The sequence below is a fragment of the Conger conger genome, chromosome 18, assembly GCF_963514075.1.
Source record: "Conger conger chromosome 18, fConCon1.1, whole genome shotgun sequence".
NCBI lineage: Eukaryota > Metazoa > Chordata > Actinopteri > Anguilliformes > Congridae > Conger > Conger conger.
The window spans coordinates 18,260,184-18,401,196 of NC_083777.1; the positions used below are offsets into that span (position 1 = coordinate 18,260,184).

The 141,013-nt window shown below is 43.3% G+C and overlaps 10 protein-coding genes across 16 annotated transcripts; 7 read left to right on the top strand and 3 right to left on the bottom strand.

Annotated features, from left to right (window-relative positions):
* The first annotated feature begins 644 nt into the window (after positions 1-644).
* rufy2 (RUN and FYVE domain containing 2) lies at positions 645-28,229 on the top strand. 5 transcript variants are annotated; one of them, XM_061228889.1, is made up of 19 exons: positions 645-775; positions 11,350-11,504; positions 16,168-16,341; positions 16,584-16,701; positions 17,441-17,542; positions 18,022-18,145; positions 18,441-18,505; positions 18,755-18,820; positions 19,531-19,600; positions 19,683-19,784; positions 20,007-20,123; positions 20,699-20,866; positions 20,968-21,065; positions 23,548-23,667; positions 24,040-24,169; positions 24,519-24,613; positions 24,934-24,982; positions 25,128-25,208; positions 25,718-28,229. In XM_061228889.1, exons 2-19 carry the CDS (start codon positions 11,429-11,431, stop codon positions 25,859-25,861), a joined length of 1,899 nt encoding a protein of 632 aa, XP_061084873.1. In that variant the 5' UTR covers positions 645-775; positions 11,350-11,428; the 3' UTR covers positions 25,862-28,229. The 5 variants fall into 5 exon arrangements, with proteins under 5 accessions (XP_061084873.1, XP_061084874.1, XP_061084872.1 ...); XM_061228890.1 differs by lacking the exon at positions 645-775 and adding an exon at positions 1,477-1,558; XM_061228888.1 differs by lacking the exon at positions 645-775 and adding an exon at positions 10,259-10,432.
* Positions 28,230-28,677: 448 nt separating this feature from the next.
* On the bottom strand, positions 28,678-35,349 carry hnrnph3 (heterogeneous nuclear ribonucleoprotein H3 (2H9)). The gene is made up of 11 exons (XM_061228892.1): positions 35,310-35,349; positions 33,968-34,078; positions 33,590-33,745; positions 33,319-33,462; positions 32,314-32,452; positions 30,439-30,629; positions 29,965-30,057; positions 29,770-29,864; positions 29,550-29,685; positions 29,305-29,361; positions 28,678-28,787 (listed from the first exon to the last, which is right to left on the bottom strand). The coding sequence occupies exons 2-11, from the start codon at positions 34,053-34,055 to the stop codon at positions 28,714-28,716; spliced, it is 1,173 nt and encodes a 390-aa protein (XP_061084876.1). The 5' UTR covers positions 34,056-34,078; positions 35,310-35,349; the 3' UTR covers positions 28,678-28,713.
* Positions 34,671-43,551, top strand: LOC133118722 (phenazine biosynthesis-like domain-containing protein). The gene is made up of 16 exons (XM_061228895.1): positions 34,671-34,680; positions 36,648-36,738; positions 37,447-37,545; positions 37,744-37,853; positions 38,061-38,090; positions 38,322-38,410; positions 38,798-38,973; positions 39,076-39,138; positions 41,275-41,342; positions 41,570-41,617; positions 41,848-41,912; positions 42,073-42,110; positions 42,507-42,586; positions 43,016-43,078; positions 43,197-43,247; positions 43,450-43,551. Exons 2-16 carry the CDS (start codon positions 36,678-36,680, stop codon positions 43,501-43,503), a joined length of 1,095 nt encoding a protein of 364 aa, XP_061084879.1. The 5' UTR covers positions 34,671-34,680; positions 36,648-36,677; the 3' UTR covers positions 43,504-43,551.
* A 1,993-nt stretch (positions 43,552-45,544) lies between these two features.
* phf10 (PHD finger protein 10) lies at positions 45,545-55,642 on the top strand. The gene is made up of 12 exons (XM_061228051.1): positions 45,545-45,652; positions 46,704-46,810; positions 46,990-47,120; positions 47,519-47,602; positions 47,719-47,843; positions 48,110-48,259; positions 48,573-48,682; positions 48,789-48,939; positions 49,381-49,524; positions 53,230-53,338; positions 53,734-53,922; positions 55,219-55,642. The coding sequence occupies exons 1-12, from the start codon at positions 45,584-45,586 to the stop codon at positions 55,305-55,307; spliced, it is 1,458 nt and encodes a 485-aa protein (XP_061084035.1). The 5' UTR covers positions 45,545-45,583; the 3' UTR covers positions 55,308-55,642.
* A 17,922-nt stretch (positions 55,643-73,564) lies between these two features.
* Positions 73,565-78,457, bottom strand: LOC133118397 (delta-like protein D). Of its 2 annotated transcripts, XM_061228377.1 has the most exons (11): positions 78,367-78,457; positions 77,922-78,218; positions 77,463-77,523; positions 77,086-77,343; positions 76,360-76,420; positions 76,015-76,145; positions 75,652-75,821; positions 75,282-75,498; positions 74,355-75,171; positions 74,134-74,239; positions 73,565-74,017 (listed from the first exon to the last, which is right to left on the bottom strand). In XM_061228377.1, exons 1-11 carry the CDS (start codon positions 78,418-78,420, stop codon positions 74,012-74,014), a joined length of 2,178 nt encoding a protein of 725 aa, XP_061084361.1. In that variant the 5' UTR covers positions 78,421-78,457; the 3' UTR covers positions 73,565-74,011. The 2 variants fall into 2 exon arrangements, with proteins under 2 accessions (XP_061084361.1, XP_061084360.1); XM_061228376.1 differs by lacking the exon at positions 73,565-74,017 and having other exon boundaries at positions 74,125-74,239.
* Positions 78,458-83,733: 5,276 nt separating this feature from the next.
* Positions 83,734-102,239, top strand: fam120b (family with sequence similarity 120 member B). 2 transcript variants are annotated; one of them, XR_009706423.1, is made up of 11 exons: positions 83,734-85,416; positions 85,660-85,840; positions 86,970-87,068; positions 87,306-87,478; positions 88,436-88,528; positions 91,886-92,092; positions 92,343-92,445; positions 93,737-93,895; positions 94,300-94,360; positions 94,683-95,006; positions 102,127-102,239. XR_009706423.1 is itself a non-coding variant. In XM_061228945.1 (10 exons), the coding sequence occupies exons 1-10, from the start codon at positions 84,409-84,411 to the stop codon at positions 94,717-94,719; spliced, it is 2,121 nt and encodes a 706-aa protein (XP_061084929.1). In that variant the 5' UTR covers positions 83,734-84,408; the 3' UTR covers positions 94,720-96,073. The 2 variants fall into 2 exon arrangements, 1 of the variants encoding a protein (XP_061084929.1); XM_061228945.1 differs by lacking the exon at positions 102,127-102,239 and having other exon boundaries at positions 94,683-96,073.
* A 12,585-nt stretch (positions 102,240-114,824) lies between these two features.
* psmb1 (proteasome 20S subunit beta 1) lies at positions 114,825-117,703 on the top strand. The gene is made up of 6 exons (XM_061228066.1): positions 114,825-115,057; positions 115,351-115,458; positions 115,744-115,825; positions 116,368-116,497; positions 116,695-116,801; positions 117,412-117,703. Exons 1-6 carry the CDS (start codon positions 114,957-114,959, stop codon positions 117,595-117,597), a joined length of 714 nt encoding a protein of 237 aa, XP_061084050.1. The 5' UTR covers positions 114,825-114,956; the 3' UTR covers positions 117,598-117,703.
* A 1,686-nt stretch (positions 117,704-119,389) lies between these two features.
* Positions 119,390-124,121, top strand: tbp (TATA box binding protein). The gene is made up of 8 exons (XM_061228903.1): positions 119,390-119,586; positions 120,024-120,228; positions 120,655-120,971; positions 121,371-121,458; positions 121,632-121,723; positions 121,826-121,993; positions 122,287-122,381; positions 122,742-124,121. The coding sequence occupies exons 2-8, from the start codon at positions 120,175-120,177 to the stop codon at positions 122,819-122,821; spliced, it is 894 nt and encodes a 297-aa protein (XP_061084887.1). The 5' UTR covers positions 119,390-119,586; positions 120,024-120,174; the 3' UTR covers positions 122,822-124,121.
* On the bottom strand, positions 123,869-126,342 carry pdcd2 (programmed cell death 2). Its single transcript, XM_061228901.1, has 6 exons — positions 125,880-126,342; positions 125,453-125,686; positions 125,149-125,301; positions 124,957-125,057; positions 124,752-124,865; positions 123,869-124,661 (listed from the first exon to the last, which is right to left on the bottom strand). The coding sequence occupies exons 1-6, from the start codon at positions 126,187-126,189 to the stop codon at positions 124,464-124,466; spliced, it is 1,110 nt and encodes a 369-aa protein (XP_061084885.1). The 5' UTR covers positions 126,190-126,342; the 3' UTR covers positions 123,869-124,463.
* Positions 126,343-127,241: 899 nt separating this feature from the next.
* Positions 127,242-132,572, top strand: rhoua (ras homolog family member Ua). The gene is made up of 3 exons (XM_061228904.1): positions 127,242-127,838; positions 128,435-128,493; positions 130,359-132,572. The coding sequence occupies exons 1-3, from the start codon at positions 127,589-127,591 to the stop codon at positions 130,800-130,802; spliced, it is 753 nt and encodes a 250-aa protein (XP_061084888.1). The 5' UTR covers positions 127,242-127,588; the 3' UTR covers positions 130,803-132,572.
* The last annotated feature ends 8,441 nt before the right edge of the window (positions 132,573-141,013 follow it).

The following is a 141,013-nucleotide window of genomic DNA, read 5'->3' on the forward strand; positions in this document are numbered from 1 at the left end:
GATAGGATATGGGAAATATGTGCAGCCTGTATTTGTTTCATTGATGCAACATTCCACTAACTTTGCTTTCACAACCAACAGGTGTTTATCGCTAGGACAGCAGCATACGTGGCCTGGGGAAAACAATCTGTTAATTCAAAATAGTAATTTAAACAATGTAATGATGTAAAAAAAACTGCTTGAACTTGCAGCTGATTATAAAACAAATAAATTGAATATCATGCAACTTTGATAAATAGAATGTTTATGTTGCAAATACGTGATGTCTGAAATCATTTCAATTCTGGCCACATTTATATTGCGCATCTATATATAGAATCTCTTTATGCAGGCTTTTCATCCTGATCAGTGCCAGCACCATGAATAAGATGATCCGAATCCATGGAAACAGTGCTGTTCAAAATTTGGATTCTAAATGGGGCTTCTGCTTGGCTTATCCTTTTAAACTGCAGTTCCAGTATAGAGACACACTCCATGGTCTGCTATTAAATCCTGACTTCTTGAGTGTTAACTGCCTTAATGAGCATTGGAGCCATTCTCTTTTTGCTCCTCTGTGTTATTTGTGTGCACTCATATGTTCGGACACTGGGGGGTGTATAAGGGTACAGGTGCACTTAAGTTGAGCAGGAAGTATACACAGGAAGTATAAATGAGTATTGCTGACTGGGGGAAGCAAACAGTTTGGCTGTGCTGATTTACATGTGAATATGCATGAATTGTTTGGTGCAATGACTTGAATCTATGGATTACTCAAACAGCAAATGGAGATATTGTGGTGAGTGAATAAATAGACTGTTTAAAATGATTTTGCAGATGGTTTGTTTACACCTGAAATGACGTACTCCGGGTAGCAGCCCCTGTGGTTTTCCAAGTGCCGTGAAAAATTTACTATAAGCTGTCTGTCATTTCCTGTAGCATCTGGGTTTCAAAGATGTCAGTCAGCCAAAATGTTCCACCATGGACCAGCAACTCCTAGGTTGAGTGCCTGCAGTTTACCTGAATCACCCGAGGTACACATATGGTAAACTTTCCAGTGCAATTACTGCTCCGTTTGTGGACTGAGGTGGCAAAGTAAAAGTCCTCCTGAGTATTTTGTTCCAATTGCCTGGATGTTCTAATTAGCACAGTTTTTCAGCCAGGAGGTAGAAGTAATTAGTAATCAGCTGGCTGAGTTAATGAATTGAACAAACACATGGAAGATTTTTTACTTTCTGACCCCTTGGAGAAAGTATGCATGTTTCGACTTTTGGTGGACATTTCAATGACCAGAGGAGCCTAGAAGTACAATGGGGAAGTTGTAAATTGTATAAATGCAATAATCCCTTTCATAATAGAAAACTTTACAGCAGTGGTCTTCATTCCTGGCCCTGGAGAGGCTTTCCTTGTTACTCAGCACTTAATTGATCAATGAAAGCAGTTGGTTACACGGTTAACTCTCACCTGTTTGGTGGGTCTGAATTGGTTGCTGCCATTGCTGCAAAAACAAAAACCAGCAGACCTTGCAGCTTTCCAGGAGCAGGAATGAAGTTCACTGTTTTAAAGAGTGGTGGCTCAAGAGGTAAGAGCAGTTGTCCCTGGTTATGGGTATGCACTTTGTTGTACGTCGCTCTGGATAAGAGCGTCTGCCAAATGCCAATAATGTAATGTAATGTAATGTATGGCATTCTGAGGGTTGCTGGTTCAATCCCGCCCTGGGTGTGTCAAAGTGTCCCTGACTAAGACCAAGACCCCCAATTGCACCTAACCCCCTCCTGACAAGCTGGTCGGTGCCTTGAATGTCATGGTGTATGCATGCTGTGTATGTGAATGGGTGAATGTGAAGCATTAATTGTACAGCACTTTGGATAAAAAATATTTTACCATTTAAAGAAATGAACTTGTTGATATAAGCACTATAATGTTTGTAGAGGTCATAGCATCAGATGCATTTCTGCTTTGGGCAGGTTCCCTGTGGGAGCAGTGGAGCCGGCATCCACCGTTGCGCGCCTCTAATCTCTAATTAGCTGAATCTGTTTGCTTGCTGCGGGGCTCCACTTCCTGCTTTGCACCCACTGTTTGCTCTCTCCCCTAACGAGCCCCATGCTCCAGGTATACTAATGAAGCTGCTGTGCCAGGTACCCTAATGAGCTCCCCACACCAGGTGTCAGGATGTAGGAGTCAGCCCCCTTGTGAACCCCACTTTTCTGCCCCACTGCTGCAGCAGTGAGGGGTCTCTTTCATATTCAGATGAGCAGCACTACAGCATGAGTCACGGATTATCCCTGGCGGTCTAAGGCTAAAGGTTATTAGGCAGTGGGGTCCACCTTATAAGCAGTCAGCTGTCTCTTTGCCTTTCGTTCCCTGAGAGAAATGTGTCCTTTGTTCCCGTCATCCTGGGATGATGAGCACTGATGGACTCATTTCTGTTCTTCCGCCAAGTTATTGGTGTGGGCTTCGTTGTTTGGACCGGCATGCTAAACTGCTGGAGGAGGGCTATAGGACTGGGGTTGTGTTGGAGCGGTCCTTTACAGATGCACAGCAACTGTCTGTTCTCGTGCCCAGGATGCCGTCGTAGCCAGACGGCAGCTAACTGACTGTGAAATGCAATTGCCTCTCTTTACGTCAGCACACGGTACCATTTCACTAATGAAGGCAATAGGCCTACTCTGAAACCTGTCTCTCTTTTAGCCTCATCTACGTAGTGTAGATCTTTCCAGAATTAAGTCAGTTAATTTGTTTACTATTCACTTTTTAAAGTCAAAGGACCAAAATAAGAGCGCAACCTATATCTATGCATCTATGTAAATGTACTTAAAGTTTCTATTGAGTTAAGTCACTGGTATTAAAATACAGCATTGGAGGCTACAGGCTGTGCTTTAGCCCAGTCATACATTTTTTGATTGGCTAAAGAATCTCCCAGCTAAGTTCTCTTTAATAGCCTGGGGCTCTGAATTGAAGTTCCTCTCTAATGAGCTTTTACACAACTGATGAGGCTGTGGAGTTTGTTATGGGTAATTCCATGTGAACTCCACACATTTTTGGACTGTATCATCAGATTTTTATGAGATTTTGTATGCTGATTTGGCCTTTTAAGAAATCCTTGTCTCAGATTAAACTGGGAGATATGGGCTCACAAAATCTGCACTAATTTGCATGACTCGATGACTTTGACTTGCCCTATCTCCATTACTGTAGGTTGTTATTGTAACACTTTAAAGGTTGTCAGCAGCTTTATCTTTAACATATATATTATGTTAACCCCAAAATGAGAGGAGTTATAAGTGATTCTAATCTTTATCTAAATTGTGGAAGAAAGCCTGGTTTTAAATGGATTCCATTGTCAAGTTCAAGTGTAATGTCAACATCATCTCCAGAAGATTTGGTCTTGGATATTTCAGTCATTGCTTAGATATCATTACTTATCTGAAGCAGCATCACACAGTTTTGGTTTTCCACCCTTTCTTTATCTGGGAATCAATTGAGAAGAGAGTCGGGCCAAACCATGGCTGGTTTTGTATTCAAGGGCCTGTATATAAAACTGCAATTTGAATATTTTAGCCTCATTTTAATGGAGGTTTTTGTGACCTGTGAAATGAAATTTGTTTCTGGCATACTGATTATTCACTGGCTGTTAGCTTGGCCATCCCCTACATAGAGGAGATAAACATGCGATGGCAAAATAATTTACTCATGAAATGGATTGAAAGATGTTCAGCACTCAATCAAAAAAGGTGTAAAAGGTTTCTACTGTGGGTGCATGGAACCAAATATTTGCAAATAAGGGAAAGCTCTTGCCTGCATACTGCAGAAAATAAGACTACAGCCTCATTTTCCACTTGTGTGCCAAGTATCAACTATATGAGCTTAAAAATCAATTTTGCAACACCAGATTTCTTTTTGCACGTGCCAGATATTAAGTTTTAAGTTGTTACGGTTTGTGGGGTGCTATTTCAGAGCTGTGAATGCCAGCAATAGTGAAACAGGGTGTGATTTACTATCGATTAACCAATGAATATACAGTTGACCTTTTTGTTGGGGTTTTTGGCATTGGTAATGATGAATGGCTACCTTTATCTTTTAAGTAACTTCTGTGCTCTGCATAACATTTTTGGATTTGTTAATAGGATTGATCAGTCAACAGTCTATATGCAGTGTGATTCATGGATAAAGAAATCCTTTAATATACCATAATATTGAAAATGGGGGGGGGGGGGGGGGGGGGGATATGGCATTTCAAGTCATAAGTGATGAATAAGGTAATAAGGTTTCATTTTAATGAAAGTGCTCATTTTCATGGCAATCATTCATCAGAAACTGCTTTGTTTCAATATCATTGTAAAATTTTTCACCGTCGTTAAATTTTTCCCTTAGACCAATATGCCTGCTCTCTTGCTGTGTTAAAGTTTTTATTCTAATCTGCAACTTCAAAAAATGTGCTAGAGAAAGACTGCTTTGACAATAATGGCTCAATAAAATTCAATCAAGAGGGGCGCCTTTAAAAGCAAACAAAGCTCAATGGATTGGCAGTTCCTGATTAAAAGTGATGGAATCTTTGCGGCAGACTCTGAAAGATTGCTTTGTCTGAAAGCAGTATTTAATGTATTGCACTAGGCTTACGCTGCGGAAGAAATAAGGCTGTTCCCGGGAACCACAGATGAAAAAACGATGTTCTTAATCCACCTAATTCATCTGAAACATCCCTGTAAGACCACTTAAAGGCCACCAGGACTGTGGTTCTGGAGAAGGATTATGATGGTTCAATGGAGCTGTAGATGGATTTTTGGGCTGAAATGCTTTAGCAGAGCAGAGCATGATGGGAACTATAGAATTAGATGCTGGACACCGATTGGCCAGTGTGCTGGCAAAGCTGGATCACTGGAGTATTATCCTCCATCACCAGTCAGATCTAATCTCGTTTCTGTCTTGTACTGCAAATGGTTTATCTTATTTGATGAGGGTTCACAGCCCTTAGGTTCTGTATTTATTGCAGGTTATTTAAACACCCTGTCTAAGTAAGGTCCAATGACACACAGGAGACCACACGTGTGAGCACACAGGTTGGTCAGTGAGTATACTGTATAAACAACCTGCTAGCTAATTCAAATATTACAGTCAGCCCATAACTATATACACAATTACAATTATTGAAAAAGAAAATCTAAAGGGTATTTAGTGCCTCTTTGATGTCTTCATCACATTAACCTACTGAATATTCCAATCCTTGACTATTGGGTATGCACAGCTTGTACATCCACCCCAAGACAAATTATGGCTTTCATAGCTCTCATTGACCTTCACGTGCTCGAAGAGAGAGGCAGGAGACGGTGGCCTGACATTAGGCCAATAAGACGTCTGGGACCCTGTGTTATATATCAGACAGTAGCATACTTGTCTCATCCTTAAAGGCTCAACAAGAACAGGACTTAGTAACACCTGCCTGCTACTTCATCTACGGCAACAGACTCTGGAAAATGCAATTTCCCCCATGTGAGAATGGGATTCGGCGACTCATCAGGAGAGAGCTCTGCACTCTGACACGGGACACTGGGCAGAGAAGAGCAGGGAAGAAATCACAGTCATTATACTGATCGATTTATTTTCACAAAAGATCAAGATTATTAATATCCTACCACACGCTGTGTGTCTGTGAGTTTGTTCAAGAGTGTACCCCTGGAACTAAAGTTAATCAGCTTTTTGTTCCAGGAGTCAATGTACGAAAAACACTCAGAACTTAATCATGATGCGATTGCTGTGTTTTAATGAGAACGTAAGGAACCGTAGGTCCCTTTGACCAGGATAGCTCTCGGACTGTTCGGCTGTGAACAGCAGGTACCGTGGCGTGGTGTAAGCAGCTTTCTCAGTTGGAAGGCTGCTGATTTGAGCGGTGATTGGAACCTGATGCTTTCCGTGCAGATCGTATTATTACTTTGGTTGTCCTGGCAACAAAGTGTCCCTTGCAAAATAGGGGTTGATGTGCTAGTAGACGGGCAAGGCCTACCTTGTATTGTTCTATCTGATTAACTGGTTCTCCATGAGAGCTTGTTCAGATTCAAATGCTTGTTGTCATGCAAGCAATAAGAATAGTAGTAATGATAATAATAATCGTAATAATAATAATTCAGGAAACAATTGCAGTCTGGCAAATATGATAGATTTAAGGTTTAAATTCTTTGGACAGGAAATAAGTTTGCCTGAAAGTCACTTAAAAGGCCATGGCTGCCATTTTGTGTACAGGTCCCAATCGATGTTGCTTGCAACTATTATTTCCAAAATCATCCGCTGCCTGGAATTTCAACAATACCTGTAATATGAGTAGCTGTCACAACTTTTATTTGATAATGGACTACCCTGGGATCATGCATGCAGATGGTAATAACAATGAGCCAGAAATGCTCTTCTCTTGGTGCTGTGAGTTTTGCACACCAAATTACTGGTCTGGTTTTTCTTTTATATAATCTGAGCCACACATAAAATATGCATTTTCTTAATCCCTTTGCGTTTAGGCACCCAGGGTGCTTGCACATCTGGTGCCAAAAGCCCCATAGTCAAACATGGCAACCTCCATGAATTGGCTTCATGTGCCAATGAGAAGTTCCTAGAGCAGTGGTTCTCACTCTTGGTCCTGGAGCCACAGAGTGTGCTGGTTTTTCTTTCCGCCTTAATTTCAGCAACCAAATCTGAACCAAGAAACCTGGTGAGGTGAGTTAACTGTAATTAACTGCTGATCAATTAAATGCTGAGTAACACCAAAAGCTAGGACCAGGCATGAAGATCACTGTCTAAGAGGAACCCATGGAACCTATTAGCAGAAGCTGTCTCCAGTTCTTCTACACATTTCATGACGGCCAGGAGGGTCACACTAGAGGTTCACAGCCTGAAACCTGGTTATATAGACCAGGGGTCGGCAACCCTGGTCCTGGAGAGCCGCAGGGTGTGCTGGCTTTCGTTGTTGCTTGGCATTAATTGATCAATGAAAGCCGTTGATTACACGGTTAACTCCCCTCACCTGGTTTCTTGGGTCTGAGTCGCTTGCTTATTTTAAGGTGGAGACGAAAGCCAGCACACCCTGCGGCTCTCCAGGACCAGGGTTGCCGACCCCTGATATAGACATTTAAACCAGTGTCCCTGATAAAGAAAAAGCCACATAATATTTGAGACTAATTGATCCAGACGTACAACAGAAATATACAGAAAGGTTTCAGAACACACATGTAAAATTCCATTGCATAATTTTTTTATATTTCAGGTTTGCATCTCATTTGGCATGAACAGGATTGATGCTAAGAAATTTCACATTTTAGCAGATAATCTAACTCAAACGGTCTCTCGCTGCCCACTACAGTCCTAGAAGTGGTTTTATATAGTATGAGTATAGATGAAAACTGTCAATGGTTGGCTGTGAAACAGAGATATCCACACATTCAAAGACTGTAAGAATGCATTACAAACAGGAAATTTCATTCATGTATTCAGTATATTTTATACTTTTGAGTCACTACATAATATCACAAGTTATACCGATAGCTTGAGGCATACTGCCATCTAGTGGAAGTACAAGCATTGTAGAAGGGCTTGATATGACTGAATATTTATTAATCACAGAATGATCTAAACATTTTCTTATACGAGAGTTTTAATATGCATACATTTTATGATCTCCCAATACATACAGTACTTTGCAAAAGTCTTAGGCACCTGTATAACATTCTGAAGATACTTCTGTACAGATTAAAATAATTCAATGAAAGGTCCTAAATAAACATACGATACATTTTACATTAAATTTTAGTAATTTGGCAGAATAGTTCAAAACTGAATCAAATCAATATATTTTGTGACCACACTTCAGCGTTAAAACTGCATCACTGAGATAGCCAACACTGTCCTGCAGTTGAGACAATCAGCAGGGAGGTTGTTCCAAGCATGTTGGAGAACTTGCCACAGTTCTTCTGCAGACATTAGTTGGCTCCTTGCTTCTGATCTCAGACAGCCTTAATCAAGTTTTTATGTAAAAGTCAATTGCTTACAGTAATATGTTACTTTTTAAAATTAAATACAAAAATGTCTCCGTAAAATTACGGAGAATATTTGAATGAATATTTGGAAATCTCAAATGTGTTCTTTTATACTAACACACACACACAAAACAAAACATACAGTGCATCCGGAAAGTATTCACAACGCTTCACTTTCCCCACATTTTGTTATGTTACAGCCTTATTCCAAAATGGAATAAATTCATTTTTTGCTGCTTTGAAGGTCCCAATGAGCACAGTGGCCTCCATCATCTGTAAATGGAAGAAGTTTGGAACCACCAGGACTCTTCCTAGAGCTGGCCGCCCGTCTAAACTGAGCAATCGGGGGAGAAGGGCCTTAGTCAGGGAGGTGACCAAGAACCCGATGATCACTCTGTCAGAGCTCCAGCATTCCTCTATGGAGAGAGGAGAACCTTCCAGAAGGACAACCGTCTCTGCAGCAATCCACCAATCAGGCCTGTATGGTAGAGTGGCCAGACGGAAGCCACTCCTTAGTAAAAGGCACATGGCAGCCTGAAGGACAAAAGGCACCTGAAGGACTCTCAGACCATGAGAAACAAAATTCTCTGGTCTGATGAGACAAAGATTGAACTCTTTGGCATGAATGCCGGGCGTCATGTTTGGAGGAAACCAGCCACCGCTCATCACCTGGCCAATACCATCCCTACAGTGAAGCATGGTGTCGAGGACCCGGCCCTAGGCCCTCCTGATGAGAGATTGACAGAAGATGGGTTAGGCAGGAATGCATTGTTAACCCCTCGCACACACCAATGGGGTAGGAGTAAAAGCTCCCGTAAGAGGAGAAGTATATGGTACAAGATAAATGTACAACCGTATATGGATACTGAGGAGTCTGAAGTCAGAGGACTTAGATTCAGGGTTTTAGAGAGCAAGGCTAAAGGCCTGACTGAGGCCATGCGTAGAATGTTCTATGGAAGATGCTGAACACGCAGAACGGAAAATTGGAGACCCAGGGAGTTTTGCAATGGTGGTGGCAGAATGCAGCAATGTACAGAGACATCCTGGATGAAAACCTGCTCCAGAGTGCTCTTGACCTCAGACTGGGGCGACGGTTCATCTTTCAGCAGGACAACGACCCTAAGCACACAGCCAAGATATCAAAGGAGTGGCTTCAGGACAACTCTGTGAATGTCCCTGAGTGGCCCAGCCAGAGCCCAGACTTGAATCCGATTGAACATCTCTGGAGAGATCTGAAAATGGCTGTGCACCGACGCTCCCCATCCAACCTGATGGATCTTGAGAGGTGCTGCAAAGACGAATGGGCGAAACTGCCCAAAGATAGGTGTGCCAAGCTTGTGGCATCATATTCAAAAAGACTTGAGGCTGTAAAAAGGTGCCAAAGGTGCATCAACAACATATTGAGCAAAGGCTGTGAATACTTATGTACATGTGATTTCCTAGTTTTTTATGTTTAATACATTTGCCAAAATTAAAAAAAAAACTTCTTTCATGTTGTCATTATGGGGTGTTGTGTGTAGAATTTTGAGGAAAAAAATGAATTTATTCCATTTTGGAATAAGGCTGTAACATAACAAAATGTAGGAAAAGTGAAGCGCTGTGAATACTTTCCGGATGCACTGTATATATAATAAAGTCTAGGGTGCCTAAGACTTCTGCATAGTACTGTATATTTATTTATTTATTTTTGTTCCTTTAAATAATTCCTGAAGGTCTTCATTATTTTCAATCCTTTAAGGATGGACCTATGACAGAATATAGACCGCATCTACAATAAAACATTGCAGTTACAATTGAGTTTCTAAAATAGAACTTATGTCAGTCATAAAATAATGAAATATCCTAAAGAGGATTAGTGCAAGCCACACACTAAGACATCAAATAACACTTACATTTGTGATTTCTTTTGATTAAAAAAAATAATAATTTCAATAATTATTCAAATCTTGTGACTATTGTTTCTACATACATGTATTGTGGGTCCACAACAATTGTGACAAGCTGAAATCAATTAAGGAAATTCTGCATTCGGGGGATTACTATTCTAACATATTCCTCTTCTCACAAGCATGCAATTCAGAAAGAGTGTGCAATGTCACTCAGAGGCCAAACCACACCCCTTCCTGGGCTGTCCCTCTTCTCTTCCCTTTATTTCTTAGCGGAGGCCTAGGATTGGCTGCACACACAGGCTAGCCCCACCTTCCAGCAGAACCTCAATGATCCCTCCCCCCTCCTCCTCTCAACACTGTGTATGTGTGTGTGCGCGTGTGTGTATGTGTCGTTCCACCAAGCGACATCACTCTTCCTGCATCTGCAGAGGGCTGTTTGTGTGTGTGTGAGCGGCTGTCCCAAACGCACACAGGCCCCAAACCTGGCTGCTTGACGCTGACTCAACTGAGTGCTACAAGCCAAGCCAATCCTAGCCCTGCAGTAAGAAGGTAAGGCTAAACAAATTTTGCTTGTTGCTGTAGCTTTTATAAGGAGGCCAGGGGCCATAGAGAGATGTGGTTGGAAGCCCTAGTAATTTATTTATCAGTTGGTATTACACCTAAAATACCAAAGTCTATAAATCTAGCAGAAAAGACTGTAGAGATGTTTGTAATGTTTGCCAAGTGCGGACATATGTAAATTCCCCTCGAAGTGGGATTATGGAAGGCAGTGCAGGAAATCAGAGTCATATGATACTCCAGCACTGAATCAGATCAGCAGGAAAACAGACAAATATTGGGTCAGGAAGTCCTCCACCAAAGAGGCTGCTTGTGGATGTTAATGGGGACTCAGGCTACTTTATTCCCAGGAATGTTAAGTCTTGTTTTCTGGGATAGCCTTGAGATAGCCTTGCACGTGAGAAAATGTTAATTCTGAGCAATGAAATATCATCCTTTAATGACCATCGACAACAAGCTAAGAATTTCCCTTCACATTACTCTCTGCTTGTCAACCGAAGAGTTTTTATCGGTGTTGATAACAAGAAATAAAAAGTTAAGAGTGCAGTGGTGTGTATGGGCCCGATGCTTGGCCAGCACTCCCCTTTCCATCAATGAGTCTTAAAGTTTTGATTAGATTTGTCTCCTCACCTTGTCAGTTGCCACAGCACTAAATGTTGCAAATGTTGACCATTGAGCAGGGGAGTATAATCAGCAATATTGTGGATTAAATGACAGCTTTTTTGCTGAAGTCCACTGAGGACAAATTATGGATTTAATCAGCATAATTTCAGGACAAGATAATAAATCACACGTTAGAAACTTGAGAATAACTGGGTGAAACAATGCACAGTGATCTTGATCTGCAGCCCAGCCCTTGTTGTTGCATTCGAATCAATGTGTTGGTCATTTCTGTTCTCTCGACGCAGTAACACGTCGTACCTGACGGGGGCGCCTTGGAAGCACAGCCAGATTCATCTCGTGACCAGGCAGAGCTGAGCTGGGCCCATGTACTCTCCCCAGAGCCTCCATCGCTGGGGAATAACTCACAGTGACAGCATGGAGAGACTTGCCTATAGTCAAGGTAAACCACGACCATTTCCTCTCCCACAAAACATACTGCGTCGTCAGACTATTCGTACGGTGTGTTTGTGTTTTGAAGACAACGGTGCGCAAAATACAAGCGTGTGAACACATGTACACTTATATCTATAGAATTAGCAACACAACTGAGTTGTATTTATAAGAGTTCTGCAAGGCTCACAGTTCTGACTGTAAAAAGTGCCCGCCGTTTCAGGACCTGGCTACTGATTGATTGTGCAGGCGGCTACTGCAGCCCTTCCTGGTTCCAGAGCTGAAGTCGTGGCATATTAGTGGGATTTATGTACGTTAGCTGAGCCGTTCTGTAGAAGTCTGCCTGTAGTTGATCATTGGCCAGGTAGGGAGAACGCAATTCTAGGGCAGTAAGTTCCACAAAGATATAGTCCAACTTATCCAACTTACTATTGAATCTCGTTTTTATTTATCTTGCTATTACATTTAATTAATGCAAGCAATGTTGTTTTCCCGAACCTAATGAGCAGGTTTGTGTAGATTAAGCGCTATAAATCACCTCCCTCTGATGATAAATTGTAGGCCTATTGTTAAAATCTTTGAAAACGTGAGAAATGAAGTGACAATAATGATCACCTAACCTGTTAATTCCTCTAGCCAGCAGCAGGGGGTGGTAATGTGTAGTCAGTAGATTCTGAAGGCAGGCCATTACGTAGTGCTTTTGTGTCTTGTGAGCGTTTCTGACACCACCCCTTCGGATGCAGGGAGGCTGAGCAAAGGCGCTTGCGTTCGCCGTAAACAAATTTCCTTTAACATTACACCGGCGTGGTCGGAAGATCGGTCTTTTGCATGACAGGAGAAGGAGAAGTGACAACGGCATGTAGCTTAAAACAGTGGAGCTTTGATGCACACCATTTCACTCTGATTTGCACTGGCATTTTACCACTCATTTTGTATCAATGCTGTCTCTGACAATTCCTCTGTGGTCGTTGTTAGATTATATATTAGCGCCCGCTTTATGATATTTACATGCGCGATGGCGACAGCCGCAGAACACGATTTCACCTTTGCTGAAGCGGAGAGCAACAAAGAGAAAGATCAAGTCTTCGGTATCCTCAGGTTGCAAGAAGAGAAATCGACTGAAAAATCTGCCACCGCCATGAAAGCGGGAGACGGGAGGTGGCAGGCGCCCATATTTGCGCTTGCTAGGAAAGCATCGGAGACCTTTTCAGGAAGCATCCACGTACTTCCAAAGGTAGCGGAACCGAAATCACCCCCCTTTTCAGATGATTGGGGCGCAAAGGGTAAGTTGTGGTCGCATTTAGGGGAATGCACCCCGCCACTTCAGTCGGTATGCCGCATAGATTATCGTTATTCACGAACAATAATGCCTACGATCACAATGATGTCATGTTATGTTGTTAGAAACGAAGATGTATGAAAAAGCTGGAGGCTGCTATGTGCAAATAATTTACAACCACATCAGTGTAATAACGTATAAGCAGCGAATTTCATCACCGGCTTTTATGGCGTCCGGTTTCTGTGCGAGTTCTTAATATTAATTCAAAAAAATATATATTTGTGAAGATGAAAACCACCGCTTTGACAGATGTCCATAACCTTCAGGTGCAACTAAACACACCACGTGGTTTGGTTATAATCCAATGGACGCTCGGAACCACACCCCGAAACCTTGGTAGCGTGATCAAGAGAAGATGTTGCTGACAAAAATCTGATGCCGCCGTTATTATAGGCTTTGCAGGACATTGTGAGAACGTCCTGGAGTCATACGTATGACTAAATGTGCTATGTTCACAAAGGACCAAAACAGATTGGTGCGGAGAATGATGAATGTATCTGAAACAGTAGCAAGCCTGTCTTTATAAGATTACATGCATTCACTCAAACAGTTTAGATCAGTCCACTGATGTCATTATTCCGTGTGAGTGGAAAGCTGTTGATAATGCTCATGTGATTAGCTGGTTAGATAACTGCAAGTCAACCACATAGGTAACAACCATTGTTTATCCAATCTTTTGAGATATCCCCATTAATCATGTCCTGATTTGTTTTTCCAATCTTCCCAGCTTTAAGCCCAGCCTTGAGTCAGCTCACATGAGAGTATTTGAACAGCTGATTTTGTTATTTTTAGTTCATTTCTTGCTTTTACATCTGGAATGCTGTGGCTTAATCGGATATTTATCTCATATGTTTTGACGCTCTCACTGATAAATTGTCTGCTTTACTTGTGTGTGTAGCCGTAACATCACTTTAATTCAGAACATGTGACTGGTAAAATCTAGACCACTGGGCAAAAAGTACGTTCTTTAACTCAGCGGAACCTTTCTGTTTCCGAATGTGCATTTAATAGCCAGTAAAATGCTGACCTGTCTTTAAACAGTGGAGCAGTCCTCAGTGAACCCAACTCCAGCCTGTCTCAGGAACTCGTACAGAGAAGAACTGACTGTGCTAAAATTTAGAGGAAATCACCTTGAAGCATTCTTGGAGAGATCCTGGTCACACTGCTCACACTTTCCCCAAACAGATTGGAATCTGCTGAACATGAGAAGAAATGACAGACTAGCCTATAATTAGACCGTGCTGAAATTACAAAAGCTTTGTGTATGAAGGTGTATGCTTGTCTGTGCACCACAGTATTTTGAGTATTTCTGGTGGAGCAGTTTGTCAGATTTCAGTTAGAATTTTCTATTTTGCCTGTCTAGTTTAAAGGACTGACTGTGTTACTGGTGCAGAGCTTTATTCGGTGTTACTGCAACCACAGCTTTGTGTGTCAGAATCATGTTGAGCTAGGGTCAGAAAAGCACTTCATCAACTGTTTCAGCTTACACTGTTTGTAATGGCTCGTTCAGTAAAGACGACACACAGTGGTGCATGGATGAGCCCCTAGGCCTCAGATCGAATTGCAGACCATGCCAGTGCCTACTAGCTCCAGAGAGTGAGTGCAACCAACGATTGCTTGGCCTAGGGTACAGGCGGAATCGGTCATTATGGTTCCATATTTCATTGCTGTCTAGGAAATCCGGCTGGTCGTTCGGGTCACCCCTGGATTGTGTGCCAATGCCAGGCTGCCTCCAGCTGCACTCTGAGATTAGCTGTGGTCTACACTGTGAAAAGAAGCAGCTTGTGACACCATCTTGTTTCTGAGGAGAACTGTGAAGGTTTCAACTCTCTTGAAATAGCAGTGGGGGATGGACTTGGCTGTTGTTGCAAACCACTAATTTGCGCCAAATATATTCTAAATTAGACTGAAAACTGGACATGTTCAGTCCCATGTTTGGCGCAAATATAGTTTTTTAATGGACCTAAGTAAATAAATCTGAGAGTGACTCAAGATGTTTTGCAAAAGAAACAAAATGTATATAAAATAACAGACATATATAACAATGCTGAGCCAAACCGTACAACTGTCCGTCTGCTCATGAGTATTTTAAAAGTACTTCACTCAATTCTTTCTATATCACCTGTTGAAATCTGAGGGTTGAAGCACTGCATAATTTCTGTGGGTTTGCAAACTTTATAAATTGCCCATGCAATCTCTGGCATGACAGTGTAGCGTAATGGTTATGGGTTTGTAACAGAGAGCTTGCAGGTTTAAGTCCCAGGTTGGGCACCGCCGTAGCACCTTCGAGCAAGGTGCTTTACCTCAATTGTGTCAGTAAGATTTCCAGCTGTATGAGTGTTTTGTGTATGAAAACTGTGGGAAATCACTCTTGAGAAGAGTGTGTGCTAAATGCTGAATACCAATGGAAGTCACTGGCTGGCCTGTTCCTCACCATCTATCATGCCTCTGCTGTGCATCATGGTAAAACAGAGTGGTGAAGCAAACACTAATGTCCTGAGCACATCCTTATGAGCTCATCTTCTGTTTGTGCCTGCTTATCCGGTATCTTGCTTTGGTCATGATGTCTCCTGAGGGATGCGTCTTCTTCTTTCAACATGTAGTTGCATCTTTGAAGGATATTCTTGTCAGCCCAGCTCGGCTTCTGAAACACAACACTGGCTGCAGTTCCAGAAGAATATATCTGACTTGCCTGACATTTAATTTAAGTCCATTGGTGCTTGCAAGAACAATCACCACAGCTTGTTAAAGCACAACAAGATTGACACCTTTAGATCCATACAGAATCTTTTCCAGAACAATGAAAAAGTTCACTGGAGGGTCCTGGCAGATATGTTATCTCTGCACACTCTATAGATCTATTTCAAGATGGTTAATAGTTTATTTAATGACGTGAATGTTCAACATTTTGATTTCAAAGGAGTTATCCTGCATTGACTTTCTGCAGCAGCTCAGAGCTGCTGGTCCTGGTTATATCATCAGATGAGGACAGGGGTGTTGGCTGTGTGCTCAAAGCTCATCACTCTTCCTCACGTTTCCTCATATGCAGCATATCAAATATCTGTTGATGATATCTGTTTAACCACAGGCGACATACAGTAAGTTTACTGTTCCAGAACACTGTGGTTTGAAATGGGTTAAGCTCAAAGGATGCTTTAGGAGGTCTGTGTGCTTGACATGGTGATGCTAACCTAGATTCTATAGATTTTACTATATTAGCTCAATATTTGAGGTAGAGCGCTCTTTCCATTTAACATTGCAGTGGTGGATAAGCCTGTAGATGAAATTTGCACAGAAAAAAAACATTTGTAAATGTATTTAATTCATGTTGTAGCTCTCCGGGACCCAATGACCATGGAGCGGTCCAACCTGCTCAACATGGCCAAGCTCAGTATCAAGGGCCTGATCGAGTCCGCCTTGAGCTTCGGCCGCACCCTGGACTCCGACTACCCCCCCCTCCAGCAGTTCTTTGTCGTCATGGAGCACTGCCTGAAACATGGCCTGAAGGGTATGTATGCCCACACCACCACCACATGTTACAGAGAAGGTATTTGCATCAATGCTCATTCACAGATAAAATCTGGTGCGAGAAGAGAAACTATTCAAATGTATTTCCGTGGCTGGTATCTAGTTACTGGACAGGTATTATCTGAAGTTGGTACAAACAATTGTGCAATGATGGTGTAAAACCTAGATGCAGTAATGTGCCAATTGTGGGGTTGGCCTGACTGTTTGTATCTGTGTCCCCAGTGAAAAAGTCATTTCTGGGCTACAACAAGTCGCTGTGGGGTCCCCTGGAGATGGTGGAGAAGCTTTGTCCAGAGGCCAGTGAGATTGCAGCAAGTGTGAGAGACCTACCTGGACTTAAGTATGTGATGAATTGCATATTTATAATCTGCTGTTGTAATCTTTGCTCTTGACTGTATTATTGTCTTACTCTAAAGTAAATGTGAAGCTTAAACAATAAGATGTTCCCTTTGATACGGATACCTTCTGGGCAGAGTATAAAATGTAGGGGTTATGTGCATTCAGAGATGCTAGAAAAGCCAACACTTTTCTCCGAATCTTCAGCGGTGTAATGTGTGCAGTCAGTTTCTGAGCCTCTGCAACGGAAAGGGGAACTGTCTGCTGGCTGCAATATTTTCACTTCTGTATACAGTGAATGAAACCTTTTGTAAAATGAAAAAAGAACAAACAGGCCCTGAGCTTTAGAATAATTTCCCATATAAATGAAGACCAGCCATTTTGCCTACATTTTACGAAGTGATTGTGAATGTGGTTCAGTGCACCCAACATGACTAACTTTGAGCTTGAAGTATGAAGTCAAGTTTGAATGGCATTCTGAAAAACATCTGGCTCAAATTGAGGAAAGTGCTCCCTTTACTTTTTCTATTGACATATTTGTAACCATTTCCAGGATTGTGAAGGTCAACCCTTTGTTTTGTTTCATTCGAGAGTTCTTTGCCTTGGATGACGCATAGATTTTACACAGGGAGATATTTTACCATGCAGTGTTGTAGAATGCAGTGTTTTCTACAAGGGGACGGTGTAATATGCAGTGTTTCTGGGGGGGTATTTTCTCATGAGCGGATTGTTTGCCCCTTTAGGACACCACTGGGTCGAGCTCGGGCATGGCTGCGTCTGGCTCTAATGCAGAAGAAGTTAGCCGACTACCTCCGCTGTCTCATCACCAGGAAGGATCTACTGAGGTACACATCCTTCTCCCTCTCCATCCCCCGTCTCTCCATCTCATCCTGTGTGTCATCCCTCTGTGTCTTGCCATCCCCCTCTCCGCTCTCTCTCGCTGTCAGGAGTGCTGTATTCTGGCTTTCCTATGAAGCGGTCTGATCTGATTTAGCTACATATGTATCATTTAAGAATACATTTGAGTACGCATAATACATCATAATGAAATAACTATCACAGAGCCCTTCTCAGACCTCATTCCTTATGAAACATTAATGGGAGGTAAATTAATAATATGAACTTGTAATGTGCTTAGACCTGGTTTGAAAGTATGTTTACATAGGATAGGGAAGGAGAGCTAAGCACTCACTGGTAAAATGCATTCTGGGTGTTCAGAAGTCAAATCTACTGCTTCCACCCACCATAAAATTATTAATCGTTGCTTGTGTGCTTGTCTGCGTGTTTGTGCCTGTGTCTGTGTGTCTGTACTCGTGCGCCTCAGTGAGTTCTACGAGTGTTCGGCTGTGATGGTGGAGGAGGAGGGTGCGGTCATAGTGGGGCTGTTGGTTGGACTCAACGTCATCGACGCCAACCTGTGTGTGAAGGGCGAGGACCTGGACACACAGGTAAGAGCAGCTTCACTTTCAGGTGTACAGTATATTCACCTCGCACAGTGACCTCTTCTGTCCTGCCTGCTGAACCCTCTGTAGTCTCCGTAATGATTCCTTATAAACGATTGAATGTTTTCAGTTGGTTGACAAAAAGTTGTTGAGGTATAAGGTATAAAAAGCACTCAGTCTTAGAAACAAGAAGGAAGTGGGATTCACTTACAAGTAATCACTGGTATCTTACAGAAACTAAACATATGCATGTTGTTGAATCAGAATGAAAATTTGTAAGGTTTCTCTTGTTTTATTGTAGGTTGGGGTGATAGACTTTTCCATGTACCTGAAAAACGACATTGATGACTACAGAAGTGAAGAAAGGTATCATCAAAATTTTATTTTACGCTAGCACACTTGTTTCCTCTTCTCAGCACCAACCTCTATCTCTACCTTTATCTGTTTTTAAGCTGCTAAGTCACACCTGTTCACTCAGCAGTACTTCCCCCACTAATGCTCTCTCTAATACATAGAATATGTATTATTCTATTTGCTTCATTTGTTCTGACCGTATCTATTTTTTTTTGTTCAAAGCTTCAACTGTCTCAAGTCTCTCTCTGTGTTGGCTTTCAGAAATGGTCAAATAGCTGCTATTCTGGACCAGAAGAACTATGTGGAAGAACTGAACAGACAGCTGAAGTAAGTTGAGTCGCAATCGGGAAATCAGCATGATGCACATGAACTGTGTGAACTTCAAATTGGAATTCATGTTAACTAAATAGTTGAAACTACATTTTCACTGTGCACACTGTGAGCACATTCTATGCTTAAGCAAAGCCCTGAGGCTGTTTTCCGAGCATGTGTGCTTCTCAAATGCACTGATGTGAGAGATGATTTTAGCTGACACATCACTAGTCATGTTTGTGAAAGACATTAGTTCTTGGCTTGTTGCCCACAGGGCAGGTTTAGTCTCTTGTATTGTTTTCTCTTTCCTCTCAATGTTTCCTCAAATAATAATAAAAAATTAGGAAGTATGATCTTTTAGAAAAACACATTGTAATATTGCATAAGTCTAAATGCTCAATGTGTTTGTGATCATCTATGTTTATACCATATGTATGTATAAAAAATGAAAATGGTGTCTGCTCTTGTATATGTCTATATCTCTGGGCTGAGTAGTTACCTTCTGGAATGCCCAAATGCTGTTCGTATGTTGGTATGACTTAACCACAAATGCAGTGGCACGCTTATGACAATATCGCATAATGAGGTTAACATGATGGTGTTATTTTCCACTGATGGGAAAAAGTATGGATGTCAGCATGAAATTAAGTTGTTAAACGCACCACAGCAAAATGACAAAACAACCATGTGAAACCTCTGACCCCTTTGTCCTCTTTCTGATTCAGCTCCACGGTCCACGGCTTACAAGGACGGGTAGACTCGTTGGAGAAGTCGAACACTAAACTCATCGAGGAGGTGTGTTAAATGCTCGCATCACTTCTGCCAGGTTATTTATACTTCTCTGTGCATTTTAATAGCTGCGGCTATCTCGTTACAGCTTGCCATCGCGAAAAACAACATCATCAAGCTGCAGGAGGAGAACCATCAGCTCAGAAACGAGAACACCGTCATTCTCATGAAAACCCAGCAGCACCTTGCAGTATGTGTCTATTTAAATTCCCCTGCTCTTATGAGACTGTTCTTATGTCTTGAAATGGGTGTGACAGGCCTCCACCTCCAGGAGTAATCCAGATAATCATTCTGCTAGTTACTCTATTTTATGTTTTTAAAGTATATAGTGTTTTTAATAGATCATTCTGAAACTATAGCAAGCTCTACTGTCTGGCTTTTGATGGTAACTCTGACCTGTGGGGCTGTCCAGGTGTCTCAGGGGGATGTGGATGTGGAGTTGGACACGTACAAGCAGTCAAGGCAGGGCCTGGACGAAATGTACAACGAGGCACGGAGACAGCTAAGGGAGGAGTGCCAGCTCCGACAGGTCAGAGGTCATCCTCGCCTTGCACCAATAGCACAGCTCGCACCCCTACATCCCATCATGCTGTCTGTACTGCACCACACTGAAGTACATTCAGAGATCATCTACGAGTTCTGGATTCTTAATACCGAACAGAACATTGAAATATTTCAATATTCTTGAATGGGCTTGACAAAGGACATTATTGATGGATGTTCTTCGACTTATCCCATGAATATTAATTTACTAATGTAGTACAATAATCCCATGTTACTATCTGTAAAGGTTGGAAAGACGGCAGGAGCTGACCTTCTGGTTGATATAGAGAATGTGTAGTACCAGGGCTCCCACTATACAAGGCTTAGAATCACAGCTAAGGGGTATAGAGCGCTGGGCTTCCCTGTGGCCTTGGGGTAGAAGAACACAGGACTGTACCTACGTGAGACACAAGAATTGTCATAATTGAATAATTTATGTTGTACTCCAGGAGAATGTGTTTGTGAGCTGTAGTAAATGCAATAATTAATTGTAATTATGAAGTAACGGCCTGTAATGATGTTATAATCATTTGAATAATAAGCTAGTGTGCTGTGTTCCAGGATGTGGAGAATGAGCTGGTGGTGCAAGTCAGTATGAAACAGGAAATGGAACTGGCCATGAAGCTGCTGGAGAAGGACATTCATGAGAAACAGGACACTCTGATCGGTCTAAGGCACCAGCTAGATGAGGTCAAGGCCATCAACGTGGAGATGTACCAAAAAATGCAGGTAGGGGATGTTATGGGCATGTTGTCTGATTCGTTAAACGTGTGGGTGGATCCTTCTTGTTGACATTAATGGGGGTTTGAGCTACTCTGGTGTCTCCACAGCGTTCTGACGACAACTTGAAACAGAAGAATGACATCATCACACGGCTGGAGGAGAAGACCAATCAAATAACAGCGACCATGAAGCAGCTTGAACAAAGGTAAGGGTTTTACATTTAATATAACCTTAAATAATATCTACATGAAGTGCTTAGGTTTAATGTGTGTTAGCGTGAGTTTGATGTAAAAATGTAGGATGTATTGAATATGGCTGTACTACTGGTCATGGAAGAGTGGGCCTTCATGATCCTCTAGCGTAGTGGTTAAGGTACATGACTGTGACAAGCAAGGTCGGTGGTTTGATCCCCGGTGTAGCCACAATAAGATCCGCACAGCCGTTGGGCCCTTGAGCAAGGCCTTTAACCCTGCATTGCCCCAGGGGAGGATTGTCTCCTGCTTAGTCTAATCAACTGTACGTCACTCTGGATAAGAGCGTTGCCATTAATGTAAGATGGGAATGTTAACTGCAATATAAATGGAGAGCAGTCTTTTGATTGGTCCATATGAACAAATGATTGACTGTACAATGGATGGTACCTCCAACCAGTATAGAATTCATGAAATCTCACTCTGCCACCTTATTACAGCATTCTGCATTACATGTTATACAATGCAGTCAGCCTGTTGGTCTTGGAAGTAAAACACTGATTTGCACTGAGTGCAGATTTGCTGGTTACCCTAGCAGGGATTGAAAAAAATATATAAATACAAATATTTAATAAATTTTTCCAACCACTTTGGTGGGTGTTCGCTTGTTTGAATCGAGTTGAACCGTTTTGAGTTGCACACTGTGTTACATTTTACTCTAAAACTTTGCCTTATGTTTCACTTGGACTGATTGTTGTTTGAAAGCACTGTACCTGAAAAAGTAAAAATGCAGTGGAGAGGTGTGACAAATTGAAGACCATCCTGTGGTATACCATAAAATGTATACCAAATGTGCAGGAATAATCAAGCCTTTCACATATATTGCCTTTACTGTTACATGAGCTGTAAACCAGCTTAACAGTAACACACTGTCCTGGTTGTGCTTCTGAGGCACTAAGATAAAAACATGACTTCCATGGCAACATGAAGTGGCCATTACCCCAGTTGTAATGACCACTGGTTGCTGTTATCAAGGAAATCACCTCAAACTTACAATCAGTATCTGTCTAACATTACAGTTCCCACTGTAATCTATTGTCCATTTCAGCTCATGGGATTATCTGTTTTCTGGAGCATTAATGTGCAAAATGGAAGCTTTTATGTGACACAAAATGGTCCAACTTGGTGCAAAATGTAGTTAGTTTTCTGAAAAGAAATGGCAGGCTGGTAAAATTGTGAGCAGAACAGGAGTTTCTACATCCTGTCTGGTCCTAAAAATACAATTAATTTTCGAGGCCTGCTCTCTAGTGTTTTGCATGTCCTCTTATTTATTTTTAGAAATAAATACCATGTCTGCCTGTCACCTTATTTGAGTTGGGGTTGGTCTCTTCTCCCTGGTACCTGGTTGTGCGATGCGCTGTTTCCATGGATATTTCATGTTCCCGTCTACACCCTTTTCTTTCTCTTCTGTTAGTTTTACTGCCATCTTGTCTGTAATATTTTAAGAATGCATTTGCTTAACAATATCTTAAAGCTTTTAGTAACATGGATATTTCACTGATATTGACATCCTCTTTTCCCTTTTTTGTTCTCCTTTTCTTGTTTTCCATATTTTTCTCTATCAATTTTGCACATTCTTTCAACATCGACACACCCTCCCCCTACCTCCGGATATCCCTGTTTGATTTCTCCCCATGTTTCTGTTTATGATTTCTATAGTGATAAAGACCTGCTGAGCCAGACGCGCACCCTGGCCATGTCCTTTGTGAAGTGTGCCAGCACAGACACTGAGCACCAGTATAAGCTTGTCAAAGACATTTCTTTCTGAAGTTTTAACACCCACTGCTTCACTGTACAAACTAGGCAGTGGTCCGAAAGGATGCAGTATCTGTAATCTGTGATCAAAAGGGTTGACTGTTCTCTCAGTCTTTCGTTGTCTGTATATGAGTTTTTTCCGTTTCGTTCGGTTTTTTTGAGGATTCGCTTTTTTAAGAATTTTATAAAACAACCCTTAATGTTGTAATAACACGTACAAGCAATTGTAAGGTAGGACACCCATTAGACCGAATTTAAAAATTACATTGTGTGTCTTTTATGAAATAAAAATAAAGTTAGATGGTTTCAAATATTCTTCATTGTTCTTGGCCTACATCATGTTGAATTAAACAGGGTTTCTGAACCGTTCTACTTGCAAGATTCATCTACGCATTTAGCAAACCTGTCCTTACTCCTGGCTCCCCAATCCACCACATTCTAAACTCTCTCTCACACACACACACACACAGGCGCTCCAACCTTCTCCTACAGCTTTTCCTCTTATGTTCTCTCCACTTTTTAATTTTAACGGGCCACTGGTTTGCCTTTGTGTTCGGCCTCCCCATTTTCTGTTGTGGGTCTTTTTCATTGACCATCCCCCCCCCCCCCCCCCCCCCCCCTCTCACCCCCCGCCATGCGATGGGAGCCTCGGTTTTACCCGGTTGGTTTGAATTACGGCAGATTGCAGGAGGCGGAGCGCGATCGCTGGTCTGCGGAGGATGGAGCCCGCAAGTTCAAGCAGGACTTTGCCAATAAAGCAGACTGCCTGCAGAAGCAGATCAGCCAAAGAGAGACACAGCTGTGAGTGCCCTGGTCACTGTGCGCTTTAATTCATGCCTTGCACTGCTGCCACACGATTGGCTGATTAGATAATCGCATGAATAAGTGTTCCTAATAAAGTGCTCAATGAGTGTATATGATATCCAGTATGAAGAGTGATACCTGTAAAATTTAGTGTGCCATTCGGAGATGATTCTGTATACCAAAGGCTGCCGGTTAAATTCCCAGGTGGGGTGCTCTTGTTTTGGCCTTGGTCGAAGTACTTTACTGAGTGTCTGCAGTAAATGTTGTATGAATTGATTATAGTTTTTAAAGTAAAGCTTTTCCAGTTGTAATTAGCCCTAGTATAAGAACTGACAGAATGGTTTTTTTTTTTGTTTTTTGTTTGTTCAGGCTTCAGTTGGAAACCGACTTGAAGATTGAGAAAGAGTGGCGACAGACGCTACAGAATGATCTGGAAAGAGAGCGAGAAACTGTAGCCCAGCTAAGTGCTGAGGCGCAACAGATTAACGGACTGAAGAAGGTGAGTGCTTTTCTGAATGTAAAATGTGTTTAACACAATATTTCAAAAGTCCCTGCCTTGAGAGAGTAGGGTAGTGCATTTCAATATCACTGAAAGTCTATCTTCCTCACTCTAGTGCTCTCAGTGTTGTTGGGGGGGGGGGGTGTCTGTACACTGAAACTTGATGAAAATGGGCAGAAAAATGGATGTTAAATTCAAACAGTGAATAAATTCAATTGTATTTGCCTTTTACATAACTGTCACGAAGATGCTTTACAGAGTAACACAAAAATGGCAAAAATCGGGCACATAGCAAGTAGAATACAGGGTTAACAGCTGTGGGTCTGCGTGTGTGTGTGTGTTTCCTCAGGAGTTCCACAGACTGCAGGATGAGAACAGGCAGCTGCAGGGAATATGTCGGGAACAGGAGCAGGCACTCCAGGAACTTGGCTGCAAACTTAGCGAGTAAATGCCTCATCAGCCAATCAGCACTCAAACTTTGTGAATAGACACCTTATCAACCAATCAGCACACAAACTTTGTGAATAAACACCTCATCAACCAATCGGCACACAGACTTTGCGAGTAAATGCCTGATTGGACAGTTTGTAAATGCCATGAATGAAGAAAACAAAAAATTCTCGGACCTTGAGGATCATGATTTGACGATCCCTGCTCTATAATGTCCACCTCCACTGTTGGCAAACAGGCTACAATTGAAAGCTTTTGTGAGGTTGCATGAACTTATTTTTTTCTTTGCCAAACTTGAAATCTTTATGTTTTAGATCAAAATTGAAAATAGAAGACATAAAAGAAGCAAACAAAGCACTGCAGGTGGGTGTTAAATATTTTTTAAATTTATGTTATTCATGTATTAATGGATTAATATTTACAAATACTTAATATTCCTATTCTATTCCTGTTCATTGACAGACACTATTACTGAGCTGAGTTAAGGAATTAATGGTTTGTTTCACAGGGGGGCCAAGTGTGGCTAAATGACAAGGATGCCACCCACTGCAAGCTTTGTGAAAAGGAGTTTTCCATTTCCAGAAGAAAGGTTTGGGATTTTGTATATGAATGCTGATTTCATATATATTTTTTATGAATATATTAAAAAGTGTGTTACAATTCACAAAATACTGACTTTTAAACATGTCAACGACGGCTAAGCTTTTTTGGGCACAATATTTCAAGAAACGAATTACTGCACATTGTGGTGCAGAGCATTTGAAAGGAATTGGTGTTGGGGAATTACTGACACAAACAATCAAATCATGCTCAATTAAAAATAATAATAAACATAATGCAAATGCTCATTCAAATTTAAAAGAATATAAATGTGAATACTGAGAGTGCCATCCCATAGTACTGCATGGCAAACAGCAATGACACATCCGTGATGGAAATGTACAAAACAAAAGGTTTGTAAAATCAGGCACTGGATTTCCAAGGACTGGAGAGACCGATATGTCTTACATTGCTCCCAGTTACAAAATGTTCAGAAATTTCCCGGAACATTTGTGCATATTACAAATGAATTTGACGCACTTCTTTCTGGTTTTCCAGCACCACTGTCGAAACTGCGGGGAGATCTTCTGCAACGCCTGCTCTGACAACGAGCTGCCCCTTCCCGCCTCCCCCAAACCCGTGAGAGTCTGCGACACCTGCCACGCCCTCCTCCTCCAGCGCTGCTCCTCCAATGCTACCTGATTGGCCAGGGGTGATGTGACCTAATATGACCACGCCCACCTCAGCTTTCACCCTCATCCACAGGACTGCAAACCAAAAGGCCACAGCAAGACTGCCCCGCCTCTTACAGGCGCCAGTCATGTACAGAAAGGGTGTGTGTGAGTAGAGAGCCCATGGAAAATCAATCCCTTTTTCATTTCAAACCATGTCTTATGTGATTTGTGAGACCGGTATACTGTATATACAGTAATTGTGTGCTCTCACGTTAAGATCCCTGCCTCAGTCAACATTTCTCCTGAACTTTGACTTTCATGTACAAACAAAAGTGTTATACGTTTTCTTCACAAACTTATTTTGGTGCCAAACTGTTTGTGAAAACAATTTGTGCTTTTAATTGTTGGTCAAAGTTGAGGACAACTGCTGATTGAATCCATGCTAATGAAACACTATGGCCTAGATTCAGTACACATTTTTCCTTACAGTGAAAAAAGCTCGTCCAAAATCAATGTACAAATTCGCTTCTTTTCAATACTTAATGTATTACGATGAATCCACCAAATTCTGGCATCGTTGGCATCAATATTAAAAAATAATGAATCTGTTTACAAGCATATACTGTAGCTAAACAGGGTCAATCTTGCCCTTACTGGTAGAAAACGGAGAGCTCCACCAATCCAGGGATGGTGAAATATGGATGTGGAGCATTGATGTTGGTACTTTTCGTACTTCCACATACTGTAGCTAGGCAAACTGTCGAAGTTGCCAGACTTTACCATGAAATTTCAAGCACCTGTGGGTACATACTTCCATTGTTTCTCGACTCTGGTGCTAACAATGCTAGCTACTGGTGGTTCCACTAGTTTATGTGGATTCCATTAGAATCAAAGGGAATCGTATTTAAGTACAAGGAATTATATTTCCATTGATTCTGACTGAAAAGTCACTTAATTTGTCACAATAATTTGTGGCTTTTATTATTGATCATTGTGCTCAATGATCATCCAAATGAGGGGGGGGGGAATCCACTTGAATTTATTTGTAATCATTTGTAAGTTCAAATCTAAAATGTTGACTGAATTTAAGACCAATCATCCCAAGAATTGATGTTCGTAAAATCCTGCTTGTGTGTGAGAGTACAGGCTCATTATGGAGATTAAGCTGGAGGTTGAAAAATATTACTGCAGCAACAGCCTTTGCTTCAGTAAATATGTGCAAATGTTTCACCCCTAAAAATGTCAACTGTGTAAGACTTGAAGATAAGTTGTCTGCAGAAAATGAAGTATTAAGACACTATACAGAGCATAAGACTGGAAATTGAATTAATAAGAGAAGAATCCTGTGCCTAGTTGGTTTAATGAACAGGATCATTACAGACATTTCATATTGCATGAATTCCATTTTTATTTTCACTTTTATTTGTCAGGGATGGTCTGAATTTCATAATTCACATGTGCCTGAGAAATTAAATTCAGATTATATAGCCAAAACAATGGTGGTCTTAAGATTTTTCAGTGCAGTTTGGGAGGAAAATGCATTTCAGAAGGCCCTATTTTTTCATGAACCCAAATGTTCCCAGTGCTGCCTAACATTAAGAAACAGAAACTACAGCACAGCGACTTGTTTTATATTATTGTAATTATTTTAAATATATTACTGACAAATGCCTATATTCCTAAGACTGTTATAGTAATATTAGAAATTATTTATAGAGCATAGCACATACTTCCAGTAAGCAATTATGCCAATCAAAATCTAATTTTTTTCCCCAAGAAGCAGTATTTTTTGATGTAATGAGTTAACTTACTCACGCAAAAGGCCAAAGGTGCCAAATGTTCAGAATGCAGTTGTACTGTAACATTCCTGGTAACCACAAAACCAGGGCTGACTAACCCTGTTTCTGAAGATCTAGACTTATATGTTTTCATTCCAACGCCAACAAAGAACACCTCATTCAACAACTAGAGATCTCCTTAAGCTGCAAATTAGTAGACTCAGGTGCAAAATTAGGGTTGAAATGGACGCCTACAGGATGTTTGATCACCAGGAACAGGGTTTGGCAGTTGTGTACTAAGCTGTCCTATACATTTATTGTATATAGGTTTTGTACGTCAAGTGATTTGTGTACAGTTTAAATGAAATGCTCCGAAACTCCTTTTCCTGATCTCCTTTTTAAAAAACCATGTTGCGAATTTCAAACAAGTTTTGTGTCACTGCTTTGTGAATGTAACAGGAAGTCCATATATTGTCTGCACAGTATATTTAATTGCAAAAAAGGCCATTGTATGTTTACAATGAAGACTGACTGTTTCTGTTGACAATGCCGAAGCATTGAGATTGTTGCTATTAATGTACAATGCCTTTAAAGTGAAATCTGTTCACTGATTATAAATGTTGAATCCTGATTCTTATTGTGCTGCTGGCTGCGTTACAGGGAGCTCAAGAGAGGGCTTTCTGATTATGGCCTGTAGTGTTAACAGATAGATGACAGATACTACAGAAGAACACAGTAACATGAAAACTACGGGATGGAAGATCCACTTTTCATTGGTTTAATCGGCCCCACTTTTTCTGGATCACAAAACATACACAGCAGCTAAAACATTATTTACAGTGAAGAGGCTCAGACAACAAAGATTAATATAAAATTTAATAAGCAAAATGTACAATAGCTGGTTAAACTATGCACCATCTCAAATATATTTTATTTCCACTCTTTCAGACCGGAAAAATCTAAGTACATTTTTATGAACATATGAAAAACATCCCCAAATACAAAAAGAACAAAAAAAAAGAAAAAAACCTATCTACCATTTTGAAGATGTTTGAAAATGGCTGGGGTGGGGGTGGAGACTGGGGTGGAGACTGGCGATCCTTTAAAACATTCCCCTCAGGCTGCCTCCTCTGGACCCCATACCTCCAGAGTTACCATAGAATCCACCGCCTCGGCCTGAAACCAACAACATTCATCAAGCATTTATTACCCCATCTGGTCCCGGGTACCCTAACCCCGTATAATATCTGTAGAGTGCATTTGTATCTTTTAATTAATTACAAATAATACGTTTTAAAAATGTCATGCTCTGCTTTGAATTGGAATCCGCTCCGCCTGGAAAAATGTTGATAACAGCAGACACCAACATTACAAGTGGCATATTACCTCATTAATTATGGCTCATTACCATAAAATATGACTGCATAAATACAACTGGTGGGCAAGGTACTTTAAACTACGATACAGAATAACGAATGATGTACAGTTCATATAGTGAAGAATTCCCTATTCAGGACAAAAGCAGTAATGACCATTTACTCATACTATATGTACTAGAATCTCAAATTCTCAAATTGCAGTCATTGTCATTTTTAAAATGTTAATCAGGCTACATGTATAAGTGACAGTGGACAGTGGATGAAGTTTTGGCTATTAAATGGAGAGATTTTGGTGACAGAATTGAGGTACTGACCCATCTCCGATCCGCCACTGGCTGTTGAGTTCAGGAAGAGCTCAATGTACCGGTGTTCTGCAACAATAAAGACTGGAATTTACACCTTTATACTCAAGGGATTCAATTACAGATATTCCACAAATTATGCAACTCCAGTTTCATACTGAGCCAAACTGAAACCGTTAAAAGTGAGACGGATTAAATCAATTTTAAATGACTTGATTATTCGTTTTCAAGAAATACATAAGGGAAAAAAAACATACGCATGTGGTTTTTATCCTTGGACATGGCCGACACGGCGTCTTCGTGCGAGCCAAACTCTACGTCTGCTTCGCCGGTGGACTTCCCGTTGGGCCCCACGTCGATGTGGACGCGTATGGGGTTCAGCGGAGAGAAGAACTGCAGACCAACAGAGAAGCCACGGTCACTCTCTCCGCTGAGGCCGGACTCAGGAACATGATGGCGTGCTGCGTTTGTACTCACGTTGGCGATGTCTGATTCGGTGGCGCGGAAGGGCAGCCCGCGCATGTGCACAAAATGTCCGCTGTGGAAGCCGGAGCTGGACTCGGTGCTCATGCCTGCGCAGGGAGAAGGTACGTTACTACACCGTTACCACAACGTTACCACACCGTTACTACACGCCACACGTGTCACGGGTCAGCATCGGCAGTCCCTTACCTCTCCCTCGGTCTCCCCTCATCCTGTCTTCAAACATACCGTTGCCGAAACAGTAATTATTGAAGCCGTTGTAGTTGTCGAATCCGCCATATCCTTGAGGGAGGACATTTCGTAAATGTAATATTATTATTAACAAACACAGGGAGCAGTGTGCATTTCAGTTCTGAGTGACTACCTGCAGACCCGCTTCATCTTTTACATGCACACTGCTTAGTCTGTTTCCAATGTCACATTTATTTAAACTACATGGGTCTCAAAATGCTCTGCAATAAAACAAAGGATACAAAAATGTAAAGGTTTTATAAATATAACTGCAGTTTTAGACACAAGCCCCCACCCACAAAAAAAATACATCATTACTGTAAGAGGTTCTGGTTAGACGGCCATTACAGCTTAACCAAACAGTTGGATAGGCATGAATGGCTCTATTAAGACAGCCTAAAGTAACAGCTCCAGTGAGTACAGAAGGCGTACCTCCACTGTAGCCCCCTCCACTGCGCATTTGGTCCAGCAGACCGCCTCCTCTTCCTGGTCCGGGGCCGAAAAACCCGCCCCGCCCCATCATGGGTCTGTCGTAGGGTCCCGGCCGCTGTCCCATCATCCTACGAGGCAGCTCGTAGTAGGCCCGAATCTCATTCCTGCTGCTCTTAAAAATCTCTATGTACCTGCAAGGTTCACATGCAAACAGACGGTTGGTAAAAAACAAACGCGCTAGACAGTGTACTGCTGCATTTTAGGAGATGAGACTTTACGTGGATGTTACATGTATGGGCGATCGGAAATAAACAGGAACAAAAAAAAAAGAGGCTTTCCAATATCTTACATATTCCTGGGACCACTTTTTCTAAGGATGGTTGGCTTTGTCATTTTGCTGGGTGTAAGTAATGAGTAAGGATGCCTGCTTCAGTGTACTTTACATCTTACTTTTCTAACAATATGGCACAATCTGTCCATTTTCTTAAAGTGTGTATCCAGCAAAAAGTTTCAAACAACTTTTGTATGTTTCCCAATTGTTAAAGACAGTGACACATACATTTTCTGCACATGGGCATTTTTGCCATCTGTGAGTATTGTGAAAGTCACCACGTTTGTCATAAGAGGATGTGTTAGGAGGAGCAGACTACACTTCTTTGGAATGCAGTGTATTGACAGGACTGTCTCTGGAAAAATCCAGAAATACATTTCTATGGTAAGTCTTAACGCATTTACCATGAAAAGGGAAATTGTGCTGCTAAATGCAAAAAATACTTCCTGCCCAAAAATGCATGAGTGTACAGATCTACACTCTAAACAATTATCTGTACATTAGAGCCTTTAAAACGATTACAGGTGTAACTACCTTAGTCATTCTCCCTAAACTATGAGGACAGAATTCAGCAGAACTATTTAATAATATGGAAATGTAAACAGTAATGCAGTAACCTGTGGCCAAGCAATGACATTAGCTTTCTAAAGTAATGTGCACTGGACTATAGCCATCAATAAAGCTATGAACATGCAACTGTCCCACACACACACACACACACACACACACACACAGCACAGGAGCACACCGTAAGTATTAGACAGTGGCCCCACATCTTCACCAACTTATTTGCTCAAAGTATTTTCCTCTTAAAGCTGGAAAAACCACTTTGGTTTGTTTAAGAATGTGCAGCCTAGCTATTGAACTGCTTTAGGAACAAGCCACAGGCTTAGTTTTGGGGAACCCCTTGAGTCTCTAGTGTTTGCTGATGTGCCAAAAATACATTTTGCTTTTCATGCATACTGTACATGCAGGGTAATTCTAAATCTTTGTAGTGCAGGCAAAATACTGCTATTTCTGTGCGTTCTTCCTTTTGTGATGTGCTGTGAACCTTTTTCTGCTGAATGGCAGTTCTGCCCCCCAAACACGTCACATGTGCTAACATTTTTGCCCAATTTACAATCAACTTAACCCGGACACGGGGTCTGTGAACTCCGTAAATTTGAGCGGTTGTTAAAAATCGCTGGATAGACACGTTAAGACGTGGAAGGTACTGATATTTGCACTTTGACCGTGCGGCCGTAAGCCAGGATATAGTGTGTCAGAAGCGTGGCCCTTTCTCCCACTCAAAAAAAGGCCCCTAGACTAACTCAAGACTAACAGACAGCAGCTCTAGGACTACAGATACAGCCCTGACTCAATTCTGTCGTGCTGAACGCCATTCCTCTTTCCCACAGGAGGTCAGATGTATGCCCATGTTTTGGAGATTGTGTCTATATGATCATATCATCTTTGGTTTGAGGATAAAGATGCATGACCCCCCAGCCCCGCATTAGTGATACTGTAGCGTTAAGTCCCAGCCCTCTGTGTCTCCGTGGCCCCACCTGTGCCCTATCCTTTCCTTGTGTTTCCCCAGAGCTTTTTCAGCTATCTCCTTTGAGGCAAACTGCACGAAGGCTTCCCCTGTGCTCCGCCCCTGGTAGTCCATCGGCAATGTTATCCCATTTGGCACGATTTTCAACCCTTTAACCCAAGGACAGATAACCCCCCCAAGGGGAGACATGTTAAAAATCTGTGACATTCCCATCTACAGTTAAAAAAATAAATAAGAAATGAGAACCCCCCCCCCCAAATATCACTACTTGACTACTTCAGTTCCACAGTTGCCTGCATTACATAAAATGACCTTGATTCAAAAGGAACACAATTCATCATTTCATCCATGAACATTGTATTCACACACATCTGTATTTTGCCACAACAGAGACAGACACACAAAGCTGCCCTGCAGAGGAAGATGGTGTGACTTTTATCACTACGGCAACATTAAAATAATCTTAAAGGGAAAGTGCTTAAAAAAGGGAAAGGAAAAAATATTAAAGGGAAAGTGTTTGCTTTATTTAGTGAAGATATTCAGCTACTTAATGTATCCATTGTATATTACATGCATGAAATTATACTGAAGGAACACTTCATCCCTTAAAGAAGTTGGGGGTGGGCGGGGGGGAGAGGAGTATCTATAACCAGGCTAATTTAAAATGTGCTTTGGGATAAAAGGGTATTTGATGCAATAAAAGCCACCACATGTTCTCCGGTAATAACAGCCGCATATGGAATGTGTTTGCATGTAGGAGGAATTAGCCTCGTATTTGAATCGGGTTCATCACCAACAGCATGAAAGCACCTGAACCACTGTTAGCAAGCTTATCTTTATGCTCACACGCTTTCTGTAAAAAACCCCAAAAACTCCCGTTTATACATGAATTCCCCACACGATCAGAAACACAGGGGCTTTCCAGTGGCACCGGACAGAACGGCTCTATTCCCTGTCGTCCCGGGGGGTAGGAGGAATCTGCTGCTGTGTGACGGAGGGGGCGAGGGGGGTGTACCTGCGAAGAACTGCACTATCTCCTCCTTACTGCAGCCGAACGGCAGGCCCCTCAGCCGCAGCATGCAGCCGCTGCAGCTGTCGTAGTCAGTCGGGCCGCAGCGCTTCAGGACCCAGTCCATCTCGCTGCGGTTCGACTTGAACACTGGGGGGGGAACACGGCGCTCGTTTAATCGAGACCCTCTCCGACAGCACGCCGTTCATAAGGGCACTGCCATCGTCGCGAACGAAAATCACCAGCAAGTGTTGAACGTTTCCGATTCGTTCTGTACCTTCAATGTAGCGGTGCCCCATGTATTTGCGATCCTTGGCGATGGCGTTCTTGAAGTCGTCTGCGGTTTTCAGCTCCACGAAGGCCTCCCCACTGGGCCTGCCTTCCTTTGAGAAGGTGAAGCACACTCCATTCACACCCCCGATGATGTCACAATCTGCAGGAAGAGCAGGGATTACCTACTGTTAAAATACAGCTTCTCTCTCCTATCAGATAGACAGAACAATGCTGGGAACCAAAACATATTTCTCTACATAACAAACAAGCGCATGACATGACAAGCTTTGCTTGTCAGACTATGCTCATTAATTGGAACTGTCGCGTTTGTCGAACAAGAACACAGAGAAGACATAAAGGTCAACAAGATAAAGGACAGCACCTGAGAAAAAACTTGCGACTTCCTCCTGAGTGCAGGACCAAGGCAAGCCCCGAATCCGCACCACGAATCCCTCATCGCTAAGAGACATCGTCCCCCACTGCTGCACGGCTACTGCAAAAGACAGGAAAAAATGGGCATCTCACATCAGCCAAAAGGTCACTTCTGTGTTTCCACCTGTTAAGAAGGTTATGAGAGCAGAGTGGAAAGTTCCAAATGAATCACTAGATATTACGTCAGGTCAGCTCATTTGCTCCTTTACTAAGTTTATTTGCAGGACAGTGTCTCTAAAATGCCATTAAAGCAGTATAATATGAGGGGGGAGGGGCGTGCAAGCTTTCATTTCAATTTGTCAATGGCCAATTGCCAATTATTTAATTTTTCTAATGGGACACGTCACATCAACCTATTTGGGCGGTAAATATAGCATGCTGAAGTTCTGAAGAGCAGTTATTTTCATGAGAGCAAGCTGGTTAAATCGTGTGGTAATATAGTGCATTTGCTTTGCAGGATGACCTCTAATGTTTGCTTCAGTACTTGTGTGACCGACAGGGGCTCGATTTGCAGCCAAGGACATACTGAGTCGATGAACACGTGGCCACCAATCAGCTGCTAATATGCGATGCCACACCTACCCAATTGCATTAAATTACGTTATATACCACCAACCAATTTGGCTAACCTAGTCATTACCAACCCGCACAAATACAAGCAAGGTAACACATAACTCACTGGCCAACTTAAACTGGCGCACACAAACCAGTTCACTTTAGCCAATGCTGATCGAACTAATAGCCAGCACTGGCAGTTAAGTTATATGCGCGCTATCGTTCGCTCAAATAATCGATTAAATTAATTTACTGTTGCTAATCGTTATTTATCTAGTTACCAAGCACATAACTAACTTAGCTATTTTAACGACAAGCTAACTTTGCTAGATAACGTTAGCCACAAATTGTCTTAGCCCACAACTCTGCGGATGCCAATTTATTCCAAATGAACTATGTTTAAATTAGAAATCCAAACAATTTAAAATTGCAAGTGTAATCCTATCATGTATAACGATGGCTCATTTTGTTGAGTAAGTTAGCTACAGGGTTAGTCGGTTAGGTAACGTTCGCTAGCGAGCTTCCTAGCAACGCAGCTGCACTGCTGTGTTCATGACGACAGCTAACGTTAGCCTACTAGGCCTGGAGAACAACACTATCACCCATTAGGGAAACAATTAACTTCCAAGTGATTTATGTCGAGCTGCGTAATATTAGCCTTTACACGTCATGTATACATTTTTGGCTCATTTATAATGTTCTACGGTAAGATACAACGAGCGAGTTCAGTTTCTCACCGTCGCCAGCAAACGCCAACCCGCCCAGGTAGATAGCGAAGGCTCATTGGATAATCTCGCGATATTTTGGTCCATTGCGCTAAATTCTGGACGTGCGGACGAAAATTGTATCAATGTATCAACACAGATCTCAAACAACAGTACTACAGCCATGTACAATGTCTACTGTACCTCAAACGACGTGTTCATACCGCTGGAAAGATTGTTTAAAGTTCAAACCTTTCAAATAATTCGTAATCATAGAGTAGAGCACTGTAAAGTGTACTGGCAAGTTTGCATATTAAAGTTGGAGGCAATATAACGTCACTTTTATAAAACATGCTTTATTTCCAACATGTCAAATGTGTCCTATTTGGGACTACATATCTTGTATCACTCTTTCAACGTAGCTTGCCCACAAACCATGTCGGTACGTAGCATACAATTATTAAACTAGTATGAATAAATTGATTGATCCTGCATTAAAGTGTATATTGTATTTTAGGTCTTGCTCCTATCGTCATAGTGTTGCATTTCAACGATAATGCTGCTGCCTCAGTTGTCTGACATCAACACGGTATTTGCATATTACTGGCGAGTATTACATGCGAGATTACACATGACGGGAGAACATGCAATGAAAAATATCGCACATATTGGCCAGTCAGCGAGCTAGCGAGCTAGCGAGGTAGATTCAAAGTAGCCTACTTTTAAAAGCCTAACTAGTTAACTAGCTAGCATTAACACTGTCACTGCCATTTTCCGTGTCGGTAGACCTACCTGGCTAGCGGAGTGAACTTTCTTGGTGTTTAATGACTAGACTAATAAACTAACATTGCGGGCGATTTAACTTGAGCCTTCTGTTTATGTACGCCGACCTACTTGGTCTCGTTTAGGTCGCACTTGCTTTACTGTATCCGACAGGTTTTCAAAAATTGGGTGCTTGCCACTTCGGACACTGAGTGAGACAACCTGCTGCTACTGTCCGTGTGCTAACATTGTCATATTCGAGACTCAGTTCAAAGTCCACGGAGTTATTCTTCTGTAGGTTGCACGAAGATCATTTAAACAACGCTTGCCGAAAAAATTGAAAGACGACATGGAGATACCAGTATTTTTGGTTGACGCTTTTACAAATCAACCTTTCAAAGGCAATCCAGCAGCTGTGTGCTTGCTTCAAAATGTAAGTGTTAAATTATGCTGTTTATGAACACTCATAGCTTTCAGAAATGTGTTTTTCTCATTCAAAAAAAACAAAAAACCCATTTAATCACAAACTTTATCGTGGTCAATTGACTTTGCAATTAATTGAAATAATAATAATAACGATAATTCTTTTTTATTATGTAGATCTTACAGGATGAGGTGTACCAGAAAATTGCAGCGGAGATGAACTTGTCAGAGACTGCATTTATTGTGAAATTGAATTCATTGGATGATTTCGCTTCAGGTAATAAATTATTCCAAAGATAATTCCCACTTGAAAACATGTTGAGGATGTTTAGCCCTTTATTTAAGATGTACACAATGGCCTGTGATTGGCCAGCAGCAGCGTGGAGCTTCAGCCCAGCCCTGTCGTCACAGCATTCTCAGATCTGGTTCGGGAGATGTCATGAGGTTTCAAATTTCTAAACTTCTAAAGTAAGCTACTTAAAAAAATTTTTTTTTTTTTTTTTTAAATCAACACACCATTTGTACAGCAACCAATGGCTGCAACTCTTTAGGTTAGTACACAGAAAAATACTCAGTTTTAGTTAAACTTGTACAGTATAGAAACTTGGCTACATTCCATCTTATAAAAGTTCATATCAAGGTCATTATAACATACAGAACAGCTACAATACAAGAAACCGTTGTACAGCCATGAAAATAATGTCCAGTACACATGGCAAATAGGCCAAGTAAGAAATTAGGACTAACTACAGTACCAAGAAATACAAATGTGAATACAATATAAATACAAATACAACAGCAACTAGATTAGACAACAAGGGGTACAACAAGGGGTTAAAAAGAGGGACTTAAGACAGGTGAACAAACAAATGGCAGTGGATCAGGCTTCTCCTGCAGAGGATCCATTATAATATGAACTCTGTTAGTTTTTAATTAACACTGAACACATGAACTGTGCTAATGTGTAATTTGTTTTATGTGGCAGGGTCCCGCTTTGCCTTACGCTGGTTCACACCGACAAATGAAGTACCTCTGTGTGGGCATGCCACCCTTGCTTCTGCGGCAGTTTTGTTTTACCAAAAAAGTATGTGTTTTTTTTTTACCACAAGCAAAAACATGACTGGTTTCCTCTACCTACCAGAGATGAGACTGCATCAGCTGAAACTGAACTAAAAATAAGATTGCATTGATTATAATTTCATTCTTTTCAACTGTTGCTAAATATTGCTGAAGACATTGACCTGTCATAATGGCTTATACAGTTACTTTCTATCTTTGGCAGAAAACCTGAATGCAGCCCTCGTGTTTGAGACTTTGAGTGGAGAACTCTGTGTTAGGCTTCATGGGGACTCCATAGTGATGGACTTTCCGCTTCATAAGCCTGTTGCACAGGTTCACAGCTCCTCTTCACATAAAGCATACCACCATGCTTGGAACTAATAGTTCTAATAATCTCCTTTCAATTAACTTCCAGCACCCAGTCCATTTATGTTACTGATGTTCCTGATTTTTTAATGTTACAGATTACTTACTGTAATGTTGAATCTAATTCCTTATTTAATAAAGGGTGGTATTAATTCACATGTTTTTCCACAACAGGATCCAAGTGAAGTAAAAAATATTGTTACCGTAAGTAATCTGTTCTGTGCATTGAAATTGTGACAATACTACTATTGATGAAGAAGATGATGATGATTTGTATCATTATTATAATAATTTATCTGTGATTATTATAATGTTTGGAAATCCCTGCAGTATGTGAGTTCTGTTTTTGGGAAGTGGTGTTTTGTATTTTATTGGGGGTGTAAATGAGATTGAAAAGAGTGCATGTCTCCCTGAGTGTAACATATGTTGCTGCAGGCCACAGTTGGAGGTCTGTCTGTGCAGGACCTTTGTTACAGTGCCGAGACCAAGAAGCTGCTCGTACGTTTGAGTGACAGCTGTGACAGGTAACCGCTGACACATGGACACCTGTGCAAAGCCATCCAGCCCAGATCTAAGAGTCCCATTGGCTTGTAGATTAATGCGATTGCTACATAACCACACTGACAAAGTACGTATCAATAGATAAGTCTAAACATCATCTCCATCTCCATTTCTTCTGGCAAACTGTAGTGATTCTTACATCAACCCAAAAGACCCCTTGTCTCAGGCCACTTTTCAATTCTGGCCGCACTGTCTTTCTTGGGATTAACTGGCTGTGAGTTTTTAGATCAGTGCTGATTGGCTGATTGTGGGATTTTTAGGTCAACGCTGATTGGCTGGTTGTGGGTTTCTAGGTCAGCGCTGGTTATGGGTTTTAGGTCAGCACTGATTGGCTGGTTGTGGGGTTTTAGGTCAGCGCTGACATCCTTGAGGCCGAACGCTACTGACCTGCTACGCAGTGACAGCACTGGGAGGATAAAGGGAGTCATCGTCACAGTTAAGGGGACCCCCACAGTGCAGCCCGGTTACGACTTCTTATCTCGGTACTTTGCACCCTGGAATGGCATCCCAGAAGATCCGGTGACTGGTGAGCACTCAAGGCTCCCCCGGGGAAGAAAGTCCAGACTATAACTTTATTGGTCATTTAAAAAGCAGAACAGTCGCAGATGTATGCTCCTGTTGCTTGCAGGCTCTGCCCACTCTGTGCTCGCTGGCTATTGGTCAGAAAAACTGGGGAAAGAAAGGATGCTGGGTAAGAACATTAAGATACTTATGTTCTGAGGTGTTACAGAAAATTCTAGAAAAAATGCAGTTACACCAGTTGGTCTGTTACAGCCTTCCAGTGCTCAGACAGGGGAGGGGAGCTGCAGCTGGCACTGAGGAGCGACGGCAGAGTGAACATCTCCGGCCATGCGGTCATAATCTTGCAGGGAACACTCTCATTGTAGGCTTCCTGAAAAAGAGCATGCTGTAGGGAACCTCCATTAAAATGTCTCCATTAAAGAGTCAGAAACCCCATAGTGTGTCGTGTGTTTTTTTTTGTTTTTTTTTAGTTTGTACGTGCAACCATTGTGTCACTTAACACCAATCGATATCTTTTTGATGACTACATAGCTATGATCTTTTTTGTATTTTTTTAAAGCCATTTCTAGCCTGCCTTCCACATTTGCGGTAAGATGCTTAAAAACTTGGATCCTTGTACTAAATGAAAATGTAGCAGGTTGTGGACTCTATTTTGGCCCTGGATAAGGGCATGCATAGGAGTACTGTGGTGAAAACATCAAGCTTTGTTCAGACAGTCACCTATCTGAGCAGATTCTGAGTCTGGCATTATTTGCAGTTACAATTACTCGGTAATATAATGGAATAGCGATCCTCCAGTGGCACCATATGAGGGAGTAACATTAGGATGATACCAAGGGTAAGGGCCCTTAGAAATATTAGAACATTTAGAAGATATTGGCATTTTCTGGGGTGGTGGGAAATGTGAGATCATGGAGCCCAAATCCTTGCTGGTGCCCCACCTGTAATGCTTGATTATCAGCCAGATTTGGCTTTGCTTCTTGCTGTGTCAGTTCTACAGTGGGAGAAAGATGTTATGGCCCATTGCAACAATCAGCAGTAATATTTATTTGAAAATAAATGCATACATTCATAACCTAAAGTAGAAAACCAGACTTATTGTTGTCAAGGTGAGATCTGACAACTTCAACTGAGACTCCATTCATAAAAAAATATATCAAGGAAGTTCATAGATTTTAAGAGTAGTGGTATGGTACAAGTGATTAGTGCTTGTTTTGGTGTTTAAAAACAACAAAAAAACCTTGGCCTACATTTTTGAAATGTAGAATGCTTATTAAGCCATGGGATATATAATGAAAAAGATATTCTTCTCTGATTTGTTTCGAAATATTGACAGAATGCCCCGAAATACAGTGATTTGACCGAACTCGGCCCGAGATTTAATGAAATGCAGCTTTCATGGTTGAGATAAAAAAGCGTTAACAAAACGTAGCCTAAATTAACCATGCTGAAAAAAACAACTCAAGCTAGCTTTTGAAACAGCTGGTCGCTGATATTTCAAGCTGGTCATTGCTGGACTTCACACCAGGGAAAGCTAATGCTCGCTATTTAATGTGAGACTGGTATGAAGTAGTTAAATTGCAACATAAGCGAATACTGTAGCTAGTCATTGTTAAATCAGGTGTCCAGCAAGCTAACCAATGGATGTGCGGGAGGGCGGAGCTTCGTCAATAACACGCATCCAGAGCTGAGTAGATAAATCGATAGTACAGATAAATTATAACCTCAGCTATATGGCAAATATTTGTTCTGATAAAACGCGAACGGTTACTAAAACATGGATTGCTTTAAAAAGACTTGACCTTAATGGTAAGGTGTTTTTGCTTAATTTTGTTTAATAGACAATTTAGTGTAGTTTATGTCTAGTGGATTTTCATGATTTGTTGTGTCGTTTCTATAGAAACTGTAAACTAGCTAGGTGCATGTTGTATATTTATCTAATACAAACGAAGTAATATTGCAACAAAAAATATATATAAAGGAAAAATCAAACAAGAACATAAACTGAGGTAGCATGTAGAAAGAACGGGGTCAGCTGGGGTTGCAGCCAGATGAATTTGACAGTGCACTCTGCCTGTCGAACGTGAAAAGCTAAAAAAAGAATGATAGAACATGAACAGAAATCTTGGATTTTACTACAGTATGTCAAATCTCTCTACCAAATCAATCAGCATGAGCATTTTCATGTTAGTATCCTCATTGTTTTTTCTGGAAAGCCTCGTAAATCGATGGCAAATTAGGAGCGTTATCAATCTCTTTATTCTGATAAATGTAACGTTTGCTTATTAACTGTAATTTATTGCAGATGGAAGAATCACAGCCTTGCGAGAAATCCCCATTCAAAGGGATTTTGAGTCAGCCAATGTTCGACAGGTAAGTGCTGCTTTTCTATTCCAGGTACACTTTTGGCCCATATGAGTTTTTATTTATTTATTTATTTTGTTGGTTTGTTTGTTTGTTGTCAGAGTAAATGCATTATCAAACTTCAACACGATAAACACAAATAAATGATAGGTTTATAGAATAAATTATAGAATAGCAATTGGAAAACTAATTAGTGAATGGCTGGAATAAACTTTTTCTTTTTTCTTCCTTCACAGATCATTTGTAGTTCATTTGGACTGAATGGTGCACATGTGATATTGAAGGTATATAAAGAGAAAAGTAATTCAGAAATTGGAACAGTTCTGTTTTACCTAAACATTAGTAATATTTACGATTTATTTTCCAGTTTGTCTTTTTTCCGTTATGTTACGTTTTCCAGAAGTATAGAATACGTATTTGTAGATAAACTTATTCAACTATCTGACATTAAATTTCTCATGAAAGACAACCTCTGCTGTACAATATTATAAAATAACATGTAATGCATTTACAGATCAGAAATAGTCGTGGCTCCCTCATTCCATTAAATAGCAGTATACCAGCTAACAGCAAACACGCGTGAGTAAATATCTTCAACTTCAACTCTAGCTGGTGAATTTGCTTTGATAGTGGGGTGAATTATTGCTGGATATTGTTCTGTTTCATTATTGTGTGATGTTCTTTGCGTGTAAGGATCACATTACAGATTTCATGCTGCATTTGCATTTTTAACCTGTAGGCCATATGTGCTGGAGGTTGTGAAGATTTTCCAACATGGTAAGGTTGCCTCTCTCTCGGTTTAAAAAGTTAGCCAAGACTCAATGAGGGGAATTGTGTCAGAATATTCAATATGAAATATAATAATTACATTAGCTCATACTACATAACATTCCAGTGGATAACTTCTACCAACTTCTTGGTCTTTTGACTGTTTCTTCCCTCTATGGTCACTGTCCCCAAGTGATTAAATTAAGTAACTTCATTTGTCAGCCAAAGTTCCTGTATGCAATGGGTTTTAACCAGTTTATACCAGGTTTTCATGTGGAAGCCCAGTTGAAATCTTAGTGATAGAAAATGACTGAAACTCTGGATATTATGTCTGTATAAACGTTTTTAGTAAAATAGTGACAGAAGCACAAGTTATTCACATGCTCTTTCTCCGTTCCTTTTCAGTTGTTCCCAGGCCCTGCATTAATGCCACAACTGTAATCTGTAAAAACATTAAAACACGACTGCAAAGTATTGTGAGAAGAGTAAGAGCAGAAGCATTTTAATCCGCACCCTTTGCCTCAACCTTTGTAATGGATTACCCTTTTTGTAGAATGCACAGTTAAAATATTATATTTGTAATATGTGTTGTCGTAAATTCATTGTGCAATATTCATTGTAGTAAGTTCTAAGACAATAACTCGTTAATATTCACATGACAGGCATGTGGGTATACACATACCTATAAAGCACTGACAGTTTGGCTCCCTAGAACCACAGTGCATAGGCTGCAGACTCTTGGTCTTTATAAACATGAACTCTACACCCTCTGACCTCATTCAAACATTCTATATTCATTAACTCACTATTGAGTTGTCGCTAATTATTTACCCCCCTATATTTTTCAATTGTTTGATGTTCAAATGTCAGAACAAATGTTAATCAATTTTGCTAATATAAACATGTGTATTTAGATTGAAAAACTGGAGGAACTTGTACCACAAAGCAAGCTAATACATCATGAAAAGTTGAACCAGGTACCATCTACCTAATCTCTCTCATGCTGATCTTTGCGTGAAAGTAAAATTCGTTTTTTATAAAATCCTGGAGCTGTGTGATTGCATGATTTAATGCACATGATTTTTAATTCCGCAGGAAATCAAACTGTTAAGCCAGAAGCTGGTATTCCTGAATAAAAGAATGCAGGTATGCATTGCTGTCTCACCTTGAGTTAATATTCCTGAATAAAATAATGCCAGTGTATGCAAGATTTCCTTGTTCATCATTGATCTCTGTTTAGATTTAGATTTCTCTTTTTTTACAGCTCTAGCTCAGTTGTCAGATGTTGTGTGTTGCCTGGAGAGGTGTCTGCTGTATTTTTAGTAATATTTCTGCCATTGTGTTTCAGATGGCTGATTCACAATGTTGGGGGGGGATGTTCGTACGACCACCGCTGTGGTGAAACACACAATGTAACCTACTGCAATAAACATGGTAAATCATCCTGCCAGCAAGGACTCCTGCTTTGAGCCCTCTTCTAGTGTTGCCCTTTGTATTATAAAAATACTAAATAATTACTTTCAATGATGACATTATTTAGGTGTTAAATATTCTAGTGAACTGTATATTTGTTTTAAAGCATTTAACATGACTGGCAGCAGTATGTTTCCACAATAAACAGTATCAATTATAGATGGTCATTGAAGAGTGAATTATCAAGTGCACATGTCAAAAACCAACTGTGACATGATCCCAAGGCAAAATTAAATATTTTCAGAGAACTATTTCTTCACCTTTGAGGTCTTAAAAACATTCCAAACTGTCTCCATCAGTAGGACACTGGACACTGGAGTTCAGTGTACAGTGCATGCTACACACACAGGATATATCATCCAGTTTGGACACCTGTGGGTTGCAGATTTAGAGTACAAACTTAATTACAGGGTTTCTTTCAAGAAGCAGTGCTTCTTTCATTATTGATGGGTCAACTTGGGGGGAAAAACATCCCTCCATCCATCCATTATCTTAACCCACTTATCCTGAACAGGGTCGCAGGGGGGCTACATTGGGTGAAAGGCAGGAATACACCCTGGACAGGTCGGCAGTCCATTGCAGGGCACACACACCATTCACTCACACACTCATACCCACGGACAATTTAGACTCTCCAATCAGCCTAACCTGCATGTCTTTGGACTGTGGGAGGAAACCGGAGTACCCAGAGGAAACCCACGCGAACATGGGGAGAACATGCACTTTATTAGGAACACCTGAACACCTACTTATCAGCCACTCATGTGGCAGCAGTGCAATGCATTAAATCATGGGTCAATACGGGTCAAGAGCTTCAGTCAACCATCAGAATGGGGAAAAATATGATCTCAGTGATTTCGACCGTGGCATGATTGTTGGTGCCAGACAGGCTGGTTTCATTATTTCTGTAACAGCTGATTTCCTTGGAATTTCACGCACAACAGTCGAGAGTTTGCAGAGAATGTGTGAAAAACAAAAAAACATCTCGGGAACAGCAGTTCTACGGGCAGAAACGCGTTATTAATGAAAGGTCAGAGGAGAAGGGCCAGACTGGTCGAAGCTGACAGGAAGGTGACAGTAACGCAAATAACCACGCGTTACAACATGCAACATGCAGAAGAGCATCTCTGAACGCGTCAAACCTCTAAGTGGATAGACTACAGCAGCAGAAGACTTAATAAGTAAAAAGAAAAGAAAAAAAAAGAAGACGTCTTATAAAAACCTAATAAAGTGCTCACTGATCTGAATGTACAAGTTGCCGTAAAATTCCCAAGTATATATGCGTAAAAGTATGGCCATGAATAAGATGATATAGACTATGCTGACAGTCTCAGTGCTATGACCAGCTGGCATACCTTTATGTATATGTATATTGTATATGGCAGGAGAATCCTAACGCACTATAGGATTGTCTGATGGCATATATATCGTGTTAATGATGACATTGAATTATGGTTGGTCTAATCGTCTTCATGCAATACATTGCAAGTGACAGTTAATTCCTTGGTTGTAATGTATAAATACCACGTGAAGGATTTGCAGGTGTTTTATGGCGTGCTCCATTTCAAATTTATACAATTAGATTGGGGATCTTTTCTCCTCGAAGCTGGTTTTTAAAGATAGATGAGACGGCAAATAAATGACTTCGACAGAAGAGTGAATGTGAGAAAGCACCGTGTATTGTTTCTATAACGACACCCTTTTAGGACGGTTTTGATGATGTTAGCCGGACTGAATAATAAGAACACGTGCTAAAGGCGTGGTGCTAAAGGAAGCTACAAAATTATTTTTTCATCAAATGTTAAATTATGTGGAGAATATATTGAGTAATCCTGTTATTCTTCGATTTTTGTGCCATAAGAGAAACATTTTAACCCGTGAATACTAGTAAATAATTAAAGAGTGAGCGATGGCGTTCGCAAGACTAAAAGATGAGGGAACTTTGTTTCGCTTTACTGTGTTTCCGATACGTTTCACATGACACGCGCTCATCGTCGTTGATAGTAAACATGGCCGCTGTTCTCCCTTCGAGAGCTTGCGATAGCAACCCTGCAACTCCGGGCACACAATCATTAAAGGTAAAAAAAGAAAAGAAAATTGGGGTGGAATGGCAGCAACTCAGATATTCAAAACGTAAGATGATAAGATACTGAACAGGGGGAGCAGACCTTTAGGAAAATTGTGCTGCATGGACGGAAACCATTAGATACAGTAACGTTAACCTCATTCCTTTGTTCCATTTGTTCACTCGTATAATGTTAGCTAATAACGTTAACCATTACAAGAACCACATAAGCACATCACCATCCAACCTGTTTGGAAATGAATAATAACATATATTTTCCTTGTTAAAATGCGGAAATCCTTTTCGAAATGAGCTCATAAGTCGACCATTTTCCCTCAGCTAAATTTGCTACGCATCTACCGTTAGTTTAGAGAGGTTTCAATGAACCCTCTGATAAATTGAACACGTAACGTTAGCTAAGTTAGTTTAGAACATTTAATTAACATTAAGTTAAGAAAGTTGGCTTGGTAACGAAATGAAAACAGCGTTTTGGCCTGTCAAAACTAAGACATCCATGCTGGTTGCTCGCAAGTTAACTTAACGGAGTAAGTTGTGATAGCCAAATATTTGGAGGTTTTGTTGGAAGCATGCGCGGATTGGAGATAATGCCGAAGACGTTGCCTTGGAGACCGAAATGCTACCTTCTGAAGGCATCAAATGCACGATAAAGTAACTACAGTTTTAAACACAGGCTAACTACGGGTATAAATACTAAACTGCCCTATCGCCCATTAAGTAAAAAAATAAAAATAAAATAAAAATGGAAAAAGCCGGAAAAATAAGATTTGGCAATATAGAGAAGAAGGTAATTTATTGCTTTGAATTGTGTTATTGTATTGTAACTTTTGGCCGGAAAAGCACTCCACAAATGACTGTTGGCTGTTCCTGAGTTGCACCTCCACTTAAGATAGTTGAAAACACAGAAACACAGTTGTGAATATTGCAGGTATTTGTTGCATTATAAGATTTTTATGAGCTGATAAAATTAACAACTTCTACAAAATGGTGTTATGAACAGTTCTGTCCTCAATGGGGAATGTTGATATTGTGGTCTCTTGGTGCAGGATGACACAGAAGACAATTCTAACGATGGCAGTCAGGCCCCCAAGAGACGTCGAATGGGATCTGGAGACAGTTCCAGAAGCTGTGACACCTCCAGCCAGGATCTTGGGTAAAGACCATCTTAGCTCTTAATTGAGAAGCGCATCCTACATAAAATGGGGGGGAAAGGCCTACTGCTCTGCATATTCGGCATTTTGAATACGGGAAATATCATTTTGTGAGTAGCGGTTCCAAGAGTAAATTGAATCTCAAAAGTGATTAACGTTGTTGTCCGATCCCCCTTCTCAGGCTCACATACTTCCCAGCAGAGAACCTGGTTGAGTACAAGTGGCCCTCAGACGACAGTGGGGAGTACTACATGCTCCAGGAGCAAGTTAGCGAATACCTGGGAGTCACTTCTTTTAAGCGTAAATACCCAGGTAATGTTCCCTTCCAGGTTTCAGGAAAATGGATTTAAATTTGAAGGAACAATGCGTTGTTCCTGGATATTGATTCCCTCGTAACCATTTTCAGGGTTTACAGCTGTTTCTCACTTGTTTGAGATGAAGTGTAACCCTTCATTGATTTGGGCTCCTGTGAAATGGAAGAATTATTTCAGGTTCATTTTGATGCTTTTCATTCATTCATTATCTTTGGCACATTATAAGTTCATTCTTCTGTCTTTTAAAATTTGTATGTTGGTTTTGGTCCATCATTAATGGTATTGGCAGGGCATTTGTGTGAGAGCAGTGACAGGATGCAGTACTGAACCCATACAAAAGGAGAAATCTATGAATTAAAAGTCAAAGAAAGTCCATTATTCTCTGGTTTCTTTTAGATTTGGAGAGGAGAGACCTTTCTCACAAGGAGAAATTATACCTGAGGGAGCAAAATGTCATCACGGAGACACAGTGTACCTTAGGTGAGTCTCTTTTCTAAAAAAACAGCTTGGGATGTGCTCAATTTGCATATATTACAACACATTTTTTTATTGGTTCTTTGAGGCCATTCATAAATGCTTTTTGTCTGTTCTTTCAGGACTTACTGCTCTGCGCAGCGATGAGGTCATCGATCTGATGATGAAAGAGTACCCTGCCAAACATGCAGAGTACTCTGTCATCCTCCAGGAGAGAGAGCGCCAGAGAATCACGAAAGAGTACTCTGTGAGTGCAGAGAGACATTTCAAAGATACAATAAAGAATGTTCTAGCATTCCTAAGATGAATGATGAATTTACTTTAAGCGTCAAAAATGCATATTTACCATATCCTTGTTGTCTCTTTCAGTGCAGGAGTAATGTCCATACCTGTTCAATTGTATTGTACAGTCTCATTCCTTTGTCGCTGGAGGATTGTCCATTTGCGATGAGACCATGTTAAAATGCTGTGCGTATTAAAAGCACTCACTCCTGCTCTTCTTCCTCTCACCAGCAAATGCAGCAGCAGACCTCTCAGAAGGTGGAGGCCAGCAAAGTACCTGAGTACATCAAGAAAGCAGCGAAGAAGGCCGCGGAGTTCAACAGCAACTTCAACCGAGAGAGAATGGAGGAGAGGAGAGCCTACTTTGATCTGCAGACACATGTGAGCCAGGCCACGGGGGGCAGGGTGCTTGTGATGTACTTCAGACACTGAGAGATTCTCCTTTCTGTTTGTGCTTCCGTTTGTCTGATCCCTCTGGTGGTTTCTTTAGGCATGAGGAACAGGCAGTGTGTGTGTGCAGTGTTTTATGGGCAGAAACACATTTATTCCCAGCAAATGAACTGAGTTAAGTGTAGTACTTGTATGTGGCTGGGAGAGGAAACCAGATCAGATGCAGTGTTTGAGGGTGATTGTGTGAATGAAGTGTGAGAATGGTGTGAATATAGCTGTGACCGTTTTCCTCACTGTTTGACAGATCATACAGGTGCCTCAAGGGCAGTACAGAGTCCTTCCCCCAGAAAAAACCAAGACTGGGCCCTACCCAGTAGCCCTCATCCCTGGCCAGTTCCAGGACTATTACAAAAGGTACCCGGCATTACCTATGTGTTTGCGTGCAGACACAAGCTCTGTGTGTGTGTGTGTGTGTGTGTTACTCACTCTCCTCACGGACTGCATTACCTGTGTGTGTTAGGTACTCTCCTAACGAGCTGCGCTACCTCCCGCTGAACACGGCCCTGTACGAACCCCCTCTGGACCCTGAGCTGCCTGCCCCCGACAGCGACGGAGACTCCGAGGATGGAGAGGAGAACCGGGAGGAGGGGAAGAAGAACAAGGGCTCCTCAGTAAGGGACACAACTATGAGCACGCGCACATACTCCCACCCACTCCGAGCCAGCGTGTGTGAGCATATGTGTGTGTGTGTGTGTGTGTGTCCATGTGCGGTTCTGTGGGTGAAACCGTGAAAGTGGAATCGGTCCTACTGCATGACTGCATGACTGTGTGTGTGTGTGTGTATATGTGTGTATGTGTGTGTATATGTGTGTATGTGTGTGTGTGTGTGTGTGTGTGTGTGTGTGTGTGTGTGTGTGTATGTGTGTGTATGTGTGTGTATGTGTGTGTATGTGTGTGTATGTGTGTGTATATGTGTGTGTGTGTGTGTGTGTGTGTGTGTGTGTGTGTGTGTGTGTGTGTGTGTGTGTGTGTGTGTGTGCGGGCGGGCGGGCGGGCGCACACATTGAAAGTGGAATCGGTCCCACTGAGTGACTGCGCTCCTCTCCCCACAGGACAGCTCCTCTGGGAACACGTCGGACGGAGACAGCCAGGACAGCGGGGCCCAGGCCAAAGGGAAGAGCAAAGAGAGAGCAGGGCCCCCGGCTAAAGACGCCCCCGCCCGCCCCCTCCAACACAAATCTGCCTCCGGGTACAAGGTAGAAGACAAAAGCCCCTGACTTTTTCCAAAAGCGTCTCTTCCCCCCCCACGTGTCCCCACCCCCAGCAGGCAGGTGGTCCTTTGGGCTGTAACTTCCTCTCGGGCTTCCTGTGTGCAGTCTGCAGGCCTGCTCCATCCTCCTCTTTCGCCTGTTACCGTTTCCTCCTCAATTATTCACCCGGACCGCCACTCAATGACTCCAGCAAAAACTTCTACAGCAATAATGCTTTTTCCCCCCCCGTCTTTTTTTTGGTGATTGTGTTCTCCAGTGGGGATTTTGTGTGCCCATTTTCCCCTCTTACTGCACTTTTCGTTCAATAGAGCCCCTTGCGTTTAATTCCCTGTCCTCTGAATGTCTTAATGATATACCTCTTTGCTGCCAGCCTGTTAGTACAGCTAAAAGGCAAGTAAGCAGATGATTTTGGCTGCTAGAGTTACTTGCGCTAACGGTTAGTTTCAATAAACAACTTATTGGCTGTCTCAATAGCACTGAAATGCAACATGTTATGAACACTAAATGGTTTGAAAGTGAAGATTTGAGTTTAAATGTTCCTAAGTGTATGTAATTTCACTCCATGCTTTACGCAGCATTTTTGTGAAGTCCAAGTGTTATCAAACTAGCGTTTGATATGAAATTGTTACGGGATGGTGTGCGTTCTGACAGCACGGCCTCGCTGCTCTCCGGACCTCGACGAAGAGGCCCAAGTGCTTATTTTCTTGGTTTACGTTTATTTGGTTGCCTTTGGTAGAATATATCATTGTTTTGGAAGTATTCTTGTAAGGATTTTGTAGATTTCGGATCAACAAAAGATCTACCTTTTGACCTCATTTGCGAACTTTGCATGACTCGGTTTGACAAAATGTCTGACTGAATTCACAAGCGAAGCAAAGCACTGCATATGTTTGTACAGAGCCGTAAATTGGTACACTGGGTCTGCTCAAGACCTGCATGGGAAAAAGATGAATTCCCACAAAAGCACTTTTACCGAACGCATTGAAGCACTGCCTTTTACTCTTGGCTTATCCTGGCCATGGTCATATATGTAAACATATCACTGACATCCATGACAGCAATGATAATTCTCCCTCCAATAGTTTCATATGAACAGACATGTATTGACTGTTTAGCTGTTCTGAAGGAGAGCACGATTGATGGAAGGTAGCATTTAAAAGCAATATGGTGCCAAAGGGAATTTGAAGTTTTGTCTCGGTTTTGTAGTTTCTGCATCGTGTATTGTTTACTCGCCCTCTTTACTCTCCTGTAGCCCTCACAAGTAGCATAAACGTAGGATGTAGTTCAGTACTGTAAGACAGGAATTAGAGAGGGGAATCTACACATTTGGAACAGTTTTTGAGGTTTTCTCAATAATTGCCTTGGCTGTGTTGGAGAGAAGACTTTTGATGTTAGGTGAGCGTTGCTTTGTTAACTGAAGCATTGCAGTGGAGTTTCTTATTGGACCGCTGTAAGTAGGAGCATGAAGTCACATGACAATGACCATATATCCAGCTAGATTCAGGATGTCGTAAGGGCTCCACCTACTGGACAAACATGGTCTTGTCTGAGACGACTGCTGGCTTGTTCATTCTGATGATATGTTCGTTTTGAACGTTACCAGTGTTAATTGATCACTTGTACCCAAGACAAAATGCATGTGCACAATGGAAATTTTTCCATGTTTGTCTGACATTCCAATGTTCCTATTTATCTTGGACCCCCCCCAAACCTTACTTTTTTTTTGACTCAACCAAAAGTAAAAAAAGGATAGCTTCAAATGTCTCTCCTAACTCACCTAATGTCTCTGGTCAAACAGGGACATTGAGCTGGATCTCACCAAGAACCAAGTGCTTGCATCCTATCTTAGTACTGGCACAGACCGGGACCGGTGTCTGCCCGTTCCAGTCTGTCGAGCTGTAGGTACAGCTTCTGTTGATCCGTCACGCAGAATGTTGACGACCTTTGATCTGTTGTATTTGTTCTCCAGTCTTTTCTGTGACTTATTAACACATATGATTTGGGCGCGATGACTTGGCTAAAAGCGCACCCCGGTCGTCTCTTACAGACCGCCGCGGTCCCTGTAGCGTCTCCGAGCCCAGGCCTAGCCCCTTACGTGTTCTAACTGTGAAGTAGTTTTATTGATTTCCTGTGTTGACTGAATACCTGTGTGTGCTTTATTAACCCTTGCCTCCCCTGCCCCTCGTTTGTGTGTTTGTTCTACCGGGCCTTTACTGCTTTTCTTCACAAAAAGATTTTTTATAGCAGGAAATGTCAGTATTTAGAAGTTCTACTACAGCTACATATTGAAATAAAGGTTTTAAACAAATGCACTCTATACAGATTTTTTTAATTGACATTGTGTGTGATTTTGGTAGCGCTCTGTGGTAGAGGTGTGCTTACCTGTGGGTCCTCTTTAGTGTGCATACTATACCTGGCACACTACCTCCTGAAGTGGGGACTGCACTATTACAACAGCAGGCTACACTGAACCCACCCTCTTAGTGCTCTCCACCTTCTGCCGCATTCATTTTACAGCCTGCATCGAAGAGTACATCTGCACAGCAAGAACTGTTGCTGCAAAATCTCAAACAGGATTGACAATATGTGGCCTGATTAATTTATTAATTTATTTGCATTTGATTTTTTGCACGTCTTTTTATTTAAGTGGATGATGTGGAGGAGTGTACTTGCACAGTCCAATGTGGGCCATTGCAGCCAGTCAGAACCTCAGAATCAGACTGACATTTTATTTTCAGCTTCACTTCAATCTGAAATCTGGTATCTTATCCTGGGTCTTCCAAAATCACTGATTTTCTAATTAAAGCATGTTTTGTGCTCGATTATTCCAGATAAAAACTCGATTATTCCAGATAAAAACTGCCAGCATTTTAAGGTTTTTCCTAGCTGCTGCATGACAGTTAAATCATGATAATCATGAGAAATTGTTTTAATCATAAGCAGTTTTCTATTAGCCAAAATCTTGGTCCCTGTATTTTGGTTTTTACTTATTGCTTTGAATAGTCAATACAAAGGCTCATTGTCGCCCTCTGGTGGTAAAAAGCATGAAACGTAATTCTCAGTCAAGATTATTGTCCTGATATTATGGATCCATACAGGTGACAAATGTTGAGCCATTTACCATTTACCATTCAAACCACCCTGTCTGGCACCAACAATCATTCCAGGGTCAAAGTCACTTGGTTCATATTTCTTCCCCGTTCTGACATTTGGTCTGAAAAACCTCTTTACCACACATGCTTGCTTCCCCATAATTGGTTGATTAAATATTTGTTAACAAGCTGGTGTACAGGTCTACCTAATGAAGTGGTCACTGAGTGTATTTATAAAATGCAATCTGTATAAATTATAAAAAATATATACATTTTGTATATGCAAGGAATTTCTGGTAATGCTTGAAACATTTCAGGGTATTCTTATATTATTCAAAAACAAATGGTATTTTTAAACTGGTCATATATTTTAAACATTTTAAGTACTGTAGAGGATTTGTATTTTGGTTTGTTTTGGTTGGTTCCGTGGCATTTTGGGGGCGGGGGAGGCATTGTTGCTGTGATACGGAGCATGCTCTTTGAGTGTTGAGAAAGTTGGGTATTTTTAGCTGGGTGTATTTTGGCCCTGAGTGCCTGTTTCTCATGCTGAAGCGGACCCTATTGCAGTAGTTTTTATAGCATTGTTCTGCCCTTCCAGCCTAAGGTCATTCCAAATGCAATATGTGGCATATGTCAGAAGGGTAAGGACTCCAACAAGAAGGGAAAGCCAGAAGCACTCATTCACTGCTCCCAGTGCAGAAACAGCGGTGAGTACACGCACTTCCTCTCCTAATGTATATTACTTTGTTGAATGATTATATTACGTGACAGAACACTGGTAATTGGTCTGTATGATGTGACGGTACAGTCCTGTTGAATGGTGTGTATGATGTGATGGTACTGTGCTGATTGGTGTGTGAGATGTGACAGAACAGTGCTGATTGGTGTGTGAGTTGTGACAGGACAATGGTGATTGGTCTATAAGACATGCCGGAACAGTGCTGTTGAATGGTGTGTCTGATGTGATGGTACAGTGCTGATTGGTGTGTGAGATGTGACAGAACAGTGCTGATTGGTCTGTATGATGTGACAGAACACTTGTGATTGGTATGTAAGACGTGACGGTGCAGTGCTGTTGAATGGTGGACTCTCTCTGTCTCAGGTCACCCGTCATGTCTGGACATGAGTGTGGAGCTGGTGGCCATGATTAAGACCTACCCCTGGCAGTGCATGGAGTGTAAGACCTGCATGGTGTGTGAGCAGCCTCATCACGAGGACGAGATGATGTTCTGTGATAAGTGTGACCGTGGCTTCCACACCTTCTGCGTGGGGGTGGACTCTATCCCACTGGGTGAGCTCCCGTCCACACCTACATCTCATCATTTATTTCAGTCTGCCTCTACAGTCCCAGATCACATTTATATACATCTGCCTCTACAGTCCCAGATCACATTTATATACATCTGCCTCTCCAGTCCCAGCTAACATTAATATACATCTGCCTCTCCAGTCCCAGCTAACATTAATATACATCTGCCTCTCCAGTCCCAGCTAACATTAATATACATCTGCCGCTCCTGTCCCAGATCACATTTATATACATCTGCCTCTACAGTCCCAGATCACATTAATATTCATCTGCCTCTCCAGTCCCAGCTAACATTAATATACATCTGCCTCTATAGTCCCCAATAACATTTATATACATCTGCCTCGACAGTCCCAGATCACATTAATATTCATCTGCCTCTCCAGTCCCAGCTAACATTAATATACATCTGCCTCTCCAGTCCCAGCTAACATTAATATACATCTGCCTCTATAGTCCCCAATAACATTTATATACATCTGCCTCGACAGTCCCAGATCACATTTATATACATCTGCCTCGACAGTCCCAGATAACATTTATATACATCTGCCTCTCCAGTCCCCAATAACATTTATATACATCTGCCTCTACAGTCCCAGATAACATTTATATACATCTGCCTCTACAGTCCCAGATCACATTTATATACATCTGCCTCGACAGTCCCCAATAACATTTATATACATCTGCCTCTACAGTCCCAGATCACGTTTATATACATCTGCCTCTACAGTCCTAGATCACATTTATATACATCTGCCTCGACAGTCCCAGATAACATTTATATAAATCTCTGTTCATCAAATCTACAGTCCCAGTTAACAGGCTCATTTAAAAACACTCCCTCTGTTGGCCAGGTGTGAGAAGTGCTTTCTGTGTTGCAAGAGATTCATTTTGCAAATGATATTTATAAAAGGGTCTTGTTGTGAAAAAGTGTCTGGAATGCGCGTCTGTTTCCAGACCGATGTGAGTAACTGTGTTATAAAAGTCAACTGTATACTTGCCCTCTGTTTTCTCCCACAGTTATTAGTCAGATGTTTTTCAGATTTTGAGTTTAAATAGTTTTCAGACACAACACGCGAAGTGACTGTGAATGTGAAAATAGTGTTTTCATTGTGGTAAAGAGGTTAGAGTGGGGTGGCTTGGGTCGCTGACTCGCTCTCCAGGGGCACCTATCAGGCGCTGCCATCTTAAAAATAGCGACTGTGTTGAGTCTGTGGTGCATTGTGGGTAAGTGGACTAACCTCCAGCATTTATCCTTTCTGTCTTCCTCAGGTTGCTGGGTTTGTGATTGTTGCACCAAGGAATTTTCAACCCCAAAGAAAAAAGGAGGAACAAAAACTCCAAAAAAGTCACATAAATAGGGCTGTGGGATTGCTGGAGCTTAGGCAGATGGAGGGATTGGATTGGTGGAGCTCAGGCAGATAGAGGGCTGTGAGTGGTGGATTTCAGGCAGATGGAGCAATGGGATTGGTGGATTTCACATGGCTGAAGGGAGAACAGAGAAAAGGGTGGCAGAAAGCTTTTTTTAAAACTGGTGCTTTTAATGTTTGTCACACTGTTTTGTACCTCTCAGGTTTAAGCACAAAGTCCTTAAAATCATGTATATATTGCTTTGCTTTGTTGCATTTACAACCGTAACCATGGAATTGTATTTAATTTTCCGAATAAATGGTGCTTTTTTTTGTTTTTTTACTCATCTCTCAAGGAATGCCCTGCGTTTTCTTACCCACACCCTTTATTCCTCGTACAGATGAAGTCACAGCCGAGTGAGGTAACAGCAGCAAGCCTTATATGATTTTCATTTCAAGTGCTGAATGACTAATGATCTCCAGAAAGGTCTCTCAAATCACAGTAGAAATCATATGACAAGTTCCAGCGCCAGTTTAAAGGTACAATAGGTAATTTTGGACTTCTAACGGTCAAGAGAGGAATTGCAGCAACAAACACCCTCAAACCACAACGCTGTTTATCCCACCTTTTCTCTGTGAATGTGCTGACGTTGAAATGCCAATTTTCAGCCAATGAGCTTGATTTATTGTACAGCTATACTATGTTTTGCTACAGAGCATCAGTGCGTCAACTGTATATTTCGAAACCCAAATTTAAGAACTATAAACACAGACAGATGGTAAGTCAACATGTCAGTGAGCCTTTTTCAATGGTATGAAGGGATTTACAATGGTCTTGTAACAATGATTTAACACAAAAATCTTACCTATTGTACCTTTTATGATCCCCACCCCATTGATGCAGAAACGGGAGCTGCACTCCCATAGGGCTCGATGCCAGCAGGCAGCTAACCGTCAGGTGTACTGTAGGTGCCTTTGGCTTTGGGCCAGGGTGGGCTTAGGGCTACGAGTTTAGCGATAAGTTTAGGGTTAGGGATTGGGGTTAGGGTTGGGGTACCTGATAGGCCCGGCCCCCAGATGGTTTATAGTGCTGCTCGCACACGCGGATCTCTTTACAGGCCGTTTGAGTGGAGAAAGAGGCCAGCCAAGGCCTGGCTGCTGTTCTGTGATTTTTCTGAGCGCTGGAGGGCTGCTGGCTGAATGCACTGCGCAGGCCTGCTGTTACTGTTCAGGTGAATCTGCCTTCTCGCCTCCCAGCGGCCGGCTCCTGTTTCTCAACGGCCGCGTACGTCCGCCACCTGCCCCTAGCACAGCGCAGAGAAACCCAATAACACTTTACACCACCGTGCAGCCTGAAATAACCGTGCCGCTTTAGGTTTGGGGGTATTGTATTATTATTATTTTTTTCTTTTCCCCCCTTTGTTCTGTTTGTTATGTTACGGTTGATATGTGCTGCTGTGCGCAAGGTGTTTTTCCGTGTTGGGCCACTAGATGGCAGCTGCACATGCCCTCACATCCTTCAGGTCAGGGCCCAGAGAACTGCAGGAATCTGCCTTTCCAAACAGCACCGTGTCCGCTGGGTTTGTGCACATAGCCAGCATGTAGGTCATTTTGAGGAAGTGAGGGGCGCTTTTTTAACCCTTGTGTTTGGTTTAGGTCAAATTCACCCATTTCAAAGTAGTGAAAGAGGAATGACACTCAGTCATTTATTCATAACCGGTGATTAGACCCATGTACCTTTGGTTCTTGCTGTGTTTCTGTCTGTTCTACGTTATCTATTATGTGTTTTTGCCTATGTGGTTTCTTTGAATACAAGATAAAAATGAGAAATCATGTTTAATTTGAATTTTTACACATGATTTATATCCCCCATACCTTTGCCTTTCACAAAAACCTATATAATCTGTAGGTTTATAATTATGGATATAATTCCCAATGAAGTCCTGTGTATATCTGAACCAGGCATTATATTTGAACGGTTTCACTTGAGTAAAATGGAGCACAAGGGTTAAAAAGGTTTTCCTGGGTATAAAATACAGTTGACCCAAATGTATTTTTTTCCAGTTTTTTTATCCTTGCCTTCACCGTTTGGAGCGTAATTATATTGGTGATTGGCTTCATCAGTGTGCAGAGGAGTGTGCTCTGAAATGCTCTGTCGCTGCTGCTGTAGCTTGTGGCTGACCGCAGACTACAGCCCCGATTCTGCCTCTCAGAAAGCTGTTAGCTCCAGTTTTTTTTTCAATGGGACCAGTGCCTGCCATTATCTGGCCAAATTACAGTGATTTTCTTCACTAAAAAGGGGAATTTATAATATGAGCTGCTCGCAGTGGAATTGCATGTTTATATGCTTAGCCGTAGTAACAGTGTACTGTGACCTTAATTAATGTAACCAGCACGTCGTGCTGTCCATTTGCAATGTTTGCGCTCTTTATTATTTCACACAAGCATCAGACTGTCCCAGAATACGAGCGGAGTGTAATTCCTGCTGTAATCGTATATTTGGGCCTGACCCGGGTTGTATGGTACTCAGGTGCTGAGCCAATCAGGGCTGGACACTCTGCTGTGGAATTTAGTGGGAGCAGGTCGGACTCCCGTGTTACTTCATTACATCATCGCTCATCTACTTTTTGGTGTGGGTGGTGTTGCCCTCCTGTCTCTGTGTGTCCCTCCCCCGTTCCCAAACCGTAACGTTGTCCCATCAGAATTTAGCTAAGTGGGGCTAGCGTATGGGCACTGCCCTCTGACTGACCGGGGTCACCTGAGCGCGACAGCGCAACCTTTGACCTCTGGGGAAGCCCTCACTTTCTCCAGACCTGGATAGCAGTATTGAAGTGCTGTATGCTGACATTTCCCAAATTGTAACCCCATTGTGTCTTCGCCTGCATTCAGTACCCTTGAAACACCAAGAGGGTCACAGTAATCAAGTGTGCACGAAAGCTACAATCTTGAGCATATGTTTCTGTTTGTGTTTATTTACTCGTGACCCCTACTGGTGAAAATGTGCGTAACACTGCTCTGTCAGTCGGCCTTTCGAGCGCGCCGCTGGATTAGCGCTAGCCTGGGACTTCACAGCTCATAAAAGCTCTGTTTCTACACTGCAGACAGAGCCAATAGTTTTAGATTATCACGTTCGTCTGAAGGCAAGCATGGTTTTTGGAAGGATGCACAGAGAATGCACATTTTATTTGAGGATTCCTATGCAATAAGGAACAGGTGTTTGTGGGTTGGTGAGATGACTCCGTTGTACACGGTTATGAGCGGTGTTCTGGTTATGCTGCGAGATGGTGCTCACTGGTGCCACTGCGGTTGGCTCCAGTATCGGTCATTTAGACTAGTTTTCAATGTAAAGTCGATGGTACAATTGTCAAAATACAAAGGCGATTTTTCCCCACAAGACAATTTAGTTAATATGTGGTTTTTCTTCATCTAATGACTCCGCAGGTGCCGATTGTCTGTTAGTGTGTTATTGGGACAATACAGCAATACTTTGTGGACAAATCGGGGACCGATTATGACACTGTGTCTTATGTGCTTAGTGGAGGAGCCGCACTCTGCTTCCCTACTGCGCAGTCTCTACCTCCAAAGTGCATAACATGGCGGCGCTGGTAAACTTGAGTTCCGCAGCTTCAAGATGCTTTTCAAGAGCCCATGGATCAGTGTGATGGGCCATGTTTTCTCTACACTCTCTGGTGTGCTCCCAGACTGGGGTCTTTCTACTGAAACATAAAGATCTCATTCTGCTGGGAAAACGCTAAATAAACAGGCTGAAACACACTTATGAGTGGTTGAGTGATGGAGATGTGATATTACAGGGACAGTTTCTCTCCCAAGCGCGAGTGATGTTTGATGTGTTTCACTGGATATTGAAGACTACCTGAAAATGATGCAGTGACTGCAAATATCAGTACTGTAATGGTGGAGAAAGAAATGCTTCAATTAACGCATTCGAATTTAACGCCACCGTGTTTCTCTGCTTTACCATTATACTTAATTAGAGCGATCAAAATATTGAGAACAAAAGCAAAAGAGACCAAAATTACTTGGAACATATTACGGCAAAGTTGGACAGAGGCTTTAAGGGCTCTTTACGAAGATGCATAGTGCATAAAATGTTACCTCTATTAAGCAAATCGCCCCCGCCCCCCCAAGAAAAACCTTACTCTGTTTTGGCCAGTGACAGATGCCAGACCTCGAACACCCTGTTCTCTCGGACAGACACCTCTGTCTCCTCAGCGCTAACCGGGGACATTAAAATCAAAGAACATCAGCAACAGTTAGCACGAAGAGAAAAACAAGAAGCACAAGTGTTTGTGTATGAAATGTATACACAATATACACAACGTAAGGGTGGAAATTCGGACTCCGAGTTCGGATCCGGGGGGACCGAGGCCGGGGGACCCCCAAACCCTTGAAGTGACTGACAGTCCATAAACAGACAACGGAGGCCGACTCGGAGCAGAGAGAAGCTGGTCCTGCCTGACATGGGGGTCACGGGGTCAGCCCTCAGCCCCGGCAGGCAGCTTAGGGGTCCCCCGGTTCCCCCGTCCCTGAGGTGGGCCCGGTCGAGCAGCTGGGGGGTGTCAGGGGGTACAAAGAGCCATCTGTGCGTGGCAAACTGTCCCCGGCAGATCCTCCCACACACCTCATTAAACCACGCACTTCATCAAGCCACCACGCTCCCTCTCTGCCTCCAGCGCGTGGGGACCGCACGCTCAGAGCGTTCCCAACACCTCGGCCCGCTTTAAAACCTTTTCCCCCTTCATCTCCAGTTCCCACACCCCACCCAACACCCCCCTGCAAAAGACAAAGGGCTTTGGACAGCTTCCCTGTTTAGTGATCCATCTCACCATTGGGGTGTCCTGACAAAGCAAAAAAAAAAAAAAAAACATCTAAAAGTTAAAAAAATTTTGTATTATTTTAATATAATAGATCCATGTAGTGGGGGAAAATAACATTTATGGAATTTCAGAAGAATTGCGGAAATTTGTTTTAATTTGGTTAAAGATTTTTTTTCTTATCTAAAATTGGAATGTAATATGTGAACAAAAACCACATCAGTAAAGGTTTGAAGGGGCTTCATCAATCAATTAATTTAGGGTGCCTTCATGGGGTGATGGTATTTATTGCGGTTCGGGAAAAGTAATGACCCAGGCAAGCAGACTGAGGCCATTTTTGTGGTGACACGTTTAATTTATGGAATGGGGAGGGATCTTTCTCACAGTGCCCCAAAGTGGCACAATGCCAAGTGTTGGCTGGTCTGCCCTGTGGGTTCTGTTTGGTGTTCCCCTCTCTTCCCTCCCCCCTGCTGCGTGGTGGAGTCGGGCAGTGGTCATTTTGGCTGTGCTGTGGGTGGCTGTGATGTGGCTGCGCTGTTGTGTGCCCCTCAATGTTCACACAGATGGACAACACGCCAGGGATCACAATGACAGTGGCGGTTGTAGTAGGTGACACTGACGTGGGAACAGGACGGTTACTGAGGGTCGGGGCGGGGTGGAGACCTGCCGGACCCCCCAGGCGAAACAGACACACCTCTCTGACCTCTGGCCTGGCTCCAAGGCAAGAGCTTTTCACAATAGGTCTGTCAGCCAATCACAATGCAGAGTTTCAGGACAGGATGGAGCTTCCAGAATGGAAAACAATTATTCTTTGTGCTCTCATTTTTATGTACATTTCGCCTCCGGCACCTTCCATTCGGTAATGCAGCTTTGAAAGGTCTGCTGTGCGTTCCTTTACGGTCTCCTTAGGAGTGCGACACGTAGAAAACAAACTTGGGAACTTTTTGTCAAACATTCCTGGAGCGGGAGCCTGGCTTGCATGCAGAAGGGTGTTGTCAGGCAGGGGGCTCGTTTCTACAGCAGCCCTACAGGGGCGGAGGAAAATGAGGGCAAAGGAGAGAGCGAGGGCAGAGGGAGGATATTTAGGATGTGACCCCCCGTGCCCCCTCCTTCGCTGTTTCCTGCGGAGTGTTGAGACGGCTAAGCGGGCCCTGAGAGCTCTGGGAGGGGTGCGGTCAGGATGCGGAGGGAAAACGCCGGAGCGGGGAAAGCACTGCGCTCCGCTCGGCCAGACAGGAAATGGGCACGGATTCCAAGGAAACCATCTTCCTGACTAATCAGGCGGGCGGGCGGGTGTGCGGAGGGCTGCAGGCCTCTGCACACGGGGACAGGAGCAGCCGAGTCCCTGCATCACCGGCGGCTCTTCAGGAGTTTGTGTTCCGTTTGTCTCGGCCTGGTCGGGTGGGTGCACACGGCCTGGGTTAAGGTGGCCTCCTCTCCACAGTATGGGACTGGGGGCACATGCTGATAAAGAGCAAGTCCGTTCAGTTTTATGGCTGTCTGGTTGTGTCTCCACCGGTAGACGTGGCCGAGCCAAATTCAGTTGTCCACCAAACTAAATGGCACACGTGTTTACAGGTTCTCAGGCCCCATGTAACTATGTATACTCAATCCCATCTGACGCTTAAAGCTCCTCTTTCGCCTTCTGCGGCTATTACCATTATGTTATCAGCTAATATACATTGGCTTTGTTCCTTTCCTGTTCCTATTATGCACTTTTGAGCGTCAGTTTTGATGAGATTGTCTGCCCTCTATCAGAGCTAGGTTAATATCTCTGTGCCCCAAGGAAGTGGTAAGCTATGGATAGTCACTGCATACGTCTCAGGCCAGAGCACTGTTGTCACGTTGTGACTGGCTGACGTTAGTGTGGCATCATCACGACCCCTGCAGCGTTTACAATCTGCATTTGTACTGTCTTGGTCGCTGGCTTTTTGTTCTGAACTTCTCTTCTCCTAAAACGTAAGTATGTACACCTCCTGTGTAATACCAATCACAAAGTAAGAACTGTTCTTACCTGGAAGAGCTAACCCTTGAGATACTGCTTTTCTTAAACTTACCTGTCACTCCATAGGTAAGAAGCACAATCTGATGCAGCGACAGTTCACTGGCTGGGTGTGTATTTGATGTATTGTTGATTGTGTTACTCTTCTCCTCCCTGTCCCAGTGCCTAAAGTTGAAAGGTCAGGTTTGTTTTGGGCCTAGCGAGGAACAGGAACAAAGGTGATGTCGTGTCCCAAGCCGTAAACTCGTCCTTTTGTTTTTCTTTTGAAGGTGCCCCTCCAACTCCTGCTGTGCTTTTATTCAGTTCCTCTCTCTCCGTGGGGGTGGGCGGACAGGGTGTCGTGTGAGGGGCGGCTCTCAAGCTGTCCACTTTCAGCTGTTGTTTCAGTTCCTGCTTTTACCTATTCCTGTTTTTTTTGTGCCTTCCATCATACTCACAAATGTAAATAAATAAACACACACAGAGGTGGAAGGTCCAGAGGTTAGAAAGTAAAAGTCCTGTCATGTGTTTCTTCCACCCATGAACTCTGATTTCACTGCTGACGAATAACACTCATTATCAAATCCAGGTGAGGAGAACTAAATACTGGGGAGGACTTTCTGGACCTGGATTTCCCACCTCTGCATCACATTATCACAGGTTTGGTCATTTTACTCTGCCACAGTACTGCAGTCCCGTCAACGACACAGAGCTAGAGTAATGTCCCATTGCCTTGAATGTTGTGTCAATTATAGTAGAATATGCTCTAATTAGGGTGGAGTAGTTTTAGTATGTTCTAGTGTAATTATGTTGGAGTTGTTTCAGTGTGCTGTAGTACAGTGTGATTATGTTGGAGTTGTTTCAGTGTGCTGTAGTACAGTGTGATTATGTTGGAGTTGTTTCAGTGTGCTGTAGTACAGTGTGATTATGTTGGAGTTGTTTCAGTGTGCTGTATTACAGTGTAATTATGGTGGAGTTGTTTCAGTGTGCTGTAGTGCAGTGTGATTATGTTGGAGTTGTTTCAGTGTGCTGTAATACAGTGTAAATATTATTAATGAACAGTTCTGCCTCAGTGCGTCTCATTGTACTGTCAGATAGATTTATGGTAATGATTCTGCAGGACCTCCGGTCCCCAGCAGAGGGTCTGTTCTTGTTTATAACAGATTTCCAGCAACCTGTTCCTCCACAGGACATCCTGAAAAAGACCCACGCTAACCCACTGAAACAGGTCCACTCTAACCCACTGAAACAGACCTAAACTAACCCACTGAAGTAGACCCACAATAACCCACTGAAACAGGTCCATTCTAACCCACTGAAGCAGACCCACACTAACCCACTGAAACTGGTCCATTTTCATTCTGTGAAAAAAAACAAAAAAACATGTCATTGTGCAATGGCTGTGTGCTGTGTGTGTGTAGCATGGTTTATCACACACAATGTGTACAATAGCAGTGATGTGTGATGTAGCTGTGTTTATCACACACACTGTGTACAATAGCAGTGCTATGTTATGGCAGTGTTTATCACACACACGCACTCACACGCACACACATTCACTGTGTGCAATAGCAGTGCTGTGTTGTAGCAGTGTTTATCTCACACACACACACACACACACACACACACACACACTGTGCACAATAGCAGTGCTGTGTTGTAGCAGTGTTTATCTCACACACACACACACACACACACACACTGTGCACAATAGCAGTGCTGTGTTGTAGCAGTGTTTATCACACACACACTGTGTACAATAGCAGTGCTGTGTAGCAGTGTTTATCACACACACTGTACAATATCAGTGCTGTGTTGTAGCAGTGTTTATCAAACACACTGTACAATAGCAGTGCTGTGTTGTAGCAGTGTTTATCACACACTGTGTACAATAGCAGTGCTATGTTATGGCAGTGTTTATCACACACACGCACTCACTGTTCACAATAGCAGTGCTGTGTTGTAGCAGTGTTTATCACACACACAGTGTACAATAGCAGTGCTGTGTAGCAGTGTTTATCACACACACTGTACAATATCAGTGCTGTGTTGTAGCAGTGTTTATCACACACACTGTACAATAGCAGTGCTGTGTTGTAGCAGTGTTTATCAAACACACTGTACAATAGCAGTGCTGTGTTGTAGCAGTGTTTATCACACTCTGTACACAATAGCAGTGCTGTGTTGTAGCAGTGTTTATCACACACACTCTTTACAATAGCAGCGCTGTGCGGTGTATGTCAGATTTCCTCTTTCCCCTCCTTGCACTGCTTAGTGGATACAGGGTGGGTACGGGAAAGGGTTTCCTCTTAGGCCCTGATATGCTTCCTCAGTAAAACTCTGCCCTAACCCTCATCAGCATGAACAACAAAGCAGGCTTCCTACTGCCATACATGCCCTCTGTCTGAGAGACTTCATCTGTTTACACTGGACCACAATCCTGGGCCGTGTTTTTATTTGAAGTAATTCATGTTATTTGAAGTAGCCGGCATAATTCAGGGGCCCCATTCAATAAACGGCAACCATGGTTTCATCACAAAAAGTGTTTGTCTTGTCCAAGACTGTGAGTGGGACAGGCCTGAGTAAAGTCGAATGAGAAGTATTTCTGCGCAGGATGACGACACGCATGTGTGAATGGCCACTCCTGCTGTCTCTGAGGCACCGGGAAGAAAAGGGGTTCACGCTGACCAATGTTATCGATTCCAGTCAGCGAACGAGCCTAACGCATAATCTGCGCCTGTCCTGCTCTCATTAGCCCCTTCAGTACGGTCAACCTGTCAGCAGGTCTGCTCTCCAACTGGCCGACCTCTGACCCCGTCTCATTCTTAGACAAATTAAATCTCCCGATAGCGGAATGTGGCCGTTCAGCAGAAGGAGAGAGAGCTTTCTGCCCATTACGCAGGCAGACAGGCAGGCAGGCAGAAAGCTCTTTCAGCAGCGCTCAGTCATCTCCTGGAAACTCTAACGATCATTCCTCCTGACAGCTCGCGCTCAGCTTTTCCTGAAGCGCACGCTCGCGTCCGGAGCGTAATTACTATACTTCCTCCGACACTCAGCTTTCCATTATGAGACGAGCCGCTGCTTTTGTTTGGACTCCTGCGTTTAACTCCTAATCACAAAATTGTTCAGCTTGTGCCACATTTTTTGGACTTTGGGTAAATGGACCCGAGTGGTATGGTCGAGGGCAATTACTCTTTCACACACATGCTATGTGACTCGACCACTACTGAACAGAGTCCCCTGCCTGAACAACATTCTGCTTTTTCGAATGTTATGAGTGAAGGTTGTGTTTATGTGCATTTACAGTGTACTTATCAACAGTCCTTCTTGTTGTTAGCTCATTTGTCACTGGAGCCAAACCGCGATTGATTGTCAAAGAGTTGGAGAAGAGAACTATTTTGAATCATAATTTGACTAGATGGCATGTCAAGACGGATAATCTTCCAACCTTTGTGTAGATCTAACACTTGTTTTTCCTCTGTTGGAGAACTCCAGAGAGGAAGTTGGCATAGTTTCCTGCAATCCCTCCTTCAGCAAACACTTTCTTAATCAGCTCTGTTATTGCATTATATGCCTGAAAGGGTTGATCCATTGATATCTTTTGATGGTTCCACTCCAGTCTAACTTCATAGTCATAGTTAAAGGGGTAGGAATGGAGAAAAACTGTTTTTCCAAAACAAACACATATAATTATTGTCACTTTGGCATTAAAATATGGCAGAGCCTTAACATTTATGCAACAGCACATGAACTCAAGAAGAAAATGCATCATGCACCATAGTCAGTTTCTTAAAAATAGTGTCTCCCTGATGGAGTGTGACCCCAGATGACACCCTTATGGAGACTCAAACCCAACTTCACAGAATGTAATATTTTTATCTGGTCTGTGTTCTGCCCAAGTTAAAACAATAAAAAAAGAATACAGGGTGCTTTTCTAATTCCTTGTTCTATATTTATGAATGAAAACCAAACCTCTCGTTCTAGTTTTCTCTGTATTCCAGCAGGGAGGGCAGCATTTAAGTCAGAAAATGCCAGCACAGTTCTGCCATTCCCAGAGCAGGCCAGAGCCACGCTGGCAGCTCTATTAACACCTGATTCCATCTGCCCATTCTCTATCTGCAGCTGAGAGTATAGACCTAAACCAGAACCCAGGCCTACAGCCCAGATATATTCAAGTCTTAGAGCCAACAGTACAGACCTACACCGCTACACAGGCATACAACCTAGAATATAGACCTACACCAGAGCTACAGCCTACAGTACAGACCTACCCCAGAGCTACAGCCAAGAGTACAGACCTACACCAGAACACAGGCCTACTGCCTGGAGTGTAGACCTACAGCAGACCCCAGGCCTACAGCCTAGAGTGTAGACCTACAGCAGACCCCAGGCCTACAGCCTAGAGTGTAGACCTACAGCAGACCCCAGGCGTACAGCCTAGAGTGTAGACCTACAGCAGACCCAAGGCCTACAGCCTAGAGTGTAGACCTACAGCAGACCCAAGGCCTACAGCCTAGAGTGTAGACCTACACCAGAACCCAGGCCTACAGCCTAGAGTGTAGACCTACACCAGTACCAAGGCCTACAGCCTAGAGTGTAGACCTACAGCAGGCCCCAGGCCTACAGCCTAGAGTGTAGACCTACACCAGAACCCAGGCCTACAGCCTAGAGTATAGACCTACAGCAGGCCCTAGGCCTACAGCCTAGAGTGTAGACCTACACCAGAACCCAGGCCTACAGCTTAGAGTGTAGACCTACAGCAGACCCCAGGCATACAGCCTAGAGTGTAGACCTACACCAGAACCTAGGCCTACAGCCTAGAGTGTAGACCTACACCAGAACCCAGGCCTACAGCCTAGAGTAAAGACATACCACAGAATCCAGAACTAGCCCAGAGTTCAGAACCCTCAACCCATCCACCCAAACCTTCTTGGTCTCAGTGGGGGTGGCATCTTTGGGGTTTTTGACACTGGGCGTCTGTAATTTCCCCTTTGTGGGGGCATCCAAAAATGTGTATTGTTCATATGCTCACTTGAATGTGCTGCACATACCACCAAAGAGGAATAAAGATTTTAGTCTAATACTTTTTTAATACTGATCATAGGAAATAGAAATCAATTTATACTGGCCACTACTGTTCAGGATGGGATTTTTCCCCCTCTTGATTTAACCCCTGGGGATTACTATTCACTATGGAGATTCTAACTCACCCCAACTCGCCCCATCTGCCATTTGAAATGATTATCATGTGAAGAGAATGGAGAGTTTGCAGTCATTAATCAGGTGTCAGTCCACTGGTCCATTCCCACAGTCCACGCTAGACTCCCAGAGGGACTCAGGCCATTCTCCTTTCTGCGCGGCCGGGACAGCTGACTCTTCAGCCATGGTAGCATGTCTGCGAAGCCGCTCTGCATTAACACATGTCTGTGTTTGCTTGTGCGGGAGGGAACTTCTGCGCGTTTCAGCACAATGGTGTAGATTACAGTGCCTGGAATTGTGTTCCTTCTGCCTGACTTCTTATTGTTTGCGTATTCTGAGATGGCCGGTGGTGAAATGGCAGATGAATACTGACCTGTCCTGCCTGGTGTCACTTTAAGATCCTCTGTTACTGTGCTGGAGATAGCAGGTCTTACTAAGCTTCAGAGGGAAAATCCCTTCAGCTTTCTCATAACTTTGTCGCAGCAATGTTTTCATGAGGATCATTGGGTTCGCATCTTGATGTCAGTGACTCTTAGTTTGACTTTTGAACACCAGTCAATGTTACTCAGGACAAGTGCTTTGCCTGAGAAAATTAATCTCTTCTATAAATGATTCATTCTAAATCCTTTCGATTTTTCCCTGCCGTTTTTTTGACGCTAAAATAGCGAAGCTATATCCAAACAGATGGTGCCCTGTTTATTTTAGATTTACTGAAATCTCTACCAATCCTGTTTGACCAACAACAAAAACAAAAATCAACAAGCTGTCGTGCATTTAATAAAACGGTTGTTCCGTGTCTTGTTCTTCGAATAAAAATAACAAGCAGGCAGAGCGCATGAAGAGCTTGAACTCGTACTTGTCATGTAAAGGCAGCACCTCTCACCCTGATCGCATCAAACTTTTTCCCCTTGAAAAGAAGAGCCTCCCCCCTCTGTTGTTTGTTCCCCGTTCCCATCCTCGCTGCTCAGAAAGGCCCTGCTGGCTGTGAGTGGCTGAGGCAGGGCGAACGCTGGCCAGGGGGGCATCTGTTGCTTGTAGTGCTGACAACATCTGTTCCTATTGCTGCCCTTTCCCAGCATGCTGTGGGTTATGGTTTCTCCCAAAGGTGGCCTTTGTGTGCACCATTGTCCATTCTTTCATTGTCTGGCCTGGACGGTTCCCACGATGCATAGGAAGTTATTGGCATGTGCTTAGAGACCCGTTACCCATTCTCTGTCTGAAATCGAAGAAATCTGTCGCGCAAGCTAAAAACCAAAAAACTCCCCCCTGAGTTGGATGTCAGTACACAAAAAACTGAGATGAATTCCAGAAAAGGAAACTAATACTAAACTAAAAGCAAATTAAATATGTGCCGAACAATAAGATAACTACATTTAAAAAACTATATTAAAACAATTAGGTTTTTAAGTTAACAAGATCATTTCATGGCCTTATTATAGGATTGCAATGCTTTTTTCCTCGTTTAGACTTTTAATGTTCAGACTTGAAGTGTGCTTTAGGGTAATAGGTGCATCTTTAACAATGAGATATGAGGTACGGTTCTCTGTCATCTCTCCTGTGCGCCTGTTCGGCTGCACGGTGTACAGTTAATCAATTCGTTTTTATTTTTGTATAAAGTCATTTTACAAACAGGTTGTCACTCAATGCTTCACAATGAACATTTTCCAGGCGGTAATTCATTGATCCTTTTTGAAAGATGATCAAGCTGAATGCAGAAAGGGGAAGTGGAATAAACAGGGATATATTGGGAAAGATAGGCTGGGAGCTTCTCCCGGGAAGCGCGTGCGGACGCCTCTGGAGAAGAGCTTTTAGCTGCTGAGTGTCCTGTCCCCAGCGTGGGGAAGAATAGCCCTCCATGGGGTGGGAAGGGAAGCCGGCGCAGATGCCAGTCGTAAACTTCGCTGACCTGTCCAAGGTCACTCAGGCCCGGTCATACTGCAGTCCAGCAAGCCGCAGATGGAGCCAAGCCTTCACTTCACATCACAAAGACACATGATTCAGCTGCAGCTCTGGGGCTTACAGCAGCACTTCTGTCTTTCCTGTCATGCTGTTCATGTAGATGTCATCCTTTGTTTCCTTGGAGGAATAGTCTGTCCACCTTAAAAGGCATTTACTTTTAATACAGCACAATTTTTATATTAGTTATGAATTTAACTTAAAAGGTGTTGAAAGGTGGAAAGAGGGACTCCAGGATTGGATGTATAGAACAGCCAATTACACTTTGTCATGTCAGGCACTACAGTGTGAGGTAGCACAGTTCTAAAACTGTAAATCCTTGAAGGCATTATGTATGATAAGTTCATACAGGTGTCATACTTTTTGTGGAAACACTCTACAGCTGCTACTGAAGTTATATGTTGATTTCCATCACAGAAACATCCTAATGTGATGAATCATAAAATGAACCTGTATTTCACCTGAATACACACGTCAGATCAATTCTATTGTCTGTATGACCCACAAAATAATCCTGAAAAAAGTATTTAATTCTGAGTATAATGCAGTGTCAGTTTTGTGTATAGTCTTCACCTTCCGCTGACTGAAGTCCTGGCACACATCACTTTTAACTTCCATGACTCAAACAGGATATTTTGGACATAATTGGCAGCGCAGTGGACAGCTCAATGTGTGCTTTCTTTAGACTGATTCATAAAAATATACACTGTCCCACTGAATGACTGAGTGAATGTGGCCCGGAGTGACCAAATTGATAGTCTCCGTGCAGTCTGATGGCCTGTGTTATGTCAACAGCATCTTCCTCTTTTGGGAGAGTGTGTGTGACGACTCCCTTTGTGCCTCTGTAATTGCTTTGCACAAACAGTGTGCTTCCCCCAGCTGACCCAGCCCAGCCCTAAATCCCAAACTCTGTCCCGTCAGGCCCGTTCTGAGGGGCTCGGTGGCAGTGGCGGGGATGGGGGGGGCGGGGGTGTGCGGGGGTGTGGGAGGGGGGCGGGCATGGCGTTGTGAGGAGTGACAGGTGACCCCTCCGCCTGAACAAAGAGGGCGATGCCGCTGAAGTTGAACCCCTTTCTGTCGCCCGGGTTCCCCACTCTCTGCAATCTGTCCAAATTTAACTCCCCATTCAGCCGCTTCACAGAAGAGAACAGCTTTATACAGGCTAATCCAGCCAGGAGTGAGACTGTGCGCACACACCGTCTACAGACCGCACACACACCTTCACAATGTCTACAGACCGCACGCACACCATCTACAGACCGCACACACACTGTCTACAGACCGCACGCACACCGTCTACAGACCGCACACACACCGTCTACAGACCTCACACACACTGCCTACAGACCTCACACACATGTCTACAGACCACACACACACTGTCTACAGACCTCACACACACCGTCTACAGACCGCACACACACCATCTACAGACCACACACACACACCATCTACAGACTTCATACATACCATCTACAGACTGCACACACACACCATCTACAGACTTCATACACACTGTCTACAGACTGTACACACACACCATCTACAGACCTCAAAAGCACCGTCTACAGAACACGCACACACTGCCCTCAGACCTCACACACACCATCTACAGAGCGCACACACACCATCTAAAGATCATACACACACCGAATACACACTGTCTATACACCGCACGCACGCACAATCCCCAGACTGAACACATAGTCTATCTCCGCACTCACGTGCTGTCTCAATACTGTCCATGTACACACATACAGACCACTTCAATACCACACCCAGACACACACACCATCTCAATACCGCACACATACACTGTCTCAATACCGCACACACACTCCATCTTCAGGCAGTGTTCTGTTGCTCTGCCCCTGTATCTCTTTAGGAGAAAAGAAGGTGAAAAGTGTGACGAGGTGAATCGGCTCATGGGGCTAAAACAGTGGCTTTTCTTAAACAGCCTCTGTTGTAATGCTAATATAGAGCGCGGAACTCAATCTCTGTGGAGGAGTTAGAAGGGCTTGTTACATGAGTCGTGTCTGTTTTACTGTGAAAATTAAATCACCTGTCACAGTTGATCATGAGTTTAAGCTGGACTGTGCTGCAGGCTAAATGTCAGTCAGGCTGTACTATTGCAGGCTTTAGTTACCTACCTTTAATCGAGCCTTGTAGAGGTGTGTGAAATCTAAATGTTAATACTGACACCACAAATATTTTTACTCATTTTGCCTATCACTGTTTTTAACATTCAGTTGAATAGATCTGAAGGAGATTTGGGAACTTTGCAGGAATAATGTATCTTTAGGTCAAAGTCAAGGAGAATGTTTTTCTTTGTTTTTGTAAACCATGATGATTTCCAGCACACAGATAAGAAATAAACTAGTCTGTGGACAGGAGATGGAGATCTGCACGCCGATGCCCTGCCCCTTTATGTTCTCATGAATGGAAGTGATTTTCTTGCTCGTCACCATGCCGACAGCTGCAGGGAAGCGTGTGACTCGTGTGTTTCTCAGCTGTCCAAACCACCCCCACCCCCCCATCCCTCCTGAGAAATGGGGGGGGCACAGGCTGTGATAACCATGAACATGCCGTCATCAATCTATAGTCACCCCACTTTCACGTCATCTCTGTCGACGTAAGTTACTTGTTGAAACATTTTTTTTTTTTGTATGGTAAGTTACCAGGAACAGCAGGCCTTTTAAGTGCTAAAGGAAAGGAGTTTGGCCATTTTAAACATGATTCTGATATTCATTCATCCTGACCAAGCCAAACCACTGTTATGAAACTGCCACCATGTTCTCATCCACAGATATGCATATAAAGTGCTTTCTCACAGTGACTTCTTTCAAATATTATTTTTAAAATTTCTTTCAAGTATTTCCAAAACCAGTTACAGCTTGAGCCTGTCTGGTACCTGGATGAGGTTTGGATGCTGTAGAACGGGAGGTATTGTGTATACAAAAAATCGTTCAGTTGACCCAGAAGGTGAGACTCAGAACATTGGTTATATTAGAGAGTATTTGAAATTGCCCAATAAAGGACTTCTTGTTATATCATTCTGGCAATATGTTCACAATGAGACACATGATCGGATTGGACTCTTTTGATCTTATCACGCAGCTGTTTCATTTCACCAATCTTTCCTGGTTCTGGTCACAGCTGATGGTGTCTCCAGAATGCTGTGTCCATTTGAACAATAACTACTTGTGGCACATTTTCTCACAGATGCCAGACTCTGAGCCAGGCAGTGAGGAGAAGGGCTTTGGTGTTCCAAACTGTATTCACTGGCAGTATTCCACCGTGTTCATAGTATTCACAGCAGCACTGCCACAAAGAAGAAACCACGTTTTTTAACTATCAGGGGTGTTTGATTGTGAATTGTGTCTCTAGCCGTTTGTGAAACTAGAGCTGTTTGCATTTTTAGACAACATCAGAGCCATTTCCTTCTGTCCTAGTCTCTCTGTCTTAACACTAACCTGCCATTATGCTGTGGGGTGTAGACTGTGATTACCTGGTGGGGCTTCATTAAGTACGGAGGCAAAGAGAATGGAAGATGTCTGTCTGCTGCATCCAGCCCAGAAATAATTCTGCTTTTAATTTAAATCCTCTGAGCAGCACTTTCTGGTAACATCTACTGTCTGTTCTGGCCCCTTTGTGGTGGAATGAGCTTCCCACAGCATTCAGAACAGCCGTCTTCCATCTTGGACTAAAGATCCACCATGACTCTTCCACCCCATCTCACTCTAGCATCTTTACCAGCCCTAACACTGATTAGTTGCAACTTTTTTTGGTTTCAGAGCACGTGGTTCTTCGCTGTTGTTCACATAATATAGTTTAATGCTCTGCACCAAGTAAACTTCAGACATATACACACAGGTGAATTTGAATAATTAAAATTATTTATTTGGAAAAATATTTTCACGATCTCCTTTGTTAACAAAACCATGATAAAAACCATAACAATAAATTCTGTACAATGCTTCTTAAATACATTTACACTAGAAAACAAAGTCATATCGACCTGAAGTGCCTTTATACATATTTGCACAACAAAACAAATACAAAACTTAAATTATATCAAAAAGAACTCCACAAAAAATACATAAAATCACAAACCATTGGAAAATACAATTAAATTAAAAAGAATACCACTTTAAAAAGAACAGTATTTGAACAGACTTTTTTTTCTTTTTGAAGGCAGTGTTTGTGTCTCCAAACCAAATCACAGGAATGGGTTGGATTACTTTGAAATGCACACGGCCATCAGTGCAGGCTTCACATACACAGTGATCAAGTCATATTTGTTTGTGTTAAATACATTTTCTTGAAAGCAAATGTCCTTTAGTGCAATGAGGTAAGACTGACCCCAAAGGCAGTGCAACAGGTCATTAGGTACATTCCTGGAAAACCGCATGCAGAGCCTTGGCCAGGGGTGGGACGTGATATAGAAGGCAGGGGCCAGGATTGGTCATGATGTAGAATCCGGGGGAACAGGTTGGGAGAATGAATCGGAAACGCGGGGGGCCGGGGTGGGACGTAGGACACGGGGGGGCCAGTGTGGCCCAACTTCTCTTTTCTGCTGTCACTGCGCCTCCTTCAGTTGAGGACCAGCTCACTCTGAACATCAGTTTCAACATCTCAGTTCCACAGCAGCAGTCACATGAAGGAAACCTTCCCTCTGGTTTGAGCAGCATTTGACGGAGTAAAACCTCCCGTAGAGCACGACTCCAACAGGTCCACTGCGGCCATTACACCTGGGCAGGACACGAGGAGAGAGAGCGGGCTTAGTCTCAGAGTCAGACAACATGCAGCAACAGCACGGCTTAACACGCAACAACACACGGCAAGATGCACACAAAGCTCAACTCACCTCAGTGGCAATTATACATTCATCTTTCTCCTCTGATATCACATATACGGACTGGTACTTTGTGTCCTTGCATGCAGAGTCTGGGCATTTGCTTTCTGAAGCGTCACTGTGAAAACAAAAATGAGACAAGATATTGAGTTTCCACCCACTGTTTGAGTCCTGCATTTGCCATCATCAAACAAGTTCAAACACTTAAGCTGGATTCTCTTCAGCATTTTTACCTCTGTAAGCGTTTTCTTTGTTTCTCTTCTGGCTCGCAGTCCAGTGCTTCTCCTTTTGCTTCGCACTTTGCTTGGCTCCTCTCCCGTTCCTCTTTCCCGCACTCGTCCTGCTTCAGCTCGTGCACCAGATTGTAATCCACCACCGGGTAGCGTGGCTTCTGGGCGTTCCTCTCACCAGCACCGTTGTCACGGTGGAAGTCCACCTTCTTGTTGATGTTCTTGACCTGGGCAGAGCCGATGACGCTGACGGACAGGTCCTTCTCCCGTTGGCAGTTGTTGGTGATGTTGTTCATGGTTTCGTTCTCGCCGGACAGATCTGCCTGCCTGCCCCTGTGCTGTAGCTTCACTCGGACGTAGACCACCAGCACAGCGCATCCAAGCAGGAGCACCAGCACGAGGACCACCCCAGCACAAGCCGCCATCCAGGGGAAGCCCCCGTTCTCCCCGCCCTCCGAGTATCGCTTGTCGGGGCTGTCGACGACCGGCTGGCCCCGGGGATGCTCCGGCAGCAGGAACTGGCAGTTCAGACCCCCATATCCGGGCAAACAGGAGCACACGTAGCGGTTGTTTCTCTCGTGGCAGGTGGCACCGTTGTGGCAGGGGTTGTGCTCACACCTGCTGACCGGAGAGCTGCAGTTTTTGCCCACGTACCCTGGGGGGCAGGTGCAGGTGTAGCCGTTCATGCCATCCTGGCAGGTACCCCCGTTCTCACAGGGGTACGTGGAGCACTCATCCATGTTGTTGTCGCAGTGCGTTCCCGAGAAGCCCTCCGGACACTGGCACAGGTATGAGTTGACAAGATCCAGGCACTGGGCACCTAGAATAGAAGTAAACTTGTTAATTACCCGTTCTCCTGTAACATTACAGGTGTTGTGTCAAAGATGGGCTTGGGAAATGTAGTCAGGTCTGGTAAAAACCAAGGCTTACCATTGGAGCAGGGGTTGGAGGTGCAGTGATCGATCTTCTTCTCGCAGTTGAAGCCGGCGTAGCCCATTGGGCACTGGCAGTAGTAGCCACCTTCGGGGTTGTCAGCACAGCGGCCGCCATTGAAGCACGGGCCATCGGCACAGGTCATGGCGCTCAGCTCACAGTTGTTGCCATAGAAACCAGGGGGGCACGAGCAGGTGTAGGTGTTCTCCAGATCCTGCCAGAACAGATGCCAAATTTAGCCCAGAGAACAACTGATGCATCGACTCAACAGTAAACAACAAGGAAGAAAGAGCTGGTTTGTGTAATTATCCACAAATAATGGAGACTGTTAAAAGAGAGAAAAAGGAAGTAAAGTGACAGGACTTACAGTGCAGCTTCCTCCATTCCTGCAGGGGCTATCGGAGCATTCGTTGACCTCGACCTCACAGCTGGCCCCAGTGAAGCCAGGTCGACAGGAGCAGGTGTAGCTTCCCTGCCCGGTGTTGGTGCAGGTGGCACCATTCTTACAGGGCTTGTGGTGTGTGCAGTAGTTCAGATCTGAGACAAACAGCAGGCAAAGAGAGGGTCAGCGTCCTGTAGCACACCTGTGGCTGAGCACTGAACTCTCCTGCTTTCTGTCCTAGGTATAGAAAATCAAGCAGCTGGACTGTCCAGATTCTGCCACACACATCATGTAAATTTTAAAAGGACATCTCCAGCCAAAAGCTAATAAGAATGTGTGGAGACTCACCTTGGTTGCAGAAGAGGCCACCCCATCCCTCCTGGCATGTGCACTGCCAGGGCTGCTGACAGGTGCCATGGAGACACCCTGGGTAACGGATGCAGTCGTCACAGTAACGGCCACTGAAGCCTACTCTGCACCTGCCAGGCGAACATGCCAACGATTAGCAATGTAACAGATTTCACTCTTTCTACACGGGAATGTGCTTCAAAAGTATAAACAATAGATGTGCCTAACCATCCAACTGAGAATGTTTCCGTATGATTTATTCTGAGGAGCAGTCATTAATCATCTCGTTTCGGTACGCAGAGCAAATGTTATGGACAGAGTTGACTGAACTGTGGCCAAACTTACTTGCATTCTCCAGGTTTCTCACAGAAACCATGCTCCTCGTCGCAGCCTGGAAGGCAGATCGCTGCAAACAGACAAACACGCACATAAGAACCAGGAGAGCACAAATGGCTTCAGCACATGTTTCCTCTTGTTTTTATTTTCCTTCTGCTAGGCCATATCAGTAAATCCTGGCTAATTTATTTCAAAGAGCTGGTGGCCCAATTGGCCGTTTCCTAGAAAAATATGCTCCCTTCATCACCAGGGAAGACATTTTTTTGCTTAACACAGTTGCACAAGGACAAAAGGGGAACACACAAAAGCTCCTTTTTCTCCTCACTGGGGGTCAGAAGTCCCCTTTTTTCATTCTTTTCACAGGGCTCCTCCCCTCAGTATTCCCGAGTCCGTGGCGGTAAAAGTGGACAGCTGGCTTGCATGGTGCCAGGGCAGGACAGCTGCCCCATTGTCTCCACTCACTCAGCAGCTGCCCGTTTCGAACAATACCTCTCCCTGCTAAGCCTATCAGCGCCGGGCGCACTCCAAAGCGGCCAATCGGCCGTTTCATTTAATATATGGCACGCGTGTGACTATCCACAAACTTTTCTCATTAGAATTGGGAGGGGCGGGGATAACTTTTGTGCGAGCTTGAGAAGATGTTTACTAGTTTGCATGCATATGTTTAAGCATTTTAACACTTTCATGTTTGTTTATTTTTTGCATTTTTACAGTTAACCACATTTAAGTACTTACGTTCCGTGCAGTACTGCCCCTTCCAGCCCGAATTGCAGACGATTTCGCCACGTTCTCCACAGGTAAAGTGACCGAAAGCATCATCGCGGGGTCGGCAGAACGCAGAGCAGCCGTCGCCGTAGTAATGCTCGTCACACACGAAGCGGAACGCGTATTTCAGCTCCGTCCTCCCACTGGTTTGTAGGTCCTGAGACCATTCCTCTCCCACGGCAAGATGCCTCTGAGTGGTCACTCTGCTGATCAACCGTTCCGGGTTCTCTAAAATAAGCGAATAAGTGGATCATTAGCATAAACCATCTTAAAAATAACTGCTCATTTTGTCAAATGCACTTGAAGTAATGTTGGAAAAAATGTGCAGGACTTCAGGATGCACTTACCTGTTGAGAGGTCATCTGCGTTATCGGTGTGTAGCGCTTCAATGATCAGAGAGAATGTACCCTGTTAAGAAAGAGAATGAAGTATTTAATAAATTTGGCACTGGGTAGAATCCACTATGGATAAATAAATTAGGCCTGTAGGCTAAAGTGTATTCGGTTTGACCAAATGGGTTTGCAAAGGTGTGTATTGATTAATTGTGAGCCTTTACGCCACGGTTTCTAGTTTCACAGTAAAGCACCGTTGTAAAATGAAGCGTTTCGGAATTTCACGCAGAGCTGACAATTACATACCCACCCAGAAGATGTGAAGTTTCCCACACAGATAAGATTAGGTAATGTTTAAATTAGACTCAAAAGTATCGGTTTCTTTTAAGCCTAAACGTTTAAAGAAGCTCTTTGAATTTGTGAACTTGCATCGCAATACGCCCGTGTAATACAATTAAGAAGTAGGATACTCACAGGCCACGTGAATCCGAAGGGAAACTTAATGGGATTGGTGAAAGAGCTGTCCATTGTTTCAGGAACAGTGAAGGAGTTGGACCCGACGACTGGAGTAACTGCGCCGCCATAGGTGCAGGGCGGCTCCGGGGACACGTTCGCCTGGTAGTGCTTCAAGCAGATCCTAAAAAACGTTTTACATTCACACTGCTGAAACCCCGATGCCGTTCCTCCTCTGCAGCAGTTCCTATTTCCCAGCGCTCCTTTCTTGTTGAGAAACTCTTGTAACTTCAGCTCGAAAACTCCAGAGCAGAAACCCTGTGGAGACATCAACATTGTTAACTTACTGTAAACATAATTGCCAGAGGCGTTGCTCACACATTATTAATAACACATGAAGTTGTATTTGTTTATGGCATATTGTAAACACTGAACCCGTTCGAAATCAAGTGGATGAGACAAATACCTGGCTTAGAATGACACACAGAATGGCTGCAATCATGAGCGACTGGCGTCCCATTTTGGGTCAGGTCTTCAATAAATAATACGGAGCCTGGGAAAATAAATATATGTCCCAGCTCTAAATATAGAAAGTGAAGCTTTCCTTCACGAGTCTTCCTCTCCCAGGTCCACCTTCTTCAGCAAGCGTTAAACTGAAAGGTAGGTCTTTTGTAGAACATGAACTCTTCTTTCTGAATTGAACGCTTCTTCTTTAGTTTCTCGCATCAGCCATGCAGTTTTCTTCTTTGAAAAGCAATAAATATAATCCCCAAAGCAGAGCGCACAAGATCCCAAAATAAGATTTGGGAACGAACTCGAAATTCCTTGGCAAGGCGGTAATTCCAAAAAGTGAAATTAAATCTTGCAGTTAAACACAAAGTCTGACTCGTAGTTGCAAAGAATTGTCAACCAAGTTTTTTAGGTTCTCGTTCGTTTGTTTGTTTTTTTATGTTCCCTTTGTTTTGTTAGGAGTTAAGATGGTACAGATCCAAAATACTACTCTTCTAATTTCTTACAAGCTCTTCCTTCAACATGCGTGTGTCTAATGTTCCCGTCAGCTTGCCGCCGGTTTTATACAGACTGCCCCTACAAGGGTAATGAGATGCAAATGAACTACCCCCCTATCTGGCTCGAGCTGTCACAAAGGGACACTTTTGAAAGCCCTCCTCTCAAAAGATTGCCAAATGGTCACTGAGCTGTAAAATGTGCAACCCTTCCCCGTGGCACACAACAAAACCGTCTCATTTACATTCCAGCAAATCTTTAACCATAAGAATCCCTTTACGCTCTTTCATGACACAAAATTTCAAATTGCAGCACACTTTTCCGTTTTACCTGGGCTGCAAGGCTCTCACATTGTTCAAGCGTATATAGGCTACAATGATGGACTCAAAACAGAACACTTGACTTTGATCAACATAATTAGAATATTGAAAAACTTTAAACATCAATATGGGGATATTACTTTCCTAAACGTATTTAGTATTTACCCAAATATTTTTTCTCAAAAACGATATATGCGAATTTATATGAGACACCAGATCCTAAAAAACATTTCAAATTTAAACGAAAAGAGAATTTTCTGCCTTGTAGTAGTAGACTATTTTGAAGACAGTGTAAAATCCAGAATCTAATGCAACTGGCAAAACACATATATTGCCATACGTCTAGTTATCTGAAAGAACAGCGGGCCCTTTCTTGTGCCCAGATTATTATGAGCATAACATGGCGACATGGTTGAATTCTTCTTTATGAAGTATACAACTTTATTCATTCTCAAAACTGTATGTATTTTTCAAGGGGTGGAGACTTTTTAGAGCCATGTTAAGGTTTTGTTAAGTTTGTGTAAGTATAGACTTTCCCTCTCGCACGCTTAAGCTGGGTAGTAAAAAGTGTGCTGATGTCCGTCGTTCGCGTGGCTGTCATTAAGGAGCTTTGTTATTGTGCGGGAAGAAACGTTTGTTCTCCGTGCTTTCAGCTGTATGGTAATTCAGACAGCACCTGCTCTCTTCACAATATAACAGAGAGAGAGAGAGCTCCCCTCGGCGCACGCTCCCGTCCCTACAACAATGTCCAACTTAAAGTAGCCCTTCCAGCCAAACAGAAAAAACAGTACCAACCGTTATCTCATTATTTCAACATCAGGGACAAATACATTTGTTGTTTCTTCTTTGTTTTTATTTAATAAAGTTTACAATAATTCAACAATCCCCCATGAAATAGGCATCATCGTTTTTAAACTAGATTATTTCAAGGTTGTCCCTTCAACTGTTCAAGTTACACCGAATTTTGTTTTTGGTAAAAGTGAAAGGATGAATGTGTGTAGGGGGCGGTCTCAATTAGGACATTAATTGGAACGGGATTTCGGTTTTTGGAGGGAGGCAGTCCAGATTGCCGAGACGTGCGCAACAACAATGCCACAGAAATTCCTTCACTTTCTGTGGGCATTTATTAATCCCACGGTCCCACTTTAAAATTATAGTTTTTCAAACTTGAAAGTGTTTCATGTGTACACGTATGCTCAATTGAAGCATTTCATATCAGGGCTGACATGAGTTGAGATTAAAGTATTTTTAGATCACTGGACATTAAAAGTCGTAGTCTGTCTTGGAATTATGTTGGCTATATGGTAAAGGGGTTGCATTCTCCTATCCCCTTTGCCAAAACATCGCAACATCTGTCATATTTCAGTTTGGTGTTCCGTGTAAAAATGTGTCCATGCTTTAAGCAGGTTCATGTTCCTCGTTGTGCTGTCTGCTCACCAATCCTAGTCTCTTTTTGGAGTTGAGAAGGTTACACGCGCTAGAGCTTACAGTCCTTGCCCGTACTTCACTATACCCCATCGGACATTTATTAAACTGACGTGGCACACATTTTTCGATTACTGAAGCAAAGCGTAACCGAAAGGCATGGTTTAAATCCTTCAGAATCCTGCCCAGTACACATATTCTTTTCAAACTTAATTTATGCCACGCGAGTCTGTCTTGGTTAAATCAAGCAGAAATCTTTTTTTCTTACTCTCCGTCTTTCAGAAGGTGGACTATGGGGAGACTGTTTAACTTAAGTGTTTCTATAGGGGACTGTTGTAGTTTAACTCCTGCCCACCAGTAGCTGCAATGAACAAAGAAGAGACTCGAGGTCTGACTATTCATCTTTTCTTTGCGCTTTAATTTTCATTGATTTTGAATACAAGGGGGAGCCCTTGGGGATTCAATCTGAAGGGCACGACACGCCTTTAGACGCGGCTAGCCCTCTGGCCAACCATCTGCTCCAAACCAAATGGCGTTTTTTCACTTCCAACTGCATGTCTCTACTGTCTCCCGTACATATTGCACAGTCTTCATCCAAATTGAACTCGAAGCATGTTAAAGAACCTGTAACGGTATGGTCTTCGCCATATGGTGAGGGAAGCCAGAACTTTCATTTTATGAATAATGTGTTCATGGGAACCTGTGCACGACAGGCATCACACCATAACGACCGTACAGGCAATTGGTTTACAGGTCCCCCGCGGTATGTTTGGAATTAATATGTTCAAGACTAAGATTCAAATCTAACTGAATAAAAAAAATAGGGAGACTTATCGTTCCGTGATGTTAAAATAACATCAATCGCTCACTCTACAGGGAAAAAAGACAGGGTGTCCAGTTTACGCCTCTGGTATAAAATAAAATCCCATTGGACACGGATTTTGTAACTGAATAGACTAGTTATTTGCTGACTGCCCTGTTGCATAAATAAACAGTCACATGCGCGAGGGAGGTGGGTGAGGGATTTTCCTTCCTACGCGGTTTCCTTGAGGATGTTGAGTTGGGTTCAGAGGGAGGACACAAATTTCTTTCTGCTGAACATATATTGTGGAGAGATGAGAAGCGTTATTTGCTGCAATCATGCATGATGTTGCGAAGGCATGTGCTGATTACAATAATAAAAGGTCTGTCGCGTGGCTTGCCTGCGCGCGGATATGGTAGATGATGGATAAGGAGCAGCTATCTCACCCCTATCTCGAAGAAAAAACCAAAAGCATCGCAAATCATCTGCTTCTGTCCAGCCCTTTGCTAATTTTAATGATAAAGCCTTCGCGTGTTTACCTGTGATCCTGGGAGCGAGTGAGCGGTTCTTTGTCTCCAGATCAGATTACTATAGCCAGCTGCTCCGAAGAGGGAAGGACCAATCTGGAAGTGGCCGTATTCTTGTTCTGTCTGTTGCTGGGGTCACACGGGGAGAAGTTTGGGGGATACTTTGGGTTAGCGATTGGAGCACGCATTACAGAGTGGGTTTCTAGGTGGGGGTGGGTCGATACTGGGTTACTTTAGAATGCTTTTGCAGAGATGAGGGCAGTCGCGTGCCGATGTTTTCCAAAGAACATCTGCCTCTTCCCCCGGGGGGCGGTTTTGTGTGATTGCGCATAGACTGACAGAAGCCTAGAGCGGGGGGCGGGGGCAGGGTGTTAGGGGTTCAAGACAATGGTATGCACATCTTAAAACCAACAGATTGCCAGCGACATCAGGCCCGGGTCTAAAAAGATAGTGAAACGGTTTAATTATAGCATATTCCGTCGCATTGTATGGCACGCGTGGTTGAAAGTCCAATAATGTAAATGTCTATATGAAACATATTAAATATTGTCTATTTTATTGCAATTACTAAGTGGACAAATGCGGCAATGATTTTGGTGAATTTAACCTACATTATCTTCACATTTCCATCTGAACGTTCCTGTTTCACACAAGGTAACCTTTAGCACTTAATAAAATCAGATATTGTTATTATACTGTAAATATGATTTGGGTCACTCCCTGCCCCATCACAGTCGCTCTCATTTTGTGATTGCTTGTATTTAGTGTTTAAATTAAATTTGTAATTTAATATAGCAAACAATTTCTGTGCATTGCACAGAGGGATTTAAACGAGGCGACACCCCTTGAACGGCCCTCAGTCTCCGTGAGCATCTGGCCCGATACGAACAGATGTAAGAACCTGTAGGTATAGCAGGCATATGGTCTCTCCTATTCACACTCTGCATGACAGGGTCACAATTGATGAGCTTGGTGTTCACAGAGTAACATTCGTCTTTTCGCCCGTGGGGTGCACTGTTATTTCACACGTCTCGTGCACGAGAATTTTCGACCTGCTCCACAAGTTGCCATACTTGCTCGTTTTCGCATAGGTTCAGTTATAGCCTGTTTATCAGCCTAAATAGATAATACGTACTCACTTTGATGAAAATAGTTGGCAGATGCTGTGGACTGGTGTTTAGATATGCCACAGTACCACCTCGACGAAAGAATAATCGTAGCCTTTAAAATGCTTGTCCCTCATTGAGGCACAATTACCCTTTTCCTCGACTTTATTGTAATTGCCTTTTGTGGTTTTGTGTCTGAAATCCCATTCTTTCCGGTGTTCACAATTAACATCACAACTGTGCGTGAATGAGGACAATAAATAAGCCGATATTGTTAACTGAAATTATTTATGTTGCTATAAAACACAATAAACTGAGAATGTAAAAAAAAATACAGATCTAAAATTCCCTCAGTAAATGCGAATAAAAAGTAATAATAATAATAATAATAATAATAATAATAATAATAATAATAATAATAATAATACAAATGCCTATTATTATTATTATTATTATTATTATTATTATTATTGTTATTATTATTATTAATTTTATTATTATTATTATTCAAAAGACCGAGAAGACAATTTGCTGCCAGATTATCTGACAAAACCAACCAAAACAATATTTTTCTTTTGAATGGGTATTCCGCGAGGTGACGTAATCAGGTCGGGCTTACCGGAAACGGATACTGTGTTTGAGTGCGTCAGTCTGCGAGGAAAGAGCTACTGCTTACTTTCAGGCGGTTCAAATCTGTTCCTGTTTCCTTTCAGAAAGGTTTCTTTATGGGGCAAATATAGTTAAAACGCTGTCGCGGTGTTGTTTTGCTCAGTTATATAGTTATGTATTGTTGGCGTATTGCACGTAGGCTAAGTATGAAGTGTCTCCAACACCAGCCTGCTTGCACTGCTAGTCAAATTATTGTTTTGCTTTGCTTTGCTTTGCTTTGTTTGCGTATGCTAAAGACCACATTCTAAAACGTAGTCCGTTGCATTCTACAAACATGTGCACATAACCTATTGAAGTGTTTTGGTAGAATGCTGTTTTTAACTGGGCACAAAAAACAAACAAGAGCTTCGCACTGAATCAGACAACCGACAGTCACGTGCAGTCAACAACATAGACGGTTGTTTTAAGCCTACAGTGACAATGTGGTATGTGCATTAGTTATACCATACCTTTTTTGGGGGGGATTTGTGAATAAATGGGCACTGTTATGAAGATTACAAACAATAAAAACGGTTTTAGTTGAACATAGAAGGGTACAATCTGGTGTGTGTGGCTTTCAATACTATCTGTTGCTCTGCCTGTCTGCTGTATGTGAGAAGAAGGATCTCTTAACCCCGGCTGACTGGTGTGAGTGTGTTTGCGCACGTGACTGAGATGGGGGTGAAGGGGCTGCAGGGGTTTGTGGAGAATGCCACACCTGGCACCTGTGTGCAGGTGGACCTGAGGGAAATGGCAGAGCAGCACAGACGGGCGTGGCCGGGACGTATCCCCACGCTGGCTGTGGATGGGATGGCCTGCCTCAGGCTCTGGTACAGTTGCCGGGCCTGGGTGCACGGAGGCCAGTGGAGGGAGTATCGCCACCTCCTGGAGGATTTTGTGGGCGCCTTTTCTGCTGCAGGAATCCGTTTGGTGTTTTTCTTTGACGGGGTGGTGGAGGATGGCAAGCGGGAGGAGTGGGTACGGCGGAGGCTGAGGGTGAACAAGGATGTGGCCCGTGTGTTCCAGCATATTAAGCTCCACGGCCAGCAGCCCGGCAGGAACCTGCTCTGTATCCCCTCAAGCCTGGCCACCTTCTCCATGTTCGCCCTCAAGTCACTGGGGCAGGAGACCTGGAACACTGTGCTGGAGGCCGACTACGAAATCGCCAGCTACGCCCTGGAGAAGGGCTGCATGGGCATCCTGAGCCAGGACTCAGACTTCCTGATCTTCGACACGGCGCCGTACCTGTCCGTCAGCCGGCTGCAGCTGAACAGGATGTCCACTGTGCAGTTGTCCCGGGAGACGCTGTGCCGCGCTCTCCACCTGCACCTTAGCGACCTCCCGCTGCTAGCCTGCGTTCTGGGGAACGACACCGTCCCTGAGCAGCGTCTGCATCGGCTGCGCAGTAAATGCATGGCTGAGTACAGCGGGAAATCCTCTCAAACACCCAACCATGGCAAGGTGTTTGCTGTAGCGGAGTTTATCAGCAGTAACCGGCCCCCCAGTGGGGAGTCTGATGGTATTGCCCGGCTGCCACTGTCGGACGTGGACCAGGCCCTGTTGGAGGAAGGAGTGCGGAAGTATGTACTTCCGGGTCAAAGATCACCTTGGGTGGACACTGACACCCCTTCCCCTCGCCCCATGTGTGAGATGGAGAGGTTCCCCAGTGCTGATATCATGCAGGTAAAACACACAGTACTGTCCCCTCTGCTAAGCCTGAATAAGCCTGAGCAGTCCCTATGAGTTTATTAGATGAAGGCTTAAAGTTGATTAAGTGTCAACAATATATATATATAGGTTTTTATTATTTTTTGAAAATGTGTATTTACCATTTTACAGAAGTACTTACATTTTTTAGTGTGATTGCCATGTATACAAATGTATAAACCCCACCAAAATGATCATTATGATTACTGTTCCTCTCAGGCAGCGAAAGAGAAGCACGTTAAAGCTGAGTGCTTCATGGCCTACAAGGTCCTGTACAGCGGTGTGATGGAGTGCAGTAACACACTGGAGGATGAGGAGGAAAAAGATCTTCTCCCACAGGCTCTAATGTATCGGCCTGCCAGAGAGCGGCTATACGGCCTTCTGCTGCCCAAACCTGCAGGTCATCTTCCATAGTGTTTTAAACAGACCCAAATCTGCTGGTCATCTCTCATAGTGCTTTAAACCAACCCAAATCTGCAGGTCATCTCTCATAGTGCTTTAAACCGACCCAAATCTGCAGGTCATCTCTCATAGTGTTTTTAACAGACCCAAATCTGCAGGTCATCTTCCATAGTGTTTTAAACAGACCCAAACCTGCAAGTCATCTCTCATATTGTTTTAAACAGACCCAAACCTGCAGGTCATCTCTCATAGTGTTTTAAACAGACCCAAACCTGCAGGTCATCTCTCATAGTGTCTTAAACCGACCCAAACCTGCAGGTCATCTCTCATAGTGCTTTAAACAGACCCAAACCTGCAGGTCATCTTTCATAATGCTTTAAACATACATCCAGGTCTGCTTCTGTAGTGCTTTAGTCCCTATAGAATTAGTGTTACATGTACAGTACTGTGCAGAAGTCTTAGGCACCCTAGACTTTATTATATATATGTTTATCGTTTTGTGTGTGTGTTAGTATAAAAGAACACGTTCGAGATTTCCAAAATATTTAATTTTACCAAGATATTTTTATTTAAAAAAAAAAGTTACATATTACTGTAAGCAACTACTTTTTCCATAAAAACTTGATCAAGGCTGTCTGAGATCTGAAGCAAGGAGCCAACCGAAGTCTGCAGAAGAACTGTGGCAAGTTCGCCAACATGCTTGGAACAACCTCCCTGCTGATTGTCTTATAGAACTGCAGGACAGCATTGGCCATCTCAGAGAAGTGATGCAGTTTTAACGCCGAAGGGTGGTCACAAAAATATTGATTTGATTCAGTTTTTAACTGTTCTGCCAAATTACTCAAATGTAATGTCAAATGTATAGTACGTTTATTTACGACCTTTCATTGAATTATTTTAAAAATAATCTTTATCTGTACGTAATGTTATATAGGTGCCTAAGACTTCTCCACAGTACTGTAGTTCATTGTAATTTTAATGGAATACCCATTCCCTGTTTGGATAATAATAGTTAAGAAGCAATTGTTCCTACATTGTCATTTTTAGTATTGTAGATGGTTTTCTGTGATTTGTGTCTAGGCATGTTATACACCAGCTGTGTGCAATCTGTTGGTCTCTGTACACAGGCTCCAGTCCAGCTTCTGCAGTAAAGGAGTGGTTTGTCTTTCCGGGAAACCAGCTTCAGGAGCCAGACCTGGTGTCACCTGTTCTACTGGGCCTGCCAGGTATAATGCTCCGTCTTTACATGTGCGCGCATGTGTGTGTGTTCAGAAACCTAGTATCATTTTCAATATAATTTAAAATTAGAATTCTAAAAAAAAAAAACATTTTTGTTTAATAAAAATGGTCTAGCAGAAAAGTGGTTTGTGACGGTTGTTTGGTGTTAATAATTTTGGTTTCTGTTGTAGTCGTAGAATAGGTTGGACGTGAGGGGCTGTGTAATGGTGCCCGTTCCTCCTCAGGTGGAAACCCGGAGTTAAGCGCTCTGTGGTTCGGAGAAGGCGCGGCAGTGCTAGCGCTCCGTACCAGCGCGTTTTTTGCCGTCTTCAGCCTGCATGACTTCACACAGGACCTGCAGACGCTGGATACGCCGCTCATGGCCGTGACCCTGCTCGTCATTTACATTTCCCTGCAGGTGGGAGCTACGCGTCCCGTACAGCCACACCTGTCCCCAAGAGAAAGCACACCCTTCACTGTGTTTTACCAAAATCATACCAATCCTGCATTAGTACTGAGAACTGAGAAAAGCTCCAAATATCATCAGACAGAAAGTTTGGCTTGGTGACAAGCTGGGTGGCTGGACGGATTTGCTGTCTGTACATGTATACATGACGTCTCCAGTTTGTTCTTATTAACAAATAAAACATGTTTTGCGAATCTGACTCTTTTGGCATCGTCTCAGGAATATGGTACACACTGCTGAGCACCAAAGCAGTATCAAATCCTGCATGTTAGTGGGTAAGCCATCATCTTAAATGTACTAGACTGCTAGAAAAAGGTTTGTAGAAGGTTTTCTGTAATCCTACTTGTTATTGGGTAAGCCATCATCTTAAATGTACTAGACTGCTAGAAAAAGGTTTGTAGAAGGTTTGCTGTGACATATCAAAGAATCTCAAGGTTTTTATTTCCAATTGCCATTGAAACTCCAGTTTGACCCATAACGTAATATGGCAACCATAGACAATGTTAAGAGACATTTTCAGTTCACATGGATCATATGCTGTAAAATAATAGTGCTTTTATGCTGTATGTCATCATTTTAATGTAGGATTATGCATAATTTCTAGTGGTTAATTATAAAATGTCCCAAGTGTCACTATTGGTCTCCTTTTTTATGGTAAAGATTGCATAATGCATAAGGACTGGCCTTTTGCAATTGTAAAGTTAAGTGTGATTTCAAGAAAGCATATTTTATACAAGTGTAGTCAGAGAGCAGTGCAGCCTCTGGTTATGTTTTAATTATGGCATCATCCAGATTACCAGACTCAAGGTGTTATTCCTGTGTGTTTGTGTCAGATGAAATGGCTTTTCAGTAAATAGAAGCATTTGTCTTCCAGACACCTCCTACCTATCATTAATGCATCTTTTTCAGGACAGTCAGCTTTCCTTGGAAGACGTGGAGGCCTATCTCAGCCAGGCTGTCTGTTTGAGGGGCAAGTCCTACAAAGAACTCCTTTGTACCAGGGTAAATTTGCCTTCTCAATGTCTGCATCATTATTCACCTACATAACCAAAGACCACTTCATGAAAAACAATATTTTTAGGATATTTCTGTAGTTGGTGGGGGTTAGGGAGGTACCAGGGATTAGGTTTCCTTTTTCTTTAAAAATATATTCCTGTAAACCTGTGAATGGCATCTGTTTACTGGAAACAGTAATAGACACTTTTGGGTTTTGAATGCCTGTGGAGAGTGAGGTTTGCACCTTTGTAGCGTATTGGTGCTAAATTCTTAAACATGAAAGTCTGCCTAGTGAAAGTAGCACAATGGCTTAAATGGCTGTGACTATTGGCCAAAAAATTTATAATTTAAAGTAATCCCATTCAAGGATTTGAGCTAAGTGATGCAAAACATACATTTCACAGGGAACCATACAGTGTCATGGTTTATCATGTGCCTGTGTCCTGCACTTTCTGGGGGCGACATGGCTCAGGCAGTAAGAGCAGTCGTCTGGCAGTCGGAGGGTTGCCAGTTCGATCCCCCACCCGGGCTGTGTCGAAGTGTCCCTGAGCAAGACACCTAGCCCCCATTTGCTCCTGACGAGCTGGTCGGTGCCTTGCATGGCAGCCAATCGCCATTGCTGTGTGAGTGTGTGTATGAATGGGTGAATGAGAAGCATCAATTGTACAGTGCTTTGGATAAAGGCGCTATATAAATGCCAACCATTTACCATTCTGATGTTTTGACACACACTGCATACATTGTAGCTGCCGTGCATTTAGTTCAACAAGCTGATTTGTTAGTTCTATGAATTTGTTGCGTGTATGTCATTGTCAATCTTTTTTTTTTATGCTGTACCTTTGCTAAAAGATAAGTACAAGAAAAGGTTATGTCTATCATCAGATTGAAAAAAAAACAACTTGTTTAAAATGCTTATTTATTTTTAAAAGTTCATTTATCTTCACATTATTTAAATGATGAGTTTTAAACCTTACACTGAGCAGGGGCCAAAAACATGAAGCAGTCACAAAGAAAAGACAGATTTTGAATATGGTGAAGTGTTACACCGTTGCAGATACAGGCCAACAGCAAGGAGACATGCCGCAGAAACAGTCCTCTCTGTCCCAGAGAAAGCGAGTGTATTGTTTGCCGGTGAACAGCTCCTCTGTGGGGTAATTCTGAGCAGATTGCGGCATGGCCAGGCACAGCGCTGTAATTGTGGTGTAAACCTGGGGACGGCGCTGAGGGGAGGGGGCTGGCTGCGACCGCAGGGCTATTTCGGCTCTCTCCCTAATTTAAACCCTCCCCGCTCTGCGTGCTGAGGGCGGCCGGCGGTTTCCCGCGCGCGGAGCGAGAGCGTCCTCACGGCGGAGATAATGGCCGACGCTGGGAGGCAGACACGGAGCCTCCTCCTGATTTACCGCGCCGCCATCGTCTCCCAGCTGCCCGACGGAGCGCTGCGCCTCCTCTCTCCCCGTCTGGGACAACACCAGGGCCATCAGGCATCCCGCCCAGACCTGCCAAACTTTCTGTCACCGGGTTGTGCATAATTGGCTAACTGCTTGTAAAACATCTTGTACAAATCTTAAATTGTGGGGGGAAAAAACATTTGTCAGATGTTTGGGTAGGTCAGCTTCAAAGCTCTGAAATATTGTCATGAGTCAAACTCTCACACCATTATCCACAATGTAAATATAAGTAATGTGTCCAACTGTAAGCAGTTTCAGCAGGTCACTTCTCATCCTGCCTCCACCACAGACAACAGCCAGACTCAGGACAGGGATGGGGAGGGGGGAGAGGGGTAAACTTGCTTTCTCTGGGTGTGAGGACTTCGTGTAAAAAAAGGTGTTATGGTGTGTGTTCAACCTAACATGTTTTTTTTTGTTTGTGTGTGCGTGCGTGCGTGTGTGTGTGATTATAGTGTGCGTAGGCAGGAGTGTGTGCACAGGTCTGTTTGCTAAGTGTGTGTTTGCTGAGTGCACAGTGGCAGCAGGTGGGGAGCAGGGAGGCAGGGTGTGGGAGGCGGGGGCAGGGCCTGGGAGCAGGGTGCGGGGGGGGGGGGGGGGGGGGGTGGACAGACGGAGGCCGGCTGCCTCTCGGCTCCTGAGAGCCGGGAGCACCTGTCGCGCTGAGTGCTTTTACGCCCGTCAGAACGGACACGGCCACATCTGCCCAGAGCCCCTCTGTGGCGGGCAGCTCAGGAGGGAGGCAGCCGGGAGGGACAGATGGCGGAGATCCCTCGGGGCCTGCCTGGTACCTCCCTAACCCCCATCTGGCCTGGGGCTCTCTCTCAGAGACAGAATGCCTCCACACTGGGCCCCTGCATACCCCTGCACGAGGGAACCACAAAACGCTAAAAAACAGAAATACACTCGCTCTAAATGTGAAAATGTGACCAGCCCAAAAACGCACCCCCTATTCATGATAATGCAGTTAAAATATGCTGCCAAAAAGTTTATAGGTTTAGCTGCAAATGCTGAAAGTCAAAATTCTGATAAATGTAAGATTAAATCTAGCCATGTTAAAACTTCACAGAAATAGTCATTTGAGATAAATGCTTTATGGAAAATAATGTGATATACATTCGCATCAGAGAGACTGGTGAACGTTGTAAATTAATGTTCCAGTGTTCGGTGTAATTCATATGCTGTGATCCTTGTTGGCGCAGAAATGCAGTGTGTGTGTCTGAAGGACTGTTGGGGGGAATGTAGTTTTTGGGGTGCTGGTTGTTCCTCCAGTGGGGCTTTTGGGAAGAGGAGACACCCTGTTACAGTGAGACACACGCAGAGAAGCAGGGATCAGTGTTCCTGTCCAGGGAGCAGCGGCCTGGCAGGTTGAGGGGCCAGAGGAAGATCTATCAGACCAGTGTAGAGAAGGAGCACTAGAAGAGGGAAACTAGAAGAGTTTCATTAGCAACGGTACCCTCACGGCTTCCACAACGGGGAGAATTTGCCAGGTGATAGGAACATCTGCACTCCGAGAGCAGCAACCGTTAAGCCACTGAGTTTTTACACTTGTTTAATGACCGTTTGAGACGCTGCACAGCTGTCAAAGCTCGCCCTGCTCTGTTCCTCAAAGCTGTAATGACATAAAACTATACACACAATGGTCTGTATTTTGACCTTGTCTTTGCAGTCCTGATATGTGTGTGTGCACATGAACGTGCAGGTGTGCGTGTGTGTGTCTCTGTCTGTGTGTGTGTGTGTGTGTGTGTGCTAGCACAGGTATACCCAGCTGCCCCCATAGGTGGTTGGGTGTGGTTCTGATTGAGCCATAGGGGACTCGGTGGTTCTTATTGGTCCATAGGCAACTGAGGCTGGTTCTGATTGGTCCATAGGGAACTTGAGGCAGTTCTGATTGGTCTGCCTCTCCCTGCTCCTGCAGCTATCGGCTGTGGACTCGAGGGCTGTTCAGCTGGGCTCGCTCTTCGTGCGGGGTCTGGGGGTCCTCATCGCGGCCAACAATGCCTGCGGCTCCCCCTTCCACTCCGACGACCTGATGCCCTGGAACACCTTCGACGGGCTGCTGTTCCACTCAAAGTATCAGCAGGCCCACCATTGGAGTACTGATGGAGAGCTACTGGAGGGCAATGTAAGGGTACCTGTCTGAGTGTACCAGTGTATTTAAAGCCATACTATGCAGGATTTCCACCTTGAAAATAATATAAAACAAACATGCTCAGCCATTTCTATGATAACCTGGCAACCTGTGTCTGTGTTAATTTCTGTGTATGTGTGTAAGTATACCTGTGTGGTTAGCTGTATGTGTGTATGTGTGCTTGGCTGTACGGGTGTATCTTTGTGTTTAGCTGTAAGAGTCTCTGTGCTGTGCTTCCCTGCAGGACTCCTGGCTCTCTCAGTTCCGGCAGCTGAGAGAGCTGGTGCTCAGCGTCTGCAGGAGGAGAGGAAAAGATATACACAGCACCCCACGGAGAGCACCCACAGGTTTTATTCTTTCCAAACATCAGTTTCACAACCAGTTTACTGCGAAAACAGTGCGCACTACAACCACACTGGCCCCTGTCCTGGTATTTTGGCTGATTGTTTTCCTCAGACATTTTTACTGTTCAAGAGGAATCTACAATTATTATTATGCATATACTGTATACTGTCAGTAATATTCCCTAGTCTTGTGAGACTCTGGGTTCCCCCTTGTGGAAAAGCAGGACCAAAGAGCCTGGCCCCTTGGACTGGACTCTCCTACATGGATGAGAGCCAGTTCATTCTGGATGTCCAGGGTGCTTGGTCATTACCAGAATAATGTTTGGTTTCTTTATATAGGACACAATCTATTTTAAGTAACATAACAAGACAAAAAAAATGATAATGCAGGGGCTGGTGCACACTGCCTTTTTTCTCTTCTCTCAACTGCTGCGTTTGTGGTTGTGCAGTCGGAATAAAAGCTCCCTCCAAATTATACCCATCTGTCTGCTCTCGTGCCGTGGAGAAGCACATGGCCTGCGTTTCAGGGGTTATTGCTTTTAGTTCTGTCTGAAGACCGAGGACTTCATCCTCCTTGATTTTGTATACATTTTTCTGCTTTGTGTTGAAATGCCTGTTGATTTCCCTATGTCTCTTAAGTTCTTCTGATAGTTAAACCCTGACGTTAGTATTGATTGTGCAGAATGTGGAAAATAATGCCCTCCATTCATGAAATGACCGTCTTTGGGATTTGTTCTTTGTGGATGCTGTTTGTGAGTGAAAGAGTAAATCTTAGGCAAGAGGCTGAGATGGCTGTATGTTTGAATAGGTCTCAGACTCTTAGTATTTTAAACATTTTATTAATTCAAAAGAGAGTGTAATTCTGTCATGAGCAGTTAAAATGATGAAACGTGGGCTGGACCTGTGATCATATTTTTAGATTCAATAGGTCATTAACAGACCACTTAAAGTGTCCTGCTGTAGTAATTCAGGCATACAATCACCAAATTCCACCGAAGCTTTGCATTCACCAATTCTCCGCACAAAATTCTTTGTTACTCTTTCACTTGTGCACCGTAAAGAGTTTATGAATGGGTTTATATGTATAAGAGAGAATGGCCATATAAAAAGGACTGTTTTTAATCTGACTCCACTAGTAATCATTAACCCAGTGCCATGAGGACACACTAGTTAGACTGGGGAGAATTGCATGGTTCATGTTTTTGCCGATTGATTATTATTCTGCTTCATGTGAATATTTATACTGAGAATCTGGACTGTATAATTAAAATTGTGATTTAAATATTTCCCACAGCTTCAGGGCAACCGATGGGTAGTCAAGACAGTCCGACGGAGAAAAGGCCCCAGCACTTCAAAAACTACAGACCCCAGCACTTCAGTTATCCAGAGCAGCCCTGGCCTCCACCCCAAAACTACAGACCCCAGAGCAGAGGCCCCAGGGCTGACACACACGGTACTGAGGCTGGGCTGGGCTGGGCCGGGCTCACCATGATAACCCAGAAATCATCAACTCAAACAATTGCAAATATTTCTGTCATATTATTGAAAGTGAACATTTCTGATCTGCCTTGAAATGCAAATAAATATGGTAATATTAATCAGATATGAGATACGATCCTTCCTATTTGGTGGATATGAAAAAAGTCACAGCATTGCGTGTCTGTGTGTAGTTTCATAAGTATTACCACAGGACTCGTAAATGCACTTAGCAAATATGGTTTCCTCACTCGGTTGCCAAAACTTGTTTATCATCATTGTACCCTGGTGCTTTTGATTATACAACTAGTTATGAACCACAGTTATTTGGAATATGAGTGTTACACGGTCTCTTATTTTAGGCTGCTTTGTGTTCTGCAGAATGTGGTTACAGACCCAGATCAAGGCGCCCCGGCGGGCAGCGATACCGGCTTGCTCCTCGGTGAGTTTCAGCTGGAGATGGTGCTGTATAAACACTTATATCCCTGGCCCCAGGCTTCTGTCTTCAATTCTCTCTTTTCAGTTCAAAACCAATGATAATTCAGGGTATGTTTGGAGGTACTGTAGACATTAGCCATTCTGCTCACATTGTATCTACATTGAAATATTGTGGCAACACATTAAGAGGTGCGAGTCGGGGGTTGGTGATAATCTCCAGGTTATGAGACCTCCTTAGGTGGAGCAGGTGTTGAATGTAGGGCTTTAACCCTGCGTGTTTTGTGGCTGTGGGGATTTTAGGTGCTCTTCCTGCTGTTTATTTGCAGGTGGCCCCAGCACCCGAACCCCAGGCCACACTACTGATCCCCAGCCACCCTCCCATCTCAGAGACCCAGGCCTGAGGAGATGAGCTCAGCAGCTCCTGGTGATGCAGCCCCTTATAGAAACACTGGACAGATGTGCTGTAGAACAGGACAGATTATCCATGGGCTGGTTTTTACACCACCTGAGGTGTTTGCTGCTGCTGTTGTTGCAGAAGTCTGGTGGGCTTTTTGCCTTGCTGCCGCAAAACATGTTAGTGAAACCAAGCAGTGCTGACAAGCCAGGAAGTGATGTCAGTTCAGTCTCGCTGGAGGATCTGAGGAAAGGAGGTATTCCTATACTACTAATATTTTATGAGTTATTAGTAGTTGTAGTAATGTACTAATAGTGTGTGATACAAGTCAAACTTGGAGAGAGACAGTTCTAATGGAGGAAATTCAACAGGTGATGGATCACTGCAGAGACCAGATTCTTTCCCCTCGGATTAGCATCCAAAGTCCCTGAGAAGGTCCTACTGAAATGTAGAGATACCCCCCCCCCCTCCCTTCTGGAATGTTTGTTTTTGGGGGTCTGCTCGTGTTACTGTAAATCTGTAAAGCCCACTGCATGTGACTGCTTCTCAAATCTGAGTGAAATCTCTCAGTGGTTTCACTTGAAAGCTTGTTTTGTTCAAATGAAGATAATGTTAAAACAATGGATGAGTTTGCACACTGTATTATTAACTGACACATCTTATCAAAACTTTGAAGAGATCTGCACACCTCCTGGATGGAATCAATTAACAGATTCCTTTGTTTAAGTTGATCAAAGATGTTTGCAGTAATAGATTTCACCCTGTTTAAAAAATGGGATAGTCTGCAGTGGCTACACTGGTGACTGCAATCAGACTCTTCCATGAGAGAAAATAGGAGTGTGACAGGTATGTATGAAGTTAGAATCGTTGCAAGTGTTGTATAAACAAAACCCACCAAAAGTACCAAAGCTAATTATTTCTAGAAAAGTTATTTGGATATGTTCAAGTTACATCCTTAAAGAGCCGCGGTGGCACAACAGGCTAAGATGCAGCAGACTCGCGGTTGCAGTTTGCTGCAGTTGCACACCGGGGACCGGGGTTCGATTCTCGGTTCTGCCAAAAGCCAAGTTTGGCCGGCTCACGTGAAGCAGCAATAATTGGCTCGCTGCTCCAGAGGGAGGGACTTGGCAGGGTTAGTAGATCACTGCACGAAACAAGCACCTCGGGCGCCTCGGAATCACGGTTACAGCTTGGGAGGCGAGACGGCTTGAAGAAGGCGTGTCGCTCTCCCGTTGGCCACCGAGGGACGGGGTGTGGGCGGTGTATCTAATACTGGCTCTAATTTAATCAGACGGGGTCCAATTGGCTACCAAATTGGGAGAAAAAGGGAAAAAATAGGATAAAAATTATAGATTAAAAAAAAGAAAAAAGTTACATCCTTCAAGTAGAGGGTCGGGTGAAATTTGTGACATTGATTTCCAGGCAGGTCTAAATGTGCCAAAAATGGCCAAATTGAATTTGCCATGGTCATATCTCAACTAATGTTATTAGTATAATGTTCATTGCTACACAATCAGAACATGGTAAAATGACACTAAAAAAAGTAGATATTAAGATATGACCCTTCAACATTGGTCCTCAGTGAAATAAAGTACATTTTTAAATATCTCCTAAACAAAAGTAGGTGTATGTTTTCTGGGGGCAAATATGAATTCTACATACAAATTTACCCCCGAATCAAAATTTCCACGAAATTATGGACCTGTATTGACACCCGGTGAAATTCAAATGGCTCTCCTGGCAAAACAAAAAGGTATATGAAGCTCAAATTTTCAGAAGTTGTATATTTTGCCAAGATACAAATACTGGCTGTAGGTCGGGGAGACTGGGGGACTGGTGAAGGGGAGCGGGTTACTGGCCACTGTTCAACACCAGGAGGTGATGAGCTGTGAGTGTGGGGGTGTTGACTGCACCCCCCCAGACACGGGAGCACCTGCTGGAAGTGCTAATTCACCGCAAGGCGCTGCGCCTCTCGCCTCATCCTGCTTTTAAATAAGCAGCTGTCAGAGGAAGGAGAGGCCAGACACAATCATCTGGAGCCTTAAATTAGGCAGGAGGCCCAGAGGCTTCCATAAGCAGCGGAGAGGTCTGTGTTTTTCTCCAGGTTTTTCTTCGAGTTTATGAACTGTGGGAAGACTCCAGTGCGTGCGGTGCTCGGTGGGGAAAAAATAAAAACATGATTGACTGCGAAGGGGCAGTCTGGGCTGGGCATCCCGCTCAGGGTGTAATTAGTCCCAGTTGATCTCTTATCTTTTAACTCTTGTGGCTTGGAGCACGTCCAAGTACACAGGAGTCATGGCTGCCTATTGGCTGTGCGTGGGGAAAATCATATGTTCCACCAATCCGAGTGTTAGTGTTTCAATTAGACAAGCTGTGATTGGGGGAAAACAGCATAATGGGAATGTTCCCAAATGAGGAACATTACATTAGTGAACTAAATAAGGGGTTGGGGGGGGTTAATCCTCATGTTACTGGTCTGCAGTGGAATGGGGAGGTCAGAGATGAAAGCAGTTTGTTTCACTTGTTCCTGCTACATGATCAGGAGTCTGTGTTCAGAAGCCCAGGAAGGTTCCCAGAAGCCTCGTAAATGTCCGATAACGGCCTTTTGTTTGGGCCTTTCCTGTTGAATGTAGCAGCGGTTTTCACTGCGTGCCATTAAACCCCGAAGGCTGTTTCACTGAACCACTTTCATTCACAAAATTATTTATTTTTATCAGGCCACAATATTCAAACTTTTTCTAAACTTCATACTCAGTGATTGATGTACGCTTGGAAATAGTCCCTCATTCAGAGGAGGTTCCATTCATAATGCTATAAACTGCTTATTTTTTTATCAGATATTATAACCCACAAATTTTCCAGCTGGGTGCCATAAAACTGCCAGGAGCGGAAATAGGATATGGGTAAAATTCCTGCACTAAAGTCGCCAAAGCATAGTTCTTTCTCCTTATCTACCTAATGCAAAACTCAGACTGGAACAAATAACAAAGTTATGCAAACAGACTTCACGGTGCCGGGGTAGATAGGGTTTATATCGTAATCATCTGGGAAAAGCACCGGGAATTGAAGCACATGACATGTTGCGGTGTAGCAGGTCCACACCTGCAGTTCAGCCTTCTGCCCCTGACCAGCTGCTCCGGTTAATATCCGGTTCCATTGTGTTGTGATATGTCGACCTCTTACTGGATAGCACTTACACACTTCTAGACATTATGCACTTATTCATATAATCTAGTCCATTTCTATAAACTATTAGCTGTAGCTACACATAGCTTAGCACAACGTAATGTTCTTAGTGCATTCAAAGCAATCTGTAGCATCATTACATTACATTACATTATTGGCATTTGGCAGACGCTCTTATCCAGAGTGACATACAACAAAGTGCATACCCATAACCAGGGCTAAGTGCGCTGAAAGACCCTAGAGGGAAGTACAATTTCAATTGCTACATGTACAACAAAGATAAGGACCAGGGCCTATTTTTTTTTTCTTTTTCTTTTTTTTAAATCAACAAATAAACAAACAACAAAGCAAAAGTGACCAAACTTAACTATCCAAATACTGCTTACCTAGCCAACTAAAAATACCGAAACACTACGTAAATCACAAAGACAACAATTAAGGTTCACAGGGAGGTAGGGAGGGATGGGGAGAGGTGCTGCTTGAAGAGGTGCGTCTTCAGTTTGCGCTTGAAGGTGGGGAGAGATTCTACAGTTCTGACCTCAATGGGGAGTTCGTTCCACCACCGTGGAGCCAGAACGGACAGTAGTCGTGAGCGTGAGGTGGAGGTTTGGAGAGGGGGAGGTGCCAAGCGGCCTGTGGAGGCTGAACGAAGAGCATCAACATTAGACAAATCCAGATTTTCCAGATATGAATAGTGTCAAATTTACAGGTACAGTAGGTAATTTCGGACTTCTAACGGTCAAGAGAGGAATTGCAGCAACAAACACCCTCAAACCACAACACTGTTTTTCCCACCCCTTCTTTGTGAACACGCTGACCTTGAAACACCGTTGGCTGTGGCAATTAGAACCAGTTTTCAAGCAATGAGCTTGAATTATTGTACAGCTATACGATGTTTTGGTACAGAGTGCCAGCCCATCAACTGTATATTTTGAAACCCAAATTTAAGGACTATAAACACAGGCAGAGGGTGAGTCAACGTGTCAGTGAGCCCTTTTCAATGATAGGAAGGGATTTACAATGTTCTTGTAACAATGTTTTAACACAGAGGTGTCCAGTCTTATCCTAAAAGGGCCGGCGTGGGTGCAGGTTTTTATTTTAGCCCAGCAGTAACACACCTGATTATACTAATGAACTAATCCTGTTCTTTAATCAAGACCTTGATGAGTAGAATCAGCTGTCTTAGTCCTGTGCTAAAACAACAACCTGCACATACACCGGCCCTTTCTGGATAACATTGGACACCCCTGTTTTCACACAAAAATCTTAACTGTTGTAACTTTAACATGGTTCTATCTTATTAGATATTTTTTGGTATCTATAATGGTTGGGGAACCTGGCTTCTAACTCTGAGGTTGAGGTACTACATGTGAAATTTTGGCAGCATTGTTTTCGTGCATTCATGAATTTAAACATTTGGTCACCTGTGCCTTAGGGACAGGGTAAGATGATCAGTAGAGAGGCAGCACTTTCCACAAAGACTGGATCCAGCCCACACCTCAAGTAACTGTTATTCTTCTGAAAAACGAAAGCACAGAGCTGCAGCTATCCTCACCGGTCTCTGCAGAGAGGGAAAGTGGGGGGAATGCATCTCCAAAGCCCTCTGTGTGCAGAGTGAGAAACGGCACGTCCTGTCATTGGGCTCCACAGCCTCCATTACGCGTTTAATGAGGGTGAAGCAGCACGGGGCCCACAGTAAACATGGCTGCTTTCAGAGGAGCTGCGGTCAGGGACGGGCCCGCCGGTGCCCGCCAGACGGGGGCGTGGCACGGTGCGGCGGGGGCGGGCGGGAGTCACAGTGGGGGCGGGCCGCCACAGAACCCTGGCCCGGGCGCAGAGCGGGTGGGCGGGGTCTGCAGGCAGAGTGGAGCCGAAGGCCCCAGAGAATGAGAGAGCGGGCACGGCTGCAGAGAGTGTGCAGTCTGGGAAGAGCTCTCAGGGCGAAATTCAGCTCAGAGGGCTGTGAGTACCAGCGGACAGCCTTCAGCGTTCCTGCCTTTTATGTTTACTCTTATTATTAGCAACAGCCGCATGCCGTGGGCTTTAATAAAACACACAGCGTGCTAAACGGCCGCCCCAAACCTCACTGTGTGAGAGGGATAAAGGGTCCACTCAATCGCTGGCGGTTATGATAATTATAGATTTGTTTTCAATCTATTTTCAAACATTGACCTCACGCTGATGTCAAAACACTTTGAGGCAGATTGAAATTGTTTTAATTGGTTTCTGTACCAAATCGCTAAGCAGGTACAACATTAATGGAATTTCTCTATCCTTATTACTGAAATAACAGGAGATGTGCACAACATCAGAAAATGCTTGGGAGCTTGCATGAGTAGCTAAAATAATCCTCAAAGCCCTGAATAACAGTGCACGCATTTAGAGGCCCTGTCAGTGGTGAGCTAAAAATACACCCCTAATGGTTTGTTTCGGGAACCAGCCCCAGACTTGCCCTCGCAAATTATAATGGATAGACGTACTTTACCCAAAACATGCTTGTGCAAGACCATTGCTGGAAATGGTAAAACTGAATTTGAAAAACCAATCATATCATGGGCTATATAACTGACTTGTGTATTTGAGTAAAGGGGGTAGCACAACTGTGTGCTACTCCAATACGGTTTTGTTTCGTCTGTCAGCAATGTGTCAGACATGGGCTCAACGCTGGTTAATGTTTTCTGATGTATTGCAGCACAACTTTGTTGGCATGGAGACTGTTGGTTTGCCCTCCCCATCTTCTCTTTAACCCTGCAGTAAGAAGATACTGTACATGGTTTTGTAATAATGATGCCACTTATGAGATAAACTGTTCCAGAACAGCTTTCCTTGCCAGCACTGGAAATTTGTGGAGTTGTCAGAAAGTTTACACTGTTTTTCCATATTTGCCACAGTGGACTTGACTGGATGATAATATCTTTTTACTCGCAGAATACACGGTCTAACACCAAAACTCGAGATTTTCATGATTAATACATACAGATTAAATTAATCAGATTCAGCGCTCTTGCCTCAAATTGTATTTCTGTGTAGATCCAGCCTTTGGAGTGGAGTGGCGTGATGGTTGAGAGCTCTGGTAGTGATTTTCTCTGATTGTCAGAGCTCTGCTCGCGACCAAAGCCTTCTCCCTTCTCCACACAGCCTCTCCCCGATGAGAGTGTTTGTGCTTCCCTCAAACAATCCCTGTGAAGTATCCCAGTAAACATTCGGCAGGCTGCCCCCCCCCCCCCCAGTCTTCTAATCTAATCCTGTCCCCACGGCGACAGCGTCGTTCGCCCCGTCTCGTGGTGAGCGGGCGGCACCACTGCCGATCCGCTGCCAACCCTTCGGCCGCATTTATGCCAAAATCATGCCCGGGCGACGCAAAGCCCCAGCACAAACAAGCTATTCCTGCGGGCCTTTCAGCACACGGACCTCTGCTGTTACTGCTCTGACCTGAACAAGACCAGTCTACTAGTGTATTTGTGTATTGACACTGACATAGGCCCGCTAAATATTTTTAGAGAGGTTGTACGGATTGCGTTGCACCTAATAAGCATACAACAAAATTGGACATAAATCTACTTTAATCATGGTTGTGGAATAGCTACAAGACACGATTCCAGGATTCTCTATTGATATTGATTTCAGCCTACGAAATATATAGAGACTGCAGATATTGTATTGCCTCTAATAAGCATTCATCAAAATTGAAGTTAAATCTATGTTCATAGTTTTTATTTGTCGAGGGGCTGTGCAAAAGACCCAATTGGAGGAGGCTGGTGTTTTATGGAGTGGGGCTTTATGGACCCTCTCTGGCCAGATGTCTCCTGTCCTCTGCAGTTTGGTTAAGCGGAGTCTGTGCTGAAATGCAGTGGGCTGTCAGTAATCTGGCCTTAAACAGTTTTTATACCACCATTCACATCTCCTGGCTAATCTCCCTTTGTGATGTAACAATGCAGCACCAAATGAGGAGGAAACATCAGGTTATTTCTCAGTGCCTCACCCCCCCACCCCCACCCTTCCCCCCGCCCTCGGGCTGTAGCCATGACTGATGCTGATTGGAGCATATGCTGCCTGTTGCACACCCACCATCTGTTCACTCCGCGGATGGAGTCTTCCCGTTGCCAGGGCGACGGGGCCATTCACTGGAATGGGCCAGTACACACTTCCTGCTCGGGTTTCTCATGTATTATGTTTTTGTTTGTGCACAGGAATGGCGTCGCTGCTGTGTGTTCTACAACAGCCCACAGAACTGAGCCAGCCAATGGCAGGTCTGTGACATGTCTGAGGGGCACCGAATTTGTCCACAAATTCATCTGCGGATTCATGTCGCGGTGCTTTCATTCACCGAAAGAGCTGGCTGGACTCTGCAACATACAACTGCTGGAGTTTCTGCTCCCCAAATGCGTCTACGCACGATTGTTTCTTATATTTCCAGTATACTGTGAGACTGCTCAAAGCTTCTATTCCGTGTGTGAGAGGAGATTTAGGTCTGGCACCACATCAACAGATACAGATCTCAGTAAGAATCCCTTTCATAGGGACCCCCCACCCCCAGCGCCCCTCCCCCCAACACCCCAGCCTAAAAATCTGCATGTCATTTGTTAGTGGGGTGCTTTGTGCTAAACTGCTCCAACGCAATGTTGTGGTTTTTATAATGTGTAGGTCTAAACTAAGGCCAGACACTTCTTTTCACTTTTGATTTGAGTCACTGTTACATGCAGACCCATCGCTCACATGTGTGGAGACGTTAGGAAACAGAAAAGGCCCTTTATTGAAATGAAGTGTCATTGAGACAAGCCTGTGAAAATGCTCTGTGTGCCAATGATACAAACAATGCATTCCTGTTCAGCTCAGATCCTCCTGTTTTTTTCTCTTTTTTTACCAAAATTATTACCCTCTCCACAAGGGGAATGCATCTGGCCTTGTATGCATGTCTTTATGTCTGTTTATCCACATCTAAGGTATGCAGCGTTACTATTTTACCGCTATGCATTCAAGGTTGAATTCTGTGTAAAATAAATTACGTTTCCATCCATAGTAACTTAGCTAGCGTGTTCACAAGTTCCAAATTGCAGTTTTGTTTAGGTTTTTCCCCCACAGTTTATTTTGGAAAGGATTGCATAGAGAAAATAGTCCCAGAGGATAATAATAATTATCATAATAATAAGAATCATAATAATAATTCATAATAATAATCAGAATAATCGCTGAGCTGTGTCGATGAGAATCTGTGTCCTGTGTCAATAAAAGTTAGCAGAAGGCTTCAGGACAGTGCATCAGGCAACTGATTGTTCCCACCAGTTATCTGCGGTACTTTAAATTGTTTCATAGATATGCAAAATATCGAGTCAAGTGTACAGAGAGCAAGGACCGAGTCCACATACAAATTACATATTTTTTAAAAAGACGATACATATGGAAGTGCGGAATTGTGGAAATTATGATTTGCTTAAAATGACACAGAAAGTTGCTCCAGCATTGTTATAATACTCCACAGTGCACCAGCTGAACCACGACACTGCTGCATAACATTTTGCACATTTACAAAGGAAAACATAGTTCTTTGCAACCAGTTGCAATGCTTGCCAAGGACAGAACCATGTGTGCTAATTTTCCAAATGTAAAGCTTCTGTGCTGCAAAAGTGAAGCATGTACAAGTCTGAGATTGCTTTTGGAGAAAAACAAATACGGGTCATCATAGCAGAGCCTGTTTCAGGCCCTGAGCAAAGTTTCTCTTGCATTTTTAATATATGGCATTTATTTATTATACTATGTTGTGGTGTTGTGAGGGACTACATTTCCCATGATACCACGTTTTCACGTTAAGATTCTGCTGCTGTACCCACAGCAGTCTGCCGACAGGAATGTGTGTGTGTCACTGGCCCTTGCTCTACTGGCAGGCATTAAATGTAGTCTTTACTGAGGGTAAACAGAGAGGACTGCTCAGCCCTATGCAAACCGCTGTCATGTTAAGCAGCACTGAGTGATGCCTAGGACACAGGCCGCCCTGGGCTTACAGTGAGCTGGGTGTTCCTCGTGTCTGTTCAACCGAAGGAAGGACTGCGGTTTTGCTGTAATATGCGTGCTTGACCAGTAGAACAAAATACAACCAGCAACGTGAGTAGTTTGGTTCTTTGGTCATTCATGTTAACTTGGAAGCCAAGCTGTTATCTTTAGTCCTACTGTCCCTTAGAGATTCCTGGATTCATGGCAGGCAGAACTTACTTTTGCATCTCCCCACAGCAAAAAATCTTCAGTAGTATGACTAGGTTCGTTTTGTGTGCCATCGAGGCCATGGCAGTTGGTCACTCATCCAGACATGACAACCAAATCACTGACTAGTGACAACACAGGACATCTACTCAATTTGTACAAGTATGTTAGATTGTGTCTCAATTGAATCACACTGTTAAAACAGGAGTTCTTACATTATTCAATGCCAGAAGGTGGCAAAAATAGATTTGATTCGTTGGTGAAATGTGCTGTGTGTTGAAGTGTGGTTTAAGTGCATGTTTTTGTTTGTGCAGAGCTTTTGGTCTCAAGGACAAAGCCCTCCTTCCTAAAAAAATGATTCATATGGAGCCAAAATTGCCAACGCATGTCCCCAGACAAGCTAAGAATTAAGTCTCATAAAGATGTGATTTACTGGAGCCTTGGAGTCCAGTCGCACAGTAACAGCCACCGAGTCTCCTTTCAGAAAACAAAAGGGAACAGAGACCTTGCAAATTGCATGCGGTGGTCTCCCCCCCTCTCCCCCTACCCGCACCCCCCACCCCCACCGCGGTCCGTGGGGTTCTGGTAGCAAACAAATCCAAACCAGTTGTTCCCCCCACATTAGAAGCAGCTTTTTTAATGATCGGCTCAAATACCTCGAGATGTGTGCGAGATGTTGGAGCAAACCGACAGCACAATAAAAGGCAATAAAAAAGCAGCAATCAGGGAAAATTGTGCTTTATTCTTTGGGGGCTGGGATTTAGCCTTTCATTAAAAAAAAAAAACTACCAATGTCTGGTTGTAAACAACTGAACAATTTTATCTTGTTGGCCTTGCAGTTATGGTCTGCTTCTCTCTAGCGCAAGCTTTATTTCTGACAGGAACGATTTGGCCTCGTCGTTGCTATATGCAGCTGTCAGTGTTTATGAGTCGCACCCGTTTACACGTGTTGACTGAAGGCCTGCCGAAACGTCAAGCTTTTCCAGTTCAGTTCCGTCACCCTCTGTCCCCACTGCCCTGCTTCCTCCTCATGGGCCTCTTCAGGAACTGTTTTCTGCTGTTTAACGGGTCCACCCTGGTCCGGGTCCACCCTGGTCCGGGTCCACCCTGGTCCTGCTCCACCCTGGTCCTGCTCCATCCTGGTCCTGGTCCATTCCCTGTCCTGCTCCACCCTGGGCCTGCTCCACCCTGGTCCTGCTCCACCCTGGTCCTGCTCCACCCTGGTCCTGGTCCATCCTGGTCCTGGTCCACCATGGCCTGCTGTGAGCCTGCTTCACCACATTAGCCCAACATCATCACTGCAGATTGAACCTTCCCACAGCTCTTCGCTGATTGTTGACCCTGTTCATGCTATGCCGGTAATGGTACAGGTTAACTGAATGTCTTTTTTTCTTCTAGGAACTGATTTTTTTGCCCAAATTTGGAGCATCTAATCATCACTTGTTGGTACAGACCATCGCTTTTGCAGCTGCAATGTCAGCAGCGTGCAAACTAATGTCGGTCTTCCCAAAAGCTTGCAATTATCCACTTCTTTTCTGGCAGGGGTGGGGTTGGGGTGTGTAACTTAATTGCGAATGTTGAATAGTATATTCATATGTACCTCTAAAGTACATCTCTGATTTGCTCTGGCATAATCGATAGCATTCTCCATGTTGATCCTTTCCAGTTTAGTTCCAAGGACAGTATTGCACTGATCAGGTCCTGACAGCTGCAAATATGGTATTACACTAATCAGCCCTGACCTGCAAATATGATATTGCACTGATCAGTTCATAACAGGTGCAAACATGGTTTTACATTCAGGTTCTGACAGCTGTTTTTGTGTGTTAGAGTGTGTGTGTGTGTGTGTGTGTGTGTGTGTGTGTGTGTGTGTGTGTGTGTGTGTGTGTGTGTGTGTGTGTGTGTGTGTGTGTGTGTGTGTGTGTGTGTGTGTGTGTGTGTGTGTGTGTGTGTGTGTGTGTGTGTGTGTGAGAGAGAGAGAGAGAGTGTGTGTGTGTGTACATGTTTATGTGTATGTGCATGAGTTATCTATCCTTTACATGTCTCGGTGATAGAAAATTAACATTCATCTGATCACTTTCAGCGGTGTGTGCAAGAGGCCTTATTATAGTCTCATTTTCTTTATCTGCTCAAGAACTATGGTGTTCGGAGCAATTAACCTGGCTCTGCCATATTCCAGCCTGTCTAATCTAATCTTCCCAGTAAAGCCATTATACTTATTTTGTGTTTGGAAGAATTGTGTTTGTTGTCTTCTGGACTCCTAGAAGGTATTTGGATCAGGTTATTGTTGGCCCAGCAGGCCAGCAAAAAGGCTCTGCAATCAGCCCTTCCTTCGCTGTTGCTGTTACACCGGTCTCTAGCTTTTATAGGAAAATTACATGTACCGTAGCTTTAGAAACCACTCAGCAGAAATGACTGCTGTTGCACAACGCTTCACGTCTGACTGAAGTTAGACTTAGCCACAAGTGCCACTGGAAACCGCAAGCACTATTTCTTCAGTAAATATCCAACAGTATAAATGGATTGTATGTATACGAAAGTGAGTTGTGTACATTGCTTTGGATAAGAGTGTCTGCTAAGCTAAATTCCTAAAGAATTTAATGTAAAACCTAATACTTTAAATCATCACAAATTCTATGATTGTTGCTCAACTTCGTTCCTATGGCTGTTGTAGAAGATTGCTGTATTTTAGTGTGACCACAATAATATCTCTGTAAGTAACAGTCCTGAACTGAATCAGATTTCCTGAATTAAGGAAATGTCCTGATCTCCAGGGACAGAGCTAATGATGCCATTGAGTGGGAGTGAATCTCTACAGGATGCCTTAGATCTCTATGCATATCCCTAACTCTAGATCTACTCTGAACAAAACCATACAAAACTATCACATACGGTAGCAAATAGCTTCACTGTGCGACAATGTATCAGACTATCAGTATCAGCGCTGCTTGAGAATTCCTTTCTTGCATTTCGTGGGTGGAAACAGCTGTGAAGCCTTCACACTCTCTCGTCTCCGACGGCCGTAATATCTGTCGGCCTTGGCCTGTTGGTGGGGTGGTGTGAGCCCCATTAAAGTCCCAACGAGGGGCAGCCCTGCAGATGAGCTCTGTAATTGAGCAGTAAACACACTTCCTCTCAATACACAGCCATGTGATAGGCGCGTGTCCCTTTGATAAGGAGAGGGAACTTCCTCTTGGCAGAGCCATGCTAAACGGCGTCCTGCTAGCACTCCCGTTCCCGCTCTCCACGAGGGGCCAGGGAGGGCGCTCCATTACCCTTTCCCAGGTAGCGGTAATGCCCGCCCTGATCGAGCAGGCCGCTGATAATAGACCTAACGGGGCTCCAGGGCAGGGGGCCTCTAGCATACCAAACAGCTTGGGGCTCGGTGTGATGTTATCCCCGGGGTGTCGGGGGGTGGCAGATTTCTGGTCCTCGACCCACAGCTAGGTGTGAATAACCCACATTCTCACCTCAGACCGCCCCAGGGGCGCTAACACCCCGCTGGGGCCCACAGAAGTCTGGGAAACGGCCGGACTGGAACGAGGAGGAGATGCGGAAAGAGAGAAAGGCTCAGGAGAACGGCCTCTGCAGACGGCGCGTCTTTGCATACGTCTGTTCTGAAAGAAAGCCTCTTCCTGGAGCCAGTGGCCATTTCTGTGTGCACTTCCTGTGAATGCAAAATATGACAGGATGTGATATTTATATCACAGAGAAGTGAAGTCGAGCCCCACTCGTGGCTTTATAGTGCTGTGTCTGGTATCTCTATCATAGAGCTGATTCGATTACAGCTTTATTTTATGTATCTCTAGCTCCAGTGGGGCTTTTCTAACCATGTTAAAGCCACTTTGGCTGATGCTGTGTGCTGGCTGAATGTTTAAACTGTAAACTGGCTTCAGAAGTAGTTAAGCTGCAGCAAACAACTGTAGATGTTGCATTCATTTGGAAAGGATGGAAGCAGCTCCAGCAAATGAAGAGCAACATGTGTCCGTACATTAGAGCAGCATTCCTGTGAGCATTCCAGGGAAGCAGAACGTATCTGCCATCACTTGATTGAGGCGTTTTTAGAAAGAAAGCACGCTCCTGTCACTCCTTTTCCGCTGTAGATAACTTTCTCGCCCCTCCGTCCTCTGTCAGACTGAGTGGGGGCGATGTAAAGCTGGTAATCCCCTGTGCTGATAAAACTGTGCTTGCTGATGGACACCGAGGAGAGCTGAGCCTGAATGGCAGCCTGTGTGTTCCTGGCTCATCCTTCTGCTGAGCTGACTTCAACGCAGAACAACTTCCACAACTCTTATTCCCCAAAAGCGCTTCTCTCTCAAAGCAAACAAATAAATAAATAGCATTTTGCCGGTGAAAATCAGTTCAGATGCGGGAGTTTGATATTGTGTCCGCTGTAATTTACAGATTGGATTATTTCCATTGTGCTTTTATTTGATTGTTGCTCACTCCTCTCGGCTGAGACACAGCCTAGTAATCCAATCAAGTTGTTCATTTCTTTTCCTTCTTTTATTAATCCTCGGCCAATTTTAAATGATAACAATTGTTTGGGGAAAGGGAACGCCACTGCACGTTTGGACGTGTGATTAAATTACGCCTTTTTCCCACAAGCTGCTGTCTGTCTGCTTCTGTTGACACCTCGGTGACTGTGAATTGTGGGAAATCTCGTCCCTGGCGCTGGCCATCGGAGCCTTTGTAGAGGGTAATTTAATTTTACACCACAGCAATCAGATGGAAAGCAGGGCAGGGGAGGGAGGAGGGAAGCAGCTTTTCAGGGCTCATATCTTTTGCATGTGTTTAAATCACCCTGAATGAAGGGAACTCTTTTGGAATCTTTTCCCATTCTCACCATTTGGATCACAGATCTGGTCTCTGCTGATTCCGTGCGCCCCCTAATGGTGATAGGGAGCGAATGCATGCACAGTGGTGGGGGCAGGGCTGGCACGCAGAGATATCTCCAGGTCAACGGAGGCTCTGTTGTTCCTACAAAGGTGCAGCTTGACAAATGGCTGAATTTATCATGTACATTTACTGGTATAATGTGACTTTCTTTCTTTCTTTTGTGAGAAAGGTAAAGTGCATCTCTACTGCCACAGCATGAAAGTATCTGAAACAACAAAATTGGTTCAGTAAAATTATCAGGATAAAATTGAAACCAATTTAACTTTTTGGTGCTTTTCACTGGATTTTCACCAGGCAATGTGACACTGTCACCAAGCAGACAGGTGAAGATTTAACAAACTAGGTTTTAACATTTAGCTGGAATGCCGCTGGGTGTGTGCATGGAACTGCATATCCAGCCACAGTGCCAGCAGGGTGACTGCAGTACAGCACAGCTGTGGGCTGCTGTATTCAGGGTGTCACGTTTGACTCATCAGTGCTGTAATAACCAATACTCCCAGAAAACCTGTCATGTCAGCATCGGTGATCCTGCTCTGGCACTGACCGTCTTTATACTTCTTTACAACTGCGTTTGTAAATGTGAAGAGATGAAAACTGACTTTTATACTTATTTCTAACTGCGTTTGTAAATGCAAAGATCTGAAAACCCTTAAACCCCACTCTACACAGACGGGGATCAGAGTCAGAGGCAGGGGAGCTGTGATGTTTGGAGCGAGACTTTGTTCAGTAGCTGAGAAAGGTAGTCGGAGTGCGTCAGTATTAACACCCCCCACCCCCTTCCCTCTCCCCGGGGTAATAGCGCTCTGCCAACAGTCAGCACAGGGGTGCGATTGCCATTAGAGCAGAAGGGCCATGCTGCAGCCTCTCAGCAGGGTGGTGTTACCCCTGTCCCTGCACCACAGTGCTTTAATGAGCCCAGACATCACAACAGGGAAGACAAATAGGAAGCTGTGTGTGTGTGTGTCTCTACATATGCATGCGGAGGATCCTACAGATCAAAGGGGCAGAAGTTGCGCTTCGAATTAGCGACCGACCGCCAAAGCAACACTGTGGCTCATGAGTGGGTAAAGGAAGAGGAGGTATCCCAGTCACATTGTTATTAATATTGTTTTTTGTTAATAATCTTCTTTAAAAACCCATGTGGAGTGATGGACTGGGAGTGATTGGTACTATAGTGTGTCATTTTAGGGCTTGCCATGTGGCAGGATATCCAGAATGAAGGGCTCGGCCCTCTATAAAGTCCAGTCACAAATGATTCATTCAACACTTCGTAGGAAATATAGTTAATCATATTGTACAAGTCAAATCACTGAGCTTTCAAAATATGTTGAGCTTTATTTCAAAGCAGCTTTCTCAGAGAGAAAACAAACACCACGAAAAGCATACAAAATAGAACACCTGTCTAAAACCACACATGCCTTGAAAAATACAACACCTCTCTAAAAATGTAAACACCCCCCCACCCTTATCACCACAAATGACACCCCCAGCATTAAGCTGTCTAAAAATATGCACTGCCAATGGTGTGACCAGGAACTTCCTCTTCAAACAACGAGAGCTTACACTGCAAGATGCAGAGACACTCAGGGCCCTATTCTGTGTATTTTGGGACACTGCGGCTGAAGTATGAACAACAGCCTTTCCATGTTCACCAGAGAACAAACAGAACCACACATTGCACCTTTTTGAAGCTGCAACTGCTGTACCCATGGTCCGGATTTAGCCCACCCCCATACCAGCCTCCTTGTTCAGTATCTGATATAATATAACGGCCTTTAAGCAAAAAGGCACAGTTTGTTACAGTGGTGACTGAATCCGACAGAGTCGTATCAGCAATGACAGTCGCATGAATTGGTGGGTGGCGTGAAACAACATCAGCATATTATAGATTTTGTTTTATTACTTTATCTTGTGAAGTATTTTCATTGTTATTCCCCCAGTGTGGCATAGGAGCTGCGGCAGCCTCCTCTCTCTCACGCCTCCTCTCCCCCGACACGCAGACAGCTGGTCACCACAGACAAAGGCCTGTGTACAAGTGTCCAGTGAAAATGCATTACATTTCAGCTGCTCTTAAATCTTGGCTTTATAGCATATTGACTGCACACTGTGCTCTTTCAAACACTCCTAATCCGAGTTAAGGTGTAAAGCATCAAAGGAAAGCCGTATCATACACATGGCCATTCTGGCTCTCCTGGGTTTAAATATGCACTATTATTGGTTTAATTGTGTGTTAAGCAACAGATTAGCCTCAGTTCCTTTAAAAATTCTACTTCTAGAAAAGGAGAGGGAATACCCTGTCTATATGAATTACACAGGTGTTTATTTTGTTATTTATGAAACAGAATAGATCTTTATGTTGACATCCCCATAGTTTCTGCCCTTACCTTGACATTATGTCAAGTGTGCAAGCAGTGGGCAGCACTGAGTTATGTCAGAAAAGGTCCATGAAGTCATTTACTGGCATGAGAGGAGAGAGGTCCAGAAATCAGTCCCATCAGAATCCAGGGGCTGTGATGAATGTCACAAGAAAAATACATGTAAATGCTTCTGTAAGATGTCTTTTGGATGAGGACTCTCATGGTTTAGGCCTGGTCCAGCTCTAAACGTTGGCCTACCTTCAAAGGAATAATTTTTAAAACGGATCATTTTAAATACTTTGTGTCAGCAATTTAGACATGAAACTAACATCCATTCACAACATAATGTGAAATGCTAACTAGTGGCTTTATTAATTAAAAGCATTTGTGCTGTAAAGCTTGTGTATTTATATTGTCATAAATCTCCCTAATAAAGCGGCTCATGTTGATAAATGCTCATTTCCAGCCAGCAGCACCAGTGTGTCAGTTGGCATGGTAACTCATGTTAAATGACACGCCACATGCATGTTAGCTAAGGGGTTGTGTGTGCATGTGCCCCCCCCCCCCCCCCACCACCGCCACCACCAACCCTGTCCTGCAGATGCCCCGATACCCCTTCATTACAATGTTATCCATCCACTGCCCCCCCCCTTAATATGTAAAGATGGCCCCACTAAATAGTAATTACCATCCGCCTGCTCTTCTGCTTCAGTAGCCTGCAGGCAGACTGCAGGGTCATCCTGTCCTGGGAAAGTTAAGATGTCCATTTGAATACACAAATGCTGCAGCCTTCTGCTGAGTATGAGAATGTGCCCGGTGGCAGATGGCAGCGTCCCATAACCATAGACTGCAAGCGCTAATCCCCAGGGCATAATACATCTCTGTGATCACAGCTGATCACATCGCCAGAGAGAGAGCGAGAGAGAGGGGGAGACAGACAGAGAGGGAGAGATACAGGGGGAGTGAGGAGGCCTTGTTCTCTGTGCTAATCCCGCAAATTGAGTAAATATATTTGTAAATTCTGCATATGCTAACGGGAGAGGACTTGGGCCTTTCCAAAATCCTGATGATGCATCTAGCTTATCAGCTGGTGGCAGTGGGCAGGGGGGTTTGCTAAACAATAAGAGCGGGTTGAGTGGAATGGTGTTGAGGGCAGCTGGTGTTTGCAGCTAACCGAAGACCAGCATTAAATTAGCTTGTACGGCCACACACACAGCTTACTCTCCCCTTGTCCTTAAAACGCGAACATTGTGAATTCAGTCATCATTACGACTAAGTTCATCACTGTCACTCTTATTTTCCGATGCCCAGGAAGTTCATTCATGAGATATGAAAGCTCTGCATATCAGCTGCAGGATCCAAACAAAGGGATCGTGACTCAGCAAGTGAGGAGATGATTCCCACCCACGCCCCTCTACCCCCCCCCCCTCCCACCCGGAGCAGGGGCCTGGCCCCCTTTCAACATGTCACTCACAGCAGGGACACCCACTTTCTCAACTCAGGAGGAACCCAGCTGTAGATTTTTAATCCAAACTTTGATGGTGAAACAAGAGCCGTGTATGCGTTCAACCACAAATCCACGGGTTTCGTCTCAGAACGTTTCTGAGCTTTTTAGGTTTTCATAAACATCATATGCTTCGGATTTAAATTTGCCCCATTGTTTGTAGCAATCTGTTTACTATCCACATGAAAAGAAGTATAATTTATTTTCGAAGAGAAATCACAATTCACACCAGACCTGCAATTAGCTTGGCTTATTAGCACCGGCATTACATTTAGGATTTAATTCCAAACAGAATAGTCTCGCTCTGGGTTTTGGGGAGGGATGCCCTGACAATAGATGGCATCAGTCCAGACTTCCATGAAGCATACATTTGGTGAAATGCCTTCGGATCATCCATCATCTTCTGATTGCAATCAGTGTTCACCATGTTCTGTCAGTGTGGGCAGGAGTGTTTGCTGCTGCAATAGTGTTCACCATGTTCTGTCAGTGTGGGCAAGAGAGTTTGCGGCTGCAACAATGTTCACCATGTTCTGTCAGTGTGGGCAGGAGTGTTTGCTGCTGCAATAGTGTTCACCATGTTCTGTCAGTGTGGGCAAGAGAGTTTGCGGCTGCAACAATGTTCACCATGTTCTGTCAGTGTGGGCAGGAGGGTTTGCTGCTGCAAAGCAAGTTCTATGATGAAACATACAAACTACAAAAAGAGGATGATCATCCTTGGAACTACTGTTATTTGGGACAGTCAATATTGCCCCCAAGTGTCTGACTAGAGCCACTGCAATCGCAGAAGTTCCTCGTCACATCATTGGACTCAAGTCCACAAAGTATAAATGCATTACATACATATGTAATAGTTATGTTCCAGGCAGCAAGTAATTGTTGTTTACATGCAAGTGTATATTTTCTAGCCTATCTAAAGACCACAGGTGGAAAATAACTGTTCAGGTAAAGCTTACATTGCTCTTTTTTTATTTGCACAGAAACAAAAATTTTAGAGCAGCAATCAAATATGAACTTAGGGAGGAAACATGTGCAGGAAACATAAAAAGGCCCAGAAGAGCTTGCACAAGTTACTTTGCCTGACAGAAATCTTATAAAGCAATTGTCACATACATAATGACAAAAGAAAACTAACATAAAAAGAAAAAAGGAATAGATTAAAGTGGAAACTTGGTTGATTATTGTAACTGGAAATGTATTTCCTGCCCAGGGACTGCGGATGAGCTCTAGGGGTAGTTTATAAGCTTTAAACCAGTAGTCTGGTAGATAGATAGTTCATAATTTATGGATGAGATTAATTAATGTCCATCTTTATCAAGGAATACCACATTCAATGGGCTGAAAATCAGAGAGATAATTATTCCATTATATGCACGGTTTTCTATTAGATAAGTAGTTTCTGAACCATTCTCCATGTTATGGGTGCCATAAATGTCCAACTTCTGTAACAGGATGTTTAACTGTATCAAATGTTCGGGAAGTATCGATGAAAACTCTGATAGGTTTTTCATTATTAGATATTTTCTAGCCTATTAATTGAACTAAGGCCAAGGAGGTAGAATGTTTTTTGTGGGAGTCATACTGATGGTTTTAAAGTAATTTCTGTTTTTTGAGATGACACATAAGTTGATTATGAACTCTTTTTTAAAAAAAGAAAAAAAACCTTGCCAGACAATTGAAATTGGTCTTTAATTACAAAGTATAGATGGATTGTCTCAATGAAGAAATGATCTTGAAATTCAACTAACTACTTTCATTTTGTAATTCACTTATAATTAAAAGTATTTGGTGTGTGGGTATTACGATATTAGGGTGCGGGACGAAAACAGTTTTTTATATGTATTGCCACACACCGGCTGCTGCCACTAGTCGGCAGCCACTAGTGGGCAGCACAACTCCAGTCACAACATGATATAGTTTTAAACAAACAGCGAATATCGATGGTTAGCAGGAACAGTGGTGGAAACTTCCTGTTCCTGGTCGCCATGTTGTAGTGAGACAGCGAGTTTTGTTTTCAGTTTTAGACGCAGTGTGTGTTCTTGGAGTAATTGTTTAAACGTTAGGCATAATGCTGTCGGCACAAGCGTTTGGAGAACACGGCAAGATGAAGGAGTATCACTACACAGGACCAGTAGAGCAGAGATTCTCACCTTATTCATTTAACGGAGGGTAAGCGAAAGCAAGCTATGAATAATGAAAAGTAAGCTGTCGGGTTGCTATCTTGGCTTGCTTAATATGTACGGCATTGCAGCTAGCTAGGTGGCTGAAAGTAGCAAGTATGTTTTCGTCTGACAACCAGATTTTCTCAAACATGAAAAAACTCCTGTTGAAAGAATTGGTTGTCTAGTGATTGGTTAATGGATTATGCACAGCTAATGCTAGCTAGCTAGCCGATATTAAATTCGCTTACCCACTCCTGAGCATTACGTTAACAAAGGTTAAGGTTTTGTTTCTCTCCCTAGGACTGTTCTGGCTGTAGCTGGAGAAGACTTTGCAATTGTGGCCTCTGACACTCGTCTGAGCGAAGGATACTCAATTCACAGCCGGGATTCACCTAAATGTTACAAACTGTGAGTACCGTTATTATAAGTTACGTAGTCTGAATATCCACTTAATTGTAAGTAACGTTCTTGTATCGGTTGTTTTGGCCTCCGATTTGGAAATCCTTGGAATATACAATTCCATTCAGGCCTGCGTCATTTCGATATTTTTATTCTGTGCTGCACTGTTGCTCGATTTTGATTTTCAATTGCACACCCACTGCACTTCTCGACTTACCGAGCGTTCGTGCCAGTTCTTTGTGTCAGTTCAATAACAATTTAATAATAACTTTGTGTCTTGTGAATGTCTTACAGTACAGACACTACCGTCATCGGCTGTAGTGGCTTCCATGGAGACTGCCTCACCCTGACCAAAATCATTGATGCCAGACTGAAGGTGTGATTGGCTCTTTCTCCTAATTGCCTCACACCCCTCTACTGATTAGTTACTTTAAGCTTGTCAATAAACATGTTCAAATATTAGTTTTTATATACTAGGACTGTAGAAACTAGGTTTATATCACTGTCATGGCATGTGTTCTGATCAGGATAAAGTATTGGTAAGGTACGTTTTGTTTCTACACAGTCATTTAAACAAATGAATAACCGAAACCTTTTTTTTTGTGTGTCCACCATCATGCACTAAATGATCTCAGGTGGCTTTTGTACTCTAGATTTGGTAAAGTGGGGGTTTCAGTGATCTACTTCATAATGTGTCCAGCAGCTATTAATCTGGGGAAAGATGAAAGTTTTGATAGTCATGTTTGAACGTGATGCCACTCTCTCTCCAACTAATCCCTGAAATTGTGTCCTTTCTTGTTTTAACACCTGCATCGTACTTGATACTTGCTCATGTTTGTTTGAAGCGAAGAAATGCAAGCTGACAGATTTCAGAAATGCACCATATTGTCTTGTACATCTGTATTTTTGCATTCCCAGATGTACAAGCACTCAAACAACAAGACTATGACTAGCGGGGCCATCGCAGCCATGCTGTCCACAGTGCTCTATGGCAGACGCTTCTTCCCTTACTATGTCTACAACATCATTGGAGGCCTGGATGAGGAGGGTACACACCCAATTTTTAGCCTATATTTGATTATATTCAAATGTTGTAAAATAAAAACTCTTTAATACCACACCCAGTGGTCACTGTGTCTAGTCTAGTTGGCATGTAAATGAGCGTTGTTGGATTGGCGCGTGCGTGCGTGCGTGCAAGTGATAGCATTGCCCTGTACAGGGCGCTAATACTTGTGTTCTTTCCAGGCCGTGGTGCTGTGTACAGTTTTGACCCAGTGGGATCCTACCAGAGGGACACCTACAAAGCAGGAGGATCAGCCAGTTCCATGCTGCAGCCTCTCCTGGATAACCAGGTAAAGAGCCATGCTGCAGTATTTCCTGGATAACCAGGTAAAGAGCCATGCTGCAGTATTTCCTGGATAACCAGGTAAAGAGCCATGCTGCAGTATTTCCTGGATAACCAGGTAAAGAGCCATACTGCAGTATTTCCTGGATAACCAGGTAAAGAGCCATGCTGCAGTATTTCCTGGATAACCTGGTAAAGAGCCATGCTGCAGTATTTCCTGGATAACCAGGTAAAGAGCCATGCTGCAGTATTTCCTGGATAACCAGGTAAAGAGCCATGCTGCAGCTCTCCTGATAACCAGGTAAAGAGCCATGCAGCAGCTCTCCAGGATAACCAGGTAAAGAGCCTGTATCCCCTGCTGCTAAAGACATGGCATTTCCCTGCTTTGACATACTGTTTTAGGAGCATCTCTATAGTGGATGGTATGCACCCAAAGCAGTATGCAGAAGTATTTATGATTTTTGAAGAATTTACAGAACATCTCACTGTATCAGGATTGCACATGTTCAAATCTTAGATCATGTGATTTTTACAGGATACAGTAAGTTGAAGGCATTGGCATGTTCAGCAGATGTTCAGAGCATTGAATGATTTTAATGTCCTTGGCTCATGTGCAGATTGGGTTCAAGAACATGGAGAATGTGCAGCACGTGCCTCTGAGCAAGGAGAAGGCTGTGCAGCTGGTCAAGGATGTCTTCATCTCGGCCGCAGAGAGGGACGTGTACACCGGTGATGCCCTCAAACTCTGCATCATCACCAAGGAGGGCATCAAGGAGGAGACCGTTCCCCTCAGGAAAGACTGAGCTTCTCCCACAGCCAGTCCTGCTTCGCCCAGTTGTGTTATTCCTCTGTCAATGTTTTTCTTCTACACTTTGATTTAATTAGGTTAATAAAACCATGTTAAAAACATTCTTGTCCATTATTGGCTCCATTTTCGGTTATGCCCATCATATTACAGGCATTTAACGGGCTTTAAAACACAGTTGTCCAGAGCGAGTTACACCGCTTTTACATTCTTCAGTCCTGTCCATCTATAGAGCTGGATATATTCTGAAGGAATACAGGTGAAGTACCTTTATCTAGGTTACAAGGCTGTCATCCTTGGTAATTAAATTGGCAATCTTTAGGGAACAAGCCCAGTTCCCGAACCATTATATTACACTGTTGTTCTGCACCCCTTGGGGGGGGGGGGGGATCTGATCTGATCTGATCATGCCGGATGGGAGCCATCAAATTTCAGATTATACTGTGTAGCAGGGAACCAATCGTTAAGAGCAGGGTTTGAATTATACTGTTATACTGGCTTTCAGGATCATCTGTGAGATCATCGACCGGGGGGTACCCTGTGATTCTTCACCAAGGAAAAAGGTTTCAAATGAGGGGGGTTATAGGACTGTTGGTTGCATTCAAGACCTGCATATTTTGAGAAGTACAGCATATAGTTGTAAGGTTGATTCCACTGAGTCATTAATAAAGCAAAGTCTTACATTTTCCAAATAAAATATTTCCCCAAAAAACTGGTCACAATTATTGGCACCCCTGGTGTTTGGTGCTACTTTGTACAATGACACCTGGCAATGATGACAACCGTGAGTCTTCTTATATATAAGGTTAAAGAATCCTTTAGTTCAGATCACAGGTTTTTCAATGGTCACCAGACTGTGATGGTCATTGTAGAACATGGATGTTGCTTTCACTTCCATTTCTGCATGGATTTTGTCGTATGTTTGGAGTCTTTGTCCTGCTGGAAAATCTGACCCAAGTTTCAGCTTCCTAGCAGAGACAACCAGATTTTCTGCCAAAATGTTCAGGTACTGTGTTGAATTAATTATGCCATCTATCGTAAATAGTTCCCCTGGACCACTGACAACAAAAAATATATTTGATAGTAGGTATGAGGTGCTTCTCCTTGTATACATTCCTCTTCAGATGCTTCATCCTGTCACATTTGGATTTTTTATATAGAGGACAATGTATCTCGCACTAAAAATGTGATTAATTTTGGAGGGGAGCATTTAATCTCACGCCAAGATGCCCCTGAAAGTTGGCAATTCTGGTAAGGGCTTTCTTCATGCCACCCTTTTTTGGTAATGAGGGTTGATGGTTCTTTTTGAGATTTGGTGATCCCAAGATGCAGCCAATCTCTTAAATTCTTAGTCTGTGTTCATTGAGTTCTTTGTGGCCTCCCTCTCTATCTTCCGACTCAATTGGAACGACACAATTCAGTTTCCTTTTGACTGAGATTTAACTATATTTGATTTTGACAATAATTGTTCAGGGTGCCAATAATAAATTTAAAAAATAGATTACTTAAAAAATATTGTGTGTACATGAGATTAAATGTATTGAAATAAAAGTATATCGTTTTCCGAAATGTTTTAACATAACATATAGATTATTCTGTGTTGCTTGTTATATTCAGCCTTTCTGGAGCTGACTATGCGCGGGAGACACAGCCAATATTTTCTGCAGCACAGACAGACATGCGCAGTACAGGTGCCTGAGCTTACTTTATGATCCTGAGGTTCAAAGCTAGCTATCTCGTCTATGAATCTATTAATTAATCTAACACATTTTCAAGAAAAAAAAAAAAAAAGATTTCTAATCCACTATTAGGGCAGAGTAAACAGCACAGTTTTCGCAGGATTTTGAAAGGATAACACATCCGTGATTTGGACATGACTACTCCGGAAGTAATACGTAGCGTTAGCTAGTTTGCTTGACCGAGTTGGAACATTCAAATTAAAGTGCATCTTCCTGGTTCAGAGATTGTGCTTGGTTTCAGTAACAAGGTAAACTATGAAAAACGATAAATTGTTTATCTCACATATTTGTAACGATACATCTAATGTGCTGATATATTTGAAGCAAAGTCGTAGTGCGAAACAAACTGAAATTATTATCGCTAGTCCGCTAGCTTAGCTAACGGGCTATCTGCACAAGTTTGGACTCTGGATAAATGTGTCTGTCATTAACTGCACATTAATCCATCCATGATATTGGAAGAGCCACTTGGTTATATGTTCAAATTTCATTCGTGTATGTTTTTTTCTGATTTTAGATCTATTGTTTATTCATGAATCAAATTGGCTCTGCAACCTAGATCGTGCCATTTCCAGTGTGTGGTGGCTTAGATCAGTGCTATTTCTAATATTTTAATGTGCGTACTACAGATGAAAGGTGAAAGATAAAATGATACAAAACGATGTACAAATTCTCTTTTTTTCAGTTTCAGCTGTAGTCAATGTTGCATCTTAAACCGCCGTCCACGGGTTGTGGTTAGTGTCTGCGAAAGGCGAGTTATAAACAATAATAAATCCAAGCCAGAGGAAATCCGTTGCCTGGACATTCCACTTCTATCAGCCCCATAAGTGCAAAATATGGACCAGAATAACAGCTTGCCTCCCTTCGCCCAGGGACTGGCATCTCCTCAGGTAAGGACCATACTGGCTCTGTCTGTTGCTTAAAAGCAACTTGTTCATAATTCAGGAAACTCTTTTGGCTGCAATTCTGGCTTCCTGCATGGGATCAATAATTCTGCAACCACACATAGTACAGCTCACAGTAGTACCACCTCATTTAAATGTACACACGTGTGTGCGTTTTTTAACGATATTTATTTTATTTTAATGTTTTAAGGTCATACCCACCTTAGTGGTTACTGTACAACAAATCACTCCAAGGCTGTTATGTGATGCCTGTTTGGGAGACCTGCGCATGAGCAGTGTTCAAATGTGTGAAAAAAATCTGTGAAAAAACACAGACAATGGAAAGTGGTACTTGAGATCTAGCAGGATTTTGCAGGTTTTCCAGTCATCCCCTGGTGAGTTTTACTAAAGATGTGTCCCCCCACCTCCCAGGGTGCGATGACGCCTGGCATCCCCATCTTCAGCCCTATGATGCCCTACGGCACAGGGCTCACCCCCCAGCCTGTGCAGAACACCAACAGCCTGTCCGTGCTGGAGGAGCAGCAGAGACAGCAGCAGCAGGCTGCCTCCCAGCAAGGCGGGGTGGCGGGCATGTCCGGACAAACCCCCCAGCTCTACCATTCCCAGACCATGACCACCACAGCCCTGCCGGGCAACACCCCCCTCTACACGACACCTGTCACCCCAATGACCCCCGTCACGCCGGCCACGCCCGCCTCGGAGAGCTCCGGCATCGTCCCTCAGCTCCAGTGAGTGGGCCCTCAAACGCGCCACACCGCTCTGCCAAGAGCTTCCCCACTCGGGTTCCCCTCTGGAACTGAAGACTATATCCCACTGTGTATTCCCACGTCAAACTGAGTCAAGGGATATTATCTTAAGTGCCCATTGCATGTAGATGCCATCTTATCAATCACTGCAGTATTCAGATTCCTCAGGCATATTTTCTCCATAGCCTGTCTATAGACTTTCTAAATACCCATTGAGCAAATTCTGTTGGTTAAGTGTGGGACCATTGGGGACCAAGCACCATTGAAACATGTGAATCTCATGAGTGTGTGTTTCTTGTGGGAACGCATTTTCAGTGTTATAACTTTTTACTCAGGAATTTTAGTCAGGAACTGTGTTGTGTGTTTGCATTTGTTCTGTAGGAACATTGTGTCTACTGTAAACTTGGGCTGCAAACTGGATCTGAAAACAATAGCACTACGAGCCAGAAATGCCGAATACAACCCAAAGGTAAGTATAGCAACCATCAGCTATACCCCAAGCAGATTGGGCTCAAATGGTGTTGGTAAAAGTTTGCCTTTATGGACAATTCTAGAAGTCACAAATAGATTGAGTAATTGTGACTCTTTGTATTTTAGCGTCTTTGACTCTTTACGTTTTGGTGTTCTAACTCTGTATGGTAGCGTTTTGCTGCTGTTATCATGAGGATCAGAGAACCAAGGACAACTGCCCTCATCTTCAGCTCTGGGAAAATGGTGTGCACAGGAGCTAAGAGGTCAGCCAGTCATCTCCATGCTACCTTCCTGTTGTGTGCATGCATTAAAAAACCATCAAAGAAACAAAAAACACATTCATTCTCATGTTCTTTTATCCACAGTGAAGAACAGTCCCGCTTAGCAGCCAGGAAATATGCCAGAGTGGTGCAGAAATTGGGATTCCCTGCTAAATTTCTGGATTTTAAGATCCAGAACATGGTGGGCAGCTGTGATGTGAAGTTCCCCATTCGGCTAGAGGGTCTGGTACTCACTCATCAGCAGTTCAGCAGGTTTGTCCCACAATTTACGTTTATAAAAAATAAGCATGAGTCTGTTTTTATAGATCAGAACATAAGTCCTGTATTTTCACACATGAAGATGGACCACTGACGTGTAGTGTCCTATGATCAGATGTTTATTCTTTTGTGTGACTGAACTGAAGCCAACAATGGGGGTAAAGAAATGGCTTAATTGCTTCCTGCTATAATGCCAGCAGTCATAATGCGAGTGTGCTTGAAAGCACAGCAGAAATATGACAGGGCTCTTCAGTCTTGATGGTAACAATTATTGATTTATTTTTCAGCTACGAACCAGAGTTGTTTCCAGGGTTAATCTACAGAATGATCAAACCCAGAATCGTCCTCTTGATATTTGTCTCTGGGAAAGTTGTGCTGACAGGTGAGTCTTGTTCTTGTTTAGTTTTTTCTGTCCAGTTTATTTAAATTTTGAATTGAACCAGACTGTGCTGTATGGTTTGGTTAATAAAGTTAAACTCAATATGAAAAAAGCGACTTGGGGAAAAAAAGAGTCATATTAAATATACTTTTTGAGCTGACTTTTTGTTTCATAATCACAAACTTAGAGATGGGTTCAGAGTTAAGCGGTGGCCTGGATAATTTCAGGTATAAGGTTGTATTTAGCATGTGTAATGTTAAAATCATAATAAAATCAACATTGCATATCATGGCAGCCACAGATGAATATCACTTTTATTCTTAATAGTGAAAATGTTCAACCTATTTCAATGTTTGTGTCCAGGTGCTAAGGTCAGGGCAGAAATCTATGAAGCATTTGAAAACATCTACCCCATTCTAAAAGGATTCAGGAAGACAACGTAATCAGTTTGATGGACCTGTATTTTCCCTTGCGGTGTCATTTTGGCTGGTGAACTGGGTTTGCATTCTGACCGGTGAGCTGGGGACTCTCAGACTGTACAGATGGACCTAATGTGGGGGTGAACCCTCTTCCATTGCTGGGTTTCACTGGCAGGGAAAGTATTTTGCCCGTTGTAATGTTTTGTAAATTTTTTCCTTCGCTGTGCTCCTAGAACATAACACTTGACAAACTCTTTTACTGGATGAAAACTTATCCACAGAACAATTTTTTTTGAACCCATCAAGGCATTTTCAATGTTTTGGATTTCCTTTTTTTCCTCAAATGAACACTTTTCTTTTCAACAGAAGATCATTTTATTTTCAAGTTGATTGTGTAAATGTGGAAAGAAATTCACACGTGTCTGGTTAAGGTACATTACAAGTTGAGCAGTGCAGTTTGTAGATTCTCTGGTGTAAGACAGAGTATCAACCCTTTAAGTTTTATTATCCAGTATAGTACGTAAGCACTCAAGGTAAGTAAAACAAATGATTTCGGAAAGTTTAGTTTCCTTGATAATGGAATCATACAGTTGAAGTAGTAAATTAAAGGTTATTTTAATTTTTTAAATTGCATTTTATTTCGTTTAATCAGATTTTTATGCAGTTTTTGAACGATTGGCTTGTTCTGCCATTTTCAAAACTTGAGTTTTATTGTATGTGTACATGTGAAAATAATGTCCCATCAGTAACCCCTAAAACCATTTTATTTGGAAGTATAAGGTTCTGTGTAACTACCAGATATTATATTTACCCTTTGCATTTCTGTAATTAACACCAGTCATTATATGCATATACAGGAAAGAACTTTCCTACAAACTTCAAACACACACTGATGGGATATTTAACTTTTTTTTTTATTTTGCATTTTAAATGTTTTCGAAAGGTATATTTGTGTTCCATAGTGACAGGCCCAGGTGTAAACAACATTCAGACAAAACCATATTTGAAACACTGATTGATTCATTCTTCCAATGCTGTTCGTATGACATTCATTGTAAACTGTCAACTGTATCAAACAATATAATAAACTTTTTTATTTGAGTAAAAGGTCTGGATTAAGCATAGTCGGGTGTCAGGAGTGTAGTTTTTACTCAGTGACCACTTGATTAGGTAGACCTGTACACCAGCTTGTTAATGCAAATATATGATCAGCCAATCATGTGGCAGCAACTGAATGCATATAACCGTGCAGATGTGGTCAAAATCAAACAGGTCAGTTGTTCAGAACAAACATCAGAATGGGGAATAAATGTGATCTAAGTGACTTTGCCTGTGGAATGACTGTTTGTGCCACACTGGTTGGTTTGAGTATTTTGAGAAACTGCTCATATCCCGGGACAAAAGTGCAAAAAAACCAGTTGAACGGCAGTTCTGTGGCCGATAACGTCTTGTTAATGAGAGGACAGAGGAGAATCGCCAGACTGGCTTAAGCATGAAGGTGCCAACTAGTAACTCAATCATGTGCTACACTTGAGGTATGCAGAAGAGCATCTCTGAACACACAACATATCAAACCTTGATGTGGATGGGCTACAGGAGCAGACCAAGATGTAAAAAAATAAAATAAATCTCATGCGCAAAAGTGGTCACTGAGTGTATATAGACTTTACTGACAGTCTGTTTCTCCAGCCTCTGTTGTACTGTTTGGCTGGTCTGCTGAGAAGTCCTGTTTCCAGATGAATTCTGGGTGATAGCTGTGGCCCTGATCACAGCTGTTCGCGCAGGAGTACACGGACAGAGTTCCCCAGTCAATGCTTGCGTTCGGGTCGTCCACTTTCAAGTGGTTCAGGAGTTGAGGCATAACCTGGGAAATAGGGCAAAAGAATGTGCTTCACTGTGCTATCAACGCAGAAAGCTGGAAATCAAATATCAGTGATTGAGATGTTGCATATACCTGAAACTCAAAGATGCGCCTAGCTCCGCAAAGACAGTTCGGAATATCCTCCTCTTTAGGAACGTGTTCGCCTGAGACCCAGAGGGGAGAACCACGCCTACAGTACCGCAACACCTGAGAAAATAAATTGCATTAGTTTGTTTTGACAATTGAGAACAGAATGGGCTCATCTCTCCATTGCTATGTAGCTGGCTCTGCATCTTGCCTGATGAGGTTCCAGTTCAATCCTCTGTTTGAAGTTCTGGAACACTCTGCTGTCCTCCGTCTCATGCCTAGCCATATCTTCTAGTTCCTTCTCTTCCAAAGCTGTGGAGTGAATGCAAAGGCATGGTGACCACCTGAGATTGCTAAAGAGGGTTTTATTGAGTAGATATAGGAAGGCAAATGTATTGTATACAATCTCCTCCTGTGGCACTGCACTCCAGTGCTTCCTGCGTTTCGTCTGCTTCACACTGCTCCACTTTTACTTCGGCCTCCTCTGGTTCTGTTACCAGCTCGAACTCAGGAAAGCACAATCCGTGCTTGAGAAGCCCAGCTGAGCCGGATGTGCCTACACAAGACAGGACAGACCAAGTGTTCACATCCTGTAACAAAACACGGCATGAAAATCATCATAGGAAGATTCGATTGGAAGTATTTCTAATTGTAGTTCTATCACTCTGATACAGTATCGGTGTCTGTCCAGACACTTTTCTACCCACCGCATTCCTTCTTGTGTCCGCTTTTCCAGTCTATAACCTGGTGTTCTTTGCTGCAGTAATTCACAGCGTGGCAACGGGAGCAAGTCTTTGGTCCAGCACAGCCGCACACCGTGCACAGTTTGACACCGGACTGCAATACAGCTGGATCACTGTCAGTTTCAACCATCGCCTTTTCCTCAGGTGGCGGATCATATGGGTAGAAGTCATTTTTCCTTGGTAACTGGCTCCTATATACTGCAAGTAAAACCATTTATTTTCGTATTACCATCTCTTGACAAATTAATAAAAAATTCAAAAGTAGATTAATTTGATCCTTAAGCTAATTAATAGTTGTCGTACATCAGTAGTTAAATGAGCCACCTGACTGTTATGGCCTTCCAGTCTAACCAGCCAGCTTGTTGACCACATTTGCAGCTCCAAACCCTACCTTTAAAACAGCGGCTCTCGTTGTAGGAGTAACAGTCTGGCGTTTTGCAACAAAACACATACAGTGTTCTGTGAAAACTTCTGTCTTGTCCGTCAATCGGTGCGTAAACCTGCAAGAGAAACGCTGCAGGGCGATTACATTTCCCACAGGCTATCGGGCATGGCAAGTCTGCTTGGCTCAGCCATGCTGGTTTCCCCCCAACTTTACTCGGGAACTGGGAACTGTGAAGCTGCCAGGGCTCCGCTTCTTCCAAAAATCCCAACACAACCCCAGTTTCCGCCTTAGATGCGTTCTTTTCATTCCCTGCCATCGGATCTTTCAAAAATTAAAACGGATTTCTAACAGGCAGTTTACTTGTTTAACCTCGCTCCAGCAGCGTTTGGGACATATAGACTGGTGGGGCAGCGTAGACGCGGGGCAGATTCCTCGTTCTGTATCTTAGGTGGATGTACCCCTACATAAGGCGCAGTGAGAGATTAGTCATTTCCATGATTTACAGATCAGAGAAAATTATGACCGAATACGTCCGGACACATTGTCCCTGGTGCAACATTTTCCAGCGGCAGGGAGTTCCGTTTCATTATCGCTCTTCGCTACAGGGATAGGATTTGTAATGAAGCTCAACAACTTCGTTTAGATTTCAAATTCAATTTCATTTGTTAATACACAATAATTTTTGGTCATCAATTTGAATGTATTAGTTTTATGGGTGCTGTAAAGCTGTTGTAGTGAGAACTAGAAGACCACCGTTAAGCTCTCTGTCAGATCCTATAAATCACACCAAATAACTATAGCTACACATCTAATAAAAGGGTTCTGACAGTTCCACAGAGCTCCAAGTTCCGATCATATTTTTTTGCGCAAGCCCAAGTGAAAGTAACATTTATATGCACGTGACAAGTCACTGTCACCTGCATAAACTGAACATACCCACCAGATGGCGCAATTGGTTAAACGGTATTATTCCTTTTTAAAGCAGTACTTTTCTGTTCTCATTGATTTTCTTCGACAGTTATTTCTTTTTATAAAAACTGTATAAAACACACAGTGGAAATTAACTATTTTATATATTTTCGAAATAAACACGAATGAAACCACAACGTGTGTCTTTAGCTGGGCAATCACGGAAATGAAAGTAAGTGTTCCACTTAATAAGTCTGCAAAAAAATATCAACTGACCTGAAAGTTCTTCAAAAAAAATTTGTTTTACTATCAACAGTTTTTCCAGGGGGTGCAACGATACGCGTTCTTGGCGAAGGAATGTTTTTTCAAGCTGCTGGCAGACTATTGGTCAGCGAAATGAAGCAATCTTTATCTGAGTCGCTTAGGTTTACAATGATGTCATGCTGCTCCAGGGTAATAGGCTACGGTGAGGCTGGAGTAGGAGAGATTACTAGAATTGTACTTGATTTGACCGATATTGTATACGACTAAACGCAATTGAAGGGCTACATAAACTGAACTCTTCTTTTTGGATTTTCGCTAACGGATTGTGTTTCTCATTTTAAATGGATTTTAATCGTAATCACCCTGGCTGTCCTTATGTTAGAGAAGTGTTTTTCCAACAAGCGAAAGGTATCGGGAACTAGATCTTGGCATGCAACTGTCCCGATGAAACCCCCTCTGATGTCAGAGTACGGGATCCGAGTCGGCTCGGGAAAACTGGATTAATTTGTCTAGTTGAACCTCTGGAGCGACAGACCTATGCGATGCCTCCACAGGGTGTAGGAGAATACAAATCTGTTTCTGCATCGGACGCGCCCCCGGTCCCCCCACGGCGGGTTCGGAGTAGAGATCAGCCCAGGGGCGCGAGGTGTCGGTCGGGGTCTGCAGCAGAGCGTAAAGTTAAGTGTGTCCTAGTCGGTGATGGAGCCGTGGGAAAAACGAGCCTTGTCGTTAGCTATACAACAAATGGATATCCAACGGAATATGTGCCTACTGCTTTCGATAACTTTGCAGGTAATTGTGGAAATTTACATAAAAACATACAGATCATTGTGCTACATAACCGGAAAATTCATATTTGTATTAATAATCGACTTCATTATTATATTTACCAGTTCAGTTGGTTGTGAACGTATCTTGTTCAATAGCAAATTGGCAAGGAGGTTCAGTGGATAAAGGCAGTGCTGAAGTTTTCCATTAAAAATTCTGCAACTGGCCTACTTTAGGTTTTATATTTGCCTACCAGTTTGTATGTCTGGTTTCAGAAGACTTAGTTTTTTTAGTCTTCTCTGACATACACATACTGAGCTTATTAGACTGATTGGCAAGTAGTGAGATATATAGATTGTGCCGGAGTGTGCTATATACGTAAGTTCATCTGGGTGTTCTTACCATCACCTGTCTCTGTATTATTTGTTCTAAAATATAGCCTACTGTACACTTGTATATTTATCAGAAAGTGGTAGCCTACAATTGGAAAAAAAAAATATTTATGTGATTTATTTATTTATTTATTTATTTACCTGCATATATGTGTAGCCTACAAGAAGAGTAACCGTGGGAGTAACAGCATTGTAACTGTAGTATTTTTCTGTTTTTCCTTGGTCCAGCGGTTGTGGCAGTTGATGGGAAGCCAGTGAGACTCCAACTCTGTGACACAGCTGGACAGGTCTGTTCAGCACAACATCCCTTTCATGTTGTAATATTTTAGTATTACTGCTGTGGGGTGCAATAATGTTGGAAAGGGGCACTGTCTGGGGCAGGCTAAACCCGAGGAGCCAGGTGAGTACAGATGAATGTATCAAGGTAGATTTGTTTGACTCTCTAAGACACAGCAGAAGCAGAACAGGTGTGTGTGTGTGTGTGTGTGTTGGGGGGCAGCAGATGAGGGGTACTGAGCAGCGTTTGAGGCCGGGCACAGCTGGGGAGAGTCAGAGGAAGCACAAGATGACTGTTTTCTGGAGGAGGTGAGGCTGCTGGAAGGAGAGAGCTGGGAGGCAACAGGCCAAGGCGCTTTTGAGCAGCTCTGTCTAGACACAGCAAAATCTGGGCTGGAGGCAAAGAAAGGGCCTAGTTTTCCCTGGAACAGGGAACGTGAGTCACTGCAGATAAAGGCCAAATACAGCATGACACCTAAACCATCACTGCCATTTTTATCATGTGCGGGGCTGCTCTGCTACGGAGGGGATTTGTAAGCCTGCTCAGTGCTAGAAATGAATTATTTTTTATCTGTGAGACTTAATGATACTGAAATCAAAGCATATTGAAATGATTATGTCAAATAAACTGAACTTAACAGGGAAACCATAAACACAGGTGGAAGGAACTGGTTGAAATCTTTGGAAATAAAAAAGAGATTGCATCAAAATTCACTGCCAGTTGATAAATTGTGACCAACCTAACTAAGGAACCATGACTGAATGGTTTGAATATAACTGCAGCTTTATCAGGACAGTGAGGAACAGTGACTCGATGGATATATTTGATCAGTATTTCTGTGGCCTCTGTGATTGGTCTCCCCAGCAACGATGTGGGCAGAGCATTGGCTGGTCGAACCCTTTCTCTGCTTTTCACATCTGAAGTGTTTCCAGGCTGAGAGTTTGATTTGATGGCTCTTTGCTGACAGTGTTGCACAGAATGGCCTAATCATGGCTCTTATTGTGGGCACAGCCGTTCAGGAATGAATAAATGGCTCTTTCCCTATGGTGGGAGACAAATGACTTTCCTCTCAGGAAGCAACGGCAATGCCAGCAGAAAACGAGTGAGATGAAGATAAAGAGTTCCAGAAAGCCAGACGCATGCTGTGCTAGCTGAAATGACAGTGGATATGAATGTTTGATATCGAATGGCTACAATGCTGTGTAACTCCCTAGATGGAAGGATTAAAGACACATTACTGTAGATAAGAGCTCTCGAGGGTGTCAGCGGTCCCCTGGGTCTCTCTTTATCACTGAGAGCGGCTGTAATCCAGCACAGTTAAAGAACTCTGTTCTGCTTCTGTTCCCCGAGCTGCCTTCTCCTCTCATCATCTGTGTCCTAAATGCCTCCGCCAAATGGTTTCTGATCCTGATCATGATAATTCCACTTCAAAGCCATGCTTCTTAATGTGCAATGTTATGTCTCTGGAGTCTGGCATCATAACCTGACCAGACTCTTCTGCACATGTGTGCAGGTGTGCACAGGTGTGTGTGCTTCTGTGTAAATTTGTGCTGGTGTATGTAAATGTGCAGGTGGGTGCAGGTTTTTGTAAATGTATGCAGGTATGTGTATACGTGTAAATGTGTGCAGGTGTGTGTAAACGTGTGTAGGTGTGTGCAGGTGTGTGTAAATGTGTGCAGGTGTGTGTAAATATGTGTAGGTATGTGCAGGTGTGTACAAATGTGTGTAGGTGTGTGTAAATGTGTGTAGGTGTGTGCAGGTGTGTGTAAATGTATGCAGGTGTGTGTAAACGTGTGTAGGTGTGTGCAGGTGTGTGTAAATGTGTGCAGGTGTGTTCAGGCATAAATGAGCGCCGTCTTGTCATCCTCCCTGCAGGATGAGTTTGATAAGCTCCGCCCACTCTGCTACACCAATGCTGACGTCTTCCTGCTGTGCTTCAGCGTGGTTAGTCCCGCCTCCTTCCAGAACGTGGCGGAGAAGTGGGTCCCGGAGGTCCGACGGCACCGCCCGCGCGTGCCCATGGTGCTGGTGGGCACGCAGTCGGACCTGCGGCAGGACGTTAAGGTCCTCATCGAACTCGCCAAATACCGGGAGAGACCCGTGGACCCAGCAGACGCTCAGTTCTGTGCTCAGGACATCGGGGCGGTCTCTTACGTGGAGTGTTCATCGCTGACCCAGAAGAACCTGAAGGAGGTGTTCGACGTGGCCATTCTGGCGAGCATCCAGCACGGCGACAGCCAGCAGCCGAAGAAGAGGACTCCCCAAAAAATGAGGAAGCTCTCCGAGTCCTGGTGGAAAAAGTACTGCTGCCTCGCTTAGCCCTCAGTGAAGATTTCCTGCAACCTCACCTGTGCTGAGACTAGCCTGTACTGAGACCCATCTCTGCTGATATCTCACTTGCTGTGAATAGCAGGAGTTAGAATAGGAGGTGCCCATGTAGGAGAAGGGTGATGTGGATGTGCCACAGTGATAGGGTATGCCTCATGATCCTCCATGAACAGCAAACCTCTCCACATTTGCCAATGAACAGAATGTTTGAACTATGTTGGTTGAACTCTCTGAGAAATTGTTGTTGCTGTTGTTGACCTGGTTGTTTGACCTGAACTTTAATTTGGACCACTGTGGGAGTTCCTACAGCTAGTGTGAGAAACAGCATAATATTAGACATAAGATTTGTAACGAACTGTGACTGAGCATCTTCAAGAGATTGGGAGATCCTCAGCTAAAATTAGTGCCTAATTTGATACAATTTCAGAAGTAGTCTAGTCAGAAGTTGACAAGAATATTTTTTAATTTTCTGTACTACCGTCAGCTGTATATGGTTTCAATGTGAAGTTCGCAAACTGATGAAGCCATGGTGGTCTACAGCATTTCGTTGTTGTTGCTCCTTGTTGATGTTCTCTCTGTTCTTCCAGACAGTTTTTTCTCATGGTCCTTTGACTTAACCGGTCTTGGATATCACCAGAGTGTCATATGTGTGTACTTCTTAATCTTCCACCTTATCATTTCTATTGAAAAGGTAATTTTCCAAATCAGATAACAACTGTGGTCTCATATGCTCATACTCTGTGGTCATAAGGGTTAGAACACATGCACAAGCTCCTTCCCCTGTGACTCTCCCTAACTGAATTCCATATATCACCAGCACATAAGTCAACTTAAATGTATGTTTGTTGAAGTAAAATTCAATTGTATAACAGCAATCCTTTATTGGGGGATTGTACAGTATCTGAGCCAGTTAGTTCTGTATGAAGCTTATTTGAAAAGATGTTTGGGTTAGGGCACAGGTACAAAATAATGACAGCTTTCATCATCATCATTCACGATGGCATTTTATACAGAAGATTAAGAAAAATATGGAGCAATATATTTTTATAACTTATCTGTTATTCACAGGGGCACTTACATTTTCTTAAAGTAAGTTATTTCAAAAAGACATGCTAATCTCCATGGCGCTTTTTCCTGAATACATGAAAAATAATTGTACTGTTTACAAGAACTGCATGGGCATGTGATATGGGTCAATCAGCACAGCGCATAAGAGACCTTCCATGGGAGGGCCTGTGAATTGACCAGCTGATTGCTCTCTGAAAGTGACAGCAGCACTCAGTCAGTGGCATGGAGCCCATATGCAGGGTGCTAGCACCACTGGACTGCTGTCTGCTTCAGGGAAATTCTTCTGCACCCTGTAGAGAAATCGCATGTCTTCTACAATGTGACATTCTCAGAGCAGGGGACATTTCTTCCTATGTGCCTTTGCAACAAGAACCAATTCCACCCTGACCCTGAAACATACTGTATTGTTTTCCTCGGTTTGAGCTTACAGCTCATTCCCGGAAAAGGCTGAAGTTAAAGGATCCACATTCAGGAGCCAGTGGGGAATATGAGACTGGAATAACAACCTGCACTGACTTACAGGCCAGAACACCGAGCCGCCTGTACTATGTTACTCCTGTGAAAATAAATGTTTGTATCTGTGCTAGCTGTGCCTGTCCAAAAGTGCCATGTATTTTCTTAACCTGCAAAACCATCCCTAAAAAACAATACAAGTAGAAGTTCACAAAATAAATGGGTCAACATTTCTACTGATGATGATGTTTGTTTCATCTGGTAATCTTAAACCAAGATGGCATATTTATAGAGCAAAACCATTCTAAAGGTTAAGTGCTTTTAATCTTCAAATTTAGTACAAGTCATTTACACTTTATTGGTAGGAGTGGAGATATTTATAATATGATAAATGTACTTTTGTCAGAACGTATCTGCAGAATGCATCCAGCTGTCCCCTCAAGACCTTTAGAAGCAGAACTCTTCCAGTGTGAAAGCATGAGTCAGTAAGTAGCACACATCTGACTGAACCGCTAAAAACAAAACAAAATGGGCAGTTAAGTAGACTCATAATAAGAGGTTTTCTCCAGGATTAGGAGAATAACTCCCAACACTGGAAGATAAGAGATGATAAGATTTTAAAGCAGTTCCAGAGGTTGAAACCACAACTGGGGAAATGCCTAGCCATCAGGAGTATCAGAGTATGGTTCACTTATCTGATTAAGGGATAAAACAGTGATGACCCCCCATAAGTGTTCACAAAAGCTGTTTGACATGGACAAATTTACCATGGCTAGTACCAATAAATAAGTAAAATATAGAGAAACATTCTATGGAAGTCTAATGTCGGCACAAATTCCCCCAGTGTTTACTGCACTGATCAAAATAGTAAATTTCATATTGTCAATAATTCACTGGAGTGATTTTTCGGTGTCTGAATACTGCTGCAGCATTGGACCATGAGGGGTGTTGCCAGTGAATGTATGTGAGGGGCGGAGGGTGGGGGGCAGAGACGGTAATTATATCTGACAGCCAGTATGCAGGCAGGTAGTTAATAACAGTTGACCGCAGAACAGGTTGTGTGTGTGAGAGAGAACGAGACAAAGAGAGGTGGAGCTCTTTACTTAAAATTTTTTTTTTTTTTTTTCTAAGCCAGCTGCTATGGGTCCATTGTCAAGTTCCTGCCAAAAAACAAAGCACAAACCATCATTGTGGCCTCAAAACACAGATAATTATGTGCAGCTGTTTGCCAAATACAAGGGCTGATTCTTTTATTGAGCTGGATTTCCCTGTTAAACCATCCTCTTCTTCCCTCTTCCTCTCCTTCAGCAGGGAGCCTCAGATCTGTTGTTTTTTCTCTTGAGGGTGACGGAGGGCTTTTGTTCATTTGGCAGCATGTGCTAGTGCCATGCAGAGTGTTTACTGTACTTGGAAGGATTACAAAGAGAACACCCCCCCCCATCATTTTAACACAAGTCACAAACACAGGCCCTGGAGGGGGGGTCTGAGGGGGGGGTCCTGTGCTGGCGTCATCTGCATGCTGCCAGAAAACCTCTCCCAGAATCTGGCCCCAGGAGTTTTGTGAAGGACAAGGTTTTGCTCAGACAAGTGGAGCATCCTTAACTCTTTGAAAAGTAGTTTTTTTTTGTTACGTCCTTTTTAAACAATTTTTGTAACAAGTCAGCGTTATAGGGCCCCAATTTGTTCAGTTGCCTGCAGTGACTGTTATTACACCAACATTAGAATGTTAATTTAAGAACATTGTAATCACAGAACTGTGATCTTAGGGAATGTCCATTTAGACAAGAAGCACTGCACTGCACAGGACAGAGCTCCCAATGACAGGATGCTGAAAGGCCTGGTGGCTGGAAACCGGGACAAGATGGGAACGCGAGACGAGCTGACTGGCTGGCCGACGGAGAGATAGAGGGAAGCAGCAGCGTCCTAATCGGAAACGTTTATCAGGCTCGAACAAAGAATGTAAGCAGCAGAGAGCAGCTGCTGACCGACCCGTTCCTCCCTTCCTCTCTTCAGACCCCTCCCCTCTGTCCCCCACAGATCCCTGGCGCCGCTCCAGAACCTCCGTCTTGTTTTTGCATTTTCTGCGCCCACACAGACGTGAAAGGGAACTGTACGTGGGAAGGTTAGCTGACCGCCCTTCGCTCAAATCCGTAAATGCTGAAAGCTACCAAGCATCTCCCGAGAAAAGTAGGGAAAAGTGTAGGAACGTTTTAACTGAGCTGATAGAAGGGCTGATGGTGAAGATTTCCATATTCTGGTTTTTTTAATTGCTTTTATTTTGGGGGGGGGGGGGGGGGGGTGAAGTGGCCACATTGATCGACATAGCTCATGCAGCTGGAGACCTAAGTGGGACAGCATGACTGAAGTATTTACTGTGAGTGTGAAACATCTGTGCTTTGCTTTCAGTGACCTGGCTAATTACCCTGTTCTGTATTAGCTGTACCCCTTTTTCAGACTGAAAGCAGCTGGCTCATCACTAACTAGATCATTTGGAGCTTGTGCTAGTCCATCTTATCGGGCACCAGCAGTGTCAGCTGTGATTAATGGCCTGTGATCTTTATATGATGAAGGCAGGAGGTAGACAGGGTTAAGTCTGGAGAGTTAGAACTTTGTCGAAATTTGGATTTGGGATGCTATGAGTTGAGACCTTTTGTTTAACTCTGAGATCCTGATCTTCACCATAAAATGAAAGAGAAGTAAAATAATATCTCATTTCCTTTATGGACCGCTGAGATGGAGCTGCTGAAATTAGGCCGCACGTACACGAGTGTGACGTTAAGGTATGCAGGCCTGAAGCTTTCCTCTGATCCCTGGTCCTGGCAGCTGCCTACACTGACCTGATTGCCCAGCCAAAGTGAAGAAACATCTGCATGCAGGGAGCTGGAGAAACGCAGACTAATGAGAAAAGATTCCTGCCCGGTGGGGACTGCTTTAAGCCCTGGATTTACTGTGCGAATAAAACACATGTTCATTTTCACACAGGTTCACTTTAAGCATCCAATAAACCACACAGATCAGAAGATGAGTTTCTTTGTTGAAGGAACTGAGGCATTATAAATCTGTAGTAAGAATATGCCAGAATACACTGAGAGTGTGCGCTGTGTCACAATGCCTTAGTTTTTATCTCCCTGTCCCCCATCGGGAAGGATGCTTGGTGTATGGGCCTGTTGACTCCTCTCCATTATCTAGCTATAGACAAATGTGTTGCATGTGTGATCGGGGCTGGTTCTAGGCATGGGCGACAGGGCTGATCATCTAGGGGGATTGTAAAGGGTGGATGGCGTGGCTCCAAATGAAGAGGTAAAATATATATTGTCAAATAATGTAAAATACACACGTTTCATCCATGACAGTCCCGCAATTGTTATCATCCACCTTTGGTCCAGTTTACATGATATACATTTCTTTGAAGGGACTGCACTATTTCTCTGTACGTGTGAAGTGTGATTTGAATTAACCTAATCCATCATTATTCAGTACCCAGAAATGACAACTGTCAAATAGATCAGTAGTTTCCAACACCTTCAAACTGGACTTCATTGTCAGAGAAGTGTAGAGATGTGTTGTATGCTGTGGTGCTGGGAATAACTTGTTCATGCATTTGGAATGTTGGAATGTCTGGTTGAGGTGAGAAGATACTAATTAGCAATCTGAAGATTCTGTAACAGAACATGCTGTATTGCATTGTAGATTAGGATCTCGTGCCAGTTTTAGATAACCGCATATCACCACTTGGGGGAAAACAACAGAATCTAGAAAAAAAAGACACGTCATTGAAACTTTTCATTGTTTTGGGCCAAGAAACTCAGTCTCAACTCAGTCAGGAGTCAGTCATGGTACATCGCTAGATTAACTACATTAACATTGTTGCATGTACAGTACATTTTCCTTCACAAGATTCTGGGAGAGGTTTTCTGGCAGTATGATGCCAGACCCCTCTGCTCTATAAAGGCTACCATGTGTCCATACTGTGAACACAAGCAGCAGTTCCAGCACTTTCCTTCTTTTGTGCTTGCTAATAGCACCCCCTACAGGAGTGGAGGTTTGTGCAATGTGCAATGTTAGAACTGGTGACAGCAATCAGGTATGTTTTTGTCATATCAGCTCTCACTAGTTTTGTTTCCGGAATCGCTGTTGCTGGGATCCCACACCTTCCTCCTGTCCACCCTCCTCCTCATCAGGCTGATAGGTCAGAAGTCATTCCGCTATTCTGTAACTAACCCAGGATTTGTTCTCTCAACAGATTTAAGACTGAAGAAAAGACAAAGGCCCTCTTCAAGTTGCCAGACTTTCATTCAACAGCCCTTTCTGCCCTCTGGTCACAAAGCCTTTCCCAAGAAACCAGCCTCCGCCTTTCACTTGCAGATGGAAACCCCCTCAACCATGTCAGTTAGCAAGTACACATTCAGCTCAGAGAGAGTGACTTCCCATCATGCCCGGCTGCTCCAGGTTGCTAGCTGTGGCTTTGGTTGATGTGTCCTTTGCTAATTCCCCCTTTCCCCAAATTTTCTAATTGTAGGCCTAACAAATGCATGGTTCAACCTGCCCAGGGACTAGTTAAAAATTTTTATTTTGGCCAAATCTGGCATAGTTCTAATAATGTGCTTTCTCCCTGTTAAATAATCCAAACAAATACAAAAGTATAAAAATAAATAGAAATAAATAAATGATGTTGCACAGCTGCTCAACAGCTGCATGGGAAACACAATTCCATTTAGTCTTCAATCTATGTTGAACGGTTTATTATTATTATTATTATGATGATGATGATGATGATGATGATGATGATGATGATGATGATTATTATGATTATTATTATTATTTTTATTATTATTATTATTAGTATTAACAAAGCTAGGTTTTCAAACAGTTGGTCGACTAGTCCAGACAAACTCAAGCAATGTTTTGAAACAGCTGGAGCTTATATTATGAAGCACGATTACTCCAGCTAACTCAGTAATCCTGCTAATCTTTTAATTCATGTTTAAACACCACAGTGTCGGAATCTCGTTTTCAAGATGGCCTGCTTCCTCCAGCTTCAAACCGGCGATTCTCTTATTGCAGCGCAATATGCCGATTCTCCAGATTCACTCATAAGCAAACACAATTATTGTTTCATACACTCCTCGCGATTCTGTAATTGCAGAGCTCTCTGTGAACCCAGATTCACGATCTGTTTTTGTTTTCTTTGTCACGAATACTGTAAGGCAACACGAAGGCGCTTCCTGTTAGGAATGTCAAAGAGCGTGACCCCATTTCAAGGCTGGTGGAAGGACTTATGGGGAGTTTGTCGAGCAGTTGAAAATCTTGTTTGATTCTTTATTCATTTGTGCGTTGGACATTTTTGGATTGAGTCACAAGACATAGGTGCTGACATAGGTAAAATAAAGACTACTACAGCTGAAACGGTTTATGCCAAGTTACATCCAAAGCGCTGCATCTCTTTTGTTGTAAAACACAAATTTATTGCCACGATTGCATATATTTTTTTATATCTAGTTTTATATTTCGTAATTTAAAAATCAAAAAGAAAATAAACTGTAATGGAGAAACGAGGAAGACTCCAAGCACTCGGAAGAGGCCGGAAGACTAGGCTGGCGTGAGATGGCTAACAAGCGATCAGGGTGAGTCCACCTTATTCTCTGATTGGTTTGTGGAAATGTCTTTATCTGTATTTTGGTTTCAGTTTTCAGTTAAGATCTTTTCATTGTCGTATTTAGTCGCACATCTTGAGGTCTAAAGGCCCTGCTTAAAAAAACACCCGCAGGTTCCAGGCTGGTTAATACTGGTCTATTTCTGGATCAAGCTGGCCAGTGCAGGGTTCATGTTGGTAAAGCTGATTATGAAAGCTTCTGTACAGGTACAAGCCAACATGGTCGTGCGATGGCCATGCTAGTAGACCTATCAGAGTCATGCTAAAGCAGTCCGTTCCAGCTTGCTGATCACTAGCATGTCAAATTTCATTAGTCTGTGCTGTGCAGTTTTCGGCAGGAGACAGAGTTGTAACAGTAATAATAGAGAAAAGTTTGAGGTAATTTAAGAAATGTTTATCTGATGAGTAAGCATTTGTGTCATGTTCTAATCCTTTCTTGTAATTATCCTCCTATATGTGCATGTGGGAGGATGTCCTTTGTTTAAGATAGGGGGAATATTGGATGGTGTGTGTGGTTGGTGGGAGTTGTCCTCTAGGAGGGAGTCTGAATCACTTCAGGGAGGACCTATCTACCCCTTTGCCACGGCTGTGTGTGGGTAGCTATACTGCAGGAATGTGGAGGATGACTGAATGAGGTGTGAGAGTCCCTGTGAGACTCCCCAGACCCTGATTATGAGATACAGGCCTGCACACTGACTCTTACCGTAATTTGTCAAAGTGACCAGTCCTTTCTCCGCTCCACTCAGGCATGTACTGAGTAAGACGCATTTTGTGTGTATCGTTTCTGTGTCGGGGTAGCAGGTCTTTTTCCGGAAGTTTAATTTATGATATTACACGGTTTTTAGTCAGTTGATATGTCTTACTGCCATTTCGATTCCCTGAGAAGAATACTCATGGGCTTTCATGGATGCCCATGTGTGCGAGTTATGTCTATTTAGTCTTTCAGGAGATGTGACAACTGCAGCATAAAAACACAAGGTCATTTATTTTTAATGTAAAATGGCTGAACAGTTTGGCCCCTTCCGTGAGCAGGCCTCCTGTATGAAAAGGTGTTGTTGGTCACCAGTGAAACCCTGACCTGTGGAAGCCTTCAGCCGATGCACTTGCTCTGTAAGCCATTTATTCCGGCGACATCACGGATCACAAAATCAACCTTTTTTCCCACCGTTCCTTGCCGGCTCCGTTCCAGTGAATCGTCTCCCAGGATTTCCATCTGTAACACTCAGTGACCCAGAGTAGGCATGCTGGGCCCTGGCCTCCTTTGTGTGAGTCTTGTGAACACTGGAGATCAGAATGAGAAAGGAGGACCCCCCCTCCTCCCACCCTCCCACCCCTCCTCAGCTGCCCACTGCCTCTTAGGCTGCCTGACTCCAGTGTTAATGTTGGGGGAGGGGAGGGGAGGGGAGGGGGAGTAAAGCAGAACTCTGTGTCCCATGAAGAAGGGGAAAGCGGAGCTGCCTGAAAGAGGCTATTCAGCTCGGCCGCTCACAGGACTCTCGTCTTTTCTTTTCGTTTTTTCTGGCGAGCGAAGGGTGCGCGGCAGAACTGTGAACGGCCTGAGCTTGCCAACCAGTGCCACGATGCTGCTGTCGGTGTGGAAAACCGTACGTGCGATTCCTGTACAGCTCACCGAATAGCCTTTAAAGATCACTGAAAAAGCAGAGAGGCCACCTGTTTGTGGGTCAGAATAGTGTGGGTGACTTTGTTTCGTAATTTGTTTTTTTAAAATAATTTTGTATGAATGTGTTATTGTCAGCAAACTCATGTACACAAGCCCTGGAGAAAATGCTCTGCGGATGCATGAGGGTTAGCTGTAGGCTTTGTCTCTTGTACTTCAGTTACGCATCAGCAAATTGTAGAAAAGTGCCTATTCTACAGGAAAATGGCAAAAGAAGGTTGCACACTGCACTTAAGTATAAGATACGGCAGGCTGGTTATTACAGCTCGAATCTGGCATGACTCCAGGCAGGGAGTCAAAGCATCACTGTTAATGCCGGGCCCGGAACGTAAAGCACTCCTTTAGTGCTTTAAACAACTGATGCTTTGTGTTCAGTTGATTTAATGATGTTTACACACATATATATGCTGACAATATGGAAGCCATTCTCAGCCCTAACCAATAACCAGTCCAGAAAACAAAAAACAAAATGGCCATGTGACTTTATTTTAATGCCTAAATGAACACATCTTTTTCCTGGTCACATGCTGACCCAATGCAAACTTCAGCCTGTTTCAGTGGGGTGTAATACACACGTTTAATCATCTTTTGTCACATAAGCAGATCGGTTGTTTGAAACTGCAGCAAAGCTTTTGTGGTTATGTTATATGGTGTAAACTATTAAATTAACATATCCGTTTAGAGATTAGATGAAATGGAGCTGTCATGCTGGTGCCAGTCGAGCCTTCGCTATCAGTGCAGAGCAGTGCTTTGTGTCTGTCTTGTTGTATTTTCTGGGCAGTGCAGTGCTTTGTGTCTCTGTCCTGTGGTGTTTTCTGAGCAGTGCAGTGCTTTGTGTCTCTGTCCTGTGGTGTTTTCTGAGCAGTGCAGTGCTTTGGACTTTGTGTCTCTGTCCCGTGTTGTTTTCTGAGCAGAGCAGTGCTTTGGCCTTTGTGTCTCTGTCCTGTTTTCTGACTTCTGTGACTGGTCAATACACAGATACAGCTCCCCAAATCCCTGATCTGCACAGAAAAGAGCTGGAGTTTCACAACAACATCCTGCTTCCAGGACCGTGATAACATTTTTAGATTCCAAGGCCACAAGAACAGTTGCTTTTTCAATTCCTGCTTTCCATTGTTTTGTGGTGACACTGATCTAGCAACAGGCTCTGCAGGGCTTAGAAGTCAAGGTCAAGAGAGGTAATGGAGACAGGCACCAGGAATTACGGATTGTTCTTCCAAAACCGTGATGCAAGTCGCAGCTGCCATCGCAGTGCAGTGCCGATTGGGATTTTTATTTATGGCATACGCACTGTTTTCAAACTTTTTTTACTTTTGTAAATCTGCTTGGTCTGCAAACACTATTCACGGC

Bases quoted from the DNA above. Each gene is read 5' to 3' on its own strand.
- rufy2 (XM_061228887.1), top strand. From the start codon at position 12,492: ATGATATTTACATGCGCGATGGCGACAGCCGCAGAACACGATTTCACC. The intron at 19,601-19,682 runs GTGTGTTAAATG...ATCTCGTTACAG, and splicing joins ACACTAAACTCATCGAGGAG to CTTGCCATCGCGAAAAACAA. The intron at 25,209-25,717 runs GTTTGGGATTTT...CTGGTTTTCCAG, and splicing joins TTTCCATTTCCAGAAGAAAG to CACCACTGTCGAAACTGCGG.
- hnrnph3 (XM_061228892.1), bottom strand. From the start codon at position 34,055: ATGTCTCTTAGCGATGAGGGATTCGTGGTGCGGATTCGGGGCTTGCCT. The intron at 30,630-32,313 runs GTGGGGCCACGG...TGAACCTTGCAG, and splicing joins AAGGAAAGGATAGGGCACAG to GTACATAGAGATTTTTAAGA. The intron at 30,058-30,438 runs GTACGCCTTCTG...TCCTCCCTCAAG, and splicing joins TGGAGGGGGCTACAGTGGAG to GATATGGCGGATTCGACAAC.
- LOC133118722 (XM_061228895.1), top strand. From the start codon at position 36,678: ATGAACTTGTCAGAGACTGCATTTATTGTGAAATTGAATTCATTGGAT. The intron at 43,079-43,196 runs GTACCATCTACC...TTAATTCCGCAG, and splicing joins ATCATGAAAAGTTGAACCAG to GAAATCAAACTGTTAAGCCA. The intron at 43,248-43,449 runs GTATGCATTGCT...ATTGTGTTTCAG, and splicing joins TCCTGAATAAAAGAATGCAG to ATGGCTGATTCACAATGTTG.
- phf10 (XM_061228051.1), top strand. From the start codon at position 45,584: ATGGCCGCTGTTCTCCCTTCGAGAGCTTGCGATAGCAACCCTGCAACT. The intron at 47,121-47,518 runs GTAATGTTCCCT...GGTTTCTTTTAG, and splicing joins TTTTAAGCGTAAATACCCAG to ATTTGGAGAGGAGAGACCTT. The intron at 53,339-53,733 runs GTGAGTACACGC...TCTCTGTCTCAG, and splicing joins CTCCCAGTGCAGAAACAGCG to GTCACCCGTCATGTCTGGAC.
- LOC133118397 (XM_061228376.1), bottom strand. From the start codon at position 78,420: ATGGGACGCCAGTCGCTCATGATTGCAGCCATTCTGTGTGTCATTCTA. The intron at 76,146-76,359 runs GTAAGTTTGGCC...TTCGCCTGGCAG, and splicing joins GAGAAACCTGGAGAATGCAA to GTGCAGAGTAGGCTTCAGTG. The intron at 75,499-75,651 runs GTAAGTCCTGTC...CTGTTCTGGCAG, and splicing joins GGAATGGAGGAAGCTGCACT to GATCTGGAGAACACCTACAC.
- fam120b (XM_061228945.1), top strand. From the start codon at position 84,409: ATGGGGGTGAAGGGGCTGCAGGGGTTTGTGGAGAATGCCACACCTGGC. The intron at 88,529-91,885 runs GTAAATTTGCCT...CTGCTCCTGCAG, and splicing joins AAGAACTCCTTTGTACCAGG to CTATCGGCTGTGGACTCGAG. The intron at 94,361-94,682 runs GTGAGTTTCAGC...GTTTATTTGCAG, and splicing joins CGATACCGGCTTGCTCCTCG to GTGGCCCCAGCACCCGAACC.
- psmb1 (XM_061228066.1), top strand. From the start codon at position 114,957: ATGCTGTCGGCACAAGCGTTTGGAGAACACGGCAAGATGAAGGAGTAT. The intron at 115,459-115,743 runs GTGAGTACCGTT...AATGTCTTACAG, and splicing joins TCACCTAAATGTTACAAACT to TACAGACACTACCGTCATCG. The intron at 115,826-116,367 runs GTGTGATTGGCT...TTGCATTCCCAG, and splicing joins TCATTGATGCCAGACTGAAG to ATGTACAAGCACTCAAACAA.
- tbp (XM_061228903.1), top strand. From the start codon at position 120,175: ATGGACCAGAATAACAGCTTGCCTCCCTTCGCCCAGGGACTGGCATCT. The intron at 121,994-122,286 runs GTTTGTCCCACA...TTTATTTTTCAG, and splicing joins ACTCATCAGCAGTTCAGCAG to CTACGAACCAGAGTTGTTTC. The intron at 122,382-122,741 runs GTGAGTCTTGTT...GTTTGTGTCCAG, and splicing joins TGGGAAAGTTGTGCTGACAG to GTGCTAAGGTCAGGGCAGAA.
- pdcd2 (XM_061228901.1), bottom strand. From the start codon at position 126,189: ATGGCAGGGAATGAAAAGAACGCATCTAAGGCGGAAACTGGGGTTGTG. The intron at 125,302-125,452 runs GTGGGTAGAAAA...TGTCTTGTGTAG, and splicing joins CGGACACAAGAAGGAATGCG to GCACATCCGGCTCAGCTGGG. The intron at 124,866-124,956 runs GCAAGATGCAGA...TTATTTTCTCAG, and splicing joins TTGAACTGGAACCTCATCAG to GTGTTGCGGTACTGTAGGCG.
- rhoua (XM_061228904.1), top strand. From the start codon at position 127,589: ATGCCTCCACAGGGTGTAGGAGAATACAAATCTGTTTCTGCATCGGAC. The intron at 127,839-128,434 runs GTAATTGTGGAA...TCCTTGGTCCAG, and splicing joins TGCTTTCGATAACTTTGCAG to CGGTTGTGGCAGTTGATGGG. The intron at 128,494-130,358 runs GTCTGTTCAGCA...TCCTCCCTGCAG, and splicing joins TCTGTGACACAGCTGGACAG to GATGAGTTTGATAAGCTCCG.